Source organism: Hyperolius riggenbachi, chromosome 4, assembly GCF_040937935.1.
Source record: "Hyperolius riggenbachi isolate aHypRig1 chromosome 4, aHypRig1.pri, whole genome shotgun sequence".
Classification (NCBI taxonomy): domain Eukaryota; kingdom Metazoa; phylum Chordata; class Amphibia; order Anura; family Hyperoliidae; genus Hyperolius; species Hyperolius riggenbachi.
Genome location: NC_090649.1, coordinates 165538237 through 165671539, shown reverse-complemented (window position 1 = coordinate 165671539; position 133303 = coordinate 165538237). Strand labels below are relative to the sequence as shown.

Below are 133303 nucleotides of genomic sequence, written 5' to 3'. Positions count from 1 at the left end.
CACACTGGCACTGCCATGGTTAAATTCGCATATAGCGTCATCCATGCGAATTTTCATGCGAATTCGCACGAAAATTCGCATACAGCCGCGTGAGAAATTCGCATCCGCATGCGAATTTTAACCGCGGCAATGCGCACCGCACAAGTGGAAACGGGCCCTGAGAGGAAAACAGAATACCCAAAAGAAACTGAGGCAAACATGGGAAGAATATACAAACTCCATGTAGTCAGTGTCCTGGCCCAGATCCACTGCACTACTGTGCTGCTGTGCAGTTCAGCTTGAAGGCTTGGGAGAACTTTGGTGGGATTTCATACATACCTGATAATGTGTGTGTGTGTTCCTTGACTGTGATACAGGTGTTTTAGACTGTATTATACAGACACAATTAATAACACACTGTGGGCGCTATCCAATCCAGCCTTCTACCACCACCAGGCAAGAAAATTATTTTGACAGTACATTTTTTCACCTACTTTTTGGTACTTTTTCAATTGCAGAGTGCTGAAATTATATTTTAAACAGAAGATAAAAAATATCTCTTAGGAAGAAACTTAGGAGAAAAAGTGAATTTTCTCCTAATTTATTGAGGGCAGTTGTGGTGATATTTAGTGCACTTAAAGGACTTACGAGGCCAAAATCTGCCCCCAAAACGTAAAAAAAGTTAACTACCTGGATCGGGGGGTTGGCCCTAGAGCTGCGCAGCCGCAGTAGCGGCTATGCAGACTGCGCAGCCGTGGCCAGCTCCGGCGGCCATCTTTATGCAGGCTGCAGATACCGACCCGGACCGTGGGGTCACAGCCTTTCGGGGGGCTATTGAGCAGAGGGGACCAGGCGGAACGGCAGGGAGGGCGCGGACGGCGTTCTCCGTGCCTTACAAAGTCATGCAGGTAGTTACATTTTTTTACGTTTAGGGGGCAGATTTTGGCCTCGTAAGTCCTTTAAAGAATGGAGTAAAAATGTATTTTATTTATATAGTTACTACAGAAGGCACCAACTCAAGACATTTTTAACCTACTTATTATAAACATTACTGGCTTTATTTTACTAGAAAATATATTTTTAATTTTAATTCTCCCATACTTTGAACTTTGGATTCCTTTATAGATCACACTTTATTGCTAGAGATAGTTCCACCTTTGTGACAGGCAGTGGACATTAAACCTTCATAAACAATACACCTTTCTGTTTCCTGATAAGCCTCACTATAAGTACACAGTCTCACTGCGACTATTCACCATGCAGAGACCTTCTTGTCCGTATATCCTGTTCAGAAGGGAACGAGCAAAGACATGGGAGGCTCCGGCCACTCCAGAGTTAAAGAAGCCAGAATCCTTCTACTCGGCTTGGGTGCTTCTGGGAAATCAACTGTGCTCTACAGACTCAAATTTAAAGAAAATTTCTTTACAATCCCAACAGTTGGCTTCAATGTGGAGATGATTCAAACTGAGAAACACCTGCAATTAACCATATGGGACGTTGGTGGACAGGAGAAAATGAGAGCATTCTGGTACAACTACTTTGAAAACACAGATGGACTGGTGTACGTGGTGGACAGCACCAATGAGAAAACTCTTGTTGAGTCAAAGAAGGAATTCAAGCGCATTCTTCAAAACGATATGATAAAGAACGTGCCTGTGGTTGTCTTGGCTAACAAGCAAGATCTTCCAGGGGCTCAAAATGCAGATGAGATAACCCGACTATTTAACATGAAAAGGTACTGCTCAGATCGGGATTGGTATGTTCAAGCATGTTGTGCCACATCAGGCCAAGGCCTGGAAGAAGCCTTTAGTAAGATTTCTGAATTTGTCAAGAGGTCCAAAGAAGATGCCCTGAACTTTGCTAAGCAGACTGTAAGACTAAAGACATCCCGGAAAATATAAACTTTCTAACATGACTTATGGACGAGTAAAGTATCTTGAGCAAGCCCTGCACAGTACCAAATATTACCATGTTACAATATGGTGGGAAGAAGTTGCCAGTGGTAACCACATCTGTGTTATTTATTAAGAGCTTTATGTAGCTATGGGAACATTAGATGTGTTTAAAATGTTTCTGCACATTATACAATGTAGGCTTGTGCAACAGAATAAAAATGCACCACAGGGAGGACTGGGGTAGAAAAGGTGGTGTGAGAATTCCATTTACTAAAAGACTTCTATAAACTGGCTGTAAAGTGGACCTGTACTCTTGCACAGGACAGAAGGAAAACATGAAGAAATGCACCCTGTATGTATATAGAGAGTTTAGCCTGTATAATTCCCCCTCGTCTGCGACTAATTGCAAGTTGTAACTTGATCTTTCACCTGTGTCTGCAAACTGTCATGGCAGACAAGCTCATTTGAAAGCACAGGATGTTAACAATATGTCTGCTTCTGTGAAAGCAGGAAGTAGAAACACTGCAGGTTTAATTGTAGGATTTGTATCAGCTGTAACAAAGAAATGTTTTTCTATATAGGTTATTTTGCTGTTGCGTATATTTCAGAGCAGAGAGGAAGTTCTGAGTTCAGGTCTAAAGAGTTTAAATACTGCACCCTGTAATTTGGGAAATGTGCAGTGTGAAGTATTATCCGTGAAAATCTCTGTATCTTTCAGCATTTTCACATATGTTTAGGAATAAAGACAATTTGTGTATATATTCACTGTGAAAAATAATGCCGTTTAATATTATTACAACTCACATTAAATTCCCAATTTCAGCCTGATTTTTATTTATTTATTTATTTGTTGTATTTATAAAGCGCCAACATATTACGCAGCGCTGGACATTAATTTAGGTTACAGACAATATTTAGGGGTGACAAACAGCAAAGCAGCCTGATGAATAGCTTTGAATATATTCTATATAACATTACACCAATATATTCTGTGCATATTGCATTGTGTGAGGCATAGATTTCATATTACATGCCCACCTGCTGTTGTATTATATTGTCTATAATAGGATGCCAGAAGTCTTGCTCTGATAGAATGTCATCATATCTGTTTACAATTTCAATAGCAGAGCATGACATTTACTGTAGATATACAGCTATACAAGGAACAAACCTGGACAAAGCATTAACATTCAGATTACATGGTGATGCAGCATACAAATGCTGCATTGTAATCTTGTTGTCTTTTGTGTTGAATTGATTTAGTAAAGCTGTCTGACTCTGTATTTGCTTCTCTGGTTGACTACTGTGATTTGCAGCCACAGAAGCTCATCCATATATCTGCTGTAATAAGATGCTGAAAGATTACTAAAGAGACATTTTTTGCCCAAACGCTTAACATTAGTTTTTTGATAGAGTGGGTGAAGGACAATTCAGATTTTTATTGCTCCCTTTCTGTGACAGGTCATTGAGGAAGTGAACCAATTTTTTTGCAGTGACACAAGAAGGAAGTTAAAAATACTTTTCTTAGTAGATAATAATTCAAACAATTATATAGCACTTTTCTCCTGTCGGACTCAAATCGCTCAAAGGCTGCACAGCCACTGGGACGCGCTCAAGAGGCCACCCTGCAGTGTTATGCCTGGTACACACCATACAATTTCCCATCAGATAGATGGGTCGATAGATAATTACTGACAGATCCAATCAGATTTTCTGATCACTTCTATACAAATCGATCAGGAAACCAATTGGAAATGCCCTATTCGACCCATCTAACTGATGGGAAATTACATGGTGTGTACCAGGCTTAAGGGAGTCTTGCCTTGAATTCCTTACTGAATAGGTACTGATCACGGCCAGGAGTCAAACCCTGCTCTCCCATGTCCAGCCACTAGATGATGATTAGAAGTCATTTGATTCTACTGATATTGCTTTTTTGTGATTTATTTCGGGTGTTAAGCTTTGTAAGTTAGTAATAAGGAGAAGACTGTGTATGTGATCCCATGCATAATTTAGAAAAAAGCGACGCCCGATCCCCAAGCGACGGGGATTGGGTGATTATTTCTGACATGTCCGATCTTTTTCGGATCGAGAAAATAATAGATTTTGCGATATCATCGGAAAATTGATTCCAAAATTGATCAGGAGCACTTTGTACATGTACACATGGTAAAACTTCTCATCCGATCACCTGTCGATCGGACGGGAAATTGCATCGTGTGTTCCCAGTATAAAGGTGCCCCCTAATGATACAATCTTGATTGTACTATCTTACCACTTATGTGTAATGCCTGGTACACACCATACAATTTCCCATCATATTTCAGGGAGAATCAATCATTTACGACAGGTGCAATCTGATTCCCCTTTTGTTTCGTTTTTTTAATTGATTTTCCAATCACTTCAGTTCTAAATTGATCAGAAAAATGATATAGGAATCAGATCAGTCAGAAAGTATCGATTCAACCCGAAATCTGATTGGAAATTGCAGGGTGTGTACCAGGCATTACGGTATATGGAGGACTACCTAAAAAGTATATCCACTCAGTTAACCTTTCTACTACATAGATTTAGTAAGATTGTACATTCAAGATTGTATTTTTTGGAAGCACCTTAAGTGAAAATACTGTTATGATCCCTACATACACAATCCTGCCTTGGAATATAGGCTGCAAAAACCTGCTTTGCAATACAAGCTTCCTGTGTGCAAGTACATGTTTGTTGCATCACAGTTCCATCTAGTGGTATAAGGAGCAATTGAGAATGTTAGCACGCTTAATGCAGCCTTTACTTGTGCTAGGTACACATCATACAATTTTGTGTTAGATAGATCGTTTGATAGATAATCTCCAACATGTCCGATCTAATTTTCGATCGTTTTTCTGATCGATTTCTCATAGAAGTGAATGGAAATAGATAAGAAACGATAACAGAATTAAATTGGAAATTGAATCGGAAATCGACCGAAAAAACGCATCGTGTGTACCCAGCTTTACAGATAGCTTATGTACATACTTTATTTACGGGAATGTAGGATGCGAAACGGCCATCGCTAGGCCCACGTTTGTCCCTCACTCCAACCTCCGAATGTAATCAGCCTGCACAAGAAACTACAATCAAGGTAGGTATATATATGGATTGTATCATTCACTTTACCACAATTGTTGATGTTTACTTGCAATAAACCGAATGGTTTGGATGGAAGATGCACGCTTTCTTTTCTCTATGAAATACATTATAGCTCCACATTTCCTTGTGTGGGGACTGTCTATAAAACAAAAAAGGGTCATATTTATAACAGGGCAAAACGTGTGTCATTTTGAAACTTTTGTTTGTAAAGTTATGATGTGTCACTGCACACTGCTGGTGGTACATCAGAACTTTTCAGAGGGCATTTTTTTAACAAGACAGCTAAGGCAAAAATCTGTACAATTTAAAATACACGTGTACATATACTAATGAGACATACTGTATACAGTGGCTTGCAAAAGTATTCTGCCCCCTTGAAGTTTTCAACATTTTGTCATATTACTGCCACAAACATGAATCAATTTTATTGGAATTCCACGTGAAAGACCAATTCAAAGTGGTGTACACGTGAGAAGTGGAACGAAAATCATACATGATTCCAAACATTTTTTACAAATCAATAACTGCAAAGTGGGGTGTGCGTAATTATTCAGCCCCCTGAGTCAATACTTTGTAGAACCATCTTTTGCTGCAATTACAGCTGCCAGTATTTTAGGGTATGTCTCTACCAGCTTTGCATATCTAGAAACTTAAATCCTTGCCCATTCTTCCTTGCAAAACAGCTCCAGCTCAGTCAGAATAGATGGACAGCGTTTGTGAACAGCAGTTTTCAGATCTTGCCACAGATTCTCGATTGGATTTAGATCTGGACTTTTACTGGGCCATTCTAACACAAAGATATGTTTTGTTTTAAACCATTCACAAAGCGGTGCTAACCTACTTAGCACGCCTAAAGTAGTTTAGGCGTGATAACCTTTGCACTAGTAGGTTAGCACCATTTTCAGGGATAAAACTCGCGTGCAAAGTTTTACGCGAGCAAAGTCCGGTGCATGCAGAAAGTTACATAGGGTTTAATGGGTGCATAAAACTTTATGCTCGCAAAACTCTATGCGCACTAAACTTTCGCACGAGTTTGTTTTTATCACACCTAAACTGAGTTTAGGCGTGATAAAGGGCTTTTCACCAGCGTGCTATCAGTTTGCACCGCTTTGTGAATCAAGCCCACATTCTTATTTTAGGGGAAACATGGTAGTAAGCTGTCTTTACATAACTAATAAGGACTTTTTCATAGCACAGGCTGCAGCAGCAAAGGTCTGCTCAAAGGGGAAATGGAAGAAAGTGTAGACAACAGTGCCAGGCATCAGTACTCGGTTTTGGATTTATTAGAGCTCTTGAGTCTAAGAAAGGTGCAAATGAGTGGATGGCACTCAATGCAAGCTGGCAATCACGATTACAGAGCTCCCCAGTTCCAGCATACCCTGCTTACGGCAATAGACAATCAATCCATGGAAGTGTAGACAACAGTGTCAGGCACCTGTACTCTTATTAGGATTTATTAGAGCACTTAGGTAGACATATACTAGCAAAGGGGGTGAAGGATCGGACTGTAAGCCATTTCACAGAGTATTCCCCGCTTCCTCAGAGGCCAAGAAAGGTTTCTAAAAAAGCAGGGAATCTGAAGAATCAGGGAATACCCTGTGAAATGCCTGTTAGGCTGATCCTTCACACACTTTGCATGTTTATGTGTACCTAACAGCTCTAATAAATCCTAATACAAGTACAGGTGCCTGACACTTATCGACACTTGCATGGATTAATTGTCTTTTGCCATGAGCATGGTATGCTGGAACTGGGGAGCTCTGTAAGCGTGATTGCCAGCCTGCATTGGGTGTCGTCGACCCGTGTGCACCTTTCTAATGCTGGGTACACACGTTACGTTTTTTCATGCGATAGATGGATCAGATAGATAAAATCCGTCATGTCCGATATTGCTCCCGATCAGAAAAACAAATGAAGATAAGAGAATCGAGCGGGAAATCAAGTGTGGAATTGTGCCGAAAAAACGATCGTGTGGCAAAATCGCACGAAAAAACGTAACGTGTGTACCCAGTATTAGATTCAAAAGGGAGACGGCCTTACTGGACAGAATCAAGAGACGCACTGTATTACACTAGACTTTTATTACTTAAAGATCTTTTCTGAGTTAACACTGAAGTCAAATAACTCTGTGAGGTATGCTGAAAAAAAAACAGAACATTTGAGTGTAATGACAGTATGGCTTGTTTGAGAGTGTAAGAATATTGTGTATTTTTAATGAAATTTGACAGTGCGTTGGTCTTAATGGGAATCCTAAGTGAGAGGGATACATTCGTATTTTCTTTTAAACAATGCAGATTGCCCGGCTTTCCTGCTGATCCTCTGCCTCTACTACCAGTACTTATGGCCATAGCCCCTGAACAAGCATGCAGATCATGTGCTCTGACTCAAGTATGATGGATGTGTGTGTGATTCAGACACTACTGCAGCCAAAGAGATCAGCAGGACTGCCAGGCAACTGGTATTTTTAAAAGGAAATGAATATGGTAGCCTCTGTATCTTAAAAAAAGAAAAAAACAGTAGGCTAAGAATACCACGTCAGACCAAATAATGTATAATATGTCAATCAATTGTTTTAATCCATGAAATTAAAAACACAGAACATGATAGCAGAGTAATAACAATCAATCGCTGTGAATTACCATAACATAATTAATGATGGAGATACTGATTGATAAACCTGGATGGCAAAATGCATATGAACAAAATTACATGGATGCTAAAATATGCAAAAAGGGTACATGTAAAAAAGCATACTATATGCACGTGTGAGGCTTAATAGGCCTGGATGACAAAGTGCAAATCACATGAACAAAATCACATGGGTGCAAAAAATATGCAAAAATGCAAAAGGGCAAACATGCAAAATGAGTACCTGAAAAATAAAAATGTATAAATTGCATGCAAGGAGGTACTATATACACGTGTGAGGTAGATAATGTAAACTGTTGCTGTGCAATGTGCAAAATTGGTGTCCAAAAGTGCAACAGTGCAATACTCCAAAGGGTATTAAAATCAAAAATTAGATATTCCAATAAAAGAGGTGCAATGACAATTACCCAGGAGTTGCACAATAAAGAAAAAACTGTGCAACAAGGAGTAGAGAAAGAGGGACCCACACCAACAGGATTAGAACACTAGGAGTAGCAATAGAGTGTAAACTCACCATGAAAAGAGGTGTAAGTGAATACGAGTCATACCAGGAAAGAACAGGAGCTCAGTTATTCGCCACCCCCACTGAATGTTTTTACACACAGGGAGCGGAGGAGACTTGGGGGGGGGGGGGACCAGAGGAAGACACATGGACATGATACAGGCATTTGGCACATAAGATGCAGGGACTTTTTCTCCCCATTTTTGGGGAAGAAAAGTTGCATCTTTTATGCTGATAAATATGGTAATTAGCACAAGGCAACACGTTTTGCGAGCATATAAAAAGTAACTTCATCAGGCCAAATAACAGTGCTGGTCTAAAGTTAGAGCCTGGCATTGAGCACTTCACTGAGAGGTGCTCAATCCCAGGCTTTAAAGAGAAACTCCAACCTAGAATTGAACTTTATCCCAATCAGTAGCTGATACCCCCTTTTACATGAGAAATATAATGATTTTCACAAACAGACCATCAGGGGGCGCTGTATGACTGATTTTGTGCTGAAACCCCTCCCACAAGAAGCTCTGAGTACCGCGGTACTCTGGGCAAACTGCCACAATGTAACAATGTTCACAGACAGGAAATGGCTGTTTACAGCTGTCTGTAACAGCCAGAACAGCTAGAAACAGCTACATAACCTGCCCACAGTAACAATGTCACCATGTAATACATGTCAGAATGTGAATCTGGGAGAGGAAAGATTTTACAATGACAAACAATGACTAAATCATTTATACATAATTATGATAAAAAATGAAGCACTTTTTTTTACTACATTATTTTCACTGGAGTTCCTCTTTAACTTTAGACTGTCACTGTTATTTGGCCTACTAAAGTCAGTTATATGCTCACGAAACCCATTTCCTAGAGTAGTACTTGAGGTAAGCCTCCTCACAGTTTTCCATTTTAAGAATTTTAAAGTGTTTTATTTCCTCTGGGCGCCTCTACTCCTCCCCTACTGTGTTATCACCCTACCAAGTAGGGCGGGCCCCTGGCAGCTTTAAAGCGGGATTGTCACCATAAAAATCAAATTTCAAAAGCAACTGGTCTGAGTGTATTAAGTGATAAAGATGTTAATCCTGCATTCAAAAAGTTTTCTGCTGTTATGGTTTGGAGCTATCACATACCTTAGAAGCACTGGCCCTTTAATTGCCATTGCCAACCAGTTGCATGCTGGAAGGTCTTTTTATCTATTATATATTCTTCCTCTTCCCTTTATTTCCTCCTCCAACTGACATAAGACAGTGCACTTCCTAGTATAGACCTCAGTGGGAGTGTCTAAAGACTCTGGGAGGAGGGCGGGTAATGAATACACAATTAGCACACAGCTCCCAACTGTCCCTCTTTTGGAGGGACAGTCCCTCTTTGGGAGCCCTGTCTCTCTTTCCTCCTAATTTGTCTCTCTTTCAGGACTTTGTCCCTCTTTCTATGTAAATATATATAATTTCTCTACTAAAAATGTGTCTGATTGACTCTAAACTTTATTCTCATCCTTAAGATTGATATATTACTAATTTTAAAATGTTACTATGAAGGAAAATGAACCAGGATAGAAAGGACCAGTGTGATTTGAGTTATAAAACAATGTATTTACTTATGAAATCTTAATGATAGGGGTGTGCCAGGGGTGTGGTTAGGGGTGTGGCAGGGGCATGGCTTAAAGGGAACCAGAGACGCCGGACATAGCAAAAGAAAAAAAGATTTCATACATATCAGGGGCTTGTTATAAACTGTTCTTATCACCTTGCTTCGACACCAGTAACTTCTTACAGTTACGTCTCACAGACTATTGAGATCACTTGACTCTCCACACAGCAAGCAGGAGATAGACTTTTCTCAGGCTTCTTCAATGCTTACGGAGTTTATTCAGAAAACAGATATACAGATAGATACAGTTCATCTTATCCTAGCAAGCAAAGCAGATCTTCATGTTTCTTGGCGTTACCGCTCTTGCCTAACCCCCTGTGGTGGTTAGTCAGGTATTCTTATATCTACTCTATGTTACACTAGACTACCTATGTACAGCATACATCATATCAGATTACAGAGAGGAATGAACATACTTAGAGAAATAATTGGGTTCCAGCCAGTAGAAGTCAGAGATGGAAGGCATGAAAATATGAAAAACAGAGTGAGCTCTGAGCGCCCCCCTAGATGTTTAATACCGACTAGGAAAGAGTTAAACGTGACATCATATTCGCCATCCCCGAGACCAGACTATTGGATGAGCCCTATCGTGGTGTCATAATACCCACCCACTCGATTAATATTTAATGTCACCTTTCCTTTACTTACTGGAATGTGGATATTTAGTAAATACGGCTGATGTTTACTGTTCCTGTGGTGTACGTGTTGAGGTCAGAGTAGGCCGATGGCCTTCTTTTAGGAACATGTTCTCAGTATCTGCTTGAGACAAAATGAATAACAAGCAGACACTGAGATGCTTAGGCCTGCATCACAAGAAATTCTATTTTAAAGACATACACTGCGGACAAGCCTTTTACATAAACCTCAGGCCAAGTAACTGAGGCCTACTTAAATTCTAACAGGGCTTCTTCCAGCCCCATAAGCCTGGATCGCTCCCACTCACCTAAAGGATTCTTAGGAACACCATACCTATACGGTGTTTGACCCTCTTTGGCCTTCAGAACTGCCTTAATTTTACGTGGCATTGATTCAACAAGGTGCTGAAAGCATTCTTTAGAAATGTTGGCCCATATTGATTGGATAGCATCTTGCAGTTGATGGAGATTTGTGGGATGCATATCCAGGGCACGAAGCTCCCGTTCCATCACATCCCAAAGATGCTCTATTGGGTTGAGATCTGGTGACTGTGGGGGCCATTTTAGTACAGTGAACTCATTGTTATTTTCAAGAAACCAATTTGAAATGATTCGAGCTTTGTGACATGGTGCATTATCCTGCTGGAAGTAGCCATCAGAGGATGGGTACATGGTGGTCATAAAGGGATGGACATGGTCAAAAACAATGCTCAGGTAGCCCTTGGCATTTAAACAATGCCCAATTGGCACTAAGGGGCCTAAAGTGTACCAAGAAAACATCCCCCACTCCATTATACCACCACCACCGGCCTGCACAGTGTTAACAAGGCATGATGGATCCATGTTCTCATTCTGTTTACACCAAATTCTGACTCTATCGAGACTCATCAGACCAGACAACATTTTTCCAGTCTTCAACTGTCCAATTTTGGAGAGCTCGTGCAAATTGCCTCTTTTTCCTATTTGTAGTGGAGATGAGTGGTACCCAGTGGGGTCTTCTGCTGTTGTAGCCCATCCGCCTCAAGGTAGTGCGTGTTGTGGCTTCAGAAATGCTTTGCTGCATACCTCGATTGTAATGAGTGGTTATTTCAGTCAACGTTGCTCTTCTATCAGCTTGAATCAGTCGGCCCATTCTCCTCTGACCTCTAGCATCAACAAGGCATTTTTGCCCACAGGACTGCCGCATACTGGATGTTTTTCCCTTTTCACATCATTCTTTGTAAACACTAGAAATGGTTGTGCATGAAAATCCCAGTAACTGAGCAGATTGTGAAATACTCAGACCGGCCGTCTGGCACCAACAGCCATGCCACGCTCAAAATTGCTTAAATCACCTTTCTTTCCCACTCTGACATTCAGTTTGGAGTTTGAGATTGTCTTGACCAGGACCACACCCCTAAATGCATTGAAGCAACTGCCATGTGATTGGTTGATTAGATAATTGCATTAATGAAAAATTGAACAGGTGTTCCTGATGATCCTTTAGGTGAGTGTATATCACATGGTGACATTTTCACTGCTGGAAGGTGATCTCACTGGAAGTAGCTGCTGCTTGCTTTATTGGCAGTTGGAAACAGCTGTAAACAGCCATTTCCCACAATGCAACGAGGTTCACAGACAGGAAACTGTCAGGACCATGGTCCTGACAGTTTCCTGTGAGAGCTGTTTCCCCACAGTATCAGCCATACAGAGCCCCTTGATGATCCGTTTGTGAAAAGGAATCGATTTTTCATGTAAAAGGGGGTATCAGCTACTGAATGGGATGTAGTTCGATTCTTGGTCATGGTTTCTCTTAAAGTGTCCCTCTTTCTCATCTAAAAAAGTTGTGAGGTATGTTAGCAAGAGGAGGAAAAAAGGGGTGAGGGAGGAAATGATGTCAGGAGGTCAAAGGTAACCAATATGGAAACAGTCTAGAATAGGATTCTCTCCTTCTCCTTAATAAAATTCACAGGAATGATAAAGTGGACAGTGCAATACATCTGTTATTTAAGCAGAACTTGTTTTTGTAAGGTTTCAACCTTTTTCCCAGAGAGTGACCCATGTACATTCACCCAACCACACAAGCCCGCTGCCTGGGTGTCACCCTGGACTCTGCCCTCTCCTTCACCTCCCACATCCAAACCGTAGCTAGGGCCTACTATTTCCACCTACGCAACATCTCCAAGATCCAGCCTTTCCTGACCCCAGACACTGCCAAACTCCTTGTCCATGCCCTCATCATCTCCCACCTGGACTACTGCAACTCACTCTTGTCCGGCCTCCCTCAAAACAGCATAGCCCCCCTACAATCCATCATGAACGCAGCAGCCAGACTCATCTACTCCTCCCATCGCTCTGTCTCCACGACTCCCCTACGCAAATCCCTTCATTGGCTTCCAATTCACTTCAGAATTAGCTTCAAGGTCCTATGTTTGGCCTACAAATCCTTATACAAGTCCTGCCCAAGCTACATCTCTGACCTGGTCAGCAGATATACACCTGGCCGCCCACTTCGCTCCTCCAACAACCTCCTCTTAACCACCCCACGCATCTCGCACTCCCATGCACGACTGCAGGACTAGAGCTGCCCCCATCCTGTGGAACTCTCTCCCACTGCCCATCAGGCTCGCTCCCACCTTCAAAAAAGCACTCAAAACTCACTTCTTCGAGGAGGCCTACATCAAATCAACACTGCCCTAATCCTTTCTGCCAATAACTTCTTGCTGCACCCCCTCCTTTTGTGTCACCAACCCCTCCCTCTAGATTTTAAGCCTTTGGCAGGGCCCTCTCCCCTTGTGTATCATACATGACTGTGTGCACTTTACCCAGAATTTGGAACTTGTTACCACTACCACTCCAGTTTATGATCTGGCATTGTACTACTGTCTGCATTGTGTTGTGTATCTTTTTGCTAGTACCTGTATTGTTGTATCTATTGTATATTACCTGTATTGTTCTGTCACCCCTGTTATCATTGTCTGTAACCTTATTTATTGTACAGCGCTGCGTAATATGTTGGCGCTATATAAATCTAATAAATAATAATAATAATACAGTGGTGGTCCCTATACCCAAGTGGAGATGGTTATGCTCCAAAAGCGAGTTTGGTTGGTTGCCCTCTATGCAACCTAATCTTGGGAGTACCCTCCAATATTATTAGTAGTATATTGTACCCTTCATGGTCTGAAAATACACTATTGGTCTTCTGTTGTCTGTTTTTTTTTAAGGTAGCCAATACTTATCTCTCTCCAGTCATATTTTCTTAACTATTCTCTTATTGACTACCTAATAAAAATATCTGGCTGTGTAATTCAGGCTCTGGCTAGTTCCGGCTGCCGAATTACCACTTTAGTGAACGCTGCTATAGCCATAATTCACACTATGTTGGAGCCCAAATTTCGGCTACCGCATTGCGGCCAAATTTGCTGTCTTGGTGTACTGGGCTAGTACTCCACATCTTATTTTTTCTAGGTGCCAAAATTAGCTGCTTTGGTTAATCGGGTCTTATAGTTGCATATCATATGGCAGTAGTTTTGCATGTATCCTTGGCTTACAGTGGCTCTGTCCACTGTCCCTCCTGAAGTGCTAGCCTGTTACAGTCACCTTTTAAAATCACGATTTAAAAAGAACCAAAACTATAATTTGCAGGGTTTTAGAGTGTGGCATCTAGGGTTGCCAGGTGTCCGGTTTTACACCGGACAGTCCGTTTTTTGTGCGCTGTGTCCGGTGCAAAAAGGCATGCTAAACCGGACAATTAAGTTGTCCGGTTTAGAGCCCCCCCCCCCCCCCCGCAGCGCAGGAGGAGAACAGCGCAGCAGAGAGAGAGCTGGGAGCAGCGGTGGAGAAGGGGGGCAATCTCCCCCCCCCCTTCCCTCACCTTAGGGTGCTCTCTCTCCCCCGCTGTCTCCTCCAGGATGATGTGCAGGCTGGCGAGTGGCTGCAGGCGGAACTTACCTCTGTGTCGCTCCAGCGCCGGAAGTTCGGGTCCCGCAGCCGCTGTGATTCGACTCAAAAAAGATCCGGATCAAAGATCCGAATCATTCATGAGCCGGACAACACTAATCAGTCTGAATAGTGTTGTCCGGCTCATGAATGATTCGAATCTTTGATCCGGATCTTTTTTGAGTCGAATCTCAGCGGCTGCGGGACCCGAACTTCCGGCGCCTGCGACACAGAGGTAAGTTCCGCCCGCAGCCACCCGCCAGCCTGCACATCATATTGGAGGAGACAGCGGGGGAGAGAGAGCACCCTAAGGTGAGGGAAGTGGGGGGAGATTGCCCCCCTTCTCCACCGCTGCTCCCAGCTCTCTCTCTGCTGCACTGTTCTCCTCCTGCGGGGGGGGCGGGGGGCACCTGGCTACCTAACCTATTCTGGGCACATATAGCCCCTGGCTACCTATTCCGGGCACATATAGCCCCTGGCTACCTATTCTGGGCACATATACCCCCTGGCTACCTATTCCGGGCACATATAGCCCCTGGCTACCTATTCCGGGCACATATAGCCCCTGGCTACCTATTCTGGGCACATATAGCCCCTGGCTACCTATTCTGGGCACATATAGCTCCTGGCTACCTATTCTGGGCACATATACCCCCTGGCTACCTATTCTGGGCACATATACCCCCTGGCTACATATACTGGGACATATATACCCCTGCCTACGTATACTGGGACATTTACACCCCTGCCTACATATACTGGGACATATATACCCCCTGGCTACATATACTGGGCACATATATCCCTGGCTACATATACTGGGAACACTGGCTGTTTGTCATTATGTGCATTTAGTGGTGAAAAGCTGTCTCTTTTGTGCATTTACTGGTGAAAAGCTGTCTCTTATTATGTGCATTTACTGGTGAAAAGCTGTGTCTTATTATGTGCATTTACTGGTGAAAAGCTGTCTCTTGTGCATTTACTGGGGAAAAGCTGTCTCTTATTATGTGCATTTACTGGCGAAAAGGTGTCTCTTATAATGTGCATTTACTGGTGAAAAGCTGTCTCTTATGTGCAGTTACTGGTGAAAAACTGTCTCTTATGTGCACTGGACCAGTACTACTGGTGAGGACAGTTAGTGACATGGCTATGTACTCTGTAATGTGCTGCAGAAGATGTCAGTGCGATATAAATACTATAAATTTTTTTTTAAATAAAAGCCCATTGCTTAGCCCCACTCTACATAAAAGTGCGCTTCTGACTCCGCCCCTAACTCCACCCCCTGTCCGGTTTTCTCCATCAGCCGACCTGGCAACCCTAGTGGCATCTTACTTTCATCTTATCCACAAAATGGCCTTATTTGTTTGTGCAAGCAAGGAATTAAATGCATGTTTACTGCTGCTTCCCAGCAGATGGCAGAGTTTACACATGGAACTTCATCTCCCCTGCAGTTTGCCTCCAGGATGTTACTGTATTATAATTTTTACAATACAAACTAATAACGACTGGCTCACATTGGCCCACCCATGACTCTGCGGTCGCGGCTTTCCCCATCCCATCCCCACAATGCCAAACGCACATTCTCATTTCCAACAGACAAATCTGCGTCACAAGGTATCACCGCCGACCGGAAATGACGTTTGCGTTGCGGCATTCCGGTTGGTTATCCTCCCTCTGTTATCGCGAATACAGCGCTGACAGTGGTTGGGGGAGTGAACGGCTACCGGAAGCCTTGCGCAATCCTGCCCCACTCCCCAGGTCAAGCGAACGCCAATTGGCAGCGGAGATTCCTGTGAGTGGGCGTGGTCACTGCTCCCAGTTCGAGGCTTTCTTGTTACCGGCATTCCGCCTAGACGCGCGGCTGTGAAGTGCGGCGGACGCGGCTGGTGGTGTGAGAGACTTCCATAGGGGGATCTGTAGCCGTAGAGCAGAGGCACAAGCCGCTTCCCCTCAGACACTGCGATCCGCACGGCGCTCCCATCATGGCTGACAACGACAAGCTGGACAACCAGCGGCTGAAGAACTTCAAGAACAAAGGCCGCGACTTAGAGGTACGTCCCCATCCCCCTTCCCGCAGAGACTGGCGGCCCGGCCTGTGTCACCGGCCTATATGCGCCTCCGGCCCAGGCGTGACGTCGCTGCCGCTTAGGCCTGCTGGAGTACGGCGGCCTGTAGGGTGACGGCTGGGAGGCCCGAGCCCTCTACGTAGGGCGGGTCCCGCTTCCCTATCAGCGCAGTGCGGGAGGCAGCCGGCTGTGTGCTGCTATTCCTCTGTGTTCTGCCTCTTGTATTAGGGCTACATCTCCATACTGATACGTCACGTAACACCTGGAGGGCCCGAATCCCCTCTCCTCAGTATCCGGGGGAGGCCCAGCATCACTCAGTAGGAAAGCCCCGCATTCCCCACCATCTCTGAGTTTAGGCCTTAACCTGATGCTCTGCATCACGCCCTCGTTTTTTGTCAGAATGGTGCTGCATTAAACCCATACAGAAAAAAACTAAATTGGAATTGTAAAGGTATAAGGTAGCTGCCATCTTTTTTTTTTCTTTACTAGTAATGCCAGTTGCTTAGTTGTAGTTTTGGTGTCAGTGATTCAATCAAGCCTGTAACGAGCATGTAGTTAAAAAAAATGAAAGATGTTATCCTGATTGTGATTTTTGTGATATGCGGAAACAAAATGTAACTTGGAAAATGGAAGCTTAATCTGGTGCAGTATATCGGTATCAAGTTAGTGTAAGTAAACAAAGCAATGGGTACTTGCTTTTCTGGTTGCCCAACCTGCAACCTGTATAATCGCATGCGAAGAAGCGCTGACCCCACTTGGCCCTTCAGGTACAGGTGTGGTCACTTCTCCCCAAAATATTTCTAGGCTTGAAAAGAGATATTTACTTGGAGAGGGAAGCCTAAGTATTGAGGTTTTCTTTTGTGATCTGATACCCCCACACCCCTCAGTGGCCTCCCTCCACATCGGGGCCATGCTTTCCTGCAGGGCTGTGTAGTCGGTACAAAAATCTTCCGACTCCTCAGTTTATGAAACCATGACTCCCGACTCCGGGTAACCAAAATGGCCTTGACTCCGACTCCTTAGTCTAATATTTAACAGGGCTGTGTATTTTGTACAAAAATCATCCGGCTCCTGACTCCGACTCCTCAGTTTATGAAACCATGACCCCGACTCCGGGGGTCCAAATTTGCCCAGACTCTCAAACTCCACAGTCCTGCTCTCCTGTTATGAGTGTGGCTGTTCATGCGCAGTAGCATGGAGCTGCTGATACCTGATGAAAGACTTGGTGCATGACCGTCATAGGATTGGCAGCAATGTCTTGTCGCCACTCTTCTTGGTGGCCCCACATAGCGAGGGGACATCAGAGCACTAAGGGAAAATTTAAAAGGCTCCTGAGGCTTCCCTCTCTTTGGGCAAGTATCTAATTTTTGTACCTGAGCTTCAGCTTGGGGAAAATGTTGAAACTGTACAGTAACTATAAACTTAACTTCAATGATGACATTATTCAAAGTTTAAAGTGTACTAGAGATGGTACAAAATAAGTTGTATGCATACCTGGGGCTTCCTCCAGCCCCATGCGCACTGATCCTTCCCACGTGGCTGTTCTCCGTCTTCTGTATCACCGCTATCGGGTCTTATAACTTCTTCCAGTTGTGACCGGTCTGTGCAGGAGAAGTGCGCTCTCGACGTATCGCTCTGGTGACTGCCGGAGAGATCCGTAGAGGGCACACTCTTCTTGCACAGACTGCCCGCGACTGGAGGAAGTTACGGGACACTGTACCGGCGATACTGAGGATGGGCGCGTGGGAGCGATCAGTGCGTATGGGGCTGGAGGAAGCCTCAGGTATGTATTAAACTTTTTTTATTTTATACGGTCTTTGATTTCCTGTAAGCAGTTTTATTAAATAGGGCAAAAATGCTTTTGCAGCTTCAAGCCACTTCCCAGATTTGTTACCTTTCTAGAACTCAATTTAATTTATTACTGTATATACCGACCTATAAGGCGACTGGGCATATAAAACGACCCCCCCAACTTTTCCAGTTAAAATAAAGAGGTTGGGGTATAGTCGTCTTATAAGACTACCCCAGTAGTGAGTGCCGGGTGTCAGGCTGTGCTGTAATTACCTAATCGTGCAGTCTTCCGGTGAATAGAAAAGTAGATTGCGCTTTGTTTAAAAAAAAAAAAAGACTTGCTGGAATAGCTTCTTGCGAGCAGCTGCTCGAGCGGATAGCAGTGTGGCTTCTGGGGTCACCTGACTGGTGATGTGCGCTCCACTGACGCTCACACAGGAAGAGAGTTCAGGGCTGTATTGTGGAGCGCCCACGTCACAGTGATCTTCGGAAGCCGCACTGCTACCCGCGCAAGCGGTTGCTCGCAAGAAACTGTTACAGCAAGTCTTTGCGCTTTGTTTAAAAAAAAAAAGACTTGCTGTAATAGTTTCTTGCGAGCAACCGCTCGCGCGGGTAGCAGTGCGGCTTCCGAAGATCACTGTGACGTGGGCGCTCCACAATACAGCCCTGAACTCTCTTCCTGTGTGAGCGTCAGTGGAGCGCACGTCACCAGTCAGGCGACCCCAGAAGCCACACTGCAATGAGCAGCCTTCCTTGTTTTGCTTACATCGTCACCATAGCGACGAGCGGAGTGACGTCCTGGACGTCAGCTGACGTCCTGACGTCAGCCGCCTCCGATCCAGCCCTTAGCGCTGGCCGGAACTTTTGTTCCGGCTGCGCAGGGCTCGGGCGGCTGGGGGGGACCCTCTTTCGCCGCTGCTTGCGGCGGATCGCCGCAGAGCGGCGGCGATCAGGCAGCACACACGGCTGGCAAAGTGCCGGCTGCGTGTGCTGCTTTTTATTTTATTAAAATCGGCCCAGCAGGGCCTGAGCGGCGACCTCCGGCGGTGATGGACATATATATTCGTCCATACCGCTGAGGAGGTTAAAGGAAAAAAAAAGTATACAGCACTTTCCTCAGTAGTAGGAAGCCTTTGAATAGTCCATAGGCTTTCCAGATTTTTCTGCAGCCCACTGTTCCAATATTGGGTCCCTCTAAATCTATTTGACAAGAGCAGGGATGGGCTTCCGAGTAATCACGAGTCCGTAAGGACTCGAATATTTCGTAATTAAAATTAGCCATAATTGCTGCAGCTGTGCGGCTGGATCAGTGTTCTCCCCATGCTCTTTTAGCCGGGTGCTTCACCCGGCTAATTTTGGTGAGCACCCAGCTGTTATTGGCTCACCTCTTTCTATTCTGTAAGTAGAGTTGCTTCAGCCCTGCATTCCTCCCTCGCACCCCACCCAGCTACTTTTTCATGCTACCCAGCTGCAAAAAAATTCTAGGGAGAACACTGTGGATGATAAGGGGTTATTTACCCATAATTCTGCCGTTCTGCCTGTGCTCCAATTAGCTTGCACGCATCCTATTGGACGCATTGCAAGCCTCACCGCAGGGCACTTCCTCCTTCCGGCTTGAAGGAGGAAATGCGTGTAGTGAGGCTTGCAACGCCTCAGATCGCGTCCAAGTTATTTGGAGCGCAGGCAGGATGGCAGAATTATGGGCAAATAACCCCTTATCCAGCCGCAGAGATGCGGCAATTAAGGCTAATTTTAATTGCTAATTTCAGTCCTTATAGACTTGTGATTACTCGGAAGCCCATCCCTGGACAAGAGCATGTGTAATAGGTTTCTTGTGGATGAACACATTGGTTTGGGCATGCCCAATGGAAGTGCTCGTGCACGCAGTAAAGACTGCATGAATGGTTTTGTTGGACTTATCCACGGTTGGTAGCATGGCCAGAAGAGTACAGGAATGGTGGGCTTGTAAAGGATATGGGAAACCACTTAACCATCCAGAGACTTTCCACTACCAAAGTACGTATCTAAATTTTACTGACACAGGCTTCTGCATATGTGTGGCGCTTGGCCCTGTGTCTTCTCAATCGCTCTGCTGTGGCTGGAAGCATTCTGCTCTGGCGCAGTACTTGAAGTTAACCCTAGCCAATGCTCGAGTTCAAAATCAGGCCTTAGGGTACGTTTCCACTTGAGCGGCGCGATTTGCTCGCGGAAACCGCGTCAACGAATCCGCATGCGGTTGTCGGATTCGTTGACGTTTCCATGCGGATTTTCACGCGGAATCGCCCGTGGTTTTAACGACGCGATTTTAACCATGTCAATGCCGGCAAGCATTGGCATGGGTTTTTAGACGAAATCGCACGCGGAAACGCCGGGAAAACTGCAAGACTAAAGAGCTTGCGGTTTTCCTTTTTAGTTACATTACCGACGATTCGCGTGCGGGTGTGCGGCGTGCGAATTCTGACGGCTCTGCTGTGCAGATTTTTTTTCTGCATAGCGAGCCGCACAGAATTCCTGACAAGTGGAAACAGCGCCATCCACTTGTATTGGTTGAGCGAATCTGCATGCAGGAAACGCATGCAGATTCGCTCGAGTGGAAACGAGCCCTTACCCTGAAGAAAGGGAACCCTCAGGATCCTATTGAGGCTGTCCTTGGTCCCAATATGACCCTCAATACGGTCCTGAGGCTTCCTAGTGGTTAGGTAAGTATCTAATTTTGTATCTGACCTTTGACTCAGTTAAACTTTAAAACTTGGAACTGTGCATGCACTGAACTCGGCTGGCAACAGTAGCACGATCAGAGATGTGCAGCCAGGGCCATGCAATGGTACCAGTTGGCCACCCTTTGGAGGGGTGCAGCAGCAGGAAGAAACCCAACGGGAGGATAGCGAGGCACTACTTCTTTAGTTCAGATTTCCTTAAAGGAGAACTGTAGCAAGAGGGATATGGAGGCTGCCATATTTGTTTCCATTTAAGCAATATCCGTTGCCTGGCTAGCCTGCTAATCCTCTGCCTCTAATACTTTCAGCCATAGGCCCTGAACAAGCATACAGCAGATCGGGTGTTTCTGACAATTTTGACAGATATGACAAGATTAGCTGCATGCTTGTTTCTGGTGTGATTTAGACTCTTCTTCAGCCAAATAGACTAGCAGGGCTTCCAGGCAACTGGTATTGCTTAAAAGGAAACCAATATGGCAGCCTCCATATACCTCTCACTATAGTTCTTTAAATTTCCATACTTGGGCTTTCCTAAGGCCGCTAGTCCCTCACCGTCTCCCCGGGTGGCTCCTGTCCCCCCGCTGGATGGCCTAAAAGTTTGGCCAAGTTAAGCTTCATCGTGCATGCACGGTTCAGCTGCGCACGTTCCCCGTTGCGCTCCCGCGGCTGGGAGCGTTCGTCACTTGCGCAGCAGTTCCGCACAGAATGCTCATGGCAACAGGAGCGTGACAGGGTTTCGACCGAGCTGCGCATATGCGACAAAGCACAACTTGGCTAAGCTTTCGGGACGAATTGCAGGGGACAGAAGTCGGCAAAGGGACAAGCGGCCTCAAGGGGGCTTAAGGAAGCCCCCGGTAAGATGCTTTTCTTCTCAGGTACACTTTAAATTATTTTCAACTGCAGGTTCCCCTTAAAGCAGTAGGATCAGCCATACTATGCCAGGGAAAAAACACATATATAAGTAGATAAAGACTTGATCTACTTACATAACACACGTATTATACTGTCCACGTTTTGATTTCAGTGAATGTTATATAATAAATGACAAGAATTTTGTTAGTGATGGGGGCCATGCCTTTTGCCCACAGTTAAGGCTAACTCGTGATGTCATTTCTGCCCTTTACTTTTTTCTTGTCTCCTCCAATCGCTGAGTCGCCTCAGCCTTGCTTGTAAACACAAGTGATTAGGGGATTAGGTTTCAGATAAGCAGCAGGCAGGAAAATAAGGGCCGGTTCACACGGACGCTTGGCGGCGTCTACCGTCAAGCGTTCGGGACCCATCGGCTAAACTCTCCCATTCAAGTGAATAGGAGCGTTTAGCATTGCGCGGTTACTGTCGATTACCGTCGATTGCATAAACGCGGCGTTCTGATCCCGATTTAACGCATCGTTTCGGCCGTCCCTAGAAGCCGCATGCAACGTCCAGGGACGGCTAGCTGGCGCGGCTTCATGTCCCCCTGCGGGGACGAGAAACGCCGATCGCGACGATCTCTGTACCGCCGCCACCGAACGGGACGTCACAGGACGACGCGACTTCCTGGCCGCCTCAACGCCGCCTGCCGTCCGTGTGAACCGGCCCTAAAGGAAAAAGGAGGAATACATTATAGATAAAAAGAACCCCCAGCATGCAATTCTTTGACACAGACTACTAAAGGGCCAGTGCTCCTTAAAGAGAATCTGTACTCTGAAATTCTTACAATAAAAAGCATACCATTCTATTCATTATGTGCTCCTGGTCCCCTCTGTGCTGTTTCTGCCATTCTCTGCTGCAAACCTGGCTTGTAATTGCCAGTTTTAGGCAGTGTTTACAAACAAACTAACCAGCTTCTAATAGGCTCAGCTAAGCAGAGTGTGTTAGTCACACAGAGCCTGCAGGGGGTGTGTACAGCTTCTAGCTAATCACAAGCAGCCCTGCACATTCCAGTCTGACTGCCTCAGCCTGACTGTGCCGACTATAGAGAGAAGATTAGATCATATAACAGAGATAACACAGCTACTGTGCAATTAGGAAAAGCTGCAGTAAGCCAGACCACATTAGAAAAGGCATAGGAACTTATAGCATAGAAGAAATAAAGATAAACAATTTGTTACAGAGTCTCTTTAAGTATGTGATAACTTCAAATCATAACAGAAAAAGTTTTTTGAAAGTTTTGAATGCAGGATTAGCATCTTTATCACTTAATACACTCAGACCAGTTGCTGTTGAAATTTGATTTTTTTTATGGTGACGATACCAGTAATAAACTGAAGCTGGCCCCATGTACAGGGTTGTCTACTCACGTTCAGCATTATCCTTCTCCTTAGTATAGTGCTGTAATGTCCCCTGTCAAATTTCAGGCATTCCTAAATGTTCATGCAGTTGCATTGGAATTTGAGTTTGAAACAAATTGATACTCCTCCCATCCCCACTAACACAGTAATGTAAATTCTTGCTTACTTTTTCTCTTGCCATATGAGCATACATACTAGCAAGGGAAAGAAAGATGGGTGGGAGATCTTTTACTGTGCAGGCAAAGGTAGAAGTATGGCTGTATCCAGTTTAAACCTTGGGGGAAATGCAAGAAACGTCAGTTTTATAGTAGAGAATTTAGAACTATAACGAAGGGCAACCCCTGTTCATTGAGCCAGCTTTAGTTTTTAAAAGAACTTTGGTGCACTTTAAGATTGTACTACATGTTTATTACCGGTAAAAGTAGAAACTGTTCTGAAAGTGGCTTATCATAAACCTGCTGAACATTCTAGATCAAACTCAAGGCAGTAACCTAAAGCAGGGCTGTGGAGTCGGAGTCGTGGAGTCGGGCAATTTTGGGTGCCTGGAGTCGGGAAAAAATGCTCCGACTCCTAATGAATTTGTAACTGTAATTAAAATAGAAAATTATAAAATGTTCTATTTCTCAGATAATAGTCATTAAAAATAATGTGTATGTATATATATATATATATATATATATATATATATATATATAGCTGTGCTTAGTCCACAAAAATGAAATAAACCAATCAAAATTAGTTACTTGTGCTGCTTCAATAAAGCAGTCCCCGTATTTTCAAGGTCAGATATACATATCTGATTGTGACTGTATATATGATGTGTACACAGGAATCTCTTATATATATACTAAATAACATCTATGCTGTAAGAAATAAAGCCTGATGTGTAGTTGTGTCACTAATAGAGATGGTCAACGAGATGGAAATAATTCTGCATTGATGCTGATTTATGCAAATGTATGCACTCCCTTTGCTGATGAAATCAAATAATTTGATCTGTTGTTAAAATTTGGTTTGGTGACTACAAATTAAAGGGTAACTGAGACGGATGAAAAGTAAAGTTTTATAGTTTTATACATACCTGGGGCTTCCTCCAGCCCCCTTCAGGCTAATCAGTCCCTCGCTGTCCTTCACCACCCGGATCTTCTGCTATGAGTCCTGGTAATTCAACCAGTCAGCGCTGTCCAGCCGCATGCCGCTCCCACAACCAAGAACATTCTGCACCTGCGCAATAGTGCTGCACAGGTGTAGTATGCTCCTGGGGGCAGAGTGTGTGCATGCGCACTACGCCCAACTGGCTCAAGTACCTGGACTCATAGCAGAAGATCCAGGTGGTGGAGGAGGACGAGGGACTGATTATCCTGAAGGCGGCTGGAGGAAGCCCCAGGTATGTATAAAACTTTAATTTCATCTGTCTCAGGTTTACTTTGTTACACAGTAGTACTATACTCTACATATGCACTCCCCACAGAGCTGCAGGGAATCCACTGAGAATGCTGTGCACATTGAACACAGAGGTGTTGTCTGTTTACAATCTCCTCATTCCCCTGCAGAGTACCTGCACATCATTCTTACATGTACCCACACTTACATTGCCTAGGGCCTGATAGTTGTTCTTTGTTCCGGTTTGTACCTTTTACAAGTACTCTTACCAAGGACTAGTTTTAGTCTAAAGGGAATAAATATAGTAGTCTACATATCCTTCTCACTTCAGTTGTCTTGTAAAATTCCTAAGCGTTGGCAGTTAAGAGACGAATTTCATGTTACATACTTTTAATCAACAAAATTGTAATATGCAAATTAGAGGAGTCTGAGTCGAGGAGTCTGAGTCGGTGGAATCCTAAACTGAGGAGTCGGAGTCGGTGGATTTTTGGACCGACTCCACAGCCCTGACCTAAAGCTAAAATCTTGCTTTCACACACATTCATCCAAAGGTTCAACACACTCACATTTTTTTTTTCTCAAGTTTCCTCAACTTTTCAAAGCCTCTAAATACCATGGACTAGAGATGCTATTTGTTTTCCTGGTGTAGCTTGAAAATAACCAGTGAATATACTTCCCTATTCATTTGGATTGGGCCAATTCCAACCTATGTAAAATAACATTTCAGTGACCATCTCTAACATGACCTCTCCTGTTGACATTTGGGTCTTGAATCGTTAAAGCAAACCTGAACTGAAAATTAAGTCAAAATAAACATACACCCATCATACTTGCCTCCCTTGTAGTTTACTCATCTTTCTCCTTTCCCGCATCCTTGTTTGTCCACTGTGATTGATTGAATTCTCAGTCTTCCATTTTGAAAATGGCCTTTACCTCCATAACAGCTTCCTGTACATCTCCTGCTGGCCCACCACCTGCACAGTGCATTACAAACCTCCCTTATGGGGATGTTCATTGTAAGAAAAAAAAATCCTAGGTGCTCAGTGTGTTAAAGTGAACCAGAGACAGAGCACCCTCATGTACTGTACCATATTGTACCATATATATCAGTGAGAACATTAGAGAAAACGCCTACCCTGTTCTGTTTTATCCTTCACTGTTCAGTCTGCTTGTTATCAGCCCTGATAAAATCGAAAACTGAGCATTCAGTCTGGCTTTGTTCAGGAATCATTATAGCGGAGTCATTGTAGCAGAGCCAGAAGGGTTGGGCTTGAAGACATCAGAGAAGACTCTGCTATAATTACTGAGCAAAGCCAGACTGAATGCTCAGTCAGGGATTTTTTCAGGGCTGATAACAAGCAGGCTGAGCAGTGAAGGATGAAATCAAGAGCAGGGTAGGTCGTTTTCTCTAATGTTCCCACTGACAAATATGGTAAAATACATTGGGGTGCTTCGTCTCTGGTTCACTTTAAGCTGTGGAAAACCAAAGTCTTACCCACTGCAAGGACTGTTTGGTCTCTGGGTTACCATTGTGTAACTGTCTCCTCAGTGTTCAGAATACTGTAGAATCAACTCGGTGTCCACTCAATTTTGTTTGACAGCATTCAAACCTTTTGGCCAATTGCCTGTTTATACCCAGCTCCAAATACTAATCCCAACGTTTTTTTTTTATGTCTCTTTCTCAGCAATCGTTTTAGCTAGGATTTGCTGATCTGCCGAAACGTGTTCATGATTATGAGCAACAGTTTCAGGAGTTGACATTAAAGGCTTCCTATAGATGCTGCATATTCTCTCTGCCACTACATGGCACAGCAAGTGGCACATCACGTCACTATTGTGAGGAGCACTTGTCACTCAGTTTTAGCATCAATGCATGTATGAATTAGTCTTCTGCTGCAGACCAGGAGCTTTATGATGGCTTGGGGTTGAGCTTCTGAAACCTCTACTCTTGTTCTGTTAGTGAACAGAAAAACGTGATCTTACATATTGGCACTTTACAATACAGAATAGCACTCTTTATGACTACAGTGAACAAATTACAACCAAATTTAGGGGAGTGGGTTGGGAGAACTTATCGGCACTCTTTGTGGTGTGCATCAAATGTAAAGGTTTTCTCATGGATAGATTTAAAAAAAATAATCTTTGTCTTCTTAAAACTGTGTATTTGCCATTATTCAGGTTGGAGTGAGCATATGATGTAAGGGCATTTTGGATCTTTTTAGCCCTGTACACACTCCTAGGATTTCTGGCTCACCATGAGGGTTGCTGGGCAATCTGATACTTTTTAACCCTCCTGGCGGTCTATTAAAATCCGCCAGGGGGCAGCGCAGCCGTTTTTTTTTTTTTTTAAATCATGTAGCGAGCCCAGGGCTCGCTACATGATGGCCGCTGTGCAGCGGCATCCCCCTACCCTCTTCGATCGCCTCCGGCGATCAGGAAATCCCGTTCAAAGAACGGGATTTCCTGGAGGGCTTCCCCGTCGCCATGGCGATGGGGCGGGATGACGTTACCGACGTCATGGACGTTGTGGCGTCTAAGGGAGTCCCGATCCACCCCTCAGCGCTAATAGGCCAGGCGGCGCGGCGGTTTGGGGGCTCTGCAGCGACGCAGGTATCGGCGCGGGGCGGCGGCGATCGGTGTGCTCACGCAGCTAGCAAAAAAAAAAATTGCGCAAATCGGCCCAGTAGGGCCTGAGAGAACCTCCTGCGCGGCGTACCTACCGCCAGGAAGGTTAAAGCACACCTGAACTGAGAGGGATATGAAGGCAGACATATTTATATCCTTGTAAATCGATACCGAAGCTTGGGCTCAAAATAAGATGCTCACCTGAAGAGAGAGAAGCCTCGGGATTCTATTGAGGCTTCCCTCAGTGGTCTGGTGGCCCCTCTCCACATCGGCTGTGCAGCTATACTTGCGTTGTGGCCATTCAGTAGAACGGAGCCTGCGGCTCTGGCTTACTGCCCATGTGTGGGCGGGCACGCGCAGCTACTTCGCAGCCACGCTGCAAGAAGAGGGGCTGCGTGGCCTCTATATGATTAGCGTCAATGCCTTGTAGCTAATCTTTCATGGGCCATGCTCAGCGATTGGGACAGCAGAGCTGGGAGGGAAGCCTCAATAGGGTCTTGAGGCTTCCTCTCTTTAGATAAGTACCTCAATTTGTACCAGAGCTTCGGCTCATGTACACTTTAAACAATGCAGATTGCCTGGCTGTCCTGCTGAGCCTTTGACTCTCATCTCAGGCGTAGACCCTGAATGAGCATGCCAATTAAGTGTTTCTGACTAAAATATGATTGTATTAGCTACATGTTTGTTTCAGGTGTGTGATTCAGTCCCTACTGCAGCTAAAAAGATCAGTAGGAGTTTGCAGAGCAGTTCCTTTTTATGAATGCGTTGCATCACAACACTGTTCAACATCCTCATGTATTTCAAAATGCATGCGTTGCAAAAAACTGTATCACAACACCTATATGAGGAACACACCCTAATTTTCTAAAGCAGTTCAAGCCAAGAATAATTAGACTTCAGTAACAGCATCTACTCTGTCAATTTTGTAAACCTGTAGTAGGAAACTTTTTGAAGCGTTTTTTTTTCTGTTTTTTTTTTTTTTTCTTTTTTTCTTCTTACTCCTCATTCACACTGCTGCTTTCAGCTCATGTTTCACGTTTTGCTGATTGCTGGCGATCAGCAAATTGCTGCAGCACAAGTCATCCTATGGGATTACTCACACTGTGTGTGCCGATTGTGTTGTATTTGCATTTTTCACTGATTGCAAACATTCCGCATGTAGCATTTTCCCAGCAATTTTGGCATTATATATTTGTAAATTGTGGCATGATATATCTGTAAAAATATGCACTGCCAAAACTTTTACACAAGAGGGATTTGGTGCCTAGTGGTTTCCAAAGACAAAAGTTCTGGTGAAAAGGCTGCAGTCTGACACAAATTCATTACTGCTACTATTGCCATAGTCTGGTTGATTACATGGGGTAATGTGGAGCTTTGAGACAGGGTGGCTACAGGGCTGAGAATTCGGGAGTTGGAGCAATTTTGGCACCTGAAGTAGGTGGTTTCATAAACTGAGTGGGACAGTTTTTGTACCGACTCCATAGCACTGGGTGGCTTGAGCATATTACGGGAATTGCCACCCGTTGTGAGAAATAAAACAACCCCTTTCTGATTGGAATCTGATCAGAGAGGGATCAATTCCTTCTCACACTGCTTTCTAGGACAAGCGATGTAAGAATAGCCTACTTTACAGAAACCACCATAAAGTGTGTGTGCTTGGCTTTGAAACAGAGATGGCACTCATCTCTTAATGGTAGTTATTAGAGATCTGTATATTGCGCCGATAGAGCTTAAAATGCATAAATAGGTAGTCTCTTCCACTGTGGTCAATCTGATCAAATGTTAGGGTTTTCTAAAAATTGGAAAAGAGTTCTGCACACTGATTGGAGTAAGTGATGACCAACTGTGTGGTTGTCTAATGGTGAAGTGTATATACTATATTCGGCAATCATGCATATTATATAGATGTTTGCATGTGCAAAATGACCATACAGAAGAGTAGTCATTTTATATACAGTATAATCTCGTTATAGTCAACTCCAAGGGAACTGGCAAAAGTGGTTTACTATATCAGAAATTGTCCTAGAAATGGCCCAGCGAACCCTGGTACATTCTCTGCAGCAAAAGACCAACGGTCCTCCCATTAGAGGTGCAGTACAAGCACTTGCACATTTGGTGGACTACACCTCAGAGCTGCATAGCCAAGTTGGACATATTGCTGGTACAGTATACAGGACACCTTCAAAATTGCAGCAGTCACTGAATAGGGGCAGCCACTCACTTCCTGTTGAGTGGCTCTGATACCTCCGCGGGTGGGACTTGCAGCACTTGTCCTCCAAAACTTTCTGCTCACACTTGAGCCAATCATGAAGCTTTTCTTCAAAATGCAACCAGTCATATTAAGCCACTTTCATCTATATTGTTAGTAGATCGATACCTCTGCTGGCTGGACTTGGCACTTGGCTTAGTTTTGGAGCGAGTAGGCCCACTCTGATCTGCAGTACAAGTGAAAGTAGCCTGTACTGCGCTTCACACACTACCAGTAGTGTCATTTCTAATAAGAGAAGATACCTGGGAGTGCGTATAATCCCCAAAATTGTTTTTTTTTTTGTTTCTCCCTTCCTAATCCTACCTAATATAAGTGTCTGTGCTTTTGCGCTACTGCGCGTGTCCTGCACTGACAGCTGTTGGGACAGGATGCAGGGCGGGCCGGACGTGTGTGTGTGTGTGTGCGTGTGCGTGCGCGCGCCTGCACGCTGTAATGTGTTGGCGGCAACAGACCTAGAGCCCATCTTTAAACTGACTTAGGTCGCCTAGTTTTTACATAAGTTCCACAATTGTAAAACCCCTCAAAATACATTTGGTTTGTATTGGTTGTATGGTTAAAATGATAAAATCAATGTATGCCATATTTCATCACTAGTTGGGCATCTTTCATTGTCGCCAGCCTGTGCGTCTGTACTAAGGCACACAGATTGGGGACCCCGGTACTGTTTAGATGCATTGCTAGGCAACAACCTTTCGATGCAGCTATACAGCGTTGGGTCCCTGAACTGCTGCCATAGTGAACACATCCGATCGCTATGGGTGGCAGCCATTACAGGTGTCAATGAATCTTTGTGCCAACTTTAGGTGACGCAAGGGGTTTTTAATTGTCTGGTAGGTGTTAAAACTTAAAAAAAAAAAAAAATTTAATGGTCTCACTGTCTCTTTAAAAAAAAAAAAAAAAAAATTCAGCGACATTTATGTAAATGATAGCTAGTAGCAGCAATCATTCACAATCAGAAGAGTGCACGAGCGACGGGGGTGTGAACAGCGGTATTCTGAAACACACGAGAGTCACAGATCTGGATGTACGAGGTACGTCCAAAAATTGAAAGGTTAAAGGGAACCAGAGATGAAGCCTCGGTAAAAAAAGAGAAAAGATGTTATACATACCTGGGGCTTCCTCCAGCCCCATAAGCCTGGATCGCTCCCACGTCGCCATCCTCCGCTGCCTCTATCGCCGGTACCAGCTTCCGTCACTTCCGCCGGACGCGACCAGTTGTACGCATGCGCAGTGGCTCCCTCCGGTTTTGTACGTATGCGCCTGCACAGTGCGGAGGGAGCGCACTGCGCTTTTGTTGACTGGCCGAAGTGACGGGACACAGAGGCAGCGGTGGATGGCGGTGTGGGAGCGATCCAGGCTTATGGAGCTGGAGGAAGCACCAGGTATGTATAAAAAGGATATTTATTCGTCTTGGTTCTCTTTAAATAGCACTTTGCATTGATTTGTCTATACTGCCTTCAAAACTAATAAGGACTCGGGTTTTGGAGACTATGGGAACAGGAAGGATAAACAGAGGGCTGGGAATGACTGCCTCATTACATAAGCAATATGAATATCGTGATTTTATTGCATGCTCCCCATATTGCTGTTGATGGCAACACTGGCAGTTTTTTCCCCATGCTCTCTGGTATGAGTTCAGGCCCATGTTGTATTGAATGTTACTTATTGTTTGTAATGGCCCATACTCACGGGCTACAAATGTCGCAGCAACACGCGGCGCGCGCGTGTTGCGGCGACAGGTCGCCCGTGAGTATGAGCCGTTGCACAGGCGCGTTGCTGCGGTCAATCGCCCGGCGACAGTTGCTGCCACAGCTGTCGCTAGTCCGCGTGAGTATGCGGACTAGCGACAGCAACACCCAGGGAATACCATCAACTTCTGGCGGGGGGGAGGAACAACAGCGACAGCTTCCGCCGCATTACTTGCCAGGTCCCTCCGCCGTGTGTATGTGGAGGGACCTGGCGACGAGCTGTCGCCGGCCTGTCGTGCACATGCTCACGTGTGCTGGCGACAGGCCACTTTTGCAGCCCGTGAGTATGAGCCATAACAGTTTTGAGCTATGATTTGTTTACTATAGTTGACAGTGTGGTATATTTTATTGCTCAATTTAAATGTACATTTTTAAATTTAAATTTTTTTTAGATACTTCAGTAGTGGGAAGCCTTTTGATAATCTCTCAAGATTGCTGTTCCAGCGCTGGGACCCTTAAAATCTATTTGACAATGGCCTGTGAGGACTATGGACCACAACAGCGCTTTTAGCTACGCTTTAAAATTGTGTACATTGCTACAGAAGATGGTGATGCTATATATAAAAAAAAAATCCACCCTCAAATAGGTTTGTGCGGTTGCACTCCCGTGCATGTATAAGAATGCCTGCTCCGCTCACTGGTACTACTGTGCATACATGTTTTGCAGTGTGGCCACGCTTGTCCACACACCGGAGCATGGCCATGAATGTCGTGTTGGGCTGCAAGGTGATCAGAGAAGCCTCTGGCCATATTGTCTATGCTGTTTTTGGCCAGCTTTGCTGCTGTTAAAAATCTCCACACCATCGAATTTAGCACTGTGTGAAAAACATAAAAAAAAAAAAAAAAAAAAAAAAACACAATTTCCCCACTTTTGACGCTCAAATGGTATGTTATCTGCTGTCATGTGTATGGTAGAGATTAGATTGTGAGCTCCTTTGAGGGACAGTTAGTGACTTCAAAAAAAATCTTCTGACTCACTGATTTTGACACTACATCATAGCAACCTCACTGCACTGGCTAAAGACAGGAGTACAGTCATAGCTAAATGCATACATTCACCTTTCCTTTTATTTTATTTTTCTGTTCTACATCAGTATGATGTTGGGTATTGCTTGACTGCTTTTAAAAAAAAATCTTTTTATAAGAGCATGCAGTTTTCGCTTTTTTTTTTTTTTTTTTTTTTTTTTTTACATTTTTTAGAGAGTGACCGTGAACCTTTAAACTAAACTATAAAAATGTCCTTGTTGCTCTCGCATGGGCATCCCAGTATTAACATGTCCGCCCTTTATGAATAGTTTGAGCTGAGCCTATGACGCTGCAGTGTTCTCCCCAGAAATGTTTTCAAGCCGGGTGGCATGTAAAAGTAGCCGGGTGGGGTGAGATGAGAGAATGCAGGGCTGGTGCTTCTATGCGCAACTCGCATAGTAGGTGAGCCGATGACAGCCGGGTGCTTACCAAAACTAGAGGAGAACCCAGCTAAAAGAGCCTGGGGAGAACACTGACACTGTGCTTGTACAGAGGTGAAGGGGAGGACTAAATCCCTTTTGGAATATTTTATACATAATGGGTAATGAGGTGTGCTCCTTTCTATGCTGAGGTTTATTCATCTTGTGCTGATCTGCCCAGGGAGGTGGAGTCAGCCAGAGCAATTTTGGGTACCTGGAACAAAATGCACAGACTCCAGGTGAATTTAAGCTGTAGTTAAAAGAATAAACAAAACAAAAAAATTCTCTGTACTTTTTAAATCAGATATACAGTACCTATCTGATTGTGATTATATATTTGTGTATACAGGAATCTTATATAAGAATCATAAATTTTTTTCTTTGCTGTAAGAATGAAGCCCGGTGTATAGTTGTCACTAGTAAAGATGGTCAATGAGATGCAAATAATTCTGTGTTTATGCAGCTTTATGCAAATGTATGCACTCCTTTGCTTATGAAATCAATTAATTTGATGTGGTGTTGAATTTGGGGTTATATAATCTCAATAGCTCACATTGATCACAGGATCAGGAGCCAATGAAATCTGCTCCTGATTAGCTCATGAAGCTCTGCTGTCATAGCAACGGCTGAGCGAGTGAGTTTCAGCGATGGGAGAGCGGCAGGTCCGTGAGGGGAGCCCTGGGGTTTTTTTTTTTTTTGTACTAGTGGTCTCCGGTCCTTAGAGAGGAACTCCAAAAAATGTAATAAAGTGCTTAATTTTTACAATAATTATGTATAAATGATTTAGTCAGTGTTTGTCCATTGTTAAATCTTTTAAATCCCTGATTTACATTCTGACATTTTTACTGTTGGCAGGTGATGTAGCTGCTGCATGCTTTATTGGCAGTTGGAAACAGCTGTAAACAGCTATTTCCCACAATGCAACAAGGTTTACAGACAGGAAACTGCCAGGAGTACCACGGTCATTAGAGTTTCTTGGGGGGGGGGCCTCCACCACAATATCAGTCATACAGCGCCCCCTGATGGTCTGTTTGTGAAAAGGAATAGATTTCTCACGTAAAAGGGGGTATCAGCAACTGATTGGGATAAAGTTCAAGTCTTGGTCGGAGTTTCTCTTTAAGGAGCTAGAGGCTGCTGGTACTGAAGTGGTTAAAGAAGCAGCAGTAAAGGGAGACTTGTAAAGTTCAGGACTGTTTTATTGTTTAATATTGTGTAGTAATTGTATATGGGCAGAGCGTCCTATTCCTCAGCAATTCCACAGCAGCTTTTGTGGGTGGCAGAATATATGTGGTTATGCAGCTTTATATAACACAGACTACTATAGATCTATGTAATAAAAAAAAAATGGATCTGTGTAATAAAAAAAAATCAGCATGTACATATTCTGGTTTAGTGCTTTCAGATTTTCTTTGTTTTGGGGAGGGCAGAGATTTGCCAACCTCACTCTGCATTCAGGAGAAATATTCCTGTAGTGCTGTCCTGAAGAATGAGGCAGTGATGGAGAAACTAATGTGGGCAGGATGAGACAGGTGGTAGTGATGGAGACACATGTTGAGGACAGTGTTCTCCCCAGGGCTAATTAAGTGGGCGGGCCGCCCGGCTGTTTTGAACTCCCGCCCACCTGCCTCACGTACTAGAAAAAAATGGTGCTGTAAAACTGCAGCCATGAGCGCTTCACTGTGTTCCATCAGCGGCCGTCTCAAACAATAGCGAAAGCCGCTGCTACACAGTGCAGGAGGCTTCTCTGCCTGTGTAACCTCCTCCGGGTACTGTGGTTGGCTGGGCGGGTTGTAAGGGGCGGGACCATGCTCTGCATACTGCGGAAGTGAGCCGAGTTCCTAGTCCCTCCCTCGTGGAGAGTGTCAGCCTGACAGCCTCAGCTTCTCCCTAGTACTGTGTTTACTCTGCTAGTCCGCCCCACTTTGCTGGCTGCCTGTGTCTGCAATGCATTCACATGTGTAGGCAGCTCAGCTAGTGGAGGCGGCTGTCCGATACACATCTAGTGTGATAGCGTAGTGCAGGCAGGCTACTGTTGTGTGGGGAGAGGGAGGCTCTCTGTGTGGAGACAGCTTGAAGCTGCGAGCAGATTCTCTCTCACACCCAGCGAAACCAATGTGTTCCCTCTGTCCTGGGCTGGCTGCATGAATGTCAGCAGCCAGTCCCATCCTTTCCGAATCCACATAGCTCCGAGGCCGACTCAGAGCACAGATAACATCAGGCAGTGCACGGCATTGAGCTCTGCTGCCCCGCCCCCCTCTCCAGCTTCTCTTCAACACAAGCCCCTCTGATGCTGGGAGAACTGCACAGGAACTCTGATCATCCTTTTACTGGTATGAGATCTATGTGTCCACTAATGAGCAGGAGCACTTTTTATCTGATAAATTTTAGTCTGCAGAGCTTTCAAGCTAGGGGACCTGGGAAAACAAACAATGACTGCAGTCAGCTGCAATTTAGATAAGCTGACTTGCTGGAGATGGAGGATGGTGCTGAATGCTGTCTGTCAGAAGTGCTTATATACCTTACTTGATTTACAATTGTAAAAAGTTGGCATAGAGCAGTAAAAAGTACAAATTTGGCTCTGGTAGTTGGGCAAAGTCTGTTAAAAGTAGCCCACTGATCAAAAACCTAAATATGGAACACAGATCCTGTGTTGAAGGTGTGTGCAGGTGGCTTGAAAGGGCAGTGTGTGGGGAGTGATGCTTGCAGAGTTCGCATGTTCTTTCATATGGATGTTATTTTCCAGCGGTATTGCAGATAATTTAGTATGATACTGACTGACCCTGTACACTATCTGCAATACCCCTTGACCCCAGCAGCAAATAACATCCATGTGAAAAGCAAAAATCGCCCCCCCCCCCCCCCCCCCCTTATGGAGTGCAACAAACACCGTTGTATGATACGTGAAATTGACCGACCTATTAAATGCAATAATCACCCCTAGTATGAAATGCAACTAGAACACCAATATTCAGTGTTATCATCAGGCTCTTTTAGAGGAGTGCTTCAGCCAGCCAATTTTGGTAAGCACCGGGTGTCATCGTTTCTCCTCATCCTGTGCGGTAAGCAGAGTTGCACCGGCCCTGAATTCCACCGTCGCACCCCACCCGGCTACTTTTTCATGCCACCCGGCTGGAAAAAATTTCTGGGGAGAACACTGGAGGATGAGGTGTTTTTTTTTTTAGAGCATTTATTAATTAATCAGTTGCAGTGAGGCTTTGGAAGTGACTGGAATCACATTGGTCCGCTTCAATCAATGTGATGTGAATTCTGTGGAAATGCTGCTTTTTTTCATGCTACATGGAGTGCAGGGATTTTTTGTCACAGCATTTGATGTTTACTAGTTCTGCTTTAAAGGAAATATCAGGCAATTTTATTAAAATAAGATTTACTTACCTGGGGCTTCCTCCAGCCCCTGGAAGCCTATATGTCCCTCGCCGCAGCTCCACTCCCACCCGGTGGCCCAGGAGGTGACCCCTGCAAAGTTGGCAGCCTCTGCACATGTGTGAGCGCTAACGTTGCTGGGAGCTACATACGCAGAGGCTGCCGACGTTGGTGGCTGCTTACAGAGGGGATCCCGGGCCACTGGCTGTGGCGGAGGACACATAGGCTTCCAGGGGCTGGACGAAGCCCCAGGTAAGTAGATCTCATTTTATTAAAATTGCCTTATTTCCTTAAAAGTAGTGAATCTCCTATCAAACATCTGTTATATTACGCACACAGCCTGCAATACAGTAAAAGGCTAAAGCAGTCCATACACAGGATTTTCCTATTGGATTCTTGGCAGATTAGATCACTGTGATCGAATCTGCTGAGAATCGATGCCACAAAAACTTTCGCTTTTGGCCTAAAACCTATAGGAAGTATTGCTTGGACCAAGTGGAAGATTGTGGCCGATCAGTGCTCTGTAGCCTTGCATCAGACCGTGTAACGTTGTGGTTCAATTGATGTTTCATTAGATTCCTTTCTGGGATCTATTCATGATTATTATGCAGTCTATGGGTGGAATCTATTCCAGTCAGCAAGGGATCAGTTGTTTGATCATCCTCAATGACTCCCATTGGCTTCATGTCCAATAGGGAGCCCCATCAGTTAAAGGGAACCTGAAGCAAGTAAAATTATTTAAAATAACCACGTGACGAAGCTGCAAATATTACATACTTACCTCACCGTCAGTTCCTCACAGAAGCTCAGCATTTTCTTCTTACAGTGATTCCTTCCAGTTCTGACAATATTTTGTCAGAACTGAAATATACCAGTTGCTGTCAATTATAGATCAGCAGCTGTCAGTTACAACTGAATTTGCAAGGTAATGTCCATGTTTCCCTATGGCTCAAGTGGGTGATATTACAGTTTAACAGTGTGCTGACCAGGAAGCTGTTGGGGGTAATGGCCATTTTTAAAATAGAGGACAGAGAATTCCATTGATCACAGTGGATAAATGGGATGCAGGAGAGGAGAAAGATTAAGTAGACTACACAGGAGGTAAGTATGACCTGTGTTATTTTGACTTATTTTCAGTTCAGGTTCTCTTTTTAAATAGGCTTTTGACATACTCCCATGCGCATTGCAGCACTTGGCGACCCAAGCGGTAGCAGTGACCACCACAGGTGAAGGCAGAGCAGATGCGATAGAGCCTAGTGAGTACAGATACTGTCTGATCCTATAGACTTGCATTGCTTCCATCGGCATCTGCAGCCTATGCTAGGCCTGAACAATTTTAGAAAAAAATTGAATCGAGCGATTTCTGTCCAAAATCATGATTTCGATTTGATTCACTATTTCTTTCGAATCAAGCTTTTTTTTTTTTTCCCCTCTCAGACAATCTTTATCAGGCATGCTGGAAAATCTCAATCAACATACTGGCTAGCGTTCTGAGTAAATGCCCTTTTGATTTCAAATTGCTGAAATGGGATCTGCAATTTTAAAAATTGCGTACATGCATAGGCTAGCTTTCTTCTAAAGCCAAACGATATCAGATCTGATTATCGATCTGATCACTCGCTGGAATAGGATTCGAAGGTAAAAATGCACAGTGTGCACCAGGCATTACAACGCAAACCCACTGAAGAATGTGTTCAAAATAGACCGGTAACCAGCTTCTACTTTTTATTTGTGGTATACATGATTCAGTATTCTCTGACGGTCAAATCGATTATTCCCAACAGGTCCAATCTGATTTCTGATTGTTTTTGTACAGAAAGGATTGGAAAAATCAATCAGAAAAACGATAGGAAATCAGCTCAGACTTGTTGGAAATAATTGATTTGACCATCAATCTGATGGAAAGTTGCATCATGTGTACCAGGCATTTCAAAAGCATTAAAGTTCAACAGCAGCACAATGACAACTCGGAGGGTGAACAGCCAGTGAGCTGCATGGGATTAGTGTCATCCATGAGTTTTCCCCATAGCACATAGTGGAAACCGCATATGCGATTCTCCCAGTGTGTTCCTAATCCTAACTTCAGTAATGAACATTCCATACAGATCACCTGGCAGAACTAAAGATGTCACCACCAGTAATACATTACAGAAAATAAATGGGGGAGAGGAAAGATTTTACAATGGGCAAACACTAAATCTATAAACGAAAATTGTAACAAAGCACTTTTATTCATGGTTTTCACTACCGTTCTCTAACCTTTTTTGAAGGCTTTCCACAATGTTACTGCATGTGTTTAAAGTGGATCCGAGGCAAACTTTTACGGATTTCATTTTTGTGCCCCTTACATATAGTTTCTGGGGCTTTCTTCCCCCAAATGCTTATTTTTATTATATGAAATACTATTTAAACTAATAAAACTACTAGAGCCCCGCCCCCAGTTCTTCCAGCGCCTCGGCGCTCCATGGGGCTAAGCTTTAGCGAGCAGGCACGTCACATACTTATTTGCATTTGCCTGCCCCACTGTGCACCGATTGGTGGAGACGCACCGGGCTGCAGTGGAGGCAGGAAGCCGCTGATTGTTGCAGGCGCTCCCGGCTGGAGCGGAGACAGGAAGCCGCTGTCAGGGGGCCATGAGCAGCGCACACTAGGATCCAGGCGGGCGGCCGATTCCCCTGTAACTGATTCAATCCCCCACCGCCAGCCGCTACTCTGACCGCATAGCAAAGCGACCCGATGTGCCGTTATGACAGGACAGCGGGTCGCCTATTAGCACGCATACAGGAAGCCCTGTATGCATGCTGATAGGCGACCCGCTGTCCTGTCATAACGGCGCATCGGGTCGCTTTGCTATGCGGTCAGAGGTCACAGTAGTGGCTGGTGGTGGGAGATTGAGCCAGTTACAGGGGAATCGGCCGCCCGCCTGGATCCTAGTGTGCGCTGCTCATGGCCCCCTGACAGCGGGAGATTGCAACAGTAACGGTGAAGCGGCCACCGAAGCTAAGTATATCGTCGGCCCCCAGGGAAGAACTATACTGACCGGGGCAACAGTACTATCTTCACTGGGGCTACTCTGCTGTATATACTGCTACTCGCCCCATGCACTGCAAAAAACAAACGCACTATATACAGTGATTTCAGAGGGGGCGGAGAGGGGAGTGGCTGAGGGGTGGAGATTTGCCTGTGTTGCTGATGACAAGCAAAACATAGCCGCTCTCATTGTATCACAGGAAGAAATAAATCCTATACGGTTAAAGCTGTTTGCAGCTAGATTTGCTGTGTAAAACATCTAAACTTTAGATAGGATGTATAGACAAGTCACTTGCTATAGTAATTTTTTCATCTCGGATCCACTTTAAGGGAAATTTTTAGCATGCTTCCACAGTAGCATTTATGAGGTTAGGCACTGATGTTAGACAATAAGGCCTGGAACTTGGTCCCCACTCTTAATTCATCCTAAAAGTGTTTAAATGGGTTGAGGTTGGGGCACTGTGCAGACTAGTCAAAGGATGGCAAATTCTGCACAATGTGCTCTGATTTTACATGGCTTAGCACTTCCTGACTGAGTTGCTAATTCCACTTTGTTTTAATACTACTGGCAGTGCTTTGGAGAGGTGTCCTAATACTTCTGGCAATCTAGTGTTAACTGCTGCAATTTCCAGTTTTGTTACTGATCTACTTGTTGAAGAAATCTTTAAGAAAACGTTTCTAATGTAGTTGTCTATTTTAAAGTAAGCTCTCCTGACATTTTGCAATGCAACATTATCCGATTTCAAAGTCAGTCTAAATTTACACTGTACACTCGTGCCTCCTGTGACTGACTTCTGTTGGACACAGTGTTCTTAGAGATAGTGGCTGGTGTCCAGTGTATTTGGATACTTCACTCAAGTGTTTCCCCTGAACACCAGTCTGAAATGCAGTTGTTGAAAAAAAGCTGAAGCAAGGAGAGCTTATCCATCCATTGTGCAGTTGAAGGCGTTAAAGAGAAACTGTGACCAAGAATTGAACTTCATCCCAATCAGTAGCTGATGCCCCCTTTCCCATGAGAACTCTTCAGTTTCACAAACGGATCATCAGAGTGCTCCAGTGTTCTCCCCAGGCTTTTACCTATGTGCTCCTCCACCCAGCTAGTTTTGATAAGCACCCGGCTGCTATCAGCTCACCTCCTCCTCTGCTGTAAGCAGAGTTGTACAGAGAAGCACCTGCCCATACAATCTCTCATCTCACCCCACCCGGCTACTTTTTCATGCCAAAATTCTGGGGAGAACACTGCGCTCTGAATGGCTGATATTGTGGTTAAACCTCTCCCACAGTGGGATGTCTGGACCATGGTGCTGACAGTTTTCTGTCTTTGAACCTCGTTGCATTGTGGGAAATAACAGCTGCCAAAAAAGCAAGCAGCATCTCCTTCCACTGACATCACCTGTCAGCAGTAAAAATGTCACCACGTGGTAAATTTCAGAATGTAAATTGGGGAGAGGAAAGGTTTTACAATGGGAAACACTAACTAAATCATTTATACATATTTATTGTAAAAATTAAGCTTTTTTTTTTTTTTTTTTTTTTTTTTTTTAGAACATTTTCAATGGAGTTACTCTTTAAACTCCCGCGTTGAAAGAATGGTGTCTGGGGCAAAATATTGAAAAGATTAAGTGCACATTTCCACTGGGCTTCTGCATTCGTTTCCATTTCCTGAATTGTGTCCGTTTCCCTTTGCTGTGCCGTGCACAAGTATGGAGATTCAAATGCATGCTGCGAAAAACTGCAGATAGGTCCAGTGCACACCAAAAACTTCTAGCAGATTCGCAAAACACTAGAGGTTTTTGAAGCAGATTTTCAGAGCGATTCTAGGCATGTTTAGAGAGCTTTTCTAAACATGCCTAGCATTTTTGTGCAGCAGATTTCATATATTGTTACAGTAAAGGTGTTACTGAACAGCTTCTGTAACAAAAACGCTTGGAAAACAGCTATGATCTAGTGTGTTTCAGAGCAGTTTTCCACTTTCCTATACTTTGACATTGAGGCAGAAACGCCTCAGAAATCTAAAAAATGCTGCAGCCCCCGAGTTTGCGTTTGTGGAAAAAACGAACCGCTCTGGTGTGCACCAGCCCATTGAAATACATTACCCAAGCAGTTTTTTGAAACCACTTTTTTTTTTTTTTTTTCCTGCATGCGATTTGGATGCAGCCTATTTTATTTCATTAGGCTGTTTCCCCACATCTGAAATCCACAGTTTATGAAACCTCAGACTCCAGGTACCCAAAATTACTCCAGACTCCTTAGTCTAATACTTACTAGGCTTGTGGAGTTGGTACAAAAATCATCACTCAGGGCCCTCACTTTGATACTTACAACTCCAGGTACCCCAAAATTGCTTTGACACAGACTCCACAGCCTTATAGAGAATGTGGCTGCCCCATCATTTCATTTGATTTCTGTCCAAAATCACCATCCTAGAAAAGGCTTGGTCAGGTGTGTTGGTTTTGTTTCAAATGGGGTAGGAAAGTATTATTTTTATATAGCGCCAGCATATTACATAAGATCACAGACTAGAACGGGTGACTGACAACACAATACAGGTAATAAGCAATAAGGTACACAATATAGGTAGCATTACAATTCCAGATCATACACTGGAGTTTAAGTCCCAGTAATACAAGTTCACATTACTCTGGGTAGAGTGTACAATGAAGTATGATACACAAGGAGAAAGGGCCCTGCCATAGGCTTGTGTAATAGAGGGAGTGGGTGGTGACACGAAAGGAGGGGGGCTGCTTCAAGAGGTTCTCTGCAGAGAGAGTTAAAGCAGCGTTAAGGTGGGGTAGGCCGCCTTGAAGAGGTGAGTTTTGAGGACTTGTTTGAAGGAGGGGGCAAGCTTAATTGGCAGTGGAAGAGAATTCCACAGAATGGGGGCAGCTCTATTGAAGTCCTGTAGTCGAGCATGGGAGTGCGAGATGCCGTGGGGTGGTTAGGTTGTTGCAGGAGTGATGTGGGTGGCCAGGTGTGTATCTGCTGCCCAGATGGGGAAAGTATTTCACCATCTGTCAGGTTTTTGCTGTTTATAAAGGGGAAGCTTCTCCTCACTTCCTGCAAGGTGAGTCACTGAGGACAGACGTAAGGAGAAACTTTTTATATTTGGTTCAAAATCCATGTAATGCTGACAGCTGTTCTAACACCTAGGTTGTCTACATGCAGATCGCATGTGTTATGATGTGCTTGTTACAGCCACTCCATTGTAAATTTTGAGGTAAAAAAATATTGTATTTAAATATATATTTTTAGGTTTAAAAAAAAATAAAACTTGAACATTTGAAAAACCTTTATACATAATTATGGAGTACTTCTATCAAATATATGCGTCCTGGGGTTTTGGAATGATTATCCACAATAGGGGTGTCTGGCAAATATAGCCATTCAGAAAAGGGTACATGCTGTAATTTTGAGAAATACACCTACTGTAAAAAAGAAAGTAAATGGCTTAAAGGGATACTCTAGGGGGGTCGGGGGAAAATGAGCTGAACTTACCCGGCGCTTCTAATGGTCCCCCGCAGACATCCTGTGTTGGCGCAGCCACTCACCGATTGTCCGCCCCGCCTCCAGTTCACTTCTGGAATTTCTGACTTTAAAGTCAGAAAACCACTGCGCCTGCGTTGCCGTGTCCTCGCTCCCGCTGATGTCACCAGGCGTGTACTGCGCAGACAGACCATACTAGGCCTGCACTGTGCGCTCTTGATGACATCAGCGGGATCGAGGACACGGCAACGCAGGCGCAGTGGTTTTCAGACTTTAAAGTCTGAAATTCCAGAAGTGAACCGGAGGCGGGGCCGGAGCATCGGTGAGTGGCTGCGCCAACACAGGATGTCTGCGGGGGACCGTTAGAAGCCCCGGGTATGTTCAACTCATTTTCCCCTGACCCCCATACAGTATCCCTTTAAATTGAAATCTGTCTCATTTTTACAGCGGACCTGAACTCAGAACTTCCGCTTTGCTCTAAAAGATTAGCAACAGAATAATAACCTTTACAGAAAAACATTTATTTGTTGCAGCTGAAAGAAATCTTGCAATAAATCTGCAGTGTCTACTTCCTGCTTTCATGGAAGCCGACATAGGTGATAATATCCTGTGTTTACAAATGAGCTGCCCTGGTGAGATTCCTGTGCTGACACAGCTGATATCATATTACAGTTGTAATTAGTCACAGATGAGGGGGAATTAGACAGGCTAAACCAGGCATGGGCAAACTCGGCCCTCCAGCTGTTACGGAACTACAAGTCCCACAATGCATTTGCCTTTATGAGTCATAACTGTGGCTGTCAGACTCCTGCAATGCATTATGGGACTTGTAGTTCCGTAACAGCTGGAGGGCCGAGTTTGCCCATGTCTGGGCTAAAGTCTCTAAATACATACAGGGTGGATTAATCTGTGTTTTCTTGTGTCCTGTGTAGGGTTGACGTTGTATACCGGTATGACGATATACTGCGGTTTGATTGTGCATGGTAATCATACCATGCACAATCTCGTTTTACCGATTTTAGGGGCAGGGCAACCGGGGAGCAGGGCGGGGAGCGCACGAACAGCAGCAGGGATACAAATACTTGCAGGCAGCCAGCTCCGTCCTGAACGATGTACTGGCTTCATTGTACTTCCTGTTCTTGTATCACATTTCACTGAAACAGCACCCCCTGGGTGCTATTACAAGATGATGCAAGAACAGGAAGTAGAATGAAGCTCTTACATCGTGAAGGACCTTGCTGCCGGCAAGTGAGTATTTTTCCCTGCTACTGCGCCCCCTCTCCCTACCGGCTCTCTGTGCTGCGGCCACCTAATTCTGGCTACACTTATCCCTGACTACCTTTGCTGCGAGCACCTATCCCTGGCTACACCTATCCCGCGGCCACTTACTACTATCTACACCTATCACTGGCTACCTATGCTGCGGCCACCATAATTGTACAATACGTATACTGTAATACCGTGGTATTATTTTGACTGTTATCATATCGTGGAATTTCATACCGTTGCAACCCTAGTCCTGCGTATGCATTCAGATCTACTTTAATGTAAGTGGGTGGGACTGAACACTGGAGCGATTGCAATTAGGGAAATTCTCAATTGCAGGACATTTGGCATTTTGGGAGCGCTTGGGTTCCAATGTCAAGTAATGAAGCTCTTGCAGATCACTAATAAATCTCTACATATAGCGATTTGTGTGATTTTGAATTACTGGAAACTGTAAAAATTTAAATGACAATCAGAATTGAAAATCACAATTGCTTGCAAAAGACTTCCACTTTTTTCAAATCGCTTCCAAAATCACTGTAAAACTCTAATTAAATCGCTTACAAAAAGCCAGCGATTGCCATATGTGACTTGTAGTGGGTTCCTAGCTTAAGGGCCGGTTTGCACTACACGCGGTGCGATCACTGCACCGTATTTAAACTGAAGCTCCCGTAGGTCAATGGAACAGTTTCTATTGACGCAAATTTGCCTACGTGCAATACGACATGGGAAATTATGGATAGCATGCTGAAGATTTCTGCAGCACGCAACAGAGTCTCCATTGCTGCTAACGGGAAGCTGCATGACGTCTCGTCCGTTTGTTGAGGTGCCAACCAGGAGTACCCGCGGTGGGTTGGAAGGCGGTGATTGCATCCCAAACGCAAGTGGAAATGGGCCCTAAGGGTTTCACTTAAGAACTAAAGCAATTTTCACCTTTCAGCGATCATCCCTTTCACTTGCCAATAACTGTCGCTATCTATCACAACAAAATGATCTATATCTTGTTTTGTTTTTTTCACCACCAGTTAGGCTTTCTTTGGGTGGTAAAATTTGCTAAGAATTTTTATTTTAAATGCATTTTAATGCAAATAAGAAAAAAAATTGTCAGTTTTTATAGTTTTCAAATATTTTTTTTGCCATTTGCCTCGGCTATTACATTTTAAAATATTTCCCTAGTACAATGTATGGCGACAATATTTTATTTGGAAATAAAGGTTTGTTTTCTGTTTTGCATCAATCACTAATTACAAGCCCATATTTGCAAAAATAACAGCAATATACCCTCCCAACCTACATATCGAAGATGTTCTGTCACTAAGGTAACTGTATTTTCTTTTTGTATCAGCTGTAACAAATCTTTTTCTTTGAAGGTTAGGGTGCATACACACATAATCACTAACCAATTGTACCACGTCTATGTAGTGTGAGACCTTACCTATGCAATCTGTTTATAGTATTCTGTCTGTTTGCCCTCATACTACATTGAGGTGGTAAAATTGGTCAGTGATTGGCCAATCAAAATTGCATGTGTGCATGCACCCTTATGCTGTTTTATCTTTTTAGAGCAGAGAGGAAGTTCTGAGTTTAAGTCCGCTTTAATTGTAAATGCTAGCAAATGGCAGGAAAGTTGCCAGGACATTGCCAGAGATCACTTGCATCCTCTCCAGGATGTGCTATAAATCTTGTTAGTTTATAAATCTGCCTGTTCTAGGCATTAACTTGCTAATGCATTCAACTGTTTATATTACATGGCTTCACCTACAGAAGCTTGTCCTAGGCAAATATTATCATCTGACTTCAAACCTTTCTTTATCCTGTTCAGTGTTTGACCTTTTTATCAATGCAGGTATTTCAAATGTTTGTTTTCAGGGAGTGATGTGTATGCTGGTTAAAGTGGCATTAGTGTTTTGTATAACCATTATCAATTGCTTGGTTATATCTGCTTCACTGCTAGAAAAATGATAGTGCTTTTGGGGATTGAGGCCTCTTTCACAGTGGGACGTTTCGGAGCTGTTATAAACTTTTATTCACAACATAGATGTATGAAGATCCGGCACTGCTTCTAGCTTTAAAAAGAGCTTTATTGCCAGCGGCTCTTTCAATATGCAAAAAAGTTTCCAACAAGTTTCCAACAAGGTAGTCAAGAAATATTCATGCGGTAAAAACATGCAAGGTGCACATACCCGTTGTGGTTAGTGAAGGCTGTGGGGCATGGTGGTAAGAACGGCTCGCCTAACGTCCGTTTCGCTTCAGTAGCGTCTTCAGAGGCAGTGTGGCAATTCACGACTGTCCGTTTCCGGGTTAAATACTGCATGAGGAATCATTTCCGGGTCGCTTCTACGCGTACAAAAGTACGCATGCTCCCACTAACGTACGCATGAATGCGTAATGACGTCAATGGAGCATGCGCACACTACCGGAACTTCCCTGCGTCGTTTCATGCTTACGTAATTACGCATACAAACATCGATGTACGCATGCAAGCGTATGGACATCGATGGGAGTATGCGAACCATGCTTATGATTGCCATTTACAAGTCGAATCTAGCAATCTGCTACATGGCCACAAGGTGGCAGCACAAACGGGTATGGGCTGGTGTGTTAACAATTTAAAAAAATAAAATGTATAGGGGAATAAATCTGCACATCAAGAGATGCAAAAAGCTCCCACCAAAAAATTGTTGAGGGCTTCATGGAGCTAAGACTGGGCAGTGGCCCCCCGCTGTCAGGAATTCGTTTAAGAGAATATTTTCTACTAATTAACATAATCAAACCAAGTCGGAGGCCCACGTCCCAATCAGCCCCATTATAGCACTCCCGATGCGCAGAAATCGCCCCTACCCTAAAAACAACACTTCCTACAGTACAGACATACAAATGGACCTACTCTATACTCTCAAGTTTTAAAGCTAAACTATACTTTAAGGATCCAGGAAACATGCCATTTCTATATTTTCGTTCAGGCCTAAAGGGCCCATCGCATCTGTTTTTATGATCCAATTGGATTCCTTTCTTAAGAGTAATCGTTCTCTATCTCCTCCTCTATGTGGCACTGGCATATGGTCTAAGCCAGCAAAGGTTAGGCAGTTCGCATTGCTTCCATGAGCCATCCTGACATGCTCTATGAGCCTTGGGCATCCTTTCCCTGAATCCACAGATCTGAAGTGCTCCAACACTCTCGTTTTCATTTCTCTAGTTGTCATACCTATATAAAACTGATGACATGGGCACCATATTATATAAACCACGAACTTTGTTTGGCAAGTAAAGTGTTGTACTTTCGTGTCCACAGGACCTACTTGTACGTTTCTCCCTCTGCCTAATTGTGGGCAAATTGAGCAATGCCCACATCTATAATTACCTTTGGTCTGTCCTCTTTCTAGCCAGTTAAGTTCCCTTGGCATCGTGAACTCACTGGAGGTGACTTTATCGCCTATGGTTGGGGCTCGTCTAAAAGTTATCAGGGGTGGCTCTTTGTAAATATCTTTCAGGGATGGATCCTGTTTTATTATATTCCATTTCTCTAAAATATTGCGCCTTATTGCGTCTGCCATTGGATTATAGTCAAATGAGAACACTAACCTCTCTCTGTTTTTATTTTGTTTCTTTCCTCTTTTTCTTTTTCACTATATCTTTGCTATCTATCAAGCTAGCTTTTTGTATTGCTTGGTCTAGTTCTATCTGAGTATAACCCCTATCCAATAGCTTTGCTCTAAGGTCCATTGCTTGTTCAAGAAAATCATCAAATGTGGTATTGTTTCTGCGCAGGCGTAAAAACTGGCCATACGGTAGTGATTTGAAGACGTGAGATGGATGATAGCTGGTCCGATGCAAGAATGTATTTCCTGATACTGGCTTCCTGTAGCCCTTTGCTACTAGTTGGTTCTCTACTATGCGTAATTGTTTGTATGCGTAATTACATAAGCATGAAACGACGCAGGGAAGTTCCGGTAGTGTGCGCATGCTCCATTGACGTCATTACGCATTCATGCGTACGTTAGTGGGAGCATGCGTACTTTTGTACGCGTAGAAGCGACCCGGAATTGATTCCTCATGCAGTATTTAACCCGGAAACGGACAGTCGTGAATTGCCACACTGCCTCTGAAGACGCTACTGAAGCGAAACGGACGTTAGGCGGGCCGTTCTTACCACCATGCCCCACAGCCTTCACTAACCACAACGGGTATGTGCACCTTGCATGTTTTTACCGCATGAATATTTCTTGACTACCTTGTTGGAAACTTGTTGGAAACTTTTTTGCATATTGAAAGAGCCGCTGGCAATAAAGCTCTTTTTAAAGCTAGAAGCAGTGCCGGATCTTCATACATCTATGTTGTGAATGAGCTTGATATCTTCGTTTCTTGATCCTGAGCACGCTGTGCTGTACATGTGCGGATACCTGGTGGAATCTATGCCTTTTTGTTTTGCAAGCTGTGACATATTTTGAGTGCCGCCGTAGTGCCAGTCGCTGTACCCTCCATTGTTACTATAAACTCTTTTATGCTGGGATTACACGATACGTTTTTTGCGTTCGATTCGGCGCGCGATCTATTAACCATTTGATTTTCTGCTCGATTCTCTTATCTTCCACTCATTTTTGTTTTCTTTTGTCCATTGACTTCTATAAGAAATCGAGCGGAACTTCGGACATGTCGGAATTTTATCAACGAAGGCATCTATCGGAACGATTCTTACAAAAAAAGTATTGTGTAATCCCTGGTGATGCTCTGCCAGACCTCTATTGCAACTGTCTTCAGTTCCTGCTTATTCTTGGGGCATGTTCCCTTCAGTTTTGTCTTCAGCAAGTGAAATGCATGCTCAGTCGTATTCAGGTCAGGTGATTTGACTTGGCCATTGCGTAATACTCAACTTTTTTCCCTTCAAAAACGCTTTGGTTGCATTTGCAATATGCTTTGGGTCATTATCCATGTGCACTGTGAAACGACATCTGAGTTCTGAAGCATTTGGCTGAATATGAGCAGATAATGTTGCCTGAAAAGCTTCTGAATTCATCTTGCTACTTTTGTCAAAGTCCACAATCAACAGAAGACTTCACCAGAGTGAATACAGAGGGTTCACCACAAGATTTAAACCATTGGTGAGCTTTAAAAACAGGAAGGCCAGATTAGTTTGCCAAACGACATCTAAAAAGCCTTCATCGTTCTGGAACATCATCTTATGGACAGATGAGACCAAGATCAACTTGTACCAGAGTAATGAGAAGAGTACAGAGAAGGAAAGGAACTGCTCATGATCCCAAGCATACCACCTCGTCAGTAAAGCATGGTGATGGTAGTGTCATAGCATGGGCATGTATGGCTGCCAATGGAACACCTCTTATATTGATGTGACTGCTGACCAAAGCAGCAGGATGAACTCAGAAGTGTTTCGGCAATATTATCTGCTAATATTCAGCCAAATGCTTCAGAACTCGCGCCGCTTCTCAGTGCTGATAGACAATGACCCAAAGCATACTGCAAAAGCAACCAAAGAGTTTTTGAAGGGAGAGAAGTGGAATGTTATGCAATGGCCGAGTCAATCAACTGATCTGAATACGATTGAGCATGCATTTCATTTGCTGAAGACAAAACTGAAGGGAAAATACCCCAAGAACAAGCAGGAACTGAAGACAGTTGCAGTAGAGGCCTAGCAGTGCATCACCAGGAATGAAACACAGCGTCTGGTGAGGTCTATGCTTTCCAGATTTCAGGCTGTAGTTGACTGCAAAGGATTTGCAACCAAGTATAAAAGTGAGTTTTTTATTTGTGAATATTATTCTGTCCTATTTCTTTTGGTCCCTTAACAAATGGCAGGCACATATGCAAAATCTGTAACACCTTAGTGAATTCAAAATTAGATTTTAATCATGAGGTAAATCGTCAAACGTTTGATAAAGCTTAGTGAATTGAGGCCTATGTGTTTTTCATTTCAAATCCATTGTGGTTGTGTATAGAGCCAAAAATGTTAGAATTGTCGATGTCCCAATATTTATGGACCTGACTGTATATCTTGGTGCTCTGAAGAGAGGACATTTTCATTGGATTAGCCCAGGTGAATCTTGTAAAGTTAAGTATGTTATTTCTGAGAACGGCATTGTTCCTGGCTGTCATTTTAAAGAGAACAGTCACCCTACCCTACATAATATGTAAAAACTGGTTTTCTTGTACAGCTGCCTGGTAATAAGCAGTCTAATGCATTTTTACATAATGAGCCATTATGCTGCTGGTGTAACCTGCATTAATTCTGGCTTCTGATGTCTCCTCCGACCAAGTGAAATATTGCTGTGCTTTTCCAGTGCATATTTTACATATAATGCTAAATTGTTTAATTTTTTTGTTTTGCAGAGCATGAGAAGACAAAGAAATGAAGTTGTTGTTGAGCTAAGAAAGGTAAATATTGGATGTAATTTAATCTCAAACCTTGAACAAGGTTGTTGGATATTACTGTTGTAAAACAAATCTATTTTCCATATTAAAATGACAGATCTAGTATTTTGAAATAATTGTTTTGCCATGGTGAGTTATTTGGGTGCTGCAGTTTAGTTTCTCTGCTATCATGATTTTAACTTAAATCTTGCGATTCTGGCACGATTTGTGCTTGTGATTCCCTTTCAATAGAACAGGATTCACAGAGCAATCGCCCCCAAAACGCTGTATGCAGCACGTTTGCGATTGATTGAAATTGCAACCGCTGCAGTGTGGATAGGGATACACTGTAGCAGCGCTTTGCTGATTGCCGGCGATCAGCAAAGCGCTCAAGAATCGCCCCAATGTGAACCAGCCCTGACACAGAGTGGCTGTCACTACAGTCCATTGCTTTCCCTGGGAGCAGGTTTGCTGGGAAAGGCAGCGTGCTTGCCCCATAGTGCATGCATGGAGATGTAATCTTTAAAGAGACACTGAAGCGAAAAAATATATATGATATAATGAATTGGTTGTGTACTATGAATAATTACTAGAAGATTAGCAGCAAAGAAAATATTCTCATATTTTTATTTTCAGGTATATAGTGTTTTTTCTAACATTGCATCACTCTATAATATGTCCAGATTACACAACACTCAGCATTCAAAATGAGTCTTTCAGAGCAGTCTGTGAAGTAATAAACTCTCCTCTGCTAGAGGAAAAGTAAACAGTTCAATTACAGTTGAGATAATAAAAGTCAGATAACAGCCCTCTCCACGACCAAGTTGGTCTGAGAGCTTAATAGCTTTTTTGCATAGAGATAACAACTGGAGTTTCTCAACTCTTCCTGCACTGGAAACAATTAGACTGATGTATCTGATCTTAATGTTTTTTTTCTTAGCTGTACTACACATACAAATCATAATATCATCATTTTTTTTTCGCTTCAGTGTCTCTTTAATGTTTCTACATCTGGCCAGAAGATGTAATGACTACATCTCCCGGCATGCACTATAGCGACTGGGCATGCTTATCTCCCGTCATGCAGCAGGTCTGAACCACCACTTATTTTTGGCATTCACCTGACCTCAGGAACGCGCTGGACTTGCATCCACTTTGAAGTGTGGCTGTGCCAACTACAAGATGGTCGCCTTTGTGGAGACCGTAGAGAAGTTTTATGCTGCGACCTCACACTGCGTGATCTTTTATTTTATTTATTTTTTATTTTTTTTTAGTGCTAGTGATTTTAAAAAGCTCTTGCTAATGCAATGCTATGGGGGATTTTTATAAAATCACACTGCTCAAGTGAGAACAAGCTCATAGCATTACATTAGCAAAAAGTTTTTCAAATCACAAGCTTAGAAACAGCTCTTGCAGTGTGAACCAACCCTTAGGGCTCGTTTCCACTATCGCGAATCTGCATGCGTCCAACGCATGCAGATTCGCACATGTAATGCAAGTGGATGGGCCTGTTTCCACTGTAGCGTTGTTGAGGTGCGTTTTTTTTCAGCGGTGAAAAAACGCTCAAAGGAGCCACAGAATTCACCTGCGAGTGGAATGCATGCGAATCGCCGCTAATGTATTTAATAGGGAATTCGCCTGCGGCTATGGTATGCGAATTTTCATGCGAAATCGCATAGGTACCAATGTAACTTCAAACAGGCAAGTGACATGGTTAAATTCGCATATACCCTCACCTATGCAAATTCGCGTCAAACGCGAAAATATTCGCATCCATATGCTATTACATCAGCGGTGGAATCCAGGCGATTCTGCACCGCAATAGTGGAAACGAGCCCTTAACCACTTCCCGACCGCCTAACGCACAGCGGCGGCCGGGAAGTGGAGCCCTGAAGGACCGGCTCACCCACAGAGGCGGCGGTCCTTCTAAGGGCATGGTCGGAGCGATCGCGTCATCCGTGACGCAATCCTCCGCCGGCGCCTCACCGCTCGCCCGCCGCAACATCCCGCCGGCTATACGGAAGCGCCGGCGGAATGTTAACACCGCGATCGCCGCATACAAAGTGTATTATACACTTTGTAATGTTTACAAAGTGTATTATACAGGCTGCCTCCTGCCCTGGTGGTCCCAGTGTCCGAGGGACCTCCAGGGCAGGCTGCAGCCACCCTAGTTTGCACCAAGCACACTGATTTCTCCCCCCCCCCGCCCCAGATCGCCCACAGCACCCATCAGACCCCCCCCCTGCCCACCCCCCAGACCCCTGTTTGCACCCAATCACCCATCAATCACTCCCTGTCACTATCTGTCAACGCTATTTTTTTTTATCCCCCCCCCCTGCTCCCTGCCCCCTCCTGACCCCCCCCCCCAGACCAACCCCCCCTGTTTACTGTATGCATCTATCCCCCTGATCACCTGTCAATCACCTGTCAATCACCCGTCAATCACCCCCTGTCACTGCCACCCATCAGCCCCTAACCTGCCCCTTGCGGGCAATCTGATCACCCACCCACACCATTAGATCGCCCGCAAACCCGCCGTCAGATTACCTCCCAAATGTATTGTTTACATCTGTTATCTTCTCTAAACACCCACTAATTACCCATCAATCACCCATCAATCACCCCCTATCACCACCTGTCACTGTTACCTATCAGATCAGACCCTAATCTGCCCCTTGCGGGCACCCAATCACCCGCCCACACGCTCAGATTGCCCTCAGACCCCCCCCCCCCCTTATCAATTCGCCAGTGCATTAATTACATCTGTCCTTCCCTGTAATAACCCACTGATCACCTGCCAATCACCTATCACCCATCAATCACCCCCTGTCACTGCCACCCAACAATCAGCCCCTAACCTGCCCCTTGCGGGCAATCTGATCACCCACTCACACCAATAGATCGCCCGCAGATCCGACATCAGATCACCACCCAAGCGCAGCGTTTACATCTATTCTCTCCTCTAAACACCCACTAATCACCCATCAATCACCCCCTATCACCACCTGTCACCACCTGTCACTTTTACCTATCAGATCAGACCCTAATCTGCCCCTTGCGGGCACCCAATCACCCGCCCACACGCTCAGATTGCCCTCTGACCCCCCCTTATCAATTCACCAGTGCATTAATTACATCTGTTCTTCCCTGTAATAACCCACTGATCACCTGTCAATCACCTGCCAATCACCTATCACCCATCAATCACCCCCTGTCACTGCCACCCATCAATCAGCCCCTAACCTGCCCCTTGCGGGCAATCTGATCACCCACCCACACCATTAGATCGCCCGCAAACCCGCCGTCAGATTACCTCCCGAATGTATCGATTACATCTGTTATCTTCTCTAAACACCCACTAATTACCCATCAATCACCCCCTATCACCACCTGTCACTGTTACCTATCAGATCAGACCCTAATCTGCCCCTTGCGGGCACCCAATCACCCGCCCACACGCTCTAATTGCCCTCTGACCCCCCCTTATCAATTCACCAGTGCATTAATTACATCTGTTCTTCCCTGTAATAACCCACTGATCACCTGTCAATCACCTGCCAATCACCTATCACCCATCAATCACCCCCTGTCACTGCCACCCAACAATCAGCCCCTAACCTGCCCCTTGCGGGCAATCTGATCACCCACCCACACCAATAGATCGCCCGCAGATCCGACATCAGACCACCACCCAAGCGCAGCTTTTACATCTATTCTCTCCTCTAAACACCCACTAATTACCCATCAATCACCCCCTATCACCACCTGTCACTGTTACCCATCAGATCAGACCCTAATCTGCCCCTTGCGGGCACCCAATCACCCGCCTACACGCTCAGATTGCCCTCAGACCCCCCCCCCCTTATCAATTCGCCAGTGCAATATTTACATCTGTCCTTCCCTGTAATAACCCACTGATCACCTGTCAATCACCCCCTGTCACTGCCACCCATCAATCACCCCCTGTCACTGCCACCCATCAATCACCCGCTGTCACTGCCACCCATCAATCAGCCCCTAACCTGCCCCTTGCGGGCAAACTGATCACCCACCCACACCAATAGATCGCCCGCAGATCCGACATCAGATCACCACCCAAGCGCAGTGTTTCCATCTATTCTCTACCCTAAACACCCACTAATTACCCATCAATCACCCCCTGTCACTGCTACCTATCAGATTAGACCCCTATCTGCCCCTAGGGCACTCAATCACCCGCCCACACCCTCAGAATGCCCTCAGACCCCAGCCCTGATCACCTCGCCAGTGCATTGCTTGCATCTATTCCCCCCTCAAATCACACCTTGAGACACCCATCAATCACCTCCTGTCACCCCCTAGCACACCTACCCATCAGATCAGGCCCCAATTTGCCCCGTGTGGGCTCCTGATCACTCGGCCAAACCCTCAGATCCCCCTCAGACCCCCTTCCGATCACCTCCCCAGTGCATTGATTGCATCTATTTTCCCCTCTAACCACCCCCTGAGACACCCATCAATCACCTCCTGTCACCCCCCTAGCACTCCTATCCATCAGATCAGGCCCAATACAACCTGTCATCTAAAAGGTCACCCTGCTTATGACCGGTTCCACAAAATTCGCCCCCTCAAAGACCACCTGTCATCAAAATTTGCAGATGCTTATACCCCTGAACAGTCATTTTGAGACATTTGGTTTCCAGACTACTCACGGTTTTGGGCCTGTAAAATGCCAGGGCGGTATAGGAACCCCAAAAGTGACCCCATTTTAGAAAAAGACACCCCAAGGTATTCTGTTAGGTGTATGACGAGTTCATAGAAGATTTTATTTTTTGTCAAAAGTTAGCGGAAATTAATTTTTATTGGTTTTTTTTTCACAAAGTATCATTTTTCACTAACTTGTGACAAAAAATAAAATCTTCTATGAACTCGCCATACACCTAACAGAATACCTTGGGGTGTCTTCTTTCTAAAATGGGGTCACTTGTGGGGTTCCTATACTGCCCTGGCATTTTAGGGGCCCTAAACCGCGAGGAGTAGTCTAGAAAACAAATGCTTCAAAATGATCTGTGAATAGGACGTTGGGCCCCTTAGGCTACAAAAAAGTGTCACACATGTGTTACCGCCGTACTCAGGAAAAGTAGTATAATGTGTTTTGGGGTGTATTTTTACACATACCCATGCTGGGTGGGAGAAATTTCTATGTAAATGGACAATTGTGTGTAAAAAAATCAAACAATTGTCATTTACAGAGATTTCTCCCACTTAGCATGGGTATGTGTAAAAATACACCCCAAAACGCATTAAACTACTTCTCCTGAGTACGGCGGTACCACATGTGTGGCACTTTTTTACACCCTAAGTACGCTAAGGGGCCCAAAGTCCAATGAGTACCTTTAGGATTTCACAGGTCATTTTGCGACATTTGGTTTCAAGACTACTCCTCACGGTTTAGGGCCCCTAAAATGCCAGGGCAGTATAGGAACCCCACAAATGACCCCATTCTAGAAAGAAGACACCCAAAGGTATTCCGTACGGAGTATGGTGAGTTCATAGAAGATTTTATTTTTTGTCACAAGTTAGCGGAAAATGACACTTTGTGAAAAAAAAACTATTAAAATCAATTTCCGCTAACTTGTGACAAAAAAATAAAAACTTCTATGAACTCGCCATACTCCTAACGGAATACCTTGGGGTGTCTTCTTTCTAAAATGGGGTCATTAGTGGGGTTCCTATACTGCCCTGGCATTTTAGGGGCCCTAAACTGCGAGGAGTAGTCTTGAAACAAAAATGACCTGTGAAATCCTGAAGGTACTCATTGGACTTTGGGCCCCTTAGTGCAGTTAGGGTGCAAAAAAGTGCCACACGTGGTATCGCCGTACTCGGGAGAAGTAGTATAATGTGTTTTGGGGTGTATTTTTACACATACCCATGCTGGGTGGGAGAAATACCTCTGTAAATGACAATCTTTTGATTTTTTTACACACAATTGTCCATTTACAGAGGTATTTCTCCCACCCAGCATGGGTATGTGTAAAAATACACCCCAAAACACATTGTACTACTTCTCCCGAGTATGGCGATACCACGTGTGGCACTTTTTTGCACCCTAACTGCGCTAAAGGGCCCAAAGTCCAATGAGTACCTTTAGGATTTCACAGGTCATTTTGAGAAATTTCGTTTTAAGACTACTCCTCACGGTTTAGGGCCCCTAAAATGCCAGGGCAGTATAGTAACCCCACAAATGACCCCATTTTAGAAAGAAGACACCCCAAGGTATTCCGTTAGTAGTATGGCGAGTTCATAGATTTTATTTTTTGTCACAAGTTAGCGGAAATTGATTTTAATTGTGTTTTTTCACAAAGTGTCATTTTCCGCTAACTTTTGACAAAAAATAAAATCTTCTATGAACTCACCATACTCCTAACGGAATACCTTGGGGTGTCTTCTTTCTAAAATGGGGTCATTTGTGGGGTTCCTATACTGCCCTGGCATTTTAGGGGCCCTAAACCGTGAGGAGTAGTCTTGAAACGAAATTTCTCAAAATGACCTGTGAAATCCTAAAGGTACTCATTGGACTTTGGGCCCTTTAGCGCAGTTAGGGTGCAAAAAAGTGCCACACATGTGGTATCGCCGTACTCAGGAGAAGTAGTATAATGTGTTTTGTGGTGTATTTTTACACATACCCATGCTGAGTGGGAGAAAGATCTCTGTAAATGGACAATTGTGTGTTATAAAAATTAACAAATTGTCATTTACAGAGATATTTCTCCCACCCAGCATGGGTATGTGTAAAAATACACCCCAAAACACATTATACTACTTCTCCTGAGTACGGCAATACCACATGTGTGGCACTTTTTTGCAGCCTAACTGCGCTAAGGGGTCCAAAGTCCAATGAGCACCTTTAGGCTTTACAGGGGTGCTTACAATTTAGCACCCCCCAAAATGTCAGGACAGTAAACACACCCCACAAATGACCCCATTTTGGAAAGTAGACCCTTCAAGGTATTCAGAGAGGGGCATGGTGAGTCCGTGGCAGATTTCATTTTTTTTTTGTCGCAAGTTAGAAGAAATGGAAACTTTTTTTTTTTTTTTTTTTCTCACAAAGTGTCATTTTCCGCTTACTTGTGACAAAAAATATCTTCTATGAACTCACTATGCCTCTCAGTGAATACTTTGGGATGTCTTCTTTCCAAAATGGGGTCATTTGGGGGGTATTTATACTATCCTGGAATTCTAGCCCCTCATGAAACATGACAGGGGGTCAGAAAAGTCATAGATGCTTGAAAATGGGAAAATTCACTTTTTGCACCATAGTTTGTAAACTCTAACTTTTACCCAAACCAATAAATATACACTGGGTTTTTTTTTAATCAAAAACATGTTTGTCCACATTTTTCGCGCTGCATGTATACAGAAATTTTACTTTATTTGAAAAATGTCAGCACAGAAAGTTAAAAAAATCATTTTTTTGCCAAAATTCATGTCTTTTTTGATGAATATAATAAGTAAAAATCGCAGGAGCAATCAAATAGCACCAAAAGAAAGCTTTATTAGTGACAAGAAAAGGAGCCAAAATTCATTTAGGTGGTAGGTTGTATGAGCGAGCAATAAACCGTGAAAGCTGCAGTGGTCTGAATGGAAAAAAAGTGGCCGGTCCTTAAGGGGTAGAAAGCCCTAGGTCCTCAAGTGGTTAAACACCATAGAAGCTACGCAGCACTAAAATTATATGTTGAGGTTCCTACAATGAAATGGACATCTGTTTCTGTGTGTAAAGCTAAGTGTATACAGAATAAAGCGAAAAACAATGACCTATTTCAAGTAAAAAAATGTTTGTTTGTTTGTTTGTTTTTTTACCTGTCTATAGAATAAAAGAGATGAGCATTTGCTAAAGAGGAGAAATGTTCCACAAGAAGATGCATGTGAAGATTCTGATGTAGATGCTGAGTTTAGAGTGGTAAGTTTTTTGTTTTTTTTTTGTTTTGTTTTGGGTTTTTTGTTTTTTGTTTTTTGTTTATAAAATGGTTCTCTGTTTTTTATACAGTTTTCATACGTAATGCTTATTAAATTCCACCCAGTGCCATACAACAGCTAGGGTGATACTTGCACTCACCAGATGCTGGCTATTGACAGAAATGGTACACTTGGAGTTTGGAGTCCAGTCCTCTTGGGCTTCTGTTGCACTTTGTCAGACACATTATGATGAGGGTGTTTGTTTTTTATTTTTTTGCTGTGCGTAAAAGAGGACTCTGTCAGTAATGGCTAAATCCAAAATGCAAGTGGATTGCTCCAAATTGCTTTAGGAAACCTAGAACCTGCAACGTTAGAGGAAAATCTGTTAGTGGTTGTGAATAGGGATTATCACAGATATGCAAATTATTTAGAGTTGGTGCAAATATATGCAGCTTGAAAATGGAAAAAACCATGTAAACCTGAGTTTAAATTGATTGGGCCATTTTCAAACTGCATACATTTGCATAAAAATTTGCATAATTATGGAACAATTTGCATCTCATTGATCATCCCTAGTCGTGATCTGGTGTGTATGAAACGCTCATGCTCCTTCTAAACTCAGGCAATCATGGCACTATGGGTTGGTTTACTGAAATGCTTGTGGGTTCAGCTCTGGGGCTTCATTATGGTTTCCCAATCAATTGTCCCTAACTATCGGGAAAAAAATTAGTTTGGTCTAGCATCTGTCTTTTCTGCCTTTTGGTCCTTAAGCACATATGAAAATATATAAGTTCCTCATTGTAGATGAGGCAGATCACTGTCCACTAAGGTTACTGTAGTGGTGGTTTCAAAATAATAATAAAAGGTTTGCTCTCCTTTTACTAGACTGTCAAAGCCAAGCACCCTGGCAGTTGGGAAATACACTATCTTGTAGTGCAGTGTAGATAGTCATTAAAGTGACCCCATACATTTGGGCAGTATAAATTGAGACAGCGTTGTACAGCGCCACGGAATATGTTGGCACTTTATAAATAAAAATAATATGACCACATACACGAGATTACACTAGATGTGCTGCCAGGCTAGTTCCTAGTGCAAACGGTCCTACAGTTTACCTTTTTTTATTTTTTAAGACAAATGGATTAATTGTTCATCCTATAGAAGCACGGTGGCACAACCACGCAATGCAAATACATTGCCGCACCAGCATAGTGTGAACTGAGCCTGGCGCACAGGATACTGTTAGTGAAATTGCAGAAGAGAGCAGTTAGCACTGTTAGGAGAACTTGATTATCTTATTTTTTTACATACTTGTGTTTAGCTAAACTTTGTTCTCTTCCTTTAGCAAAATACATCTTTGGAAGCTATTGTACAGGTAATATAATTTTTAAATCTCACTCCTAATTTTCTTAGCATTACCTTTTTTTATTTTTGTTAATTTGAACAATTTCTTCATGTTCCAGAATGCATCTAGTGACCACCAAGGAATTCAGCTCAGTGCTGTCCAGGCAGCAAGGTAAATCTAAACACAATGAAAACGTATGAGTATGTACATGAATTCTCCCCATGCCTTGTCTTGCCCAATATTCCTGCACTCTGACTTTAAGCGTCTGGCCAGGATACCAGCATGTTCATTTCCTCCTGCTGGAAGAGATAATTTTTGGGAAACTGGCTTTCTAGTAAAAATAATTGTACAGAAATTCTCCTTGAGGAGAGTTGGTGCCAGTGAGGAATGCACTAAACTGCAATAAGCAGCATTGCGTGTGTGAAGTCAATGAGTAGAGCGGAGTGCATTGCACATAAGGTATTTCATTCTGCTCTACTCATGAACTGTTTGATAATGTTTCTCAGTCACTCAACTCCACTGGCTGAGTCATGTTGCTTAACCATTTAAGAACGACACTAGTTGACATCTACGCCCTGTTTTGATGCTGTTGTGGCTGCCAGGGAGTAGATTTCAACTAACTGCCGTCGTATCTAACAGCAGAGCCCTTTGAGCGGGTCAGGAGCCGATTTAATTTGCTCCTGACCCTATATATCAATGTAAGCAACTTAATTGGCTTACATTGATAGCCAATGAAAGCGGCTCCTGACCGGCGGGCCTGTGGTGGACGGCTGTTATGTATGGTGATTTGTTGGTATTCCGCGGTTTCTGGTACCGGCAGTCTCTGGTCCTCAAGGGGGCAGAGACCGCTGATACTTAAGGGGTTAAAACTTAATTTCCTTTCTCTGCACCCAACAGGAATGACTCAAATAGTAGTGGGATGAATACCTTTTTGTAGCAACTTAGGACAATATCATTAGCTTCAGATAATTCAACCAACATCTTTTCTGCTGGATGCAAGAACTGCATCTGTTTCAAAATTGTGGCTCTATCATTTGTAATAGTTACATCGCCTTTACCATCATGAATCCTCTTATCCATGCCTTTTGGTCCAAGACTAGTCCTTTACTTTCATTTTTCTGAAGAATGCAAGAAACACAAATTTGTGCCCCATTTTAGGAACGTGTGGCGCTATGGAATTTTTTTTTTTTTTTTTAATTCTTTATCTCCCTTCCACTAACTGCCTTCAGAATGGCAGTGGTTGTGCAGTGACCTACATGTACCAGTTATACAATGGAACATGCACACATAGTTTCCCTGTTAAAGGGAACCAGAGATGAACGATTCACACAAAATAAACATATTAGTTGATAGCTTGTAAAGAATAAATGCTCTACCTGAGAATTTCGCCACTCTGGTGTGCCTTTTTGAGTGTTTTTTATCCATGATTGCTCCAGGAAATATCTAAATATGGCTGCCGGCTCATATCTCTTCTGCTTCCATGTTATAAACTGTTTTGGATGTGCTGTCTAGCCTCTGAGACTATAGACAAGCAGGGCTGCTGCAGCCTTTCATCTGTCTGCTTTCAACTTTATTATTCTGGTATGCTGTGTGGCTGCCTGTAGGAAGTGTCTCTCATAAAAATGAAACTGCATACAGTAGATAATGACTGGCTGCACACTGCACACAGATACACTTGTCTGTTTCAGAGCTTCTTTCTTGGCAGCAGCCCCTCCCATGTCAACAGCTCTGAGTAGGGGGCCAGGAGGGGGCAGGCTTGGGCTTGAAAATACTCCACAGAAGAGTGACTCAGCTATAATGATTCCAGGTCAAACCTAGACTGAATCAGTCTTATCACAGTTGATAACAGATTAGACTGAGAAGAAAAAAAACTAAAAACAGGGTAGGTGTTTACTGTCATGTTCCCACTGATAAATGTAATAAAATACATGAGGGTGCTTCGTCTCTGGTTCTCTTCAAGGAAAAGATCTATAGTTGCCATCTGGTCATATTGGCCTTTTGGTTCCTGTTTATGCAATTGTCTAAAGAACATACATTTTAACCTTTTTACGATAAAAATGAAACACCAAGACATTTCTATATTATTGCTACTATGAAAACAATTATCTTGTGTTTACGTTTTATTCTTGTATAATGTATCATGGATTTCTTCTTCATTGGAAAATATTAAAGCATGCTTTTAACTGCAAGTTATTAACATGGCTCCCTGTTTACAGGAAACTACTTTCCAGTGATCGGAACCCACCAATTGATGATTTGATTAAGTCAGGAATATTACCAATCTTGGTTCACTGTCTTGAAAGAGATGACAAGTACGTGGTTTTTTTTTTTTTACTTTTGTTCTTTTTAAGGTTAGTGTTCAGAAAACCATTTTTGCATCTAGTGTTTTTTCTTCTCTTTATTTAGCCCATCTCTCCAGTTTGAAGCTGCTTGGGCTCTGACCAATATCGCATCAGGAACATCTGAACAGACACAAGCTGTAGTCCAGTCACGTTAGTATATTTGTTAATTGATGATAAATTGAATTATTGCAAATACCTTCTGTTTTAAGAAGGCAAAATTCTGTTTTAAAGAAGTAAGTGTGGTTTCCCATGATGCATCACTCCCAAATATGCAAATCATTTCTTTATGCACGTGAAAGCCAGGCGTACATCCAGAACAGAAATGCTGGTGTATAGTGAGCCAAGCCTATAGCTTGTACATTTTACAGAGCCATACCAATCTACCATGAATACAGCCGTTTCTGAGTTTTGCTCCTCATCAGTGCATGATACAGATTAATATGGTTCTATGTGATAGAGCTTGGACCAGCACTACAGAATAATTACATAGCTCATGATGACCCAGAACCCCTAGGAGAGAGACTAAGGGGCTAAAAGGTGACCGAAAAGCCCTATTACTAAAAAGTGACACATTCTTAAAACAGGAGGCATTTGCAATAATTCTGTTTTTAAGTGAGCAAGTGTGGTTCCCATGATGCATCACTCCAGAATATGCAAATATTCTTTGTGCCCCTGAAAGCCAGGCACACACCAAGGTGTATAGTAAGCCTATAGCTTATTAATGTTAGAGCCACAGCAATCCAACATGACTACAACAGTTTGAGTTTTTTGCTCCTCATGTATGCATGGATTGATAAGTCGTGATAACATAATTAGAGTAAAGCTAATATTTTCAGATAAATTACCTTTCAAAAAGTCTGAATATTTAGAAACATCCGTATTTCAAAAAGAGGGGTGTTTTGCCTGCCCACTGGACTGAATAGTTCTACTGTGTGCAAACAGCGAACGCAAACCTGATCCGTTCAGAACTAGAGACCCAATACTGGCCCAGTGGGGCTTATGCCTTCTGCTGCTTAGTGTCTTTGCCTATTATTCCAGTTCAAGCGGTAAGCACTCTTCCAAATATGATGGTCTGTGCTCTTTGTCATGTGAGCGCTGTAAAGGTTTTAGTACTGCACAAGAATGCTTTCCATGGTATTTAGATGCGCAAAGAGCAGACACTAAGCTTCCTTACTGGGTGTTTGTCTGTTGGCTGCACCCTCAGCCTTGTCCGTTTAAAAATGCATAACCAGTCACAACTGATCATTGCAATATGCATGTCTTTTACAACTGTTTTGTAAGAAAGTGTTTAGAGGGGTTTTTTTTGGGGTTTTTATTTTGCAGTGAGCGCCCTTCTAACCAGCCACAATACCAAGCAATAAAACAGGCAGAGACACTGCAGCTTAACCAGTAAAACCGGTTATTTAGAGACATAAGCCAGCATAAGAAATATTTTCTTCTAAGTTGTTTAAATACCTTCAAAATCGAAAGATAGCCATTCAAGCAGCATGAATTCACTTTTTTTTTTAAAGAAAACCTGTAAGGGAAAAAAGTGTCCCGGGGGGGGGTCGTCTTGCCTCAGCAGGGGGGGGGGGGTTCTTGATCTTAATGAGGCTTCCAGCATCCTCTTCACATAGGCAATCCAGCGCTGGAAGCCCCCGGGATAACAAAGTGGCCGCAGCTCTACACTACGGCAGAAGGAGCTGCACCTGGGTAGCAGAGCGGTTCCGATCAGTCTCTATTTCCGCAGGAAGCCCGAGCAGAGAGCTGCTAGTGTGCAAGTGCATGTCAGTAAGGGGTTCTCCAGGGGTCCCAGCGCTGGATTCCCTCTGCTGCAGAGGACAGGGGAAGCCTCTTTAGTATGTAGAGGCTTCCCTCTCTTGAGATAACCACCAGGGGCACTTCTTTCCTTACAGGTTCACTTTAAATACACAAGGTACAACTACAATTTATCTCGTGCAATTATACTGTGCAAGCCTTATTCGATTTTATATGCCTGTCTTAGTTCCTGTCACTGGAATGTGGGTGTTAATAGTGTAGATAAAACAGAAAGGACCGGCACCGCTGTCTTGTATCAAAGCTCTTTTAATAGCACCAAAGTGGCAGCAGTGACAGACTGCTGTTTCGGTTTACACCTTTATCAAACTGCTCAAAGCCAAAGCCTCAAAGGCTTTGAGCAGTTTGATAAAGGTGTAAACCGAAACAGCAGTCTGTCACTGCTGCCACTTTGGTGCTATTAAAAGAGCTTTGATACAAGACAGCGGTTCCGGTCCTTTCTGTTTTATCTGGACTGCACTTCCCAGGAGGCACTGGGGAGAGACCTTGGGCACGCTGCATACTCTTTTTTTGGAAACGGTGCTCCCTCTCTTTTGTTTAGGTGTTAATAGTGTAGACATATATGTTTAGTTCCAAAATTTACACACGTATGAGGCTTCCTATGTGGGGGGGGCCTGAAATCTTGTCATCGCAGCAAGAGCTGTGGATGAATTTTTAGAGAGAACCTAGAAGGTGCCTTTCCCCTACTTTTTTTTTTTTTTGTCTCTGGTGCAGGTGATATTAAATACCGCCAGTAGAGATACAGAGAGCCATTCGATTTTGTTAAGTTTTAACTGTTACCTGTTTATATTCTAACAAATGTCTGGCTTGTATTTCACTTTATGGAAACATGGTGATATTATAATTTTCAAAAATACGAATGTTTTGGCTGTGTTTTTTTTTTTTTTTTTTTTTTTTTTTTTTTTTTTTTTTTTTTTTTTTTGTAGCCTTAAAGGGAACCTTAACTGAGGGGGGATATGGATGTTTCCTTTCAAACAATACTGGTTGCTTGGCAGTCTGTTGATCTCTTTAGCTGCATTAGTTACTGTTTCACACACCTGAAACAAGCATGCAGCTAATCCAGTCTGGCTTCAGTCAGAGCGCCTGATCTACATGCTTGTTGAGGGGCTGTGGCAAATGTATTAGAGACACAGGAACAGCAGGAGAGTCAGGCAACTGGTATTTTAAAAGGAAAATCCACATCCTTTTCAGTTTAGGCTCCCTTTAATGCTTCTTGAATCACTGACCAGAAAATGGTATACAGATCAGATGTGCCGATTCCACCGGCTTACTTCAGGTGTGACTGCTGAAGTTCCTGCAGCCATAAAAGACACAACCAGGCCTGACAGATTGGCAGCCTTCATTTTATAGGAAACAGCACAGGTTTCCAGGCTTGCTGTATAATTAATGGCCACACATTGTTTTTATATGCCCAAAGGTTTATGGAGAGAGACTCAAGTCTCCATTCTAAATTGTGCCCACCCCTTCCTGTCTTAATTACTGCTCCCATTGGCCAACTGTCACCAGACTGGTGCACACTAATCTTGTCACCACCAACACATGACAAGATGGTATCTCTTGGGTGGGGTGGGGGACTTATTTTTTGAATGATCATAAAAATCGAATTGTTTGGCAGTATTTTACATGGCGTCCTTAAATTATTATTTTATTTTTTTGTTACAGATGCTGTTCCTCTGTTCTTAAGGCTACTGCATTCACCTCATCAGAATGTGTGTGAGCAGGCTGTATGGGCACTGGGAAATATCATTGGTAAGGTTTTTTGTTTGTTTGTTTTTTTTCAGAATTTGTTGCATATGTTGATAAACTCATCCCATGCGTGAATATTTGTTTAAATTCATTTTTGACATCAAAGGCTTTTTATTGAAGATCCGTAATTCTATTCAGCGTTTAATATTCACCTGCCCTGTCACTACCTCCTTTTCTTTTGGTAGCTTAAAGCGGTCCTGTACTGTTGCTCAGGAGAAAAGGAAAGCGCAGAGAAATTGACCATGTGTGTGTTAATAAAGAACACCCTGTTTAATTCTCCCTTATCTGCCAATGTAACTTGAACTGCCAGCTCTCTGCCACTTCTGAGCTAATATTTAAAAACAGGAGGTTGTTATAAACTATATGTTTCTCTCGGCAACACACCTTTCTTCCGGCACCAGCAAACTCCTCAGCCAGAGTTGCAAACACGACTCATCAGAGCAAGCAGGAGATAGACTTTCTTAGGCGTCTTCAAAGTTTGATGGAGTTTATTAAGTCAACAGATATACCGATACTCATCTCTACATGTCGTTACATCTTAGCGAAGCAATCGTTCTTTAAGTCCATTTGTGTTACAAGCTCTTGACTAACATTCCTCCTGAATGTTAGTCAGTTATCTTCTTTCTATGCTAAGTTACGTCTAAACTAAGTATATACAGCATACAAGATATACTAACGAGACATAAATAAATATATAAGTAAAGATTAAGACCAGCGGTGACAGGGGCAGAAAGAGTGTCTCTCTGTAAACCGGCTGTTGGTTTTATACGAACCAGAAAGCGTTAAATGTGACCTCATCTGATCCCTCCTCCCGGAACCTACTATTGGCTCAGACCCCTTGTAATGTCATGATACACACCTACTTGATTAATATTCTATGAACCCCTTGACTTAGTTGCAAGGAATTTTATATTGATTAAACATGGCTGTGTTTACTGTTCTTGTGGTGTACATGTTGAGGTCAGTGAGACCTGTGGCCTTGTCCATAGAACAGCTTCTTGGTATGTATTTGTTCTGCTGACAGAACTGTAGATTTTCTCTCTAAGAGAAAATCCCCTTAAAGGGCAAGTGTGCACCCCAAGCCTTTTTGACTAACTCAGTCCAAATCACTGAGGCCTACTTAAATTATAACAGAGGTTAACCCTTTCCATTCCCCCACCAAACCAGGAAGTTACCACACTGCAGGTTTATTGCAGGAGTTCTGTCAGTTGGAACATGTTTTTCTTTAAAGGTTATTATGCTGTTGCATACATTTTAGAGCACAGAAGAAGTTCTGAGTTTAGTTCTGCTTTAGGGGAAAGTAGTTGAGCCCCATGCAAAATGCAATTGTTCACATTCACAGGAGATGAGATTCATTAGAAGTTAGATTGAAGGCTGTTCCTCTGAATTGTCTCATCCTGGATGATATTCATACAGGGGTTGGAGTCAGGCAGCATAGGACCTTCTTAGTGTTTTGGGGGCTTCAGGTATAGGCTTTAATTAAAACCATTTCTAAAATTCTATTATTGACTGCATTTAGTGGTACAGTCCCAGTTCTGAATATGGATTATACTTTAAAGTTAAAATCGTGTAAAGGTGACCTGAAATGTATGAAATTGACACAGAACATTTATATCACGCTTTTCTCCTGGCGGACTCAAAGTTGCAGAGCTGCATAGGTGCTTGCTTACTGAACAGGGAGCCAAGATTCAAACCCTGTTCTCCTGTGTCAGAGGCGGAGTCTTTAACCAGTACACTATCTAGCCACTGCTCTTACAACGAACATATCTCCTCTTTGTAATTAGGTGATGGGCCTCAGTGCCGGGATTATGTGATCAGCCTTGGTGTGGTCAAGCCTCTCCTGTCATTTATCAATCCATCAATTCCCATTACTTTCTTGAGAAACGTTACCTGGGTAATGGTGAATCTGTGTCGCCATAAAGACCCTCCTCCACCTATGGAGACCATACAAGAGGTAAGTGGAGCAGTTTTCAGTTCTGGAGAATACAAGTATTGTAATATCTGTTTAGCTGTTTAGCTCTTGAAAATGATGAAATGGAGATAAGGATGTTGTGAAAGTGTTATAGTGTTATAGTATATCGTAGTAGTGATGTTCTAGTCTATCTTATTAGTGATGTTATAGTATATCTTATTAGTGATGTTAGTACGAGTATATAGCTAAGCCTAGTTGAAATTAGAGGGGAGTAACTTACCTATGCCTCTGCCTATAGCCGATGGGTTTAACTTGCGGTCACTGTAACTCCACTGCTTCCTCCTTCAATCCCGGAAGGAGGAAGTGGTGGCATTACGTTGACCGTGAGTGGAATGTATCGGCTATAAGCGGTGGCAGATGTAAGTTAACACCCCCTCTGCCATGGGCAGCGCTGTGTGTGTGTGTGTTTGTGTGTGTGTGGTTATTTGAGGAGACTCTGAGATTACATATCACTGCTGATTTCGGAGTGCATCTGAGGAATGTTGCAACACAAGGGGCTTTCCTGCAACACTTCCAGTGATTATGGCCCCGGTCAGTCTTCTTAATGACCTCCACATTCTAATATTTCTGACAGATATTCTTTAGTTTATCTGTGATCTGATTAAAGAGCTGTTTTTTTTTTTTTTTTTTTTTTTTTTTTATTACTGGAGTTTCTCTCAACGGTTTTCCACTTTGTGCTTCATATGTTTTCAGATTCTCCCAGCGTTGTGTGTGCTTATTCACCACACAGATGTAAATGTAAGTATGCAGATAAGTTCTAGTCTCCACATAATCTTTTGATAACCAAACATTGTTTTTTCTCTCCTTCTCCCATTTACCCTCCTGAGTGTTACGCCGCTGAGGAGGTTTTGTTACTTTTACCCCGATTTTTAAGTAAATGTGCTAAATGACTATAAATCCTGTAGCTAGCACTAGGCTAGCTAGAAAGAAGTCTCCGGCTCCCCGCCGCTCCCCCGTTTATACATTACCCAGCCTGGATCCAACGATCGGCGCAGCCTCCCCGGACAGCTCTGCTCTTCACTATGGGGAGGATCGCAGATGATGTCATGAGCAAACCCGATCCTCCCCATAGAGAGACCGGAGCTGTGCCGGGAGGCTGTGCGATCTCTGGATCCAGGGGGGGAGGGGGGGTGTAATGTATAAATTGGGGGATCGCAGAGGAACGGCGGGTGCCCGACACTAGAACTAGATAGCCTAGTGCTAGCTAAAGGATTTACAGCCATTTTAGCCAGATCCGGCTACTGTGCATGTGCGGACCCATCTGCGTGCCTCCTTGATCACTCTCCTGTCCTATTTCCACTAGCATGGCATCAGGGTTTCTGGATCCAGATTTCTGGATGTGGCCATCAATCATTGTATGGGAAACTGATGCATGATGCGGAAATCTGCAACATACCATCCATCATTCTTCAGTAAGTGAAGAATCCACAGCACCATGTCTGTAATGTATAGCTCTTTTATTGTATTTTAAAATACCAAGAGATTGTCCGAAACAGCGTCTGTCGCTGCTATGGCTGAGGTCCTTTCTCAAGCTGTATTAGGCTCTAATAAAGCTTGAGAAAGGACCTCTGTTTGAAACCGCGTATGTCGCTGCTATAGGCTAATACTTTATACTTTTAAATACCATAAAAGAGCTATACATTACCGATGTGGTGCTATGGCTTCTTCACTTTCACTTCACTAGAATTTGTTTGACTCTGTGGGGCTACTTGGGTCCTTCCACGTCTGTCCCCATTTGGGTGCTTGGTCTACTTGGATCCATAATTTTTCTGCATCAGAAAAGTTGCATTTAGTGGAAACGGGCCCATAGGCATTGGAATCTGTGTTTCTGCTTCCAGAATTTGCGTGTACCGGAAACGGGCCTTAAGTGTTTGTGAACTGCGCTGGCGCCGAACGCACCCGGCAATGAGAGTAAAATCAAGGAGGCAAGCTGATGGGCCTGCTCATGCACAGTAGCCTCTGACACTGGGCGACACTCGGATCTTCCAGAAGGCTAGCGGCACTATGGAAGAACCAAGTAAACACCCCCGCTTCTGTAGTCCTTTAAAGGACAACTGAATTAAAAGGGATATGGAGGCTGCCATATTTACTTCTGGTTAAACTATACCAGTTGCCTGGCAGCCCTGCTGGCCTTTTTGGCTGCAGTAGTGTCTCAATCAAACCAGAAAAAGCATGCAGCTAATCATCTCAGATCTGACCATGTCAGAAACAACCTGATCTGCTGTATGCTTGTTCAGGGTCTACGGCTGAAAGTGGAAGATGCAGAGTATCAGCAGGATAGCCAGGCAATTGTTGCTTAAAAGGAAATAAATATGTCAGCCTCCTTATCCCTCTCATTACATTTGTCCTTTAACCTAATGGGGACCGGCTTAGTGCGAATCTACATCCAACAGGGTGTGCTGCCGCTCAGACTGGACGTAGATTCAACGTCGGTGAAAATGAAGCGCCCTGTCGCGATTGTGCGCACCTGAGGGGAGATTAAGTGGTCATATGACAGCAACATTTTTACACGTTGAACCGTAAAAAATGTATGCGTGGAACCACTCATGCGTAAAAATTTGTGTTAATGTTCCTGTACCCGCGGGAATGCGTAAAAATGTACGCAATGCGGCCCGGGGCAGTAGTTCTGGCGACAGTTTGCCGGTGTGTGTACAGTCTGTCGTCAGGCTGATGAGGCTGGTTTTGACTGATCCGCTGGGCGGATTGGTCAAAAACAGCCTTATCAGCCTGACAGACTGTACACACCAGCAAACTGTCTTCAGAACGACCGCTCTGCGGGCAGGTCTGATGACTGGTAGCTTGTAAAAGTCTGACGTGTGTATCAGGGCTGTGGAGTCGGCAATTTTGGGCACCTGGAGTTGGGGTCGGAGTCATTGATTTCATAAACTGAGGAGTCTGAGTCGGATGATTTTTGTACAAAATCCACAGCCCTGTTAAGTATTAAGCTAAGGAGTCGAGGAGTTGGAGTCGGAGTTGTGGTTTCATAAACTGAGGAGTCGGAGATGGCGTCGGATGATTTTTTTTCCCGACTCCACAGCCCCAAGTGAAGACTGTAAACATAAGTTTGGATGCGGCTGCCCCTGCAGGAGAAAGTCAGTCCTGTGATTTAACCCTTTGAATGCTGTTTTACTAAAGAAAAAAAAATGGTTTGTGTATTCTGTAAATCTTTTAGAGTAAAGAAGAAATGCTGGGTTTCATTCCACTTTAAGGGGGGTTAGGCAGCCGGTCCCGAAAGGGTTAAAGGTTGCTCACACAATGACTACGTATAAATGTACCTTAGCCAATGCAGCCAAAGGGCGCATATGGAGAGAATCTAGCAAGTGTTCTGGGCAGAAAGCCACTTTGTCATTCACTGCACGTCGCCAATTGGAGGTGCAATGCATCTGTACAGCATTGGCCTCCAAATTTTCACCCGAGGATAGTCTTGAACCCTGCTGTGACAGGCCTCGTACGTGTATACAAGGTGTATGTGCAGTAAAATGCACTGATCATACTGTCTAATACAGAGGAATATTGAGCATTGCTGAGAGGAATTCAATTGATGCACTGGGCTGCTGTACGGTTTGCAAATTCACTGCGGCACATTATTCTGTTAGCTGTCATTCTTGTGTAATGCTTAAAGTGTAACAGAGACAGTAATAAAGATAGTCGATATTTACCTGGGGTTCCTCCAGCCCCATAAGAACCTCCTGAGTGCGTCCGGTTGTCCGCAATCAGCCTCGGTAACTGGCTCAGTTGCGTCAGTCATGGTCTTCTGTGCATGCGCGGGAGGTAAATGCATGTGCAGAAGACCGCGACTGAGCCAGTTACCTGATTCCGGACGAACTGAGGCACTTGGGAGAATGGTGGGGGCTCTGAGCTGCTTATGGGGCTGGAGGAAGCCCTGGGTAAGCATCAATTATTTCTTTAGTACTGTCTCTAGTTTCCTTTAACGTGAACCTAAACTGAAAACGAAAAAAGTTTAATTTACCTGGGGCTTCTTCCAGCTGCTCTTTGTCCTCCCACTTTTTTTTTTTATTTATTCATGAAAATAGGTCCTCTAGTATTTTCAAGAGCCTTGTTAGGTCAGTTAGGTATGCTTTAGCCAGTATTTTTTTTTTTTTCCTTTTGATAAGCTTGCATAGTACAGTGTAGATTTGCTCTTACTACACCTGTGTGCCAAGTTAATTTACACTAAATGGTTTCTACAGCCTGTATGATTGCCACCCTGGAAACATTGTGCTCTTACCACAGAACTTTAGGTGTCCTAATGAGCTTATTATTTATTCCTAGATATTGGTAGACACAGTGTGGGCTCTTTCCTATTTGACGGATGCTGGTAATGAACAAATACAGATGGTGATCGATTCTGGGATTGTGACAAACTTGGTCCCTCTTCTGAGCAACCCAGAGGTTAAAGTTCAGGTGAGTCTTACAGATGTGGTGCAGACATAGGATCTAGAACTCCGTACACACGGCAGATGGAATTTGGCCAAGTCATCTGATGATTTCCCACTCTGCCAACAATCCAGCGTGTGTACGGCAGCTCCCAACTGCTCAGCTGAGTATAGTGTTCCCCACTTACCTCTCCGCAAGACATCACAAACGTGCCACTCTACCGAACCTCCCTTCGTTCTGTGTCCAAATGTCGCTAACTTGCACGCTATTCATGGGTCTGTCAGCCTCCGCTCTGCAATGTCACTCAAGGGATCAGGTGCTGCCATGTTGGTATTGCATATGTATGGGCCTTAAGGGTGCGTACACACATGGGATTTTACCACTCCTATGCCATATGAGGGCCAACATATTTTGAATACTATGATTAGGTTGTTAAGGTAAGTGCTCACACTACATTGAAGTGGTAAAATCTGCCAATCATTGGTCAATAAAAATTGGATGTGTACGTGCCCTAAAGCCTGGCACATACCTTCAACTTTGACTAATCACTGACCAATTTTACCACCTTCATGCAGTACGAGCGTTCACCTACACAATCTGCTCCTACTACATGGAGATGATAAAGTTGGCTAATTATTGGTCAATCAAAATTAAATGGGTGTATTAGACTTTGGCTTAATGATTGTTGGTTATTTATGCATGTGGCTAGTGTTTCAGTAGTAATTGCTGCTCCTCTTCCCCTTACAGACTGCTGCTTTAAGAGCTGTTGGTAACATTGTCACTGGAACAGATGAACAGACACAGGTTGTTTTGAATTGTGATGCTCTTTCACATTTTCCAGCATTGCTTACTCATGTGAAAGAGAAGATTAACAAGGTACGTGTAATGTGCTTCCAACCTTTTTTGTGTTTGCTTAGGCAGCATTGTAATATTCTAAACGTTAACCTTCATTAGTCTGGCAATGAGGACAAGTAATGTAACCAATCATAGTTTCCTGCTCCTGTGTAATTTTTGTCATTTGTAAAATTAGATATTTTTCCATGCAATGTTCAGTACGCCCTATTTTCCTCTGTATTCTGAATTAATTTTAGATAAAACCTGAAAGGGTATTGGAACCTCTGTTAAATGTTCAACTGCATATACCTTACAGAAGTTTTCTGTACATCCAGCTAGGGACAGGATGATATGATATCTCTCCAGTGGGTATTTGTACAGCAGGAATAAAGACCCAACCAAGGCCAGATTTTTCATAAGGCAACAGAGGCAGATGCCTTGGACCCAGTGAATGCAAAGGTTGGATGGAAGGAAGGCAGTGCCCATGTTAAAATGAGCTGTATTATGCAAACATTAGTTGCTTGGCATGGAGTGTGTTAAACAAAAAAAATTATGCTCCGTGCAAAACAAACGCACCTAGGTTTAGAGGACAAAAATCAGGGAAAACAAATATATGCTAAACCTAAATGGTGTGTCCATGATGCAGGGAAGGGGTGCCTTGTGGACCTTCTCCACCAAGCTGGTTTTCTGTTATCCTAGCCCATTCTGTCCCCACTAACCACGTTACACTTACCTCTGCTGCCCTAACAGTTACACTAGTCCCTGCTGCCCCACCAGCTACTCTAAACCTGGGGCGCCCAATAGCAATCTACCGGTAGATCGCGGCTGCGTCCTGTCAATCTGCTGCCGTGCAGCCGCAGATGTCAGATTTTGCTGTCATAGCAGCATCAGAGGGAAGAGGCGTGGCTGAAGGGGAGAGGCGCAAATGAGACGACAGGTCTCCTCCTCCCCAGGCTGTGTGACTTAGTGTCTCCTCCCCTCCAGGCTGCCTGTGAGACGTGCACAGAGTCTCCACCCCTCCAGGCTCTGACAAGTGCACAGCAATGTGGCCAAATAGCTTCAGAAGGATTCTAAACCTACTTACACAGCAAATATTTTCAAACGGGGGAAAAGGATTGTGTGACTGCCTAACTGCTGGGATAAGGAGGGGGGATTCATGACACTGGGGGAGAATGCTTCTGCAGCTATTTGTTGGGGGAGAGGGGTGGACAACTCTGTGACTGCTTATGCATGCTAGGGGGGGGGGGGGGGGTAGATCTTGTGGACTGCAATTTTTTAAGTAGCTCGCGACCCCGAAAAGTGTGGGCACTCTCTGCTCTACACTAATCCCTGCCGTCCTACTAGTTACCCTACACCTATCCCAGCTACCCTACACCTATCCCTGCAGCCCCACCAGCTACACTGCAGCAGAATATCTTACCTGATCCAGCCAGCGCCTGCAAGTCCTTTTCTCCTCCAGCTTCTTCGTCTGTCATGACCTGGTGTTTTGAGGCCTCCGTCATTTGGGGGCCCAAAGTGGTTACTCAGCTTAGAGCCATGTTTGGGCTTAACCCAGCTCTGTTACCCATTGGAGAGATGCTTTTCCATGCAAACACAAATGTGGTTTGCCAAAAAATCCACATTTTACCAGGGCTAATGGTGAAACTTTACAGACTCAGCATGGTGTTGGTTTAACATTCTGTATTTATCCTTTGTAGGAGGCAGTGTGGTTTTTGTCCAACATCACTGCAGGAAACCAGCAGCAAGTTCAAGCAGTTATTGATGCTAACCTAGTGCCAATGATCATACACCTTTTGGATAAGGTAATGTTCTGTATGTTTAGCCTTTTATTGAATTTGTAAAGCCACTATGCAGGCAAAACTTAAATCCAGGTTCGTTCACACTGAAAATCACAATTTTCATTGCAAACGCACTGATCTGATGGAGGTTTTCTCCATTTATATAGCATGCAATTAATTAGCATGTGATTTAACGCAAACGCATGAAAAATGCAGCATGCGCTACTTTAGCATTTGGGTTAAGAATCAACTTGCAGCAGTGTGAAAGGGCAGTGTGTTAATCAGCGCTGCGTAATATGTTGGCGCTTTATAAATACAATAAATAAATCAATAAATAAAATCACAGTGCCCTTGTGATCAGCAAATCATGTCAGATCCTCAAGACGGATCAGAACTCAGGTGGTATGAAAGGGAACTGCCGATAATGGGTCCCTCTCCTTTTTAAGTACACTAGCTTTACGTGTTTAAAGGAGTTATCAGGCTGTTTAAAGTAAAATAAGTGCTACTTACCCAGGGCTTCCTCCAGCCCCAAGCTCCCAGCATGTGCCTCGCCGCAGCTCTGTAGTCAGCCGATCGCCGCAGCTTCCTCCCGGTCCCCGGCGATGTCGTCAGGCCAACGGCGCTGTTAATCACCACCACGTGGAGCGGGCTGCACAGGCGCAGAACTACTGCGTCTGCGCAGTCCGCTCCGGTCTACGTGGCGGTGATTTACAGCGCCGCTCGCGCAGGCGCAGTACAGGCGACATGGAGGCCAGCCTGACGTCATCGCCGGGGATAGGGAGGAAGCTGTGGCGAACGGCTGATTGCAGAGCTGCGGCGAGGGACATGCTGGGAGCTTGGGGCTGGAGGAAGCCCTGGGTAAGTAGCACTTTTTTTACTTAAAACAGCCTGATAACTCCTTTAGTGTGAGTGTTGAGAAAAAGGCAATTACTCCAGTTCATCTTTCTGTGTGGCAGAGATTATCAAACCTTAAACGTGTATACTGTGTCCGTGTATTTCCAAAGACTTGTGTATCTGTACTGCGCCTGCGTAAGCCTGGACTCCCGGTGTGCGCAGTATGCATCCGCTTGTCTTCATTAAAACTCAGATGCTAACTCTTAGAAGCCTTCATGGAGGCAACCCAAAGGGTTATTTGACGGAGTTGGTCATATAACTGCACTGGGGGACAGTGGGTGGAACGAGAACACAGAGAGAGGACCAGGAAGGCTCTATGGGATCCAGAGCCTTCCCTCTTCTTGGGTAAGTATCTAACTTTAAGTCTCTTCAGGTTTAATTTAGGCATATTTTACTAAAGTGGGAGGGGAATGGACTCGCAGGCGCTAAGCTAGCAATTTAGTAAAGTGAGTCTTGTGTGACTAATTGTGCATTTTGGCTTTTACTCTCTGTAGGGTGACTTTGGGACACAGAAAGAGGCTGCTTGGGCAATAAGTAACTTGACAATCAGTGGACGGAAAGACCAAGTGAGTGATATTTTATATTGACTTACCTAAATTGTTTCATTTCATGAGTTAGGCATGAGGTCTTTTTTTTGGTCATTCAGCGCTGCATTTCTGCAGGCCTTAAAATGAATCTGCTTGTCTAATACCGGGCATACCCGGCTGCGATTATGTGCCGGATCGAGCTGCTGGCTCGATCGGTCCCCGCGAGGGGCTGCTAATTAGCCGCTCATTTATTCTATTGTTCTCCCTGCCGGTATCGAGCAAAGTATCGATCCGGCGGGGTATCGGACACGTCGGATATTATCAATCGAGCCATCAGCAGTGTATGCCCAGCATAAGTGCCAGTGACCTGATACATCAAGCTGTGATATTTTCATGTGATAATGCTTGGTTGCTAGGTGAAGAGATAAACCCCCTTGGCGTTATGATTCTTTCTGGATTTTAGGGTCTAAAAGCGGTGCATTTTTTTTTTGCATGCTTTTTTGGATACTAAAATCTGGAAAAAAAATCCTGCTGCTAGGGAGTTCTGCAGCAGCCCAGCAGTCACTCACCTCCCTGGGATCCAGCGCTGCAGTTTTCCCTCCGGGTGGCATTGTAACCCTAGTATAGTGATATTAGGGAGGTGAGTTAAAACGCCTGCTGCGCACTATACTCTGTAGAGACCTCCCGGTGGCTACCACGAGTTCAGTTCCGGGGTACCGCTCCTGGCTTTTTTTTTCCCACCCCGAGCTGAACTTATAATTACTGCTAAGGAGGTTAATGACATGTTTCAATATATGGAAGTATAACATTTGTGCTAGTTTCCCCTCTTGCAGGTAAACTTGTTTCCACTTTATTCATTTTTTTTTTTTTTCAGGCTTTCGTGCATTTACAATTTTACAATATTATCTGTGCTCCTCCCATTCACGCCACACATCAGACTATTGTACAATGTCTTTTTGTTATTCTAAGGTAGTGGATGTGTGATCTTCTCAGTGTATTCTTTCTGCCTTGTGTGGGTGTCGTGTATGCTCGGGTGAGATGAAAGACAAATTCACAGGCAGAGTGGTTGGTATGCCACTCAAAGTACTGAAACCAACCATAGGTAGCTGGCACACCAGAACATTGGTTAATATCTCCATTTTGTTTCCAAAAGTGATTTCTGGCACTACAGATTCCCATTTTTATCAAGACAATATATATGAATACATGTAAAGTGCACACTCAGATTAGTGGCTTTGAATATTAAATGCTCCTGTGGTGAGAGATATTTTGTTATGCATGCATAATCTCTAAATTCCCTAGGCACTGTGTGGCCTCTTATTGTGCCCAGCCTACCCTCCCTACTGCTGCTGTTGCTCCCATTCACAGTGGTGACTACAATGTTTGTGGCTCATGCTCTGTAAGGCCTGTGCACAGCAGACACTTCAGAGACCAGCCTGAGCATTCATGGTTCAGAAACCTTAAGAATCGTATGTGCCCAGCATACTCCCAGCAATGGCTGCTATGCACAAGCACACTAAGTCGACAGAGCATGCGCCCCTGAGTTCCGCTGGATATGTTATTTGGGCTTTTGTAGTGATTTTATGACTTAAATTAGAAATTATTTAGTTTTGGATTGCTATAGTCTCTGTGTTGATCAAAGGCAAAGCAAATTGAATTTGTCCTTTTAGCTGATTGGTCGCTATCATTGAGGGAAATCATGGGAGTTGGCTGTAGAGTATTTTAGAACTTTCCCCATCAGGGTTGCTCTGTCCAGACAACCGCCTCTGCTTCCGTGTAGTTACTCTGCCCTTTGAGACCTAAATTGGGATGCCCTTGTGAAACTAGCTGGGATTGGCAGCTTGCTCTACCTTGTAGTGTCCTATCAGTTCTGCTTCCCACTTTGTCTAGCAGACTTCTATGCCAATTTGTAGCACATGACTGCCTCCCATTGCTCTAACCAAAGCCATGTAACGTTTGTATGTATAGCTCTAGTGCATAATTGTGAAGATTAGGTGAGAGGTTTGAAAATAGTTTACCCGCTCGAAACCTCTCCAATTTTTTTCACATTTTCTGCATACACAAAGATATAATGCATCTTTCATTCTTTCATATATATGAAATACTTATTTTCTAAATCAGCAAGATTATCACTTATATACAGTGGTTTGCAAAAGTATTCGGCCTCCTTGAAGTTTTCCACATTTTGTCATATTACTGCCACAAACCTGAATCAATTTTATTGGCATTCCACGTGAAAGACCAATACAAAGTGGTGTTACATGTGAGAAGTGGAACGAAAATCCTACATGATTCCAAACTTTTTTTTTTTTTAAATAACTGCAAAGTGGGGTATGTAATTATTCGGCCCCCTGAGTCAATTCTTTGTAGAACCACCTTTTGCTGCAATTACAGCTGCCAGTCTTTTAGGGTATTTCTCTACCAGCTTTGCACATCTAGAGACTGAAATCCTTGCCCATTCTTCTTTGCAAAACAGCTCGAGCTCCGTCAGATTAAATGGACAGCGTTTATAAACAGCAGTTTTCAGATCTTGCCACAGATTCTCGATTGAATTTAAGCCCCATCTACAAGATACGATTCTTTGTGCGATTCCATTACGATTCTATTTACGATCTGATTAGATCCGACATGTCCGTTCGGGATTTGATTCAATTCGATTTGCCATTGTTTTGCAATGGCGAATCAAATCCCGATTAGGCATGTCTGATTTAATCGGATTGTAAATAGAATCGTAATCGAATCGCACAAAGAATCGTATTGTGTAGATTGGGCTTTAGATCTGGACTTTGACTGGGCCATTCTAACACATGGATATGTTTTGTTTTAAACCATTCCATTGTTGCCCTGGCTTTATGTTTAGGGTAGTTGTCCTGCTGGAAGGTGAACCTCTGCCCCAGTCTGAAGTCTTTTGCAGACTCCAAGAGGTTTTCTTCCAAGATTGCCTGGTATTTGGCTCCATCCATCTTCCCATCAACTGACCAGCTTCCTTGTCCTTGCTGAAGAGAAGCACCCCCAGAGCATGATGTGGCCACCACCATATTTGACAGTGGGGATGGTGTGTTCAGAGTGATGTGCAGTGTTAGTTTTCTGCCACATAGTGTTTTGCATTTTTTGGCCAAAAAGTTCCATTTTGGTCTCATCTGGACAGAGCACCTTCTTCCACATGTTTGCTGTGTCCCCCACATGGCTTGTGGCAAACTGCAAACGGGACTTCTTATGCTTTTCTGTTAACAATGGCTTTCTTCTTGGCACTCTTCCATAAAGGCCAACTTTGTGCAGTGCACGACTAATAGTTGTCCTATGGACAGATTCCCCCACCTGAGCTGTAGATCTCTGCAACTCGTCCAGAGTCACCATGGGCCTTTTGACTGCATTTCTGATCAGCGCACTCCTTGTTTGGCCTGTGAGTTTAGGTGGACGGCTTTGTCTTGGTAGGTTTACAGTTGTGCCCTACTCCCATTTCTGAATGAGCGCTTGAACAGTGCTCCGTAGGATGTTCAAGGCTTTGGAAATCTTTTTGTAGCCTAAGCCTGCTTTAAATTTCTCAATAACTACCTCTAACCTGTCTGGTGTGTTCTTTGGACTTCATGGTGTTGCTACTCCCAATATTTCTTAGACAACCTCTGAGGTCGTCACAGAGCAGCTGTATTTGTACTGACATTAGATTACACACAGGTGCACTGTATTTAGTCATTAGCACTCATCAGGCAATGTCTATGGGCAACTAACTGCACTCAGACCAAAGGGGCCTGAATAATTACGCACACCCCACTTTGCAGTTACCGTATATACTCGCATGTAAGCCGACCCCCCAGCTTTCACCTGAAAAACAGAGAAAATGATTGACCCCCATATAAGCCGGGGGTAGGAAATGCTGGCCGCCTTATTCCCCTAGTGTGTCCCAGTATCGCTAGTATAGTGCCCAGTATCGCTAGTATAGTGCCCAGTATCGCTAGTATAGTGCCCAGTATCGCTAGTATAGTGCCCAGTATCGCTAGTATAGTGCCCAGTATCGCTAGTATAGTGCCCAGTATCGCTAGTATAGTGCCCAGTATCGCTAGTATAGTGCCCAGTATCGCTAGTATAGTGCCCAGTATCGCTAGTATAGTGCCCAGTATCGCTAGTATAGTGCCCAGTATCGCTAGTATAGTGCCCAGTATCGCTAGTATAGTGCCCAGTATCGCTAGTATAGTGCCCAGTATCGCTAGTATAGTGCCCAGTATCGCTAGTATAGTGCCTAGTATCGCTAGTATAGTGCCCAGTATAGCTAGTATAGTGCTCAGTATAGCTAGTAAAGTGCCCCAGTTTAGCTAGTATAGTGCCCCAGTATAGTCAGTATAGTGCTCAGTATAGCTAGTAAAGTGCCCCAGTATAGCTAGTATAGTGCTCAGTATAGCTAGTATAGTGCTCAGTATAGCTAGTATAGTGCTCAGTATAGCTAGTATAGTGCTCAGTATAGCTAGTATAGTGCTCAGTATAGCTAGTATAGTGCTCAGTATAGCTAGTATAGTGCTCAGTATAGCTAGTATAGTGCTCAGTATAGCTAGTATAGTGCTCAGTATAGCTAGTATAGTGCTCAGTATAGCTAGTATAGTGCTCAGTATAGCTAGTATAGTGCTCAGTATAGCTAGTATAGTGCTCAGTATAGCTAGTATAGTGCTCAGTATAGTGCTCAGTATAGCTAGCATAGTGCCCCAGTATAGGTGGGTGGGTAGGTAGCTAGTGCCCCTCCCCGCTCCCCCCCACGGCCGCCGCTGCTATTACCTTAGGCGGCGCCGCTTCCTCTATCCCAGTCCTGCTCCGGTAACTAACTAATTCACAGCAGCGCGATGCCGTTACTATGGGAACCGCTCTCTATGGTTTCCTCCGTCATCACAGCAGCGGGGGGCACGCTGCTGTGAAGTAGTTAGTTATCGGAGCAGGACGGGGATAAAGGAAGTGGCGCCACCTAAGGTAATAGCAGCGGCGGCCGCGGGGGGAGCGGAGAGGGGCACCACCTACCCACCCACCTACCCATGACTCGCAAGCAAGCCGACCCCCCAACTTTTGGGCCACTTTTGGGGGGTGAAAAATTCGGCTTGCTTGCGAGTATATAAGGTATTTATTTGTAAAAAAAAAAAAAAAAAAATTTGAAACATGTATTTTCGTTCCACTTCTCACGTGTACACCACTTTGTTATGGTCACATGGAATTCCAATAAACTTGATTCATGTTTGTGGCAGTAATATGGCAAAATGTGGAAAACTTCAAGGGGGGGGGGATACTTTTGCAAACCACTGTATTGCACAAAGCAATAAGGCATTTTCTGTACTGTAGTGCTTACATGCCATTCACCAATACCAATTGTTTTACTTCTGTACTGGAGTTAAGGTGCATGTTCTAGATTCTGGTTTCCATTCTAACTATACTAGAATGCTATGGCTAAAGAATTGCAGATAAATAGTAAAATCTAGTTCTAGCTGGGCACAGTCCTTGGTGTAATGATGCAGAGGAGAGGTGAGCTTCAGTCCAGGCTTTCCATGCAAGAGCCAGTCAGGCTGATTAATTAACCAGATGCCAGCTAATTAATCAGCAGCTACAAGGATTGATTTGGTAGATATTTGCAGGAAGGCTAGAATTGAAGTTCCCCATTAACTCTGAGCATGATTACTATTTACTGCTGTACATTATTAACTCTTCTTGATACATTCTCTGTAGCTTTTTTCAACTGTTTTGTCTTCATAGGTGGCATATCTTATCCAGCAAAACGTAATTCCTCCATTCTGCAATCTGCTCACAGTGAAAGACGCCCAGGTCATACAAGTTGTTTTGGATGGGTTAAGCAACATATTAAAAATGGCTGACGATGAAGCTGAAACCATAGCCAATCTTATTGAAGAGTGTGGAGGTAGGATACATGCCAGCTTTGTACTAGAACATATTGGATATGTTATTTAATATATAGTTAAGATACATTTTACCCATGCTGTAAACTTGGACAGAACCTACTTCTTGGAGGGGAGAAGGGATCTTGTATAAAGTATACAGGTTGTTAGGAATGTATTACCCAAGCAAGCAGATTCCTAATCTAAGTTGACCCCACTGCAGGTTCTTAAAGGACACCCGAGATGAAAATAAACGAATGAAATACACGATTGTATCGACCTTCCTTCTCCTAAAAATGTCCTTTTAAGATATTCCACTTTTAGTTTAAGTACATCTTTACATTGGAAGTGAGATGTACTTGCATGTCACTGTATAGATGCACCGCATTATTAAGGTGCAGTGCGACTTTTCGGCAATGTTGAGGTGCTGAATGTTGAAGAGTAATCCCACCATAAATGATTCTACATAGTAAGTAAAGGAGCCTTATTGCATCCTAAGGACTGGGACTTGCCAAGAACATTTTATAAGCCCTTCAAGTGGAATCACACACCTTATTACATTAGGAAGAGGCCCAGGCCTTAGTGTTATTTATTACTGAAAGGACAACCGAAGTAAGAAATATATGGAGGCTGACATATTTATTTCCTTTTATTCAATACCAGTTGCCTGGCAGCCCTACTGGTCTATTAGGATGTACGCTTATCCTATAATGCAATAGGATGCAATTATTCAGTGTCTGAATAATGCCAGAAACAAGCATGAAGTTAATCTTTCAGATCTGACAATGTCAAACACCTGATCTGCTGCATGCTTGTTCAGGGTTTATGGCTAAAAGTATTAGAGGTAGAGGATTAGCAGGATAGCCAGGCAACTGGTATTGTTTAAAAGGAAATAAATATGGCAGCCTCCATATCTCTCTTACTTCAGTTGCCCTTGAAGTTGGCTGCAATTTGGTAGATGCACAATAATGAAGAGCTAGTTTTGCCAAGTTGTCTTGTAGAAGTGTTTAGTTCTTCAGATAGAACTACAACGTAATTCGCCAAGTAGTTTTTTCGGAATATTGGATGCACGATTTTCACAAAAATGTGCCCTATGTTCTAAATACAGGAAGTCCCTGACTTATGAACGCTTGTGGATACGAACTGCCGACCCGTCGTGATGTTGGGGACTCCCTGCATTTTCCCCTGTCCTCCTCCTGAGTATAGATTAAAGCTGTGGCAAGCGCGTCTCTCACCTCATCCATCATCAGAGACTGCTCCTCTCCCACACTATTCCCCTAGTGCTGGTTTTGTATAATAGTGCAATCATCAGGAACTGCCACTAGGGGAGTAGTGAGGGAGGAGAGGTCTCTGATCACCATGAGCTCCGATGGATGAGGTAGGAGATGTGCTGCCGCTGATTATAATCTATACATGGGAGAGCGAAAGAGGACACAATTTTGGGGAGAACATCTGCAAGATGTCCCTGAACCATAAATGCACTAGGTTTAGTAAGAAAAAAAAATGTCCCTGTTTTCTGTCCAAACCTAGGTGCATCTTACAGTCCTGAGCATCTTATATTCCGAAAAATAGTATATTTTGAGCTGCTTGTTCTAGTTCCAATAGCAATTTTAGGGCTTATTTGCACATTATTAAATTTATTGCAAAAATATTTTTATTTTTATTTTTGCTAACGGTTACATCTGCTAGGAATATTTTTTTTTTATTGCTGACACAATATTGTTTGCCCCTCCTAGGTCTGGAGAAAATTGAACAGCTGCAAAGCCATGAGAACGAAGATATCTACAAACTGGCTTTTGAAATTATTGACCAGTTTTTCTCATCAGATGATGTAAGTGCAATAGCAGTTACTAGTAAGAACTCCATGGAGTTTCGTTTGTTAGCACATTTAGAATTGTAACTTGCATATTTAGAATGATGTTGTCCTTCTAAATTTGTCAGCTGACGAAAGTTAATATCCCTGAAATTCCCTCTATAAATTCTGCTTTCTGCCACATACTGCTTTAAAGGGAAGGTTCAAGCAAAATAAAAAAAATGAGTTTAACTTACCTGGGGCTTCTACCAGCCCCATGCAGCCATCCTGTGCCCTTGTAGTCACTCACTGCTGCTCCAGTCCCCCGCTGGCAGCTTGCCGACCTCGGAGGTCGGGAGCCGCATTGCATACATTTTTACGCATTCCCGCTAGTGCAGGAACATTAATACATACATTTTTACGCATTACTGGTTCAATGCGTAAAAATGTACGCATTGAACCAGTAACGCGTAAAAATGTATGCATTAATGTTCCTGCACTAGCGGGAATGCGTAAAAACGTACGCAATGCGGCCCCCGACCTCCGAGGTCGGCAAGCTGCCAGCGGGGGACTGGAGCAGCAGTGAGTGACTACAAGGGCACAGGATGGCTGCATGGGACTGGTAGAAGCCCCAGGTAAGTTAAACTCATTTTTTTATTTTGCTTGGACATTCCCTTTAAAGCTAAAATATAACTAGAGCCTAGAAAAGCGTGGCCTAAAAATTGAACTGCAGGGAAAAGAGCTTTATACAGATGCGTTGGGTGTGCTCCTATTTCATGTACTGTCCCCGTGGAGTTGGAAGGAGAGACAACTGAGCTGTGTTGTGCCAGGAAGACCCTTGTTGTTAAATACTTTCAGTTGGTATTTTTGCATTACTTTTTTTTTCTTTACATTTAGCTAAGCACAAATACAATAACCTATTAGATAAGGTTTTTATGATAACCTCAAATTCTGATTCTGCTGTTAGCATATCGTCTCCCTCCTTTTTGTCTAAACATTCTTTGCTGCCACATGTTGTTTGTCTGACTGCACATGGCAAAGGCTAGAGCAGAAGATGTGTAGTTGCCACTCAAACATCCAGTCATACTTACCTTTTCACTAGATACTGACAGCTCTTTAAAATGTGTTAATTGAGCCCAGGAATTTCAAATTACCATTGTGAAAACCATAATTTGATAGTCGTATCAAACCTATTACTAAAATGATCCCAGGGCAACATTGTTTTGTTTGAGCCTTGTTGAAAATTTGGACCACTAGCCTCACTACTAACTTATTAGTAGCCCATGTGTTGCTGCATTTCTTATTCACTGTGCTCTTTTGTTGCTCTTGCAGATTGATGAAGATTCTAGCCTTGTTCCAGAGACAATACAAGGTGGAACATTCAACTTCAATTCATCTGCCAATGTACCAGCTGAAGGGTTCCATTTTTAGGAAGATGTGTTGGAAGTTAGGTACAGTGCAGCACTGAAAACTGGTTTGATCCATCAAGCTTGGCTCATGGGATCTGCTGCTGCATTAAATCGGAGACGGAAATGTGCGGACTTCATTTGGATGACCGAAAAGACCAAATGATGTCAAGATGGCGAGTGGGTGCGAGTGAGAATGAATGGCAAATGTAATGAAAACTTCACACCGAATGCTTATATAGGTTGTGCAGAGGAAAAGGGCTACAGGTCAAAGATCTTCAGTGCCTGAGAGGGATCATTGATCTAACAGAGCAAATGAGGAAAATGCAGTACTCTCATCATCAAGCCTTGTAAGCATATAAAGAAACCTATGGGTAGGATACCCACACAAGTCCAAGGAGAATGAGCCCAGGCCTTGCTAAGACGCTCCGTATGAATGGACAGCATTGAATGAATGTCTGGACACAGCGTTATGGAGCCAGGCTTACTTTACGAACGTGAGGCTATTCATTCATGAAGCAGACTCCCAGACTAGGAGTGGCGTATGTACGAGAGTATGGGTGTGGTGCTGTATGTGGACGCATGCAAGCTTGAATCGCCTTCAGGGGTCGATAAAAATAGAAAATCACAATAAGTTCATAAGTGTTATCTTACACTGGACGTGAAAACAAAGACCAGTATAGCAGCAGAATTTTGGTTTACTTCTACAGCCTGTGTGCTTTTGTTTTATTTTACCTTTTTTTCTTTTAGTTTCTAACTTGTATGGCTTGTAATTTTTAAGTTGCTTATACATGGAAGCGTCGGAAGAAGGCAACCCCTGTGCATTATGCACCAGATAAATGGCGGTTATACAGTCTGTTCCATATCAAGCTGATTTGTGTGCAGGAATTTGTACAATGAACAGGATTGGCCCTTTGCGATTTATTTTTCCTCCACAGAAGAGTTGCTATACAGAAAAGAGTAGAACCAAGCAACCAGAGGTCTAAAAGAAGAAATCCTTTCATTTTCAGAGATGAGATTAATATATTTGCATGTGGAAATGGACAGCATAGTTTATTTCTAGATCCCTTTTGTTGACTCCTGTACAGATTGTTTCAGTTGTGGTAGAAGCTGTGCTGTATTTCAACCCTATTTGTTTTCAGGTGTTTGTTTTCTATGAAAATGATATGGAAACCTACAACATTTGGTGCATATGTACTACTAAATTCAGACAATTAGGAGGTGTGATTAGCTGTATAATCTGATTCATGGATCACCACCTTTGCGCTGCCTAGGCAGTGTGATTGTTTTAGAATCATTTTTATCTTCGATGTAGGCAGCCATGAACAATCTATTTTGAGCCACTTTAGGGGAGACCAGGCTAACTATGATTATTATTTTTTTTAAACTTGCATCGATTGTGCAAACAGATGCAAGTGTCTTTTAATTGGAAGACAGCCTCTGTGTTTGAGGCAATGCACATTAAATTAAAAGCAAGATAAGTTTATTTGTATAGATTGCAGAACTTTCTAAGGTGGCTCATTGTAGGAACTGCTGTGCCTTCCCCTTGAGCACAAGTGTTGCATGAACAACAAGTCGCTTTGATAAGACATGCCAAGTTAGCCACCATGAGCATCAGTAGCTACTTTTTTTGTGTTTAAAGTTTATCTAGTAATTCTGAAACACTGTACAATGGATACAGATTATTTTGTGACTATAACTTTGTTGGATTAGAGTATTTTTTCAGCATTCCTTGTCATCTGAAACATGATTACAGTTTAAGACTAGAAACGAGAAAACCAGCTTGTAAAATAATGTAGAAGACAAGCTAGGCTGTCATGGGGAAATAAAAAAAAAGTAATGCTTACGACAAGCTTTTGCCTTTTTATTTTCTTTCTTGCCTAGTAGAAACCTTAATGTATAGATCTGTATATTTTATGTATAGGATATCATGTACAAATGAAGAGTGTTAATGGAAGACCTATAGATATTTGGTTTCGTATAGAGATATACAGAGCATGTGTTTAGTCTCCTCACCCTCTCCACTTTTTTTTTTTAATTTTCCTGATGGACACCCCCTCCCCACTCAAACATGATGCAGTGAGTTGCCAACTGGCCAAGCTGAATATTGTCAGCTGTTTGCTGTCACTGCATGCAGAAGGTAAATGCTGATACCACTGAGTTTTCAGTATTTGTGTTCGCCTTCTGATCCCCTGAATGTCGCCATGCAGGTGTAGAGCTAGGTATGAGGGTGTTACTGCTATCCTGGGCAAATGGCAAACATGGACTGACAATTACCAAGCACTGCTATGAAGGTATAATTATCATTCCATTTCAAAGAGATCACAGAAGCGTGCACCTTCCATCCAAGGCTTTATTTCCACATAGGTGACAGTGCAGCATTTCAATGTGCAACAAATCGCATCAACATGCATAGTCAAATGTAAAGTGACGGACCATTGTGGCAGTTCTTACGTGTCCATGTTGTAGTGGGTCAGTGAAAAGGAGGTGGGTGGTAGGCACAGAGGTGGCGAGCGACAGCCGTTTCGCGTCTCCTGACTGTCAGGAGACGCGAAACGGCTGTCGCTCGCCACCTCTGTGCCTACCACCCACCTCCTTTTCACTGACCCACTACAACATGGACACGTAAGAACTGCCACAATGGTCCGTCACTTTACATTTGACTATGCATGTTGATGCGATTTGTTGCACATTGAAATGCTGCACTGTCACCTATGTGGAAATAAAGCCTTGGATGGAAGGTGCACGCTTCTGTGATCTCTTTGAAATTGATTGAACTGTTCCTTCCTACTCTCAGCGGAGCACACATCGAGTGACAGTTGTTTAGAGTCGCAGGCATAGCCATAGTGGCCAGTGAAGTTTTCGCCTGTGTTTACTGCCTGTGTTTATCACTCAGTATGGGATGTGCCACACCATAATCTTTATCCTACCTTGCCATACAATAATTATTCCAGCTGCAATATTTTAACGCTTTCTCCACCTCCACTTGTTTGTTCATTTATTTTAATTGTACAAGTAGGCCTCTATAGATCTGTCAGCGTTACACTTTCATCACGATATAGAGACACCTGTTTAATGTTTTTTTTACAGATCACACCAAACCGCTAAAGTTCCATATTATAGCTGCATGAAAATGGTGTCTGACATGAATATGGTGTGGCAAGTTTTAAGAGCATATGCATCACATTGTCACATAGACCTGCTAAACCCTGCAAGAATGATCACTGATGGAATCCACTGACCACCCACCACCCCCTATCCCCCAATTCTAGGATACAGACAGTTTTGGAGAACTACGCAGTGAGCAGTGCATCTCAGCGTGTTCTGGCCCTTTTGTTAGATGCTCTCCCCCTGTTTAGTGACCTGAGCATGTGGGAGAAGTGATTGCTCTGTCTGAGCCCATGGCAGCCTCATGTCATGAGGTAAGTATTCAGACTTTGAGGGGGGAGAGGAGTCTTAAGGGGCTGGAGGAGTTAACAATTTGTGCTGTAGGGTTTTTTTTTTTGGGGGGGGGGGGGGGGCGGGCATGTTCTCCCTGGCCCCCTGCATATATGTATACCACCATCTCATCTATCCTTGCTACTGCTGCTAATTGCAGTGTCTGCGGCCATTGCAATGCATGCTGGGAAATGTAGTCCATAGTCCAATGTAGTCCACAAATGTGAATTGTTCTGAAATTATGCACTTTTTTATGCAAATATATGCCGTTTGAAAATGGACCAATCAGTTTAACCCATGTTTAAATTGATTGGTCCATTTTCAAGTTGCAGACATTTGCATAAAAAGTTGCATACATTTGCATCAACTCGGAACAATTTGCATGTCTGTGAACATCCTTACAAACCACACTATATACACATACTGGTGTTCTGTTTTCCCAAGCCATCATTTACAAACATTTTGTGGTATTGTACATAGACAACCTCTGTGTACAGTTTGGGATAGTCAGGGAAAAGCTAACAGTTTTGAGTTGATTCAAATTTTATGTAAAATGTATGCAGCTTAGAATTGGACCAATAGCAGCAACTGCATAATTGGTTGAATTCCATGCTGCATACAGTTAAAATAAAATTTGTATTAACCTTAGCATATTTCTCCATGTACTGGTTTTAACAAATATTGGCCCAGAGTTGTATGGTGAGGGAGGGTGTGCTATGTGTCCTACTAAGGCAAATGGGCTGAGAATACTTCAGCTGTGTAGGCTTCTGGCTGGAGATTAATGTGTGGGGTTAACCCCTATTGATCATGTCTGGCTATGACCGTTTGTGTGTGCACTTAAGAAAAAAAAATGCACAGAATATTTAACTTCAAGGACTAATTGCTGTCCTTTTATTCCCAGAAAAATCCCCACCATTACCGTTTAGAGATTTTCTATTAAAGTTAGGGGTAAGCAATCCTAAAATAATGTTAAATAAAAATTGCTATGAAAATCTGTTGTCAGAGCGCATAAGCGCATTAGATTTCCAATAGCGCAATCCTAAAGTGGTGGGATCTACGCCTGTGCTGGGTAACTAGTAACATTTAGTTTTAATACTTATTCAGAATCGCCGGTCACACTGTTCTCCCATCTCTGCAGGTCCCTCGCTCTGCAGTTGCTATGACAGCAGTGCTCTGTGTGCCAGTCAGAAGCCTCTTTCATTGGCTCCTGACCCTGTCCATCAATGTGACCCAGTCCATCAATGTGACCCAATGCGATTCACATTCGCTTTCCTGACCGGCTCACAGAGCTCTGCCGTCAGAGATGGCAGGGCAAGTAACCTGTGGCAGTGCGCACAGCGGGCTAGTTGAAAGCTACGTCCACCTGCTGGACGTAGATTTCAACTAATGCGGTCCGCAAGCAGTCAAAGCATAATATCAAATGCTATGTACAGCTACTTTAATGCTCCAGTTCACATTACTAAAGTCAATGCGAAACCACACTCCTAATTCCCCAAATCTTTAACCCCAGGAAAGGGGCTTTGTCATGGGCTACATAAGACGTGAAGACCTATAAAATACAACCACATCAGACTGCTATTTTATTTTATCAGGTGCACACACCAGGGTTTCTTATGCTGGAAATACAATATTAGATTTTTTGGCAGATAGATGGTTTGATCATTTCTGACAGGCCTGATCTGATTTTCAATCATTTTCCTGATCGATTTCTTACAGAAGTGAATGGAAAACGATTGTACAGTAAATCTGCTGAAGAAAATGTCATTGTGTACTCCCTGCATAATGGGTACGATTGATGACTGAATTTTGATCCCATTATGATATTTATTCATTTCTGGAGTTTTGTATCAATTGGTAGCTATTGTGCTTAAAATGGGATAGATTGGCACGATTGCCTTTTTTTTTTTTTTTTTTTTTGGCTACTTCATTAAATCTGTTAGAAATGGAACAACGTAAACTCAATCTCCTTGCTGATCAGTGGAGACCAATGTGGTTTCAGGAATGCTAAAGCAGTCTTCTGTGTGTCTCACATAAACCAATCCTATTCCTGCTTTCATTTTTTCTAATGGTTAGAAAATGAAACCCCACAACCCATTTGCAGCCAGTGGTCTCTCCAGTTTGCTTTCCTTAAACTTTTACTTTGCTCACTATTCAGTGGCTGTTGGAAAGAATTGGTTGCTGCAGCTCAGATAGACATTACTGAGATTATAGGGAATGATGTCATCGTGTGTGTGCTCAGCTTCTAATAGACTGTGTGTTGCGATTGATTTATGTTTGATTCAAAGCAAACACGAACACTGTAAATATGTAAATAACCTGAGTGGTTTAGGTAATAAACTGAGTATATGAGGCTTACTTTCTACCAGAACAGCAGGGTAATGCAAATAACCTCTTGAACCAGATTGGTTCAATATATCAATGCAGCAGACCTCCTTCCCTCCTCTCCACCTTTAAAATAAATGATAGTACAATCTTACCAAATATATGCAACAGGATAAACTTTAGGTTGCCTCTCACTTCTACGTAATATGGAAATATGGTAAGATTGTATTAATGGGCATTGTAAAACTCTTTTCACACCATGCATGTTGCCTAAGATCGCAGTGGTGCTGAAAAGTCATATGCGGTAGAAATGCAATGTGAAGCATACAGTACTATTGAAGGTATGCTTCACTGTCCCTGTAAACACACACCTTTCCCTGCATGCTGTTATCCTGACAGAATCCACTGCATTGCTGATGCACCAATGTGGATGTCCCATAGGCATGTTATGGCATGGTGTTGGGGTGCGATTCTATTGTCTGTTAGGACAGAACGCAATGGATGCAGTGTGAAAGAAGCCGCATGTCTCCCAGTGTCTTGCATTGCCTGTGCTGACTGACTCGCTCCCACTAGCATTCCACTAAGCAATGTGCTGTGCGTTAACACATGATTAGCTGGGAGTTTGCATTACACTGATGTATCTCCTAATTGGTCAGCACACACAGTGTAAATTGTACATAACTCCCCAATATGATGGAATAGTTTAAAAGGGGGAGTAAGGTGAAAATTGTAAAATTTAAAATACACACTTATACTTCTACATTGTTCAGACTTGCCAGCTTATAAAACCTACTGTAGCTGACAACTACTTTATGAGGTAAAAAGTGTATAGTGCATTTATCCTGGAACAAATATAATGTATATCATATGTATGTGAGCTGCATTGCAGTCAAGCATACAGTACATGAAAAGTAATGCTTCACTGCAACTGTTAAAGTGGACCTGAACTCCTCTCTGCTCTAAAAGATACACAACAGCATAATAATTTTTAAGCAAAAAAAAAAAAAAAAAAAATCTGTATTTGTTACATTTGCACGGTTTCTACTTCCTGATTCATGGCAGCAGACACATTGCTTACAGCCTGTGCTTTCACATGGGCTTATCTGCCATAGGCAGTCATGTAATACAGTGGTAGAACAAATTACAACTTGTGATTAGACACAAATGAGGGGGAATTAGACAGGCTAGACTCTCTAAATACATACAGGGTGCATTTTTCAGTTTTCCTTCTGTCCTAAGCAAGAGTTCAAGTCCACTTTAAAGGGAACCTGAGATGGGCTCAATGCTTTATACTTACCTGGGGCTTCCTCCAGCCCCATGAGGTCCTCCCTCACCGTCCTCTGCGTTCACTAGATATCGTCGTCAGTAATCTGGCTGGCCGTGCTTTTCTGTGCATGCTAGGCCATGCGCTCCTGTGCATGGGAGTGTTTAGCTCCTGAGCAGCAGTACGGCATGGGCACAACACTCCCAGGTGTGTGTGTGTGTGGCCAAGCATGTGCAGAGGCCCACGAATTACTGGATTACCAACAAGGATATCTAGTGAGTGAAGAGGATGAGTAAGGTCCTGGACCTCAAGGCTGGAGGAAGCCCCCAGGTAAGTATAATGCACAGTGTAACATCTCAGGTACACTTTAACCTGTGCTGCATGTATCGTGTAATGCTGATGGATTCTATAGCACGCACTAATATGTCAGTGTGAACACAGCATTAAGCCTGGAAACCACTAGCATTACCTTACTAAGCGCTTGTGCTTTGAAAAGCTCCTGCTAATGTAATGCTATAGGTGTGATCCCACTGGAGTGATGTGATTTTATAACAATCCCCCGTAGCATTGCATTAGAAATAGCCTCTTCAAATCACTTGCGCTTAGAAAATGCTGCTAGTGGGTTTGAGCCCTTACAACTTAACCTCCCTAGCGGTATGGACATATATATTCATCCATAAAAACATGCTGTGAACAGTATAAACGTGCATACACATCAGTACTCTCCTGCACTGTATACTAGACCCTTGCCTGACACATTTTGGCAAGTTACAGGGAAAACAAAAGTTTTAAAAATACATTTTATCACTCTTTGCACAGAAATCCTGGGAAAATTGAACGCCAGGGAATTAATCCCATCTGCAGTGACTACAGAAACTACAATGATTGAAAAGCCAACCACTCAGCAGCTTGGTGTCTCCATCCTCACAGGCTCCCTTATTTCTGCTGCCCTCTCCAATCATATACAGCAGAGCTGCTCGGTGACATGCTAATAATTCAGATTTGGCATGCAAATCTAATGCAAGCCAAATAAATCTGCAGGAAGTGCTCTGGGCCAGTTCCAAGCTGCATGCAATTAGCAATACTTTAGCATACAAGTCTGACTTATTAGCATCTATACAGTATATTGTTCTAGTATTTGTTCTTTCCCCCTATATTTGTTTCCCAGGGACTTGCTTGTTTCTAAGGGCTAAACTAGACAGGCGCCTGTAATCCTGAACTACCACAATTTGCTGGAAACCTGAAGTGACCTTCAATAATAAAATGATCAGTGCATAATAACCAGCATCTTGAGATTACAGGGATGCACATAATCCTGTCCCTCTTCCACTGCTACTGGTTACACTGCAGCCAGAGACTCCTGCCATACACTACTATAGTGATGGCACAGGTTTACCACATCTGTGTAACGGCTGAAAAGAGTACTGGTTAAGGGCTCTGCCTTTGACATGGGAGGCCAGAGTTTGAATCCTGGCTGGGGTCAGTACCTATTCAGTAAGGAGTTCAAGGCAAGACTCCCTAACACTGCAGGGTGGCCTGAGCGTGTCCCAGTGGCTGCAGCTTTTGAGCGCTTTGAGTCCGACAGGAGAAAAGCGCTATATAAATGTTTGGATTATTATAATATTCTAGTATAAGACAACCAGTTATTTAGATCCGTTCATACTGCATGGAGGTGGCAGGCTTGTACAGTGTTACAGGCAGCTTCAGTGGAGTGCCGTTAAATCTCATACCATGGTGCAATCACATGGTGTTGCTTAATGTACACAGTGTGTGTGAAGCGCAATGGACACTGCACACGTTACACCCTACACACCAATACAAAGACTGCATGCAGTGAGGCAGAATAGTGTGAACAGCCCCATAGAATGGTTTGGCCAGTGAGCGAACATGCAGAATTGCTCTGCAATGCAATCGATATAGTGCGAATGCACCATTCCAGATGGCCAATCAGATGTTCATTCTGGGCTGTGTGCAAATCATATGCAGCTGTGAATAAGGCCTATTACGTGCACTTTTGCAATTTTGAATAGCTAAATTCCAAGCTGCATATAATTTGTATGCAATTTGGAATTATTAGCATGTCATTAACCACAATGTAGTGATTATTGGCTGGCCCAGAGCATGGTTAGATGGGACTGCAGATCCCTATAAGGCTTTGTTCGCAGTGACACATTGCGGTGCGTAATCGCATTAACAGGATGCAATGATATATTCACATTGACGATAGAATCCGTCAGCAAAATATATGGGCTAACAGTTGCACACTTTGCATTTTTTGTATGCGTCTCACTGCGACTTTTCCCCTCCGTAGCAGCTCTGATTTTACAGGCTACGCTTTGCAATGGGTCGCTGTGAAGCCTTAAGAATGGAGCATGTGCATTTATTGTCCCATAGGCTCTCAGAGCAGCCAGCAGCAGATGAGAACATTTCATTCTGCTACTTACAAATGTCTTAATACAAGGTCTCTTCAGGTACACTTTAAAGGGAGAGAGGTACCCTCCTCCCATACATACTAAGATTTTTATAAACAATAATTGTATATGTGACATTATAAAACTTTCATATTTAGCATGTGCAGGTAAAATTTACAGCCTTTAAAAGAGATGAGATTACCTCACATTTAAAACTGATTAGAAAGACAATTTAAATGGGATGAACTTTTGACCTGCTTACTCCGGACATGCATGCAGTGCTGGGATTTCTCATTGGAAATCCCAGTATGGTTTGGAAACAGACATACCTGTACTGCATTTGTTTTTTTACACAAAGTATACTAGTTTGTAGATATATGTATATATTTTTTTTTTTTTTTTTTTAGTACAGGTTCACTTTAAGCTTTCAGCAGGCACCTCTATAGTATGCAGTGAAATTTGTGCTGCAGTTGAGGTAAATTGCCAACAAAGGGTAACATTTTGAAGCCTCGTGTTAATTTTTTTGTGCAGCTTATTCTTTTAGCCAAATGAATGAATCCTATGAATGCATCTATTGTTTTAATTTTCAAGTACACCTGTCTTGTAGGCTGTAATTGGTAACCTCTTGGTGAAGGCAGTTGCATGGTGGTAATGCTGATCTGAGAGACTCCGTTATTTTATTTTTTGGGGGGAGGGGGTAGCGAGTACATTTAAAGTGCATCTCTCAGGTATGCAGACCAGGAACCCCAGGGATCCTGATAAGTGTTCAGAATTATGACCAGGGGGTCAGCATTAGTCAGGAAGTTGGTGGTGTTGAGATGCTCTGTCATGTCATTCTTGGCATTTCTCCTATGACAAGTTTACTTTATCATGCATGCCTCCTTTGGGTAATTTCCCACACAATTTTGTCCTGAGCTTGTGTATGGATTATGTTTAGGAAGATTTGCTGTCTGAACACTGTTATGCCTTACATTTTGCTATACCAGGAAACAGTTGCAACTAAATTGTGTGACTGAGCGCCTCTGATAATACCCCCTTTGACAGTGGTGTGTTGAATGGCTACTACAGTTTGTTGCTTTGGCCACCTGAAGGCTGGTATGCTTTCCTCCTAGCAAACAAGAGTCTGTACAGAAATAGCGATATAAGATGCCTTGTCCATCAGAAGGCTGGTATACTCCAAGCAAACTATAAAGAAAATACCCATTTTTAGTCCTAGTTAGTGGGATAAATGGTCATTTGGCATAATTGTAAATTTAGCCATGAGTGATAACTAATACATTTTACCCACAAATGTTAAGTTTTGTGTTTAGTAGTTTTAAAAAGGTAATAGATTTTTTGTTGAGTGTAATATATAAGGTAATGTGCTTTTGCCTCCCCTATTGAATAACACATCTGTAATGTTTGTTGGGGCCAAAACATGGCCGCTGGCTTCCTGTATGGAAAACTTCTGGGGATCTTGTAGGATGAGCTCTAGTTGTGCATTTGGCACTGACGTCTCTTTAGTGGCTTTATTTCACCCAGATATCGTTTTGCATGGATCAATTATAAAGACCAAAAGTTGATGTGGCATGCTGATTATCCATGCGTTCTGTGCAGGGTGTCCTAATCAAAGCAGTATAGATTGTATAGTTCCTGTATCTAGTTATCTGGTCACCTTTTCTAATGACCTTTATGCAATTCCCCACTATTATTTGGAGACCCAGTTAACCAAATAGTTGTTCATCTATTTTTCAGTGACCTCAAAGTTTTAAGTATTTTACTTTAATGTTAAACTTTAATTTTGGAAAAAAGTATACAATAAAGTTTTTTTTTGGTGAAGAAATAACTGGCTGTGAAGTTTGTTTTCCTCTCTCCTGCACGATGTGGAACTATGGTTACATAACAATAGCACTCTTGTACCTGTGGGCACTCAGGGACACGAGTGCGCCCAAAACTTTGCGGGCTCCTGGAGGTAGTGTAACTTCACCAGGGGACAGCAGGGGAACATCACCACAGAGAGGAGACAGCCTTCTGAGCGCTGCTCCCCTGTCTCCTGTATAACGTGGCTCCCCGCCTCTGTCCTTTCCCTCCCCGTCTGTCCTTTCCCTCCCTGTCTATAAGCTTCCTCCAAGTGGAGGCGGGGAGGGACACAGGCGGGGAGTCACATTATACAGAAGGTGGGCGAGCAGCGCTGAATGACGGGGCAAAGGTAAATAACAGGCTAGCAACAATCTACATGTCGCTAGCCTGGTGCTTTTTTTAAATGGGGGGGGGGGGGGGGGGGGGGGCTGAAGGAAAGCTGGAAGGACAAAGACAGAAATAATAGTACAGAGGCGCCAACAGGGTAAAACAATATTTCTTTAAAATGAAGTAGGTAGCAGCGGACTTACCCCTCCAAAACAGACACAAAAAATTGCTGTTCTAACCACTTTACCCCCGCCCGTACGAATTTCTCCGTCCCTTTTTCCATCCTTTAACCCCCAGGGACGGAGAAATCCGTACTTTCCGCGCTCCCGCCGCTGCCCACGCTCCCACTCGTAAACACGCCGCCCGCCGCTAGTAAACACACCGCCGCCCGCTCGCCCGGAGATCAATGAACGGGAAAATCCATTCCCGTTCGTTGATCTAAGCCCCGCAATGATCCGCTGCTCTCCGATGGGCAGCGTGATCATTGTGAAAAAAACACTCACAGCCTCCTAGTACTTCCTGCGAGCGTCCGCAAGGACGCTCGCAGGTCGCAATAAACAAAAAGTTACTGTTGCCATCTTGTGGCCAAATAGTAAAACTACACCCTAAGCATTTTTTACATAGAAATAAATTAGTGTTACACAAAAAATTAACTCATTACCTCCCACACTCCCCATTTTTTTTTTTTTTTTGTAAAAAAAAAAATTAAAAAGTTTACAATTAAAAAAAAGACATAGTTGCCTTAGGGACTGAACTTTTAAAATATTTGTCAAGAGGGTATAACACTGTTACTTTATAAACTATGGGCTTGTTATTAGGGATGGATGCAAAACTGAAAAAAATGCACCTTTATTTTCAATTAAAATATTGGTGCCAAACAGTGTGATAGGGACATAATTTAAACTGTTTTATAACCGGAACAAAAGGGCAAATTTCATGGGTTTTAATTACAGTAGCATGCATTATTTAAAAACTATAATGGCCAAAAACTGAAAAATTAATTTTTACCCACATTTTTCCTATTTTCCCATTAAAACACATTTAGAATAAAATCTTGGCATAATGTCCCACCTAAAGAAAGCCTAATTGGTGGCGGGAAAAAACAAGATATAGTTCATTTCATTGCGATAAGTAATGATAAAGTTATAGACGAATGAATGGAAGGAGCGCTGAAAGGTGAAAATTGCTCTGGTGCTCAGGGGGTAAAACGCCTCAGTGGTGAAGTGGTTAAGCAAAAATCAGTTTATTTACATACAGAGGCGCCAGGCTACGTACCGGACCGCATTGGTGATATGCTCCTATTTATTGCCTGAGGAAGGGGGATATACCCGCAAAACGCGTCGCACCTTGTTCAGAGTATGTAAATAAACAGATTTTTGCTTAAAACTGCAATTTTTTGTCTGTCTTGGAGGGGTAAGTCCACTGCTTCCTACTTCATTTTATCCATTTTAAAGAAATATTGTTTTACCCTGTTGGCGCCTCTGTACTACTATTGCAGTTTCCACCCCTGGTGGAGAGGAATTCCTTTTTCCTGATCTACAGAGAGCGACTTCTAAATCCTGAGTGGGGACAGGTCTAATCTTACCTGCCTTCATAGTGGTTACCTGGACGTTAACCCTTGTGCGTATAACCTACCTATACCTCCCATAACCAATTTACAGTACATACTACACTATACTGGGCTCTTGGTGTCTTCCCTTATATTTTGGAAGGACACAGAGGTTGGGTATTGTATACAGAATGTGCCTCTGTCTTAATAGGATTTGTCAAACCCACCTCAGATTCTCTTTAAAGTGGAACTGTCGTGAAAATCTTAAAATTTAAAACCCATAAGTACATTTCTTCCATAGTAAAATGAGCCATAAATTACTTTTCTCCCATGTTGCTGTCACTTACAGTAGGTAGTAGAAATCTGACATTACCGACAGGTTTTGGGTTAGTCCATCTCTTCATGGGGGATTCTTAGCATGGCCTTTATTCTTCCTAAAGATATTCCCTGAAAAACATTTATACAAAGATGCTGGCCATCCTCCCTGCTCGCTGCACACTTTTTTTTGGCAGTTGGATGGAGAAACTGCTATTCACTAAGTGCTTTAAAAAATAAAGAAAGCCCGAGAAACCCCCATGAAAAGATGGGCTAGTCCAAAATCTGTCAGTAATATCAGATTTCTACTACTTACTGTAAGTGACAGCAACATAGGAGAAAAGTAATTTATGGCTCATTTTACTCTGGAAGAAACATACCTCTTATTTGTATATGTTTACATGTATTTTACATTTTAAGGTTTTGCGACAGAGGTCCTTTAACAGTACATCAAAACCCATTCACATAACTGTCCTACGCATGAGTAAAGATAACACCAGGAATGGTCTCACACGTAGCAGGTTCCTCTACCTCCTCCTCATTGGCTACCTTCTTGGGTGCTCTCATGGGAACAATACAGAGCTTGGAATGTCTGCCTCATAAAGTGTGTGCAGAAGCAGACCTTGCTATTATAACAAGGTTATCTTTGAGGCAGGGAACACACTTGACTTTCAGTTTTCCGCGCGCGTTTTTCTGCATACTTTTTCTGCACACTAAGTGTGTTTCCATGCAGGAAAATGCGTGCGTTTTTTCACAGCAGCTGAGGTAATTCATACAGAAAAACTGCCAAAATGTGCAGTATCAGGATGCAGAATGTCAGTTTTTTTTCTGCGTGCGAACAACACAGTAAGTGTGTACTAGCACATTGATTAACATGAGTTCTCAGTTTTTCTGTGCAGAAAACGCGCACGAAAACAGTCAAATGTGTTCCCTGCCTGAAACTACTTCTATCTGTGTACCAAAACTGGAGGCTACACTTGCTACCTACTTTAGTGGCCTACATAAACCTCATACCCTATCCCCTACTACAAATCTCTGACCATACCACCCACTAAACCTCCAATAACTACTAAACACTCACTTGTAACCACACAGCCGAACCACCATCCCAACTTTACAAGATCTGTATTAAGCTCCAAGGTGGTCCACTCTGGAAATGGGCGGGAAAAAAAAAGTGCAAGACTGCACCTGTAATAGTGATATACAATCTACTGCTCTGCATTTGTGTAGTGCTGGATACACACGGTGCGTTCGCGCACTCTATTTCCCGCTCGATTCCGTTGAGTCGTTTATTTCCAACATATCCGATTTGGATTTCGATGGATCGTTAGGTCGATTCGCATGCAAAGTATGCATCAGCATAGTACACACTCAAGTCTGTTGTCATGGCCCCCTATGTTCAGCTGTTGGTTCAAAGGCAGACTGCTGACCTGTGAGACTGTCAACACTGGACCCTTTGACGCAAATGAATGTAATACACAATCAGCTTTCATCACATTAGAAAAAAAAAGTGTCACCTTACTAGATGAAGATGCTGTAGCTGGGACTTAATACTGTACCTGGAGAGGTTGGTTTGCTGCTGCTGTGCACTTTTGCCCACTGGTCTGCGCTTGACTTCTTTCTTTGAAACAAGCACATTTACAGAAAAACATTTTACCAAGTTGAATATAAATGCACAAAAAAAAAAGAAAGTTACTGCATTACACTATGACTATGGTAGGGAATTACATTTTGAGTTCGTCATAGGACAGTCCACTGACATGACTATTATTTTGCATTTATATAGCGCCATCTTCCACAGCGCTGTACAGATTATATAGTCTTGACTTGAACCTTGAAAATGAACCTAAACCAAAGAAAACGTTTCCTCTTTACCTCTTACTGCACCTTGCTACGCTCTCACCGACAGAAGCGTGAATGAGGATGTGTGCGGCCAGGGCTGCGCAGGCGTAGTGGCCGCAGACTGTTGTAAAAAAATAAATAAAAATTAAGCTGTGGCGGAGAAATGGAGGATCGTTGAGGACCGGCACAGGACAGATGTAGGGGGCTGGTAGAAGCCCCTGGTAAGAGAAACTTTTTCTTTGGTTTAGGTTTACTTTAACTGTCCTTCAGGTCGGCTCACAATCTTATACCTCCTATCTTCATATGTCAATATATGTATCGTTGTCTAGGGCCAATTTAGAGGGGAAACCAATTGACTTGTTTTTGGGATGTGGGAGGAAACCGGAGTGCCCAGATGAAACCCATGCAAACACGGGGAGAACATACAAACTCCTTGCAGATAAGTGCCCTGGCTGGGACTCCAACACTACAATGCTATGGGGATTTTTATAAAATCACATTGCTCAAGTGAGAGCATGCATAGCATTACATAAAAGCTTTTATCCTCCCTTGCGGTAAGCTCAATGCAGAGTACTGTATAGCGCGCGGAGGGCATTTTTACTCACCTCCTGGGGGGTCCAGACATTGGTAGCTGTACTCCTACCTGTTCTCCGAGGCTCTGAATCACTCGGTGATCTCACTACTGAGTTACAGTGCCACCCGGAGGACGGAGAAAAAATTGCAGCGAAGGAGCCCAGGGATGTAAGGCCCCATTCACACTTACAAAACACTGCGATTTTTGCCGGCAGTCTTTTTTTTTTTTTTTTTTTGAGGCAGACGGTGGCTGGTGTGACAGGTCTGTGCATGTGCGGTTTAGAGTTAGAAAACCGCGCATGCGCAGACCTGTCACGCCGCCTGCCGTGATGATGACGAGTGTCAAGAACCAGAGAGAGTTGAACGACACCCAGCCTGAGTGTCACTGGTAACGGGAGCTGCCGGCGGGACGTGGACAGAGCCAGGGGGATGCCGGGGGACCTTGTGGCCTACGGTGGGCTGGAGGAGGCCCCAGGTAAGTGAAATTTGTGACTAGCTACTGATCAGGGTCCCTTTAAGGACAACTGTAGTGAGAGTTATATGGAGGCTGCCACATTTATTTCCTTTTACACAATACCTGTTACCTAGCAACCCTGCTGGTCTATTTGGCTGCAGTTGTGTCTGAATCACATCAGAAATAAGCATGTAGCTAATCTTGTAAGATCTGACAAAAATGTCAAACACCTGATCTGCTGCCTGTTGAGGATCTAGGGCAGTGGTTACCAACCTTTTCCAGGTCGTGACACATCTTGGCAAACATTCAGATTTCCGTGACACGTCACATCACGCCAACAATAGAGCAATAGAGGGCTCAGAAGCAATATAATGCTGAACGCACAATGGCGGCTGCAGCAACAAACTTCTTATGCTGCTGGAACAATAGAGGGGCTCAGAAGCAATATAATGCTGAACACAATGGCGGCTGCAGCGACAAACTTCTTATGCTGCTGGTACAATATAATGCTGAACACACAATGGCGGCTGCAGCAACAAACTTCTTATGCTGCTGGAGCAATAGAGGGGCTCAGAAGCAATATAATGCTGAACGCACAATGGCGGCTGCAGCGACAAACTTCTTATGCTGCTGGAACAATAGAGGGGCTCAGAAGCAATCTAATGCTGAACACAATGGCGGCTGCAGCGACAAACTTCTTATGCTGCTGGTACAATATAATGCTGAACGCACAATGAATAAACAATGGAGAGACTCAGAAACAATATACTTCTGTAGCTAACACAATGAAGGGAGAGGGTGTCAGGCCTGGTGCACACCAGAGGAGTTTTTCTGAGCGTTTTGAGTTTTAAATCTGCTGCTAATGCTTAGAGGTACAAAATCCTGCAGCTGCAATGTGTGAAGGCACTAATATGCTGCTGCAATGTGTGAAGGCCTTGCACTAATATGCTGCTGCTGCAATGTACACTGCTGCTGCTGGCACAATGAGCTAGGAGGGACAGTATGCTAGTGCAACACAGGTCCAATATGCTGCTGCACTGTCTCCTCATTCACAAACAAAATGCCAGCCACAGGAAGAAGTCACACCCTTATGTGTAAGGGTGTGAACTTCCTTATCATCTGCTGCCAATAAGATTGCATTTGTGGGAAAATCGACTGCTGCCATAAGATTGCATTTGTGGGGAAATCGACTGCTGCCAATAAGATTGCATTTGTGGGTAAATCGACTGCTGCCAATAAGATTGCATTTGTGGGTAAATCTGCTGCCATTAAGATTGCATTTGTGGGTAAATCTGCTGCCATTAAGACTTAATGGCAGCCAGATTTCCCCACAAATGCAATCTTTAATGGCAGCCAGATTTACCCACAAATGCGATCTTTAATGGCTGCCAGATTTCCCCACAAATGCAATCTTTACGCAGCCAGATTTCCCCACAAATGCAATCTTTACGGCAGCCAGATTTCCCCACAAATGCAATCTTTACGGCAGCCAGATTTCCCCACAAATGCAATCTTTACGGCAGCCAGATTTACCCACACAAATGCAATCTTAATGGCAACAGATTTCCACCACCACAAATGCAATCTTATTGGCAGCACAGCAATTCACTCACCTCTGGCTGGGTCTGGGTGGAGGAGGGAGGAGCATATAGGCAGACAGGCAGTGGCTCTGCAGCTGACTGTGACCACGGACGGTGGCGGGCGGCACCAGGAGGCACAGGCTGGGCTGCGGGCAGTCACTGCGTCCGTGCTGGCGGCCTGGCGCCGCTGCTAGTCGCTCTCTGTCCACACAGGCTGCATGCACCACGGGTCGGGTTGGGCGGGCAGCCGCGGTAAGCTCACACGCTGAGGCTCCTCCCCTCGTCAAGCGTGACATGAGGTCAGGTGGGTGGGCTGCCTGTTTCCCCATTGGGCTGTGCACAGTGTGTCCGGCGAGCTGGGAGTGGGGAGATCCTCATCCCAGGGAAATAGGAGGACGGATGGTAGACCCGCCGGCGCCTCCGCCCTCTGCTTGTAGTACTGTAAGGCTACAACAAAATGGCCGCTGATGTCCACAAATGCGGATGGCGGCGGCCATTTTCTTGTAGCCCTGCAGTATTGGACGAGTAGGAAGGAGGCGATCTGCTGCGACACATGTATGTGTCGCGGCACACAGGTTGGGAACCTCTGATCTAGGGCTAAAAGTTTCAGAGGCAGAGGATCAGCAGGATAGCCAGGTAGCTGGTATTGCTTAAAAGGAAATAAATGTGGTAGCCTCCATATCAGGGGTGTAACTAGAAATCACTGTGCCCCCCTGTGAAACTATGGCTTCCCCTAACCCCCCCCCCCCCCCCCCCCCCCCTCCTGTTGCTTTCTGCACAGGTAAACTGAGAACCAATGTTATTCAATTGGCTAGTGCACACTTCGATGTGTTTTCCCCATGCAGATCAAAACTGACAGCAGTGAAGCACTGCATGCATTTTCTCTATCGATTACATTATCTTCTGTGATAAATGTACATGGTTTCACACATACGGTCACACATGGTGTGCAGAAAACGCTTACAGAAAACCGACAGACAAGTGTGCTCCCAGCCTCAGGTTCTGATTGCACTCAGTCCATCTCTGATGGAGGAGAACTAGTTCTGCAGACTCCTCCAGCATCACTACTGTACACAGCACTTGGGGAGGGGTTGCACACTGAGTAGGGACTGTCTACAAATTTTATCTGCAAAACTTTGTATGATTCCTTATCAGTGGCTGAGCAGATGCAGTCATTAGAACAATTGTGCAGAGAGCAAAATGTTTTTTCTCTCCGTGCCCTTCATTGTCCTTAAATGGGAACCCCCTGACAGCCCCAAGCCTCCATGGGTCTCCCCCCTGTGGGATGCTGTCACCGCCCACATCAAATATCTTGTCTCAAAGCGAGCACCCAACAAACGCCGTGCCCTTCATAACCTGCCCCACCAGAAACTGTAACACACTGGACCACTGCTACACGGTCCATAAGAACGCCTACAAGGCCATCCCAGGAGCCCCTCTGGGAAACTCCGACCACAACACAATCCACCTGATCCCCACCTACAGGCGGCTCCTGGAGACCTCAAAGCCCACTGTCAAAACCATCAAAAAAATGGACAGCAGAAGCAAAACTGGAACTCCAAGCCTGTTTTGACACTACCGACTGGTCGACGCTGGAGGCACCCTCCCTTGACGAATGGGCCGAGAATGTCACCTCCTACATTAGCTTCTGCGAAGAAGCGTGTATCCCATCCAAGACCTTCAGGATTTTTCCCAACAACAAGCCTTGGTTTAACGACAAGCTCCGCCGACTACGGAAATGCAAAGAGGAAGCGCACAGGTCTGGCTCCCCTGAGAAATACAGAGAGGCCAGGTACGCACTGAAGAGAGAACTGCGATCAGCAAAAAGGGCCTACTCTGACAAACTGGGGCTCTGCCTCCAATCAAACAATACACGGGAGGTATGGAAGGGCCTGAGAGCAGCCACAAACTTCAAACCTGCACCTCAGCCTGTGACCCCGAGCCTTCGGCTGGCGGAGGAGCTCAATGTGTTCTACTGCAGGTTCGAGCGACAACCTAACCAGTACGAGGACCAAACAGCCACGGCCAAGTTGAATCCCCCCTCGGGTGAACTCGGCACCCTGGCTCCTGTTGCTGTCCAGGAATTAGAGGTACTCCGGCACCTCCGTAAGCTGGACCCCAGGAAGTCGTCTGGCCCAGATGGAGTCTCATCGATCTGCCTGAGAACCTGTGCTGATCAGTTAGCCCCTGTGCTCACCTCTTTATTCAAGCGGTCACTATCGGACGGTACAGTCCCCTCCTGTTTCAAGCGGTCTGCTATTGTACCAGTCCCCAAAAAACCCGGCAGCACTGAGCACAACAACTTCCGACCTGTGGCCCTAACTTCCAACATTATGAAGCTCCTTGAGCGTCTGGCCCTTGCCCACCTGAAGAGGCACATGGACGCTCACCTCGACCAGCTCCAATTTGCTTATAGGGCGAACAGATCCGTGGAGGACGCCATCAATGCAAGCCTGTCATACATCCAGAGCACCTAGACAACCCTGTCTCCTATGCTAGGATCCTGTTTCTGGACTTTAGCTCGGCGTTCAACACGATCTGCCCAGACATCCTGCTCACCAATCTGGCGCAGCTCGGAGTAGATCCCACCCTTCGAGCATGGATCAAGGGCTTCCTGACAAACAGAACGCAACAGGTGAAGCTCGGCGACTGCTACTTCAGCGTCAGAACCACCAACATTGGGGCCCCACAAGGCTGTGTACTGTCACCGCTATTGTACTCCCTCTACACCAATAATTGCATATCATCCGCTGACTCTGTGAAAGTCATCAAATTTGCAGAAGACACCACTATCATTGGCCTACTTGGCAGCAACGGAGAGCATGATTACCGCAGCGAAGTTGAGAGAATCTGCAACTGGTGCAGCGACAATAACCTAGTTCGCAATGCTGCAAAAACTGTTGAACTAGCTGTAGACTTCAGGAGGAACCCTCCCCCCCTCCTACCTATCCTCATTGGGGGCACCGAAGTCTCTAGGGTGACATCCGTGCGGGTCCTCGGCACGACTCTCACTAACAACCTGAAGTGGGAACAGAACACCTCCATAATACAGAAGAAATCACAGCAGAGATTGTTCTTCCTGCGCCAACTGAAGAGATTCGGCATGCCCAGGGAACTGCTGACCAGCTTCTACACTGCCACTATAGAATCCATCCTCTGCTCCTCAGTCATCGTCTGGTACGCGGGCGCAACGGCCAGCGACAAACACAAGTTGCAGAGAGTCATAGCTGATGCAGAGAGAATCATCGGGTCCCCTCTTCCACCTCTTGATCTCCTCCACTCCGCTAGGATGAGGAAGAGGGCCACTGTGATCTCCTGTGACCCCTCCCACCCAGGCAGTCGCTACTTCAAGCTCCTCCCATTGGGCCGCCGCTACAGGTCTATACCATGCAAAACCACCAGACGGATGAACACCTTCTTCCCCCAAGCGGTTCGGCTGCTTAACTCCAGCCTCCACCCACCGGGCCCGCCCACTGGCATGCCCTAGCGGGGTCTCTCTGTCAGCTCTCGACTGCCCAGGGTCTGCACTGGGGCCACCATCACCACCATCATTATTACTACTACTACTATTATTATTACTATTATTGGACTGCTCCTGTATGGCAGGATTAACACTAACCTACTAACCTATGTCCCTGTTCCTGTCAATTGTAAATTGTCTGTGTTGTGCTTCTTGTCAACCTGTACTATGTCTATGCCATGTGTACCACAAAAAATTCCGAATATGGCGCTTGCTGTATTTGGCAAAATAAATCTGATTCTGATTCTGATTCTGTCAGTCTCTCAGGACAGGAAAAAGAAACTTCCCCCTCGGGACCCCCCTGCGGCTTCTGGGCCTTCCTGCGACTGCATCCCTTGCAGGAACTAATATTACGCCCCTGCTCCATATAACCCTCACTACAGTAGTCCTTTAAAATCACAAGTACTTAGAAAAAGATCTTGCGGTGTGAACCAGCCCTCTGGACGAAGCTTCCTGTTGTTCTCAAGTAGCTCACAGTATGCAGAAAAGTCTCTCAGGGCTGGTTCACACTAGTAGCACTTTTTAAGCTGATTTGAAGAGCTCTTGCTAACGCAATGCTATGTGTTTGTTTCACTTGAGCAAAGTGATTTAAAAAAAATAAAATAATCACACAGAGCTTTACATTAGCAAGAGCTTTTTCAAATCCATGGAGCTTAAAAAGTGCTCATGATAGTGTGAACCAGCCCTCATCCATGCATATCAACCTGCCCTTATACATAGAGAAACGTCTATACTTGTTTGGCGCTGGTCTACAGGAAACCTCACAGACTAGCACCGCACACACACATTTTCGGTACGAATTATACCTGGCGCAGTTAAATTTACATATTCTTGTAGCCAAGTTGGCTAAGGAGATCTGTAAACAAAATGAAAAAAAAAACCAATACTTACCAAGAACAAAGCCTTGGAATTCAGCAAGTTCCTCCATGCCAGCCGTCTTCCGTCCTGCACTCTGTTAACTACAAGAAGATGTCATTTTAATTTAATGGCGCTGTAGCTGTAATTCCTTCCGAAAATGTGTCTCTATGGGGATTCCTGCTCAGTCCCCTTATGTACAGTGACCATACGTCCCGCTTTACCCGGGACAGGTCCCGGATTCGGGGTCTCCTGTCCCAGGCTGCATGAGGTCCCGGGAAACGTCCCGCTTTTAGCCGGACTCTGGCCACCGTCCATTTAATGAACTGGCCGCGGCATCTAATAGAGGCTGCGCCAGATCATAGGCTGCAGCCCCGCTCCAGCCTGCATAGTCTTCCGGCAGGCAGAGCAGGGCTACGGGAAGCTGGCGTCCGAAGCCCTGTATTGGAGACTATTTGTGTTTCCAGTACAGGGCTTCGGGCGCCATCTTCCCGTAGCCCTGCTACTCTATTCAGCGCGGGAGATTGGAGTTGCAAGATTGGAGCTGCGCGCCAGAGGCCGGCCGGGAGAGGAGACTTCTGTCAGGTGAGTAAATTCCTTTTTTTGCAGGTGAAATGTTGCCCACTGCATTATTTCCTGCTAAAATGTTGCCCACTGCGTTATTTTCTACTAAAATGTTGCCCACCGCGTTATTTTCTGCTAAAATGTTGCCCACTGTGTTATTTTCTGCTGAAATGTTGCCCACTGTGTTATTTTGTGCTGAAATGTTGCCCACTGTGTTATTTTCTGCTGAAATGTTGCCCACTGCGTTGCCCACTGTGTTATTTTCTGCTGAAATGTTGCCCACTGCATTGTTTTCTGCTGAAATGTTGCCCACTGTGTTATTTACTACTAAAATGTTGCCCAAATTGCATTTATTTTCTGCTGAAATGTTGCCCACTGCGTTATTTTCTGCTGAAATGTTGCCCAAATTGCATTTGTTGTCTGCTGAAATGTGGCCCAAATTGCATTTGTTTTCTGCTGAAATGTTGCCCAAATTGCTTTTGTTGTCTGCTGAAATGTTGTCCAAATTGCGTCTGTTTTCTGCTGAAATATTGCCCAAATTGCTTTTGTTGTCTGCTGAAATGTTGCCCAAATTGCTTTTGTTGTCTGCTGAAATGTTGCCCAAATTGCGTTTATTTTATTGCGTTTGTGTTCTGCTGAAATGTTGCCCACATTGCGGTTTTTTTTCTGGTGAAATGTTGCCCACATTGCGTTAATTTTCTGGTGTCTGGGGTAACCGTTGCTGCATTTATTTTTTAATGGTCATAGTTGGCAATATTTGCGGTTTTGGGGTTACGGTTACAGCGCTCCGCCCATACAATGTCATGGCCATGCCCATTCTTCGGCGCAGCGCGCCATGAACGCCCCCCGATCTCCCCCACGCCCATTTTTCGCCCCCCCCCCCCCCCCCCCCCAGCAGGTTGGACCCAGAAAAATCTGGTCACTGTGGGTACACAAAATACAATCACCAATCATCAATACATTTACATGCCAGATCGGTTTTTTTTCCAACATGTCCGATATAAATTTTGATTTTCCGATCGATTTCCGTTCACTTTTATAGAAATGGACTAGAAAAATCTATCAGAAAATCAATCGAAATTCAGATTGGACATGTTGGAAAAAAAACGTTGTGGCAGGTAAATCTGCCAGAAAATTGTATCATGTCCTCGTGTGTACCTAGCATCAGAGCCGTGACAAGGTCCTCCAGCACCCAAGGCTGAGACACCAAAGTGCGCCCCTCCATCCCTCCCACCCCAGCCGTCACACACTGATTGCAATTAGACTAAGAGGTGCCACAGGGCCCACAACCTCCCCAACACCTTAATCTCTAGTTATCTGGCTTGCAGTCACTGCTATGTATCCCCTTTTCTTATTTCTTTCTGCTTCAAACGCAATTAGGAATGACAGCTGAATGAATTGTGTGCCCCCTCCTGCACTGCGCCCTGAGGCTGGAGCCTCTCCAGCCTATGCCTCGGCCCGGCCCTGCCTAGCATAAAGTAGTTTTGCGTAAAATTTTGAATACATACAAATAAAATTGTCAGCTCTAGTCTACTTTAGGGGACCCAGCAGGAAATCTCATAGGGAACAGTTCTCCAATCACAGCACCCTCCACAGCACAAAGCATTATGATTGACCAAATAGTATGGGCGTGGTTTACTACAACCCATCGGAATTCTGGCAGTTCAAGAGGTGCCTTCCACCCAATCACGTCAGCTAAATTTCCCTGAGGTTTCCTGCTGGGTTACCCTAATTAGACTAGCATAACTTCAGTCGTTTGTTTTTAAAAGGACTTGCTTGTCAAAAAGAAAAGACAAAGGGAAATATAATTGTATATGTAACAAGTTTTATGTTAACTCCCCCTCCAGTCACACGTCCTTGGTATGGACTAGTTAATGGGCTATGCACCTCAGAGCACAGCAGCACACACAGCGGTTATTTGCTTTTGAAATACACGTACAGTCGTTGCTATCTGGCAGATTGTTCCAAACGGCGCTTACATTTGAATTGGGGAGTTCCTATTCGCCGTGTCTGTAATTTGAAGTAATGCGCATGCGCAGAAGTGACAGCTGAGCTCGCCTGCCTGCAAATCACTGGCGTGGCGTGCTCTGTGCTGTACGCGGCGGGTCTGACACCCACAGCCTCGCGTAGCGTTACTTCTGCTCTGTCCTCCCGTGTCAGCAGCATTGCGGATCACCACAGCAGCCCCGGCCCGTGCATCGGATCCCGCAGGTGAGGACTGAGGAGCGGGGGAGGAGTTAGGGAATGCATCACCTAAGCTAGATACTCACCTGGCTCAGCGGCGCAATGGCGATATTCGCAGATAATCGGGAGTCACCAGGACTACCAGTCAACGGAGGTTTGGCCAATTCCTATAACAGCAGTGAACGTTGTCATGGAAACCTCTGTTGATGGTCCCTGAACTATTTACAGTGTTGGTGTGATCTCCTGTTTTGTCACGGCTGCTTTATAAGTAACATGTCATGTAGTCTTGTAACATAGCTAGCTTGTGCAAGTGCAGTTATCAGGTATTGTTTTATGTTACAGAGCTGAGCCATTTTGCTGCATAAATAGAACTATTAGTATAATGCCTAGTACACACCATGCAAGTTCCCATCAGATTCATGGGTTGAATTGATAATTTCCAATAGGTCTGATCAGACTTACAGTGTAGTCAGACTGCACATGCTCCGACTGAAAGACATTACTCCGGATAGCGGAGGATCCAGATGATGAGGGCAGGGCCGGTGTCCTGTCGATTTACAATTCCCATCAAGTTGTTCTACCATCATAACTGCGCACGCGCACAGCCTTTTTGCACATGCGCAAAACAACTCTGACCAAATTACTCAATATCCATCCGCGGCTTATCGATCTGTGCCTTCGGGGGCTCAAAGTGTAGCAGAGCCAGAGGAGACAAGCTGCGTGGTGAACCAAGAGGCCCGGGAGTAGAGGAGAGAGCAGCGGCTGACAGCGGGCGGGGACTTGCCGCTGTTACAGCCGCCGGAGGGAGCGCTGATCTGTGTGCCGCTAGTCTGACTAGCGGCGCACAGAGCATAGCTCCCTTCACCGGCTGGAAGAACAGCGGTGAGTCCTCTCCCGCTGTCAGCCGCTGCACCGACACTTAAAATACCGGAGGGGCGAGCCAGGAAGGGGGGCCCCAAGGTGAGGGAAGCGCTGTGCTCCCCCCCTCCTTCCCTGCGCTGTGCACACCACCCCCTTCACTGCGCTCCTCTCTCAATCAATCCTACATGGTAGTACAATTCTATGAAGTATATTAGTTTGACATACTGACATATAAAATTACTCTACCAAAGTAGTCCAGGTATAATACCTCGACAAAGTATATCACCTAGACACCACACCGGTTTTAGCAACAATGGGGCCCCAGGGCAAAATAAACCTGGGGGGGGGGGGGGGGGGCAAATACCCCGGAACAAAAATTAAGGGACCTTTTTGGGTCATTAAGGGACCTTTTTGCCACTGTTATAGTCAGGGTGTGAGGCCCCAATCAATCGGAGCTCCACATTCTGGCTATCCCAGCCTGCATGAGAATAGGAAAAAATGCCAGGGATCTTCATACAGCCATATTGCGGCTGTAAAGCGATCCCTGGCCAAAGCGCTACGGAGGAGTTTCCACCCACTGGAAACCCCATCAGGAAATTAATTGCTCTTTCTTTTGATAAATGTAAAATTACACTACTGTTAGGTTTGCTACTAAAAGTGACATTTACCGCATTTAAAAGTATACTTTTTTCCTTCGAAACGTTAAAATCTATTTTCTCAAACCTATAAGGTATTTTTGAAAAATTGGTTTTTTCCTCTTGTAGGCACTGGGGGCCCCTACAGGCTCTGAGGCCCTGGGGCAATTGCCTCCTTTGCCTCTATGGTAGCGCTGGCCCTGGGTGAGGGAGCGATCAGCCTGAAAGGGGCTGGAGGAAGCCTCAAGTATATACAGGATTTTCTCAAAAAATTAGCATATTGTGATAAAGTTCATTATTTTCTGTAATGTACTGATAAACATTAGACTTTCATATATTTTAGATTCAAATACACACAACTGAAGTAGTTTAACCACTTCAGCACCACAGGGTTTTTTGCTTAAAAACCAGAGCAATTTTCACATTTCAGCGCTCCTCCCATTCATTCACCAATAACGTTATTGCTACTCATCAGATGTAAATGATCTATATCTTGTTTTTTTTGCCACAAATTATGCTTTGTGAGGGTGATATTTGCTTTTAGTAATTATGTTATTATCTGTGCATTTTAAAGGGAAAAATTAGGAAAAAAAAGAAAAAATACACTATTTCTCCATTTCCATCCACTATAGTTTTCAAATAAACAATGTTACCATAGGTAAAACACACACATTCTATTTGCTAATTTGTCCTGGTTATCTCAACATTTAAATAATGTTCCTAGTACAATGTATGGCGAAAATATATTAGTTTCTGGTTTGTGTTTTTTGTTTTCTCATTATACTCTATCAGTAATTAAAAGCCCTTTTCTTCATGATTAACAGTAATACACTCTCATGGCATACATATTTTCAAAGCTAAGTCCCTAGGGTAACTATGTATTCTCTTTTCAATGCTGTCACTTTTGTTGTTTTTACAAGTATTTATTTGGGGGTATAGAGTACATGAAAATAACAGTTTTATTGCTTTTCATTCAGTTTTCCGGTAAAAAAAAATCACATGACTTATCCCTCAGTTGTCAAACACCACAAAATCTATTCTCTCACTTGTCACGGTTAAAATGATACCCTATATACATAATCAGATAGCTTATTGGGCATACAGCACACTGTTTACCACAAGTACGCCTATCTACTCCCCTGAGCCCCAGGTAAAGTTCTGTGGGGAGTAGATAAGCGTAGCAAGGGTTTCAAAGTGGTTAAGCCTTTTATTGTTTTAATATTGATAATTTTGGCATACAGCTCATGAAAACTCAAATTTCCTATCTCAAAAAATTAGCATATTTCATCCGACCAATAAAAGAAAAGTGTTTTTAAAGGACTTCCGAGGCCAAAAATCAAAATTTTGATGAGTACCTGTCTCTTTTTTTAAATCCATGGGCAAGTTCCTCCTCTCCCTCCGCTCTGTTCCGTGCAAATGTATTCTTTTCTCTGCCCCCAGGTCGGGGCCCGACCCCACTGCACGGGTCGGCCGGTACTCCACTCGCAAGATGGCCGCCGATCAGAGCTGTTGCTGCGCAGTACATATGAAGGCAAGTGCGGCTGCGCAGCTCTCCTCTCGCAAGATGGCCGCCGATCAGAGCTGCGACTGCGCAGTACATGTGGAGGCAAGTGCGGCTGCGCAGCTCTCCGCAGCTGGACGGGGGCGGAGAGCTGCGCAGCCGCACTTGCCTCCACATGTACTGCGCAGTCGCGGCTCTGATCGGCGGCCATCTTGCGAGAGGAGAGCTGCGCAGCCGCACTTGCCTTCATATGTACTGCGCAGCAACGGCTCTGATCGGCAGCCATCTTGCGAGTGGAGTACGAGCCGACCCGTGCAGTGGGGTCGGGCCCCGACCTGGGGGCAGTGAAAAGAATACATTTGCGTGGAACAGAGCGGAGGGAGAGGAGGAATTTGCCCATGGATTTGAAAAAGAGACAGGTACTCATCAAAATTTTGATTTTTGGCCTCGGAAGTCCTTTAAAAGGAAGGTTCAAGCAAAATAAAAGAGTTTCACTTACCTGGGGCTTCTACCAGCCCCATGCAGCCATCCTGTGCCCTCGTAGTCACTCACTGCTGCTCCAGTCCCCCGCTGGCAGCATGCCGACCTGGGTGGTCGGCGGGTCGCATTGTGTACATTTTTATGCATACCTGCTAGTGCAGGAACATTAACACATACATTTTTACGCGTTAGTGGTTCAATGCTTAAAAATGTACGCATTGAACCACTAACTAACCGACCTCCCAGGTTGGCATGCTGCCAGCGGGGGACTGGAGCAGCAGTGAGTGACTATGAGGGCACAGGATGGCTGCATGGGGCTGGTAGAAGCCCCAGGTAAGTGAAACTCATTTTTTTATTTTGCTTGGACCTTCCCTTTAAAACAAAAGAAGTCAACCTTCAAATAATTATGTTCAGTTATGCACTCAATACTTGGTCGGGAATCCTTTTGCAGAAATGACTGCTTCAATGCGGCGTGGCATGGAGGCAATCAGCCTGTGGCACTGCTCAGGTGTTATGGAGGCCCAGGATGCTTCGATAGCGGCCTTAAAGCGGACCCAAACCAAACATTTTTTTAATTAAAAATATTTAGTTGCACCACATTGACACATACAAAGATAAGTAAACACTCCTTCAAGCCTATGAGCATTTCAGTGCATGCTTTTCACCCTTCTCTTTTCATAGCTAGGGTTATACTGGGGGCAGCCATTAGCAATTCCTCCATTGCTGGACACCATCTACTCCACTAGTTTACCTGAAAATCAGGGCTGTGGAGTCGGAGTCGTGGAGTCGGAGTCGTGGAGTCGGGCAATTTTGGGTGCCTGGAGTCGGAGTCGGGAAAAAATGCACCGACTCCGACTCCTAATGAATTTGTAACTGTAATTAAAATAGAAAATATGATAAAATGTTCTATTTCTCAGATAATAGTCATTAAAAATAATGTATATATACAGTAATAGCTGTGCTTAGTCCACAAAAATGAAATAAACCAATAAAAATGAGTTACTTGTGCTGCTTCAATAAAGCAGTCCCCGTATTGTTAAGGTCAGATATACATATCTGATTGTGACTGTATATATGATGAGTACACAGGAATCTCTTATATATACTAAATAACATCTATGCTGTAAGAATAAAGCCTGATGTGTAGCTGTGTCACTAATAGAGATGGTCAATGAGATGGAAATAATTCTGCACTGATGCTGATTTATGCAAATGTATGCACTGAAATCAAATAATTTGATATGTTATTAAAATTTGGTTTGGTGACTACAAATTAAAGGGTACCTGAGACGGATGAAAAGTAAAGTTTTATACATACCTGGGGCTTCCTCCAGCCCCCTTCAGGCTAATCAGTCCCTCACTGTCCTCCACCACCCGGATCTTCTGCTATGAGTCCTGGTAATTCAGCCAGTCAGCGCAGTCCGGCCGCATGCCACTCCCACAGCCAGGAACATTCTGCACCTGCGCAATAGTGCTGCACAGGTGTAGTATGCTCCTAGCGGTGGAGTGTGTTCATGCGCACTACGCCAGACTGGCTCAAGTACCTGGACTCATAGCAGAAGATCCAGGTGGTGGAGGAGGACAACGAGGGACTGATTATCCTGAAGGCGGCTGGAGGAAGCCCCAGGTATGTACAAAACTTTAATTTCATCTGTCTCAGGTTTACTTTGTTACACAGTAGTACTATACTCTACATATGCACTCCTCACAGAGCTGCAGGGAATCCACTGAGAATGCTGTGCACATTGAACACAGAGGTGTTGTCTGTTTACAATCTCCTCATTCCCCTGCAGAGTACCTGCACATCATTCTTACATGTACCCACACTTACATTGCCTAGGGCCTGATAGATGTTCTTTGTTCCGGTTTGTACCTTTTACAAGTACTATTACTAAGGACTAGTTTTAGTCTAAAGGGAATAAATATAGTAGTCTACATATCCTTCTCACTTCAGTTGTCTTGTAAAATTCCTAAGCGTTGGCAGTTATGAGACGAATTTCATGTTACATACTTTTAATCAACAAAATTGTAATATGCAAATTAGAGGAGTCGGAGTCGTGGAGTCGGAGTCGGTGGAATCCTAAACTGAGGAGTCGGAGTCGGTGGATTTTTGGACCGACTCCACAGCCCTGTGAAAAATCCCGGCAATTTGAAAGGAAGGGAGGGGTTCCTCCAATAAATGTAAAATATTTTATATTTGTCATCATGCAGCTGAAAAAAGGCTGCTATTTATTATTATAATTTAGAAAATAGATTTTATTTCTGAAATCTTGTATTTTTAATTTGGGTCCACTTTAAGCTCATCCAGTGTTGGGTCTTGCGTCTCTCAACTCTCTCTTCACAATATCCCACAGATTCTCTATGGGGTTTAGGTCAGGAGAGTTGGCAGGCCAATTGAGCACAGTAATACCATGGTTAGTAACAATTTACCAGTGGTTTTGGCACTGTGAGCAGGTGCCAGGTCGTGCTGAAAAAATTAAATCTTCATCTCCATAAAGCTTTTCAGCAGATGGAAGCATGAAGTGCTCCAAAATCTCCTGATAGCTAGCTGCATTGACCCTGCCCTTGATAAAACACAGTGGACCAACACCAGCAGCCGACATGACACCCCAGACCATCACTGACTGGTTTTGACACTGTGAGCAGGTGCCAGGTCGTGCTGAAAAAGGAAATCTTCATCTCCATAAAGCTTTTCAGCAGATGGAAGCATGAACCCACTTTTGAACCAGAAACAGCGGCAGAAGCACCTGACCTGAGCTACAGAGAAGCAGCACTGGACTGGACTGTTGCTCAGTGGTCCAAAGTACTTTTTTCGGATGAAAGCAACTTTTACATGTCATTCAGAAATCAAGGTGCCAGAGTCTGGAGGAAGACTGGGGAGAGGGAAATGCCAAAATGCCTGAAGTCCAGTGTGAAGTACCCACAGTCAGTGATGGTCTGGGGTGCCATGTCAGCTGCTGGTGTTGGTCCACTGTGTTTTATCAAGGGCAGGGTCAATGTAGCTAGCTATCAGGAGATTTGGAGCACTTCATGCTTCCATCTGCTGTAAAGCTTTATGGAGATGATTTCATTTTTCAGCACGACCTGGCACCTGCTCACAGTGCCAAAACCACCGGTAAATGGTTTACTGACCATGGTATTACTGTGCTCAATTGGCCTGCCAACTATCCTGACCTGAACCCCATAGAGAATCTGTGGGATATTGTGAAGAGAAAGTTGAGACGCAAGATCCAACACTCTGGATGAGCTTAAGGCCGCTATTGAAGTATCCTGGGCCTTCATAACACCTGGAAAAAAAGAGGTAACTGGGTCTCAACCTGGATTTTTGCAATTATAGCTTTGGCTTTATTAGCACCATAGTAGCAAACAGCACGACGTTTCGGCCCAACGGCCTTTATCAAGTGTTACCAAACACAAAAATCATTCACCTATATAAACATTAAAACACACCCATCAAGGGCGGGCACACACTTAGTAAGTTCAAAGAGACATTAGCAATTAAAGAGATGTTAGCAATTAAAGAGACAGTTCACAGAAAGCATCTGAGGCTAAAATCCTCATTAAGTCCATTTGGTGTAAGCGTACTTAACTTATCCATCCACCTGCTTTCCCGTCTGAGTAGCGTAGTCTCACCATTTTCACCTTCTTTCGTGTAGACTTTTTCCAGGACACACCAGCGTAAATCACTGACATTATGTCCACACTCGTAGTAATGTTTCCCTATAGGGGAGTCAATTTTTTTATCAGGATTATTAACATATTTCTTGTACACTCTAATATTACTACGGTGTTCATTAATTCTTACACGAACCGCTCTGGAAGTCTGTCCTACATACCCAACCCCACAGGGGCATTTCAGGAAGTATATCACATTTTCAGTCACACGAAAAATTCCCTTTTATGTCTATCTTGGTACCCCTCATAGGATGTCTAATGTGGTCACCCTTGATGATACTAGAGCAATTTTGACAGTTCATACATGGGAACGTTCCCATTTTTTTAGATAGAAAAGTTCTTTTCTGTATGGTGTTTTTCTTAACATCTGCCCGTACTAACATGTCACAAATGTTTTTTCCTCTCCGATACACAAAAGATGGTGGTGTGGGGAAAATTTTTGATAACACAGGGTCAGCTTTTATCAATGTCCAATTATCCAGGATACTCCTCCTGACTAATTGTGCATGGTTATCGAACGTGGAGATGAATTGAGTATCCCTAGTATGTTGATTTCTCATCACTTTTTTTTCCTAAGCTCTCTCCTATCCAACAAACCAACATCTTGTGCAGTCTTTAACAGGGCCTCCCGCTCATAACCTCTCGCACTATAATTTTCTATCAGCGTATTAGCTTGTATGTAATACGCTGCATCACTTGATGTTATTCTCCTTGCACGTATAAATTGGCTCTTTGGAAGTCCACGTATCATAGATGGAGGATGGCAGCTGGTCGCAAGTAACGCATTATTCCTATCAGTCATCTTCCTATATACATCAGTTGAAAAAACCAGTCCATCAAACCGAATGTTTACATCTAGAAAGTGTAGTATTTGTGCATGAAATTCAAGGGAAAATTTAATGCTTGCATGACATTGATTAAGTTCATCAAAAAATTCCTTCAATGTGGTGTCTGATCCTTCCCAGCAAAAAAATAGGTCATCGATAAAACGACAATATCCTGTGCCATAATCTTTAAACTTCGCATTGCCCAAGATGTATTTGGACTCAAACTCCGCCATAAAAATGTTAGCCAGTGTTGGTGCATAAGGGGCCCCCATTGGTACTCCCCTAATCTGTAGGAAAAAATCCTGTTTCACCCGAAAATAATTCGATTTTAAACACAGATTAAGTAATCCCTTCACAAAAGGGACATTCAGGTCAGGCCGAGTATTTAATTCCAGCGCTCTAGTGACTGACTCCAATGCACCAACACTGGCTAACATTTTTATGGCGGAGTTTGAGTCCAAATACATCTTGGGCAATGCGAAGTTTAAAGATTATGGCACAGGATATTGTCGTTTTATCGATGACCTATTTTTTTGCTGGGAAGGATCAGACACCACATTGAAGGAATTTTTTGATGAACTTAATCAATGTCATGCAAGCATTAAATTTTCCCTTGAATTTCATGCACAAATACTACACTTTCTAGATGTAAACATTCGGTTTGATGGACTGGTTTTTTCAACTGATGTATATAGGAAGATGACTGATAGGAATAATGCGTTACTTGCGACCAGCTGCCATCCTCCATCTATGATACGTGGACTTCCAAAGAGCCAATTTATACGTGCAAGGAGAATAACATCAAGTGATGCAGCGTATTACATACAAGCTAATACGCTGATAGAAAATTATAGTGCGAGAGGTTATGAGCGGGAGGCCCTGTTAAAGACTGCACAAGATGTTGGTTTGTTGGATAGGAGAGAGCTTAGGAAAAAAGTGATGAGAAATCAACATACTAGGGATACTCAATTCATCTCCACGTTCGATAACCATGCACAATTAGTCAGGAGGAGTATCCTGGATAATTGGACATTGATAAAAGCTGACCCTGTGTTATCAAAAATTTTCCCCACACCACCATCTTTTGTGTATCGGAGAGGAAAAAACATTCGTGACATGTTAGTACGGGCAGATGTTAAGAAAAACACCATACAGAAAAGAACTTTTCTATCTAAAAAAATGGGAACGTTCCCATGTATGAACTGTCAAAATTGCTCTAGTATCATCAAGGGTGACCACATTAGACATCCTATGAGGGGTACCAAGATAGACATATAAGGGAAGTTTTCTTGTGTGACTGAAAATGTGCTATACTTCCTGAAATGCCCCTGTGGGGTTGGGTATGTAGGACAGACTTCCAGAGCGGTTCGTGTAAGAATTAATGAACACCGTAGTAATATTAGAGTGTACAAGAAATATGTTAATAATCCTGATAAAAAAATTGACTCCCCTATAGGGAAACATTACTACGAGTGTGGACATAATGTCAGTGATTTACGCTGGTGTGTCCTGGAAAAAGTCTACACGAAAGAAGGTGAAAATGGTGAGACTACGCTACTCAGACGGGAAAGCAGGTGGATGGATAAGTTAAGTACGCTTACACCAAATGGACTTAATGAGGATTTTAGCCTCAGATGCTTTCTGTGAACTGTCTCTTTAATTGCTAACATCTCTTTAATTGCTAATGTCTCTTTGAACTTACTAAGTGTGTGCCCGCCCTTGATGGGTGTGTTTTAATGTTTATATAGGTGAATGATTTTTGTGTTTGGTAACACTTGATAAAGGCCGTTGGGCCGAAACGTCGTGCTGTTTGCTACTATGGTGCTAATAAAGCCAAAGCTATAATTGCAAAAATCCAGGTTGAGACCCAGTTACCTCTTTTTTTTTTCTGTGCGTTGGCTTTCTCACCCTTGATGGATCAGGGTGCTACTGGTCGACTCCCTGGTATATAAAGTTTGTGGTAGAGCCCGAAGACACTGCTTTTTCCTCCATAACACCTGAGCAGTGCCACAGGCTGATTGCCTCCATGCCACGCTGCATTGAAGCAGTCATTTCTGGAAAAGGATTCCCGACCAAGTATTGAGTGCATAACTGAACATAATTATTTGAAGGTTGACTTTTTATGTTTTAACCACTTGAGGACCGTGGGCTTTACCACCCCCCCCCCCCCCCCCCCCCCCCCTTCCTTAAGGATCAGACCCTTTTTTTCCGTTCAGACCACTGCAGCTTTCACGGTTGATTGCTCGCTCATACAACATACCACCTAAATGAATTTTGGCTCCTTTTCTTGTCACTAATAAAGCTTTATTTTGGTTCTATTTGATTGCTGCTGCGATTTTTACTTTTTATTATATTCATCAAAAAAGACATGAATTTTGTCAAAAAAGATTTTTTTTTTAACTTTCTGTGCTGACCTTTTTCAAATAAAGTAAAATTTCTGTATACATGCAGCATGAAAAATGTGGACAAACCATGTTTTTGATTAAAAAAACAAACATTCAGCCTATATTGGTTTGGGTAAAAATTATAGCGTTTACAAACTATGGTGCAAAAAGTGAATTTTCCCATTTTCAAGCATCTCTGACTATTCTGACCACCTGTCATGTTTCATGAGGGGCTAAAATTCCAGGATAGTATAAATACCCCCCAAATGACCCCATTTTGGAAAGAAGACATCCCAAAGTATTCACTGAGAGGCATAGTGAGTTCATAGAAGATATTTTTTTTTTTTGTCACAAGTTAGCGGAAAATGACACTTTGTGACCAAAAAAAAGAAAAAGAAAAAAAAAAGTTTCCATTTCTTCTAACAAAAAAAAATGAAATCTGCCACGGACTCACCATGCCCCTCTCTGAATACCTTGAAGTGTCTACTTTCCAAAATGGGGTCATTTGTGGGGTGTAAGGAGTCTGGTGAGTTCATAGAAGATTTTATTTTTTGTCAAAAGTTAGCGGAAATTGATTTGTATTGTTTTTTTTTCACAAAGTGTCACTTTCCGCTAACTTGTGACAAAAAAAATAAAATCTTCTATGAACTCATCATACTCCTAACGGAATACCTTGGGGTGTCTTCTTTCTAAAATGGGGTCATTTGTGGGGTTCCTATACTGCCCTGGCATTTTAGGGGCCCTAAACCGTGAGGAGTAGTCTTGAAACCAAATGTCGCAAAATGACCTGTGAAATCCTAAAGGTACTCATTGGACTTTGGGCCCCTTAGCGCAGTTAGGGTGCAAAAAAGTGCCACACATGTGGTATCGCCGTACTCGGGAGAAGTAGTACAATGTGTTTTGGGGTGTATTTTTACACATACCCATGCTGGGTGGGAGAAATACCGCTGTAAATGGACAATCTTGATTTTTTTTTTTTTTTTTTACAATGAAGATTGTCATTTACAGAGGTATTTCTCCCACCCAGCATGGGTATGTGTAAAAATACACCCCAAAACACATTGTACTACTTCTCCTGAGTACGGCGATACCACATGTGTGGCACTTTTTTGCACCCTAACTGCGTTAAGGGGCCCAGAGTCCAATGAGTACCTTTAGGCTTTACAGGGGTGCTCAAAATTTAGCACCCCGCCCACTTGCCAGGACAGTTAACAAACCCCACAAATGACCCCATTTTGGAAAGAATACACAACAAGGTATTCCATGAGGGGAATGGTGAGGTCATTAAAAATTTTATTTTTTGTCACAAGTTAACGGAAAATGACACTTTGTTAAAAAAAAAAAAAAAAAAAAAAAAAAAAAAAATTCTGCTAACTTGTGACAAAAACTAAAATCTTTAATGAACTCACCGTGCACCTCACATAATACTTTAGGATGTCCTCTTTCCAAAATGCGGTCATTTGTGGAGTCCTGGCATTTTAGGGTCTCTGCAATCATTACATGTATGGCCAGTATTAGGAGTTTCTGCTATACTCCTTATATTGGGTATACGGGTAATGCACTCTGGGCTGAAAGGAAAAATGAACGGCAAACATACCTTGCTCCACATCAATGGCAGATCTTCCTCCACATCAATGGCAGTGATAACCTCAGGAGAGAGACACCCCGTGCCACCCTGCACTCAGGGTGAGCCACCAACTTATGTGACTGGGCCTCAGAAGTTTAGTATACAGCATTATGCCTGTAGTATACAGCAATATGCCTGCCAATAGAGGCCCAAAGTAAATCACATATAAACCGGGGGTGTCCACACTCAAGGGAAATTCAAACATGCCGTCTTATATCGCCAACCCAGGACAGATCAGCAATATCAAGCATGGAAACCGATCCTTCTTCCGACTTTTATGCTTACCTGTTTGGTTTTCAAGCTTACCTCTCCTCCCCCTGGGACAATGTGCGAAAGACCACTGAGTGTGTGCCTACTCCTGTGTCTGGAGTTCCCTAGGTTCTAATAGTGTACCTGCTCGTGGTACCTCTCAAAGCACTCCCCTAAGCAGAGGCCAGGCTGGTCAGGACATTTGGGACAATAAAAACTGGTGTCATTCCTTCTTCTAGCACTGCTGCAGACACAACGTTTTCTTCGGATGCGTTGACCTGGGGCACACCGAATCTGATAGGCGTAATGCCTTCCATGCAGTCGGCTAGTTGCATCTGGGGGGGGGGCTGGCACCTCCTGGATACAGGAGGTCCAGAATGATCTGTTCCTGAAATTGAAGGAAAGATCCAGTTCTCCCAGCCTTACTGTAGAGAACAAAGCTGTTGTAAACTGCCAATTGAATCAGATAAAAAGACACTTTTTTTTTTTATACCAGCGTCTTGTTTTCCGGGAAATTAAATAGGGCGCTAACCTCTGGTCATTGAAGTCCACCCCTCCCATGTTGACATTATATTCGTGGACGACAAGGGGCTTTTCAATGACCTCAGTTGCCCGTTAAATTTGGACTGCCGTGTCTGTGTGAATGGTGGACAGAAAGTAAACGTCCCTCTTGTCCCTCCATTTCACCGCGAGCAGGTTGTCAGTACGCAAGGCGGCCCTCTGCCCCCGTTCAAGTCTGGTGGTAACGAGCCGCTGGGAGAAGCCCTGGCGACTAGGCTGCGCAGTGCCACAGCAACGGATTCCTTCTAACTTTAAGTGCTGATAGAGGGCCACACTTGTGTAATAGTTGTCCACATAAAGATGGTACCCCTTCTGAAACAAGGGTGACACCAAGTCCCACACAACCTTTCCACTGCTCCCCAGGTAGTAAGGGCATCCGACCGGCTCCAATTTTGAGTCTTTTCCCTCATAGACCCTAAAACGACATGTATAGCCTGTGGCCCTTTCACAGAGCTTATACAGTTTCACCCCATACCGGGCGCGCTTGCTTGGGATGTACTGTTTGATGCCAAGGCGCCCGGGAAAACGTAAGAGGGACTCGTCTACACAGATGTTCTGTTCAGGGGTATAAGCATCTGCAAATGTTGATGACAGGTGGTCTATGAGGGGCCGAATTTTGTGGAGCCGGTCATAAGCAGGGTGGCCCTTTCCATGACCGGTTTCGTCGTCGTTGAAGTGCAGGAAGCACAGGATGGACTCAAATCGTGTCCTGGACATGGCAGCAGGGTACAAGGGAACATGATGTACTGGGTTCGTAGACCAATACGACTGCAATACATTCTGTTTCATTAGTCCCAAGTGAAGGATAAGGGCCAAAAAGATTTTAATGTCGGAAACTTGGACTGGTTTCCACCGGAAAGGCTGGGCATAGCTACTCTCCGGGTGCTCGGTGATGAATTGTGTGGCTTTACGGTTGGTCTCAACCACAATTAAGTCCAAGAGAACCTGGGTGATGAACAGCTGCAAAAAGTTTAGGGCCGTTCCTAGATGAGCTGTCGCCACCTGGACTCCAGACTGGGCGGTGAAAGGGGGCACTACGGGTGCGGCGGAATCAGGGGATTGCCAATCTGGTTGTGCCAGCACCTCTGGGAGTCTATGGGTACTACGGGCCCGTCTTCTTCTTGGTGGCTGCGACGGGGGTACTACTGCACTTGCCACCGTACCAGTTTCAACTTCCATGCTGGCGCTCACCACTTCACCAGGGTCTACGGAAGTACTGGTACTAAGTCCAGGAGATGCTGCGCTGCTGGTGCCTGCCTCACCAAGAAAACTCTCATCAGCGCTAGCACCACCCTGCTGCCCTTGAGGCGGATCCTGCGCCACCTGCGGTCTAACGACATGGGGTCTGGTATGCCTGGCTCTAGCCGGGACCAAAACCTCGTCATCACTTTCGGTCAGAGAACCACTGCTTTCCACAGGTTCAAATTCGGACCCGGATGATTTGTCGGATGAGTCTTCCCAAATGCTCTCCTCCGACTGGTCCATGTACCTGTATACCTCCTCATCGGAAATCCCCCTTCTTGCCATTGTGGACTGCTAAATTTATGGGGTTTTCCTCCGAGACTACCCAGAAAAGTCACCTACCTAGCAAAAGGGAGTATTTGAGAGGTATTGGGGGTGGTGGGGAGTGGGGTCTTAGAGGCAATCAAACAATCACGGGGCAATCGAAGCAGATCACGGGACAATCGAATACAATCGCAGCACAGTCAAATACAATGCACTCGGACGGAGATTAGGGGGGGGGGGGCTGAGGGCAATTTGAGGGGGTGGGGGGTTGATCAGGAGCCCGCACAGGGAAGACTGAGTCCTGATCTGATGAGAGGCAGACACAGGGGGTTACTGATCGAAGATCAGTTAGTGATTGCTGGGAAGGACAGATGTAAACAATGCGCAGGGGATGTAATCAGGAGGGGGGTATGAAGGCAATCGAGGGTCTGGGCAGGTGATCGGTTGCCCCCGCGGGGCAGTTAGGGTCTGCTCTGATGGGTGGGGGTGCTGAGGGGTGATGGACAGGTGATAGGTGATCACAGGGGGATCAGGGGGTAAGGTAGCTGTATACAGATGTATACAGTATACAGGGGGGTAGTCTGGGATGGGGTCTGGGGGGTGATCTAAAGGTAGAGGGGGATGAGGGGTGATTAGGAGGCAGTTAGGGACCTAAGCTAAAGGATAGCATCGATAGTTTGTGGCGGGGGGGGGGGGGGGGTTAGAGGGGTGCAAAGGTGCTGGCAGGGGTCTGCTGGGGTGATCAGGATGGGGGGGGTCTGAAGGGTGGGGTGGGAGATCAGGGGGGCTAGGTTAAAAAAAAAAAAAGCACTGTAGTGTATACTCACAAAATGCTTCCTCCTCGCTGGTGGTCTCTGGAACAATGAGACCACGAGGCGAGGAGGAAGCATGTATAAGGCACTTTGTTTACCTAACAAAGTGCCTTATACGCCTTTGATTGGCGGATTTTTATATTTCTCCGCTCGCCGGCGCTGCTAATTGGCCGGCCAGCTGGAGGCTAAATTGCCGGCTATCGATCCCCGGCGGAGGATCGCGTCACGGATGACGCGATCGCTCCGCCCACGCCCATACAAGGACCGCCGCCATTTGTACATGTGGCGGTCCTTCCGGGGTCCACTTTCCGGCCGCCATTTGTACATGCGGCGGTCGGAAGTGGTTAAAAACACTTTTCTTTTATTGGTCAGATGAAATATGCTAATTTTTTGAGATAGGAAATTTGGGTTTTCATGAGCTGTATGCCAAAATCGTCAATATTAAAACAATAAAAGGCTTGAACTACTTCAGTTGTGTGTAATCTAAAATATGTGAAAGTCTGTTTATCAGTACATTACAGAAAATAATGAACTTTATCACAATATGCAAATTTTTGGAGAAGATCCTGTACAGTATATAATAATCCCTGTCTTGGGTACACTTTAAAGGGAACCTGTAACGGAAAAAAGTTCCCCTGGGGGGTACGCACCTCTGGAGGGGGAAGCCTCAGGGTCGCAATGAGGCTTCCCCCACCCCTCTAGCTGCAGGCAATCCAGCGCTGGCTCCCCCGAAGTGTCCCAGAATCCTCCCTCGACAAGCACTGATAAGCACTGATTTATTTACCTTTCCTGGCTCCAGCGGGGGCGCATTGCGGCTCTCCGCATGGAGATAGGCGAAAATAGCCGATCTATGCCGAGTCTGTTCTACTGCGCAGGCGCTGGAGACTTGTGCCTGCGCAGTAGAGCGGCTTGACAACGATCGGCTATTTCCGCCTATCTCCGAAGCGGAGAGCCGATACATGCACCTGCGCTGGAGCCGGGAAGGTAAATATTTACATCCTCACTGTTCGCGGAGCTTTATTGCCGCCGCCGTGGGACAGAGGAGGACGAGGGAAGCCTGAATAGGATCCGGAGGCTTCCTCCACCTGAGCTGAGTACCCCCCAGGGGAGGTTTTTAAAGTTACAGGTTTTCTTTATACACAGCAGAGCCTACAAACAGCCCAAAAAGTTGGTCTTCACCACTGTGAGTACTGCTGGAGATTTGTGCTGGTTGGTTGAGACGGCTGGTTACTTGAAGTCTGGATAATTGAGACTCTATTGTACCTTAACAAGGAAGAAAGCTGACACATCCAAAATTAATCTTTATTGGTTCCATTTAAAAAAATATGGCCAACGTTTCAGAGCCACGTAGGACCCCTTTATCAAGGCAATATTTGCTCGGAGGCAAAGATCTGTCTGCTGCTGTTCAAAAGTTCCTGCATAGGAAGTTGGGAGTCTGGCTCCTTTAACACTCGCTGACAGCAATGTGTATTGCGCCTGCGCAATGTGCCACGGACCACGTGGCGATGATTGACATCGGCGGTTTGCGCAGGCGCAGTAAGGCCGACCCCTCATTCCGTGCGGGGAGCCTGGGACGGCGGCAGAGAGCGGAGCGGTCTGTGTGGGACAGTTGGCTACAGAAAGCCCCATGTGAGTAAACCTCATTTTGCAAGATTTCCCTGATGACTCCTAAAGACTGGGTTTGATCCTGTAGTGAGTGCGAGACAATATTACCAATGGTCTACTGTACCTTAGGCAGGTTCATTCTATGTGCATTGTGATATGAACTCAACACAATGGTGATGATAGCAGTGTGATGTGAAGCATATAGTACATTAAAGTATGCTTCACTTCACTGCCACTGAAATGCTTCATTCCTAAAAACATTCTACAGATAAGTTAAATGGCATCCCTCTAAATTGTCCCTATGAGTATGATGCATACACTACACGATACATACTGTATGTAGACATAGGACTATGGTAGGGACTAGATTGCGAGCCCCTCTGAGGTACAGTTAGTGACAAGACAATATAGCTCTGTGTAATATGTCGGCGCTGTAAAATAAATAAATGTAATCACATAAGCTGAACCTGCTTATTCCTGTTACAGTACTCCGTTTCATTAATACATAAAGCATATACATCAGGGCTGCCCAACACGTCAATCGCAATTTACCGGTAGATCACGACCGACTGATGGGTAGATCATGGCCGCGTCCCATCAAATTTTGCATCCGACAGCTGTAGATTACAGCCATTTGGCCACATCCAGATACAGATCCTTCAAAGTCTAACATCACCTACAGCTTTCATTATGTTCCACCAATATATACAGCTGCTGCCGTTGTTGTTATGTATTTAAATAGCGCTAACCGCAACACCCGTCCTGCTTCCTCCTAGTCCCCACCTCTCCTCACCTGCCCACATATGTGACACCATCAGTATTGCAGCAATCCTCATGTATTTATGTTTCTGATCTGTTGGCTGCAACTTTTGGGGAATAAATACCGGTGAAAGAGAAAGTGCCCTGTCTATATGACTTTGTGCAAAACTGAATGTGTTTCTCAAGCCTCCCTAACCGTGAGCATGTCTTCCTGGAACGCCGGCTAAAGCTGAAGACAGGTGTGAGCTGCTTATTGTCTGCTGTATGGCGATTATAAAAGGCCCTTGTCCCCCCCCCCCCCCCTCCGCCTTTCACTGAGAGGGGCGGAGATTGATTGCAGAGAGGCAGAGCTACAGCGCTAAGCTCAGCCTCTCCAGGGCAGCACAATCTGCGACCAGCAAAGTCGTAGAGCTTTGCTGGTCTATTACACGGTAATAAAAAATTAATCTGCCGCGGGGAATCTAGTGGGGCAATCATGCCGAACAGAATTATAAGGAGAAAGCTGGTAAAAAAAAAAACGAGACTTCAAAGTCTCTTTAATCCCATTATACAACTGTACCGCTGATTGGCACTGCAAGCAATATTAGGATCAGCATTAACAAAAATAGTTATTGTAGTTCTTGTGATGTTGATCTCAATACTCTCTAAAAATGAGAAACGGAGGGGGAAACATAAAAACTAGAAAATGAGTCATTTAGCTCTTCAATATAAAAAGTTGTCAACCTGTTTCTGTATGTTACTCTTCAGGTAATGGAACATCTGAAAGAAGACCTGGCATGCCCAGTTTGTTTCAACATATATGAAGATCCTCGACTCCTGAAATGCTCACATACCTTCTGCAGATCTTGTCTGGAGAATATACTCAGGTCTTCAGACAGCTATTTGTGGAGACTATCTGGAGGCAGGCTGAAATGTCCTTCCTGCAGAGATATTACAGATACATCAGCAGGAGTTGGTTCTCTTCCCATTAATTTTGCACTAAAATCCATTGTTGACAAATACAAAAGCACAAACAGCTTCTTCCTGAGGACTTGTTCAGATCACAATGGAAAACAACTTACCTTGTTTTGTCTCAAATGTAGAAAGGTAATTTGTGCTCATTGTAAAGAAATAGGACAGCACAGACACCATTCCATCAGTGATCTAGAACATGCCTTCAGAAAAGAGCGAAAGACCGCTTCTAAACTGTTGCCCATCCTCCAAGATGAGAACTTCACAGGTGTATCTACTGTCATAAGGGCACTAGAAGAACAGCTGGAAGAATGTAAAGCCATTATTCAAGAGGACAAGAAAGAGGTAGTGACCTTTTTTGATGAAATAATTGAGATGTTTGAGGATAAGAAACAAAATCTACTAGCTGCACTAAATGATCTTGACCAGAAAATAGATACTGCTTATGCTCCAAGAATAGAGGCAATGAAACGGATACAAGATGAAGAGCTGGATCTTATAACTTTGGCCAGTTCCACACAAGATGAAGAATCTCCACTTGTGTATTTGGAGAACATCCACGCCATAGAACGAGGGATGGAAGCTTTGAAAAAGCAGCAATTGTGTCCTGCTCAGCCTGTTAAAATGTATCCCAGGATTGGACCAATATTAAATCAGTGGCTAAAAACAAGCATTGGTGACGCTCCTAAAAAGCCCATACCAAAATTTGGGTTTAATCATAAAGCTCGACCTCCTAAAATTTCATTTATGCAGGTTTCCTTTGCTGTTCTCTTGTGTGTTACTTCACTATTTTACTTGGTTTATCCAGATACAGTATTTAGATATACAAGTTGGTGTTGGAATCTCTTGAGTAAAACTGTAGAGCCCGTCTTTAGCTGTTTTGGGACCCAACTGTTTGTAAATAAGTCGTCAACTCAGAGGCTGAAAGAACTGGTGCTTGAATTTGTTTCCTATTTGTACTCTTTACCAAGCCAATACTTCTCTTAACACAGAACACATTTGCTTGATTTGGTGATTCCTGACAAATTACTTTAAAAGGGCTTACGAGGTGAGGAGTACAATCTATTTACTCACCTGGGGCTTCTTCCAGCCTCTAGCAGCCATTTCAGTTGTTTGCCGCATCCCCTCGGTGTCCCGCTGCTGCCCATAACAGTCAATGACTCTACGGGCTTCCAGTGGGACACCGAGGTGGACCAGGGCTGCAGCGTGGGACTGAAACGGCTGCTAGGGGCTGGAAGAAGCCCCAGGTGAGTAAACATGGATTGTACTCCTCGTCTCGGAAGTCCTTTAAGATTATAATGATGCGTTTATACATTTTTAAAAAGTCTTTGCTATCAGAGTTAGGGCTGATTCACATGGCGGAGATTCTTAAGCGCTTTGCTGATTGCCGTTGATCAGCAAAGCGCTGCTACAATGTATCCCTATGGATACATTCACACTGCAGCGATTTCGATCAATCGCAAAGGTGCTGCATGCAGCGTTTTGTGGCCGATTGCGCTGTGATTCCTGGTGGGAATTACAAGTGCAAACCACGCAAGAATCGCGAGATTCAAGTCTAAATCGTGAACGCGAGATGAACGTGGGCTAGCGGCGCTCCGAGGGTGAACTAGCCCTCACTGTAAGAACACTACAGTTGGTGATTGCATGAGGCGGTCTCCACATGAGACACACATACCCTACTCAATTAACCTTTCTCACTCTATCAAATCTATTGACTAGGGACCACAAACTCTTGTTTTCATAAAGATTTAGAGATTGATAAAGCACTCTGAGCTGCTTAAAGGGAACCTGAAATGAGAGGAATAGGGAGGCTACCATCTTTATTCTCTAATAATAAGACAATTTACCTGACTTTTGTTTGGATTATCTGCCACTAATGCTTTACAGGATACTGAGGTGAAAGGGATATGGAGGCTGCCATACTTATTTCCTTTTAAGCAATACCAGTTGCCTGGCTATCCTTCTGATCATCTGCCTTTACTTTTAGCCATAGACTCTGAACAAGTATGCAGCAGATCAGGTTTTCTGACATTGTCAGATCTGACAAGATTAGCTGCATACTTGTTTCTAGTGTGATTCAGACACTGCTGCAGCCAAATAGATCAGCTGGGCTGCCAGGCAACTGCTATTGTGTAAAAGGAAACAAATATGGCAGCCTCTTTATTCTTCTTACTTCAGTTGTCCTTTAACCAGTTAATGATTTGGATACATATATATCTATGCCCACGGAGACATCTTAGCTCCAGGGGCGTAGATATAGGTATCTCGCTGTGCATTCCCGTTCGCGTTGCTGCCCGTTAAGATTTGCTGCATGCTTATTTGTGGTAATATTCAGACACTACTGCAGCCAAATAGATCTGCATGGCTGCCAGGCAGCTGGTATTTTTGAAAAGGAAATAAACATGACAGCCTTCATATTCTGACTACAGTTGTTCTGTACGTCGCTGGCCCAGTACGCGCATACAGATCAGATGCTTTACCTCTGGTGTGATTCCACTTGCTGCATGCTTGTTGCTCGTGTGTGACTGAAACTAGAGCCAGGTAAGTTAATAAAGACTCTGTATTCCTCTCACTTCAGATACCCTTTAGCTCTGAAGTAATGGTGGCTATGCACAAGTTGATGTTTTCTGACAGACTCAATCACTTTTATCGGGTTCTGCCAGTCATGTATTGAGATCACAAACACTGGTTCGTACGACAGCCGGGGTCCCCCAAACCACCATGTGATAGCTAGAGGGAAGTGCGGGCAAGCCCTGGACCTCTCACCCCTACTGCCTCTATACTGAATGCAACACACACAATTGCTCACTCCCAGCTAAAGCAATTTCCTACCTATATCTGGTCAGCAGACGCCAGTCAGGTGTACTGTCATACACCATTTGCCTGCCGTCATGTATTGAGCCCAGTATATCCAATCGATAAACCTCCAATCAAATCTTAATGATCCTTTCTTCTGTTTTATTGTTCATCTTTTGACAATGCCTGAGTTACAAGCTGAAGTCTAAATCCAAGTAAATAACATCTTAAAGAACAACTGAAGTGGAAGTGAGAGGGATCTAGAGGCTGCCATACTTATTTCCTTTTAAACAATACCAGCCCAGTTGGTATATTTGGCTGCAGTAGTGTCTGCATAACACCAGAAACAAGCATGCAGCTAATCTTGTCAGATCTGAGAATGTCAAACGCCTGATCTGCTGCATACTTGTTCAAGGTTTATGGCTAAAAATATTGCATTAGGAGGTAGAGTATCAGCAGGACTGCCCAGCTACTGGTATTAGTTTATACTCTGGACTCTAGTAGAGTTGCTGAGCTCTGCTTCACTGCTGTCAGACTCCCATCAAATGTCAGTACTGTAAATAAAGCAGCCATTGATTACTGGCTTTAGAAGTCTGGAAGCTTGGACCAGTATGTGTATATAACATTATAAATGCACCTGCAAAGGCCACTCTAGCTATATTTTAAAAGCACTGAGAAGACTGTTTACTGGCCATACATATTATGTATACTTGTTGTATTGTTAAAGTAGTCTTATATGTAACCACATCTAATGGTTGTTTTTTATGAACATGAGCAGCTTTTATATTTAGCTATGTTTCTATTTAATCAGCAAAACATTTATCACTTATTGGTACCAGCCCAGACATGCTATAATTTGTTCATATCTTTTCAATTAGATATTTTTGTTCAATTATTCCATTAGATCAAATAAAGACTTTTCCAACATTTCCACTCGGATGTTTATAAAAAAAACAAAACGGGATAATAGTTTGTTTTTCTTGATCGAAAAAGGGATTCTTTTGGCTTTCATACGATTTGATCATTTTTGTTGAATAAATGGGAAATCCGTGACTGATCGATGACACGGCGGGAGGAGGCCCTAGAGCTGCGCAGCCACAATCGCGTCTATGCGGACTGCGCAGCCACGGCCATATTGAGCGGGGAATTTTAACTCGACCCGTTCGGTGGGGTTGGGGCCCCGACCGAGAAGGAGGGGGCGCTATTGAAGCGGGGGCAAGGCGGAATGAATGAGAGGACGTCGATGGCGTCCTCCTTACTTTTTTTTTTTTTTTATAATTTCAGCTCGTATGTCCTTTAACCTCCAACCCCCCCCCCCCCCCGGCGGTATGACTCCCTCGGCTACGCGGCCGCGGGAGGGTTTTTTTCACCTTTTTTTTTTTTTTTAAGCATGTAGCTAGCCTAGCGCTAGCTACATGCTCCCCCCACCCCTCCCTGCGCCCCCCCCCCCCCGTATGCCCCGATCGCCGCCGGCGCCGCTTGCCCATAAGGAAATCCCGTTCTGAACAGGATTTCCTTGAGGGCTTCCCCTGTCGCCATGGCGACGAACGGAGTGACGTCATGGACGTCGTGACGTCACAGGGAGTCCCGATCCACCCCATAGTGCAGCCTGGCGCTGATTTGCCAAGCTGTGCAAGGGGTATGCGGGGGGGTGGGGCCCTGTATCCGCGGCGGGCGGCGGCGATCAGACCAAACACGCAGCTAGCAAACTAGAATAGAAAATGGTACTCACCTGGGGCTTTCTGCAGCCCAGTGTAGGTCTGGAGGTCCCACGTCAGCATCCTGGCTCCTCTCCCAAGGGCTGTCCAAAAATGGCTGGCCAGCGACACTGGCCTGGAGTGTCGGGTTCCTTCTTCCGCATACATCACTGATGTCGTCACACGCCGGCCACCTTGCGTCATCACGGCGGCCAGCGTGGCAGTACAGCGCATGCGCGATTAAACCGCGCATGTGCCGTACTGTCACGCCGACCGCCATGATGACGCGAGGCGGCCGGCGTGGGACCTCCAGACCTACACTGGGCTGCTGAAAGCCCCAGGTGAGTACCATTTTCTATTCTAGTTTGAGCTCGGAATCCCTTTAACCAGCTGAGCGGTCTGGACGAGCTCAGCTCGTCCAGTACCGCCGAAGCCTGCCGCTCAGGCCCTGCTGGGCCGATTTGGCTCAAATAAAAAGCAGCACACGCAGCCGGCACTTTGCCAGCTGCGTGTGCTGCC

At 44.1% G+C, this 133303-nt stretch overlaps 3 protein-coding genes and 1 non-coding gene across 6 annotated transcripts; all 4 read left to right on the top strand.

The window, feature by feature from the left end:
* The first annotated feature begins 1289 nt into the window (after positions 1-1289).
* ARL14 (ADP ribosylation factor like GTPase 14) lies at positions 1290-1880 on the top strand. The gene has a single exon (XM_068279280.1). The coding sequence runs from the start codon at positions 1290-1292 to the stop codon at positions 1878-1880; it is 591 nt and encodes a 196-aa protein (XP_068135381.1).
* A 14165-nt stretch (positions 1881-16045) lies between these two features.
* Positions 16046-86673, top strand: KPNA4 (karyopherin subunit alpha 4). Its single transcript, XM_068280932.1, has 17 exons — positions 16046-16405; positions 50174-50218; positions 58044-58133; positions 59475-59504; positions 59593-59645; positions 61691-61786; positions 61881-61966; positions 65294-65380; positions 67162-67331; positions 68043-68087; positions 71622-71753; positions 72474-72602; positions 74258-74362; positions 75727-75798; positions 81484-81646; positions 83360-83454; positions 84748-86673. The coding sequence occupies exons 1-17, from the start codon at positions 16337-16339 to the stop codon at positions 84844-84846; spliced, it is 1566 nt and encodes a 521-aa protein (XP_068137033.1). The 5' UTR covers positions 16046-16336; the 3' UTR covers positions 84847-86673.
* LOC137505487 (small Cajal body-specific RNA 7) lies at positions 67743-67950 on the top strand. Its single transcript, XR_011020098.1, has one exon. It is a non-coding gene; the product is annotated as a small Cajal body-specific RNA 7 (non-coding RNA).
* A 22883-nt stretch (positions 86674-109556) lies between the features above and the next one.
* Positions 109557-132386, top strand: TRIM59 (tripartite motif containing 59). 3 transcript variants are annotated; one of them, XM_068280933.1, is made up of 2 exons: positions 109557-109885; positions 128088-132386. In XM_068280933.1, the coding sequence occupies exon 2, from the start codon at positions 128091-128093 to the stop codon at positions 129276-129278; it is 1188 nt and encodes a 395-aa protein (XP_068137034.1). In that variant the 5' UTR covers positions 109557-109885; positions 128088-128090; the 3' UTR covers positions 129279-132386. The 3 variants fall into 3 exon arrangements, with proteins under 3 accessions (XP_068137034.1, XP_068137036.1, XP_068137035.1); XM_068280935.1 differs by lacking the exon at positions 109557-109885 and adding an exon at positions 110053-110087; XM_068280934.1 differs by lacking the exon at positions 109557-109885 and adding an exon at positions 110100-110181.
* The last annotated feature ends 917 nt before the right edge of the window (positions 132387-133303 follow it).

Coding starts and splice junctions, on each gene's coding strand:
- ARL14 (XM_068279280.1), top strand. CDS start 1,290: ATGGGAGGCTCCGGCCACTCCAGAGTTAAAGAAGCCAGAATCCTTCTA.
- KPNA4 (XM_068280932.1), top strand. CDS start 16,337: ATGGCTGACAACGACAAGCTGGACAACCAGCGGCTGAAGAACTTCAAG. Junction 61,787..61,880: donor TGTCTTGAAAGAGATGACAA/GTACGTGGTTTT, acceptor CTCTTTATTTAG/CCCATCTCTCCAGTTTGAAG. Junction 83,455..84,747: donor AGTTTTTCTCATCAGATGAT/GTAAGTGCAATA, acceptor TTGCTCTTGCAG/ATTGATGAAGATTCTAGCCT.
- TRIM59 (XM_068280933.1), top strand. CDS start 128,091: ATGGAACATCTGAAAGAAGACCTGGCATGCCCAGTTTGTTTCAACATA.